The sequence below is a fragment of the Carassius carassius genome, chromosome 18 (assembly GCF_963082965.1).
Source record: "Carassius carassius chromosome 18, fCarCar2.1, whole genome shotgun sequence".
Taxonomy (NCBI): Eukaryota; Metazoa; Chordata; class Actinopteri; order Cypriniformes; family Cyprinidae; genus Carassius; species Carassius carassius.
Window position 1 is genome coordinate 17,781,764 of NC_081772.1, and position 113,512 is coordinate 17,895,275.

The 113,512-nt window shown below is 36.8% G+C and overlaps 5 protein-coding genes across 8 annotated transcripts; 1 reads left to right on the top strand and 4 right to left on the bottom strand.

Moving 5' to 3' along the window:
* Positions 1 to 6,954: 6,954 nt before the first annotated feature.
* LOC132092585 (transcription factor Sox-7-like) lies at positions 6,955 to 10,434 on the bottom strand. Its single transcript, XM_059498879.1, has 2 exons — positions 9,975 to 10,434; positions 6,955 to 8,766 (listed from the first exon to the last, which is right to left on the bottom strand). Exons 1-2 carry the CDS (start codon positions 10,417 to 10,419, stop codon positions 7,814 to 7,816), a joined length of 1,398 nt encoding a protein of 465 aa, XP_059354862.1. The 5' UTR covers positions 10,420 to 10,434; the 3' UTR covers positions 6,955 to 7,813.
* Positions 10,435 to 15,037: 4,603 nt separating this feature from the next.
* Positions 15,038 to 39,441, bottom strand: LOC132092586 (PIN2/TERF1-interacting telomerase inhibitor 1-like). The gene is made up of 7 exons (XM_059498880.1): positions 39,307 to 39,441; positions 38,796 to 38,905; positions 38,231 to 38,323; positions 38,066 to 38,147; positions 37,676 to 37,759; positions 28,713 to 28,798; positions 15,038 to 15,868 (listed from the first exon to the last, which is right to left on the bottom strand). The coding sequence occupies exons 1-7, from the start codon at positions 39,323 to 39,325 to the stop codon at positions 15,209 to 15,211; spliced, it is 1,134 nt and encodes a 377-aa protein (XP_059354863.1). The 5' UTR covers positions 39,326 to 39,441; the 3' UTR covers positions 15,038 to 15,208.
* Positions 39,442 to 44,216: 4,775 nt separating this feature from the next.
* On the bottom strand, positions 44,217 to 50,366 carry LOC132092587 (L-threonine 3-dehydrogenase, mitochondrial-like). Of its 4 annotated transcripts, none has more exons than XM_059498881.1 (9): positions 50,222 to 50,366; positions 48,431 to 48,635; positions 48,208 to 48,250; positions 48,011 to 48,081; positions 46,480 to 46,629; positions 46,111 to 46,283; positions 45,923 to 46,013; positions 45,375 to 45,644; positions 44,217 to 45,291 (listed from the first exon to the last, which is right to left on the bottom strand). In XM_059498881.1, exons 2-9 carry the CDS (start codon positions 48,618 to 48,620, stop codon positions 45,152 to 45,154), a joined length of 1,128 nt encoding a protein of 375 aa, XP_059354864.1. In that variant the 5' UTR covers positions 48,621 to 48,635; positions 50,222 to 50,366; the 3' UTR covers positions 44,217 to 45,151. The 4 variants fall into 4 exon arrangements, with proteins under 4 accessions (XP_059354864.1, XP_059354866.1, XP_059354865.1 ...); XM_059498883.1 differs by lacking the exon at positions 50,222 to 50,366 and adding an exon at positions 49,416 to 49,510; XM_059498882.1 differs by lacking the exon at positions 50,222 to 50,366 and adding an exon at positions 49,099 to 49,197.
* A 5,156-nt stretch (positions 50,367 to 55,522) lies between these two features.
* On the bottom strand, positions 55,523 to 64,024 carry LOC132092588 (myotubularin-related protein 9-like). Its single transcript, XM_059498885.1, has 11 exons — positions 63,915 to 64,024; positions 63,151 to 63,356; positions 62,773 to 62,881; positions 62,536 to 62,661; positions 61,565 to 61,738; positions 61,271 to 61,488; positions 59,201 to 59,362; positions 58,688 to 58,829; positions 58,251 to 58,471; positions 57,369 to 57,520; positions 55,523 to 55,801 (listed from the first exon to the last, which is right to left on the bottom strand). The coding sequence occupies exons 2-11, from the start codon at positions 63,330 to 63,332 to the stop codon at positions 55,638 to 55,640; spliced, it is 1,650 nt and encodes a 549-aa protein (XP_059354868.1). The 5' UTR covers positions 63,333 to 63,356; positions 63,915 to 64,024; the 3' UTR covers positions 55,523 to 55,637.
* A 3,626-nt stretch (positions 64,025 to 67,650) lies between these two features.
* Positions 67,651 to 111,070, top strand: LOC132092590 (XK-related protein 6-like). The gene is made up of 3 exons (XM_059498886.1): positions 67,651 to 68,535; positions 107,521 to 107,717; positions 109,295 to 111,070. The coding sequence occupies exons 1-3, from the start codon at positions 67,961 to 67,963 to the stop codon at positions 110,266 to 110,268; spliced, it is 1,746 nt and encodes a 581-aa protein (XP_059354869.1). The 5' UTR covers positions 67,651 to 67,960; the 3' UTR covers positions 110,269 to 111,070.
* Positions 111,071 to 113,512: the final 2,442 nt, after the last annotated feature.

Genomic DNA, 113,512 nt, shown 5'->3' on the forward strand with positions numbered 1-113,512 from the left:
GTCTCTAAAAGTAGCCCTCTTTTGGATTTTAGAAGATTAAGTGAATTGTTTAATGGTTTTCGCAGTTCATACAGGTCATAGATCACTGGAACCAAAAAATTCCAGAGTATTGGGCTGTCACCAAAAACTCTTTCCAGCAGCAGGACAGGAAATGACGTGACTTTTTACACAGACTAAATGAAAGATCCACATTGCAATTAGGAAGCACATAAGGAACATCCTCCTCCACATTGGGGTTAAGAATTATGACACTCATGGGAGCTCCTGTGCTTTACAAAAACAAGTCTGTAGAGTTTGCAGCCTACTAACACTGACCCTGGTAGGATTTTCACAATATCAAGATCTGCATCAGCAAAGGATTCAGTAAATCTGACTTTGGGCCACTGATTACACCTACTGTACAATGCATGTCAGCTCTGTATGTATTGATGTTAAAAACCTTTATTCTGAAAATTCAAAAAGCTGTGGAAAAGCACTTCCAAGGTTAAAGTAAAGAATTAAAAGGGTGTTTGTTTTGGGGTCAGTAAAATAATCAGACAGGATACATTAAATTGATCAAAAGTTAACAGTAAAACATTATATTTCAAATACATGCTCTTTTAACCACCTATGCGTTAGAGAATCCTGAAATAAAGTTTCCACAATAATATTAAGCAGAATAACTTTTTAAAAATTGATTATAATAAGAAATGTTTCTTGAGCACCAAATCAGCATATTAGAATGATTTCTGAAGGATCATGTGACACTGAAGACTGGAGTAATGCCAGCTGAAAATTAAGCTTTGCCTGACATTAATACTTAACATTTTAAAGTGTATGTAAATAGAAACAAGTTATTTTAAATTGTAATAACATTTCACAATATAACTGTTTTTACTGTATTTTGATATATGCAGACTTGTGAGCATAAGAAGCTTCCATCAAAAACATTAAAAAACGACCTTTATATATTTCAAAATTTGTAACTATCAAGGTGTGCACGTTATTTTTTCAAACATGTTCTGATATGTTGTCAAAGCCTTTTTGAACAGTTCCATGACTTATTCCGTTTGTTTCTATCCATTTGTTGAGCTGTTTCATTTTTAAAACATTAAATTTCACATTACACAATTAGTATGCATAGCGAAAGTATCCTAACAATGCTGAGCAGGAGGACACGAGGCATAAAATGTTGATATTGGAATCGCTTACCTCTGAGAAGGAAAATGAGGAAGCTGTATTCCCTCTCCCGTGGTTGGCAGTGGAACTCCAGCCTCATTTTCTCAGTTAATGGCACCTTTCAGTATCTGCAGTAAACAGGTGTTGGACTCAACACGGCTGGCGTATTCACAGGCAGGTACAGGTGGGTGGCCATTGGCTGCTTGCAGCATCCCTCAAGTTTTCCTGGGGTTCCCATCTGTACCCATGCGCTGGCACCACTACATGGCACAGGGCCCTGGGTCGGGTCTGGTCCATTCTTTAGCTGGCCTTGCACCACGCCTGCACCACATCTGCTCGCTGAGTCTGTTGTACTACCACAATGAGCAGGAATGCAGGAGAACAGCTAGACCTATAATCCCCAGCCACCAGTAATGGATGCCAAATATGAATAGTAAGCAGGTTATTATTCTTCTCGATCCACATGCTGGTATGTGTAGTGACCATATTGACAGACACAGACTCCTGTTCCATTTGGAAGGTTTGCGCGTGAGTCTCTGACATACCAGAGTGATTAGGTAGACTAAAGTGAGGTATTCGTTCTGTAAAATCACAAGGTCAATGTCATTGTTTCCCCTTTAACTACACAGCTGTTTTGAGCAGACTTGTATAGGACATCAAATATGTTGATTTGAATTCATTTATTTATTAAAGTTATTGTGTCTTGTTATATCTCATAATTTTGACTAAATCACATTTTTGAGCTTATGTCTCATAATTTTGACTTTTAGCTCACAGTTGCAATGTTATTGCAATGGTATCTCAAAATACAACTTTTTAATCTCATAACTGTGACTTAATATTTCACAATGTGAATTTATATTTCACAAATGCCACTATATCTCACAGCTGCAATATTCTCATAACTGTGACTTAATATTTTTCGATGTGGATTCTTTCCTAACAGTGAGTTAATATTTAATCATGTCACTTATACCTCATAATTGCAGAATTGTATTTCTCATTATTGTGACTTAATATTTTATGATGTTAATTTATTGCAGCTAACTTCATATATCACAAGTTTACTTTTATATATCTCACACTTTGAATTTCCTAATTGCAACTATATCTCACATTTGTAAAATATGCAGTACTTTGTTATTTTAAAATTTATCTTAGATTTACTCCTTTTTTACTTCAAGGTTGGCTTCCATAGATTGTTGCTATAGTGTAAAAACTTTTCTTTTCTCATCATTAATTGTGATTTTTTTTTTCTATTTACAATAGTACATAGTTACAATAGTTTTTAAGAGTTTTACAATACTTATAATAGTTGTTGTGTATTTTTACAATTATATTTTATATGATTTAACACAATTTAGTTTGACTGTACAGTTTAACTTCACAGTGAATAGTAGCAGGAAATAACTGTGACGTAGTACTGTGTTCAGTCATAACTGTAACTGTATGAGTACTATGCTGGCATAAATAAATTATGCACTGCAGTTGCATTTTTTTACTATTAGCTGGTTTATTCTGCTCCAAGATCTCAGCCGAAGAAAACACATATAACCATAATGGTGACTTTGAAAGAATAATGCAATGTGTAATTTATTTTTGTATACAATTTGCATCTGTCTGCAGAAATGTACACAGTAAAAATGACAGTATTTTATTGTTTATTCTTGAAAACCCTTGCAATTTTACAGTGTACAGTATGTGCTGTCTAACTCATTTTAGCATATGGGTTGACGTTATCAGGTGGCTTTTGTCCACACCCAGCCAGGCTTATGATCAGAGCTCGAGCCAGTATGTCTCCAACAGGGGCGTCAGTTTACATGACCTTCTTTCCCTCAGGACATTAAATACTTTACCCAGATGTGCTCAGCAATGTTGGACATGTATACACGCAGTGTCACACCATCAGAATGCGCATGCTGGAGCACTCTCAATGTGACGTCACTGCTGGGGAAACAGGAAACAGTTGAGACTACCTGACATCCACGTTCCACAGAACTGACCTGATAATGGAGCAGAACCAGTGAGCAATCAGAGAGAAAAAACAAGTAGAGTCTATAAAAAGGAGAAATCTGTTAACTTAAATTATATACCTTTGAAACATAAAGGCTGCTGAAACATAAACTGCTGTTATGAGATAGATGCAAATTCAAACAAGAATTTGAAGTTGTAATGCTGTAGGAAAGTGTGAAGTGTTTGATTAGCAAGGTGAATCATAAACTTAACATAAATAAAATTAAAATTATATTAATGCTTTTATCCAAAGCGACTTACAGTGCATTCAAGCTAACACTTTTTACCTAACATGTTTTCCCTGGGAATCAAACCCACAACCTTGCACTGCTAATGCAATGCTCTACCACTTGAGCCACAGGAACACTAAGTTATTATAATAGTCAAGTTTACTGTTTGCATATTTAAATTGGATGCATGACCTAATTTTACACATAACAATACACATGACATTCTGCACATTAACGTAATTCTTCAGGCACAGTACTGAGCTGGCCAACACTCTGGCCTATTTAAGGAACATGGAAACAGGGGCCATTCCGTGGGTGACACTGAGTGCAGTTTATTCTTAGTCTGTTGCATGGAGAATTATTCAAGTTTCACACAGGAAAAGATTGTAGCAGATGAGTTGATTGTTTGCCCTGGTTTCCTGAAAGTCTCCACAGCGACTACAATGGCCACGGTGTTTGAGAATATTGGTGACCTAAAACCTAAAACAGGCTTTGTCATGGTCACTGTATATACTTATATCTTGTGGTATAATTCAGTTAATGTGTCAAGTAAAATATAATTGAAATATTGGATAATATTTTGAAATATGACCAGTGTCTACTTTTTAGTGCTAAACGCAGCTGTTTTAGCCAAAGAATATGCACACTCAACACAAAACGTCTGATGCATATGGCACACAAAAGTGGAAACACTTCAGGAGTTTCGAAGTCATCATCGGATTGGTTGAATTATACAGGATCTCCGGGAGACGTGTGTTCCGCGTTCTATAACGTTCGGCCTGGAAACAAAGACACCGTGGCGCCAAACCCCCTCATGAAAGAAGAAAGCCTAGTGTTTACAACTGTGACGACGAGCACTTATCAGGGTCAACTAAGCGCTGGATTTTTTTAGTATTTATAGTTCGCAGCATAGAATATTTAAAATACGTCCAAGAGTTTTACACATCTGTTATTGTGACAACATTTCCACACATTTCCACAGTGCTCAAGTGTGGCTTGAGCTCTCCCCTTTAAGTCATGATTTACACATCTGAATATCAATGAAACCATTTTCCTTGGTTTCACAATACTCAATTAATGATTGTAAACTGAGTTTGGTTTCTTTAGAAGACATATCTGTATTGAATTTACATAACTCACAATAATCCCATGCTATGGGCACAGCCACTAACACAAGCTGCAGCGGAAGTTTTTTTATGCTACTATTTGAAACTTCTGCTTTTCGAAAGTGGAAGTGTGATGAACACCTATTTTATGTGCCATATAATGCATTAAACGTTCAGTCAACAGTCCGTGGGCGTGAGACTACTGATAACGCAACTAAATGCAACATCACTGATTTAGCTGAAATAATAATCAAACACACTCCTCAAAACTCTCCTTTATTTCTTAATTTATTTAGGTTAATGTGTCTGTGAAATATAATTAGAATAGTGGATACTATTTTGCAATATATTCCAGAAAGGAGCTTCTGAAGGCAACACTACATCGTTGAAAGAATCAAGTGCTCACCTAAATGGTCCGCAGTTTTGCATTACGAATGAATCAGTTCATTATCAACAGTGCTTTTCTGATATGCAGTGTCAAAAATTTGATTCATTATAGTGGCTTGGTTCGCTCTAAATGCTTTCCTCTGTGTAATGGTAGAAAGTCGAGTCATTTTAGACAAGTTTTCGGGTGATTCATTTAATCACTCAATAACAGATCAAATGATTTTCCAATTCCCTGTGCCATGGACTCATTTATGTAAATAAAAGTGTGTGTTTTTTGCATTTAATATAAATTTGCCTGTTCAAGATTGATATTGTGACCCTAATTGAGATATAATAATTTATTATTGCAGGATACTATTTTGTATATTTTTTAATACAAATCGTAAAAACAAAAGTCAAAATTTTGCTCAAAAATGTCTGTCAGTCTGTCTACTAATATTGCCTACATCAATGTGTAATTGAATATTTAATTGATTGAATACATTCTCTGTTTTTTAAACCAAGCACGCAATGACGAGGCCCATTTTTAATGTATGGAATCATATTGATTTTAATGTGTGTGTGGTTTACCATGACACAATGCCCTTCCCCAAGGCCAGTGGAGTAGGTTATATTGGGTCCACTTACTCTGAACCTAGAGGTGTCTGGGTCACAAGCCCCAATTCAAGCCTCGGCCTGGGCTGGTGGCCCCAATCAACCCCTCTCTCCTAAACCTTAAGCATTCACTCACAGACTGTTAATAATGGCCTCACTTGTGAAAAGAAATTGGAGTCTCATGATAAATGTCCTTTGACTGAAACATTTCATAAAAATGAATACAACGCCACGACTCACATCATTACCATGAGCTACTAGCACTTGTCTTTGGAGCCAGTAACAGAGACCGATTAAGAAAAGCTGTGCTGAGCCCGGTGTGTGGCCAAACCAGACGAGGGTCAAATCGAAGTCCTAAAAAAATCAGAGTGTGAGATATTAATCAACGAGAGCCATGTTTCCTCCCTGCTAAAATGAACAGCAGGTTCCCTTTCCCTCGCCATGGGCTCTTTTAATGCGGGGACCGGCCGGGGCCCAAACATCCTGACGGAGAGAGGCTTTACTCTTATCAGGCAGGAAACACTGCTTCTCCGCCACATCCTCTTTACAAGAAACACGACTCAACCGTTCCCAAAAAACGCAGGAAGACCAAGCCAGACTCCAGGATTTGTCAAACGCCACCACCGCCTCCCTCTTTCCCCCACTTCAGATTCCTTTTATCAGAAAAGAGAAGGAGTTTGAAAAGAGAGGGAGAGAGAGACAGAGAGAGAGAAATAAAAATGATGAACGTGTAAAACGTGGACGAGGTGTATTTATTTATTTCGCAGAGATTATGAAAGTCTGCATCAGCAAGATAGGACAGGCAGCAGAAGGGGGCGAAGGTAGGGTAGGAGGGGTGTTCCAGTGATCTGCTTAAGACACACACCCAGAATAAGACGAGGGGAAACAAAAGGCCTGTGGAGATGGAGGCGGGGAGAAAAACAGCAGAGCCTGTTTTACACTAATCCTCTGATCCACAGAGGAGTGAAACTGAGTGCATAATGGGTGTTGCTGATAGCAAACTAGGAACTTAGGGTGGATGCCGCCAGTTTCCAACACTATGGTTATGGCAACGCACAATAATAAAAAATGTAGAGGTCAGCTTCTTGAAAGGACCTCAAACGGTAGTATTCAGTACTAAAATATATGTATGCAAAAAAGCTCCACAAATAGTGGAAAAAATAAATAAACATTCAGTTAAATATTTTTAAGAAATAACTGTGGATGAAAAGAACATTTATTAGTATCTTGTAAAGAAGTTTATATACTATAAGTTTATAAAAACAAATTTAACTTACATAAAGCAATTATATACTCACGAGTAATAATAATGATGATAATAATTAAAATTAAAAAGAACTGAATAATTATAACGAAGCTGAAAATAAACCTTTAACTTCCAATAAAGCAGTTTATACTTTCTACTACTACTAAAAGCGACCAAAAAGTCTTGATCTACCAGTCATTACAAAATCAAGAGTCACCTGTATTTATTTTTTGTTTTTATTAAGTGGCGTCCAATTTAGATGGGGCCTCAGAACATTCACTTTTAATATATCACAAAATGAAGAGCATCTGCAATTTTTTTTTTCTTAAGTCCAGACCTACAGACATAATCATTGTGCTGTACTTAAATGGGCATAAACAATGCAATTTATCATGAAATCGGCCAAACAGAATGGCGTTCAACAAACATCAATATTGATACATTAATTCGCTTGTTATTGACATCAGTGAGGATATCAAAAGTGAGAACGCTAAATGTATAAAACTCGAAATGTAATTTCAGTTAAATTAATATGGCAAACCTAAATTGACATACAATAGTATTCATTATTATTATTCTTTTAATTGTTTATGAGTATACAAATAAAATTTTTTGAAATGAAGGTAAAGGGAAATGAAAGGGAAGAATTTCCTTCAAAATTAAGTCCTATAAAGGAAGAGACCAGCCTCACTTAAATAAATCTTGAGGTAAAACAATTGAGGTTCGAAAAAAAATCAATTGAATATATCTGGACTGAAAAAAAGCAATACAATATGCTGTAATGCAAAGCAATTCGATATATAAATAAGCTTTATAGCATATGTACATGCTTTTGTGGCAAGATATGAGAGCATTTTCTATGTTTGTCCATTTTTTCTTTTACTTCCGTTCTTCTTTTGGAAACAAAGATGGGAATGAACTTCATTTTTTTTTATCTATGCATCCCTGAGGTGTCCTTTGACTTCCTGTAGCTTCTCTTTTCCGCTCCCTCCGCAGCCTTCCTTTCACCTGTCAGTCATATTGCTGACCCTTGACGAGCCCACAGTCTCTGTCTGTGCCAACTGTCTCTGTTTTGGTGTTTATGAAATGCTGTAGTTGTTGTAATAGGCTGCCGTGGCATCGGCCAATACGGAGATGAGACTGGTTTCTGAAGTGCTGCTGGAGCAAACAGAAGCCGGTGTTACCTGGATGTGTCCCGTGACTGTCATCCCACCGTGTTCAGGGTGATAACTAGTAGAATTTAGGTACTGGTCGAACTCATCTCGGTCTACTTCACCCAGCAATTCAGCCTGGCTCAGCTGATCCAGACCCTCCATGTGCCCCTGCTCTGGAGGGGGCGAGAGCTGGCCCAGGTGCCCCTGATGCCCATGATGGATCTGAACTTGCGGGAACGAAGGGCTGTAATAGGACAATGGAGGAGATGTGATAAGGGTCGCCCCACTTCCCTGATGGGACATTGGGATGTGGCCCAAATGTGAGCTCCCACAGTGCAAAGGTACATGGTGGGAGTAATCGGGATGGTAGGGGTGTGGACTGCTCATGTGCACCGGGGTGGGACGCCTGTCATCTGGGCAAGAGGTGGAAGACGAGCAGGAGCTGGTGGAGACTGAGCTGGAGGGTGAGTAGTAGGACTGGTGTTCGTGATCCACAGTGTCCAGAGGCGACATCTCAGGTGGCGTGGGCAAGCCATATGGGTACGTATCAAAGCTGCTGTTGGAACTGGTGGGATCTCTGAAGACCCTGACGCCGGGTAAAGCTGCGCTGGGAGAACTGAAGCTGACACTGCCACTCACAGCGCTCTCGTCGTCTTTATCGAGGGGGTGACAGCAACCTCGGGGGGAGTTTTGGTCGGGGCCGAGGGTGGTCAGGAGGAAGCCAGGGTCCACGCGTTTACAGATGCGCTTCAGCTGCTTCTTCCTACGGGGACGGTATTTATAATTGGGGTAGTCCTGCATGTGTTGCACCCTCAGCCGCTCCGCTTCCTCCACATATGGCCTCTTCTGCGGCGGAGTTAAAGCTTTCCATGACTTTCCTGTTGGAGGGGAAAAAACAGGAGCATTCGACTAAATACTGTATATTTAAAGGATCAGTTTGAAGTTTTTGAGATTGCCCAGTTAGTTATTCCATTTACAATCACATTAACACCAACACAAAATCATTAACTGCATTATTAGTTTTAAAAATAGTTTGTCTGCTTATACTGTGCAGCAAAAAAAGTTAAATTAAATGTCTTCATAATTTTTTTTTTATATTTCAACTGAAAGAATAAAAAATAAATATTCATCAGCTAGTAAAATTGCTTATGTCAGTTATAAAAATAAAGATATTTTTACACCATAGTTTTTTTTAATCTTTTAAAAGGTACATTATTTGTAGCTTGGCATTCATTTTATAATGTTTGGAATATAATATTGGCAGTAATTAAACTGAGTTTATCATTTCAGCTTTTAGGAATACTTTAATAAATTAATAAATAAAAATCCTATAAATGCCAATAACTGTTAAAACAGGTCTGCAAATTTATCACAACTGAAATAATGTATTAAAAACTAAATAACAGTATTAAAAACTAATAAAAAAAATACTAACATACAAGAAAAAATAAAAACATAAAATCAACTTCTTAATTCATTATCCCATGAAGTTTTACACTTTTCTTTCAGTTATTTCTTATACAAACCCAAAGATCCGACTAATTTCAAATGAATGAATTTGAAATTATTTCTATTATTTATTTTATATTATTGTTTTTTAATAGATAACATATTTGTATATTTTATATGAACTCAGTTCTATATAGTATTTATGATTGGAATAAAGTCTCCCACGTGTAAAATGATAATATGCGCTCTTGATCTGAATAAAAAATAAATACAATTTATATCACACTGTGATTTATTTCAGTTTAGTTTCAGTTCAGGTTCGTCTCGAACCGATTCAAGTTCTCTGTGTGCTTTACGCTTCTCAAGCTTACACAATTACTTATATCTTTTAATTTTTGTATAATTAGTTTAGTAGATATTAAACATCCCACTTTCTGAAATCGATGCATGAAAACGAAACACAACTGGTTCAAAACTGAATTTTCTGTAACAGAAGATGAAGCCTCACAAGCCTCACAGTGATATTAATAACAATCTCCTACTGTAGTAATAATAATAATAATAGTCTAATAAAAATAATAAATAGGAGCTGTTAATAATAATGATTATTACACAAATAGTATTAATGATGTCTTACCCAGCATCTTGCTCAGCTCCGCGTTGTGGAGATCGGGGTTCTGCACTGCGAGTCTCTTGCGCTCATCTTTGGCCCACACCATAAAGGCGTTCATGGGTCTCCTGATGCGCGGCTCCGACACCTTGTCCGCGGGAGCTCTGTGGGAGTTATGACCGTCAGGTACGTCCGCATTTCCCGCAGAGCACTCAAAGCTCTCCGGCCAGGACGAATACGCGCTTATCAGAGCAGCCATGTGCGCTCTCAAAACTTCAGATTCCCTTCGTCTCAGACTTTGTTTCTCTGGCGCGAGGGTGACCAAGAGTTTTTCTTTCGTTGTTGAATTTCGTAAAAGTTCAATCAGAGATGACTTTGACTGAGCAGCTGGTGGCTGAAGAGCACTGTGAGAGAGATGAGTGGATGGTGCTCGACACCCTCTAAAGCTGTGATTCACTGTTTTCTCCGGCATTGGGAAGCGCTTTATATGAGAGGAGCAGCTTCCAGCGCAGGCCCACGGGAGGATCTCAGCTCCTCCTTGACTGAAACCTGAGACCGGCAGCGACAGAAAAATCACAGGAGACTAAAATATTTCAATAGCTTTACTACTAAATCACGTCATTAGCTCTTCGTTGGGTTTGTTTTCATGACATTATTTTGACGGAGAGACAGACATGGTTTTCAGTCAGTGTAGCAGACATTTCCTATAGGACAACTCTTTAATAAACAATTAATAGAATTATATTTTTATTAAAACCTAAAATATAAGCTATATATATATATATATATATATATATATATATATATATACACACACATTTTACAAGAGTTTGGTTGGATATACTAAAACAGGTTCTCAACTATTATTTTCATATTCATATTTTCATATTGTGTGTCACTGGATGAAGGCTATTGTTATAGGCACAACATGCAACAAAAAATAGCAATCAGAAGCAGGACTGGGATTATCCATTTTATAAATTTTGATTTAAAATATGGAAGCCTGTAATAAATGATGATGCCAGACTGAAAAGAGTGTGAGTGGGGTTAGTTGGCATACGGATATAAAAATTGAAAAATTTATAATTAATTAATGTTGGGGTTGGTAAAGATTTGCAACATAAATTTAGTCATGTTTCAAAAAAAGACTTATTCTGTCAAGAATGTTTTACCTGAGCACTTGACTCAATAGGAGCAAATTAAAGCTTTTGTTTCCAGTAGAGACATCAAGAAGGAATAGTGTGGTAACCAACACCAGTTTGCTGGAAAGGCAACAAAACAATTCTTCATAAAATTATATGTAATTAATTGAGCATAACATTTTAAATATAGCAACGGTGTTGAAATGTTGCTTTAAATGGAATGATGTATTTAGATAGCAGATATTAAGATTTTGATGGGGCCGCTTGTATGTGTCCAACTTTCAGCAGAATTAATGACAGATTATACATTCTCATTATTCATTTTCGCTTGAGGAAACATTTAACTTCCATTATGAAACAAGACTTTTCCCTGTACAGCATCTACATGACTTACTCATCGAAACCAGTTGTTCTGCACAATGATTCACATGTCAGACTGTTCAGATCCACTTCAGGTGCTCCATACCGACTTGTTTTGGTGTTTAGGTTGAACTCCTCTGTTGTCACGATTAGATGGAGGAGTTCCTGTTTACAGCTTTATCTGTGAGCTGCAGCAAATACAGGAAGAATTCAGAATAATTCAGTGATCTACTCAAGAGAATCTGAACCGAGAAACTGGTCCCATTATTGATTTCAGTGAATGTTAAAAGTATCACGTTGACTGACCTTTGAATTTCTTCCTGTAAGATGTCGGAGAGTTCAAAGGAATGGCAGGTTCATGGAACAGGCAGAGGATGAGCACCATTAAAAAGAGGGAGTCATTCAATGAAGCAACAGGAAGAGGAGCTTGATGCCCTTGATTTCAAAAACATTACGATAGAAAAATGACATTTTCTGCTCTCCTCATTATACCTGCGTATGCTGGGGTGTGGCAAACTGGATGTGTGAACTGTTTACTCATTTGTGCCCTTCACTAGATAAACATCTTTCTGGTTCTGCATTTTGTGGCATGATTTCCTGTTTCACCTGATTAACATTGGGGAAATGCAGACATACCTGCTGCTTCTCAGTAGGTGTTTGCTTCAACAGATAAACTTGGCATCAAGAGTTTTGGAGAAACTCTTCATAATTTAGTCACATGACCAAAATTTTGTACAATTTAAAATAACTGTTTTCTATTTGATTATATTTTTTAATGTAATTTATTAATTTAAGTGTAGTAAAGTGTATCAGATACTCTAAACAGGGTAAGGTGTGTCAGTCGATGTTGAAAATTATTCACTACATTACAATTAGAATTATTTCCTGATAAGCGTCTGAACATGACACATTTATGTAGACATTATTTGAAATGTAAATGCAGTTTGACCTTAATGATGACATTTTCTGATGTAATGTGTATGTTATCTGTTTATGGCAAATACTTTAGTGGATTCATTTAACTGAAATATTCATGGCTGTTACCTATACATTTAAATTTAGATCAAATACAATATTATCTGTTAACAATGGACAAGATCTCACATATCATAACATAAATGCTCTGCCAATAAAGATTTGAAAACAACTGACCCGTGTATGTTAAATAACTGAACTCTACAGTAACAGCCTATTCTGATGTAATTACCATTTCAAGATTTGGAGTTAAAGTTCTGTAATCACATTTAGTGTTTACAGAACTTTTTTTGTCCCATCTAAAATACAAGAAACATCTGAAAACACTCTTACTTCATACAAAACGTCTAAATTAGATAATTTAATAAAATATAATTGAATATAGTAAATCACAATTTAAAATAAAAAGGATAAATCTGACCATATGTCGGGCAATATATGTCACTGGACCACTTTGTTTTAATATATTTCAAATATATCCATCCTTAGAGAACAACATAAGCAAAATGTGATACATCTAGCATCTTCCCCCACTCCCCATACCTATTTAAGGCTTTAACAAAATTATCTGCCTTTTATTTATTTATTTTTTTTTTCTCTAAGAAACAATCTTCTCATCCTTCCCCTTTTGACAAGTACCTTAAAGGATTCTGGACATGGACCGTGGGAATAGGTAGGATGTAGCTCCATTATTTAATCATCACAAACGGGTTTGACGATGCCTTCAGATTAACCTCAGATGCAGATGCCATTTATAGCGGCAGTCATGACACATAAACAAACAAAGCCGTCGCTGTATGGCAGATTCCACAATTATTGTTCTGATTAACATAAGCTGTCCGTTTCCCTTTCCCTGTTTTTGCTCCATACGCCCACTCGGACTCCAAACAAGATGATCTTGTTGGGGTTTCTGCTATCCTCTCAAAACGGCATATTGTTGAAACTGTTACTCTATGAGTGTCTCTTTAATAAATTCATGACAGATGCCCACAAAGTTGAACAAAGTGCACGTGAAGGTCAGTAACATTGGATTTGATTAATCTAGTAGAACAGGACCTCCTTTGGTATTGCAGATTTCAAGAGGATCAATATTGACCGTGTGACAAGGTCATTAGGATTTTAAACAAAAGCATCGTATTTGCTGCCAGTTACTCTACATCAGCTCATAAACTTAACATACACTGGATAAGCTGGGCCCAATGCACAACATTACCATTATGAAAAGACCTCAAAGCTACACATTAGTGTGACAAAGAAAAGCAGGGTCACGCAGAGCGGTGTGCTATTAATCATACACTTACAAACAAGCGAAATGTGTTTGTTTAGCGTCATCATTAAGGATACGTGCAAAATAGGTGAGATTAAATTTAAGGCCCATGATCCATGTCCCAAAACTGTCTATTTGAATAAATCATACTGACAGTAAACACTGCTGACATGTTGGGCTGGTCAACTTATTCCAAAGAAGACAGCGACAAATCTGGCAAAACAGCAGATGTGAATCGAGACTGAAATACTGAACAGAAAGTCATTTTTATCCTATAAACTAATTAAGAACATAAACTGCAGTGCAAATAACTATTTCGTCACTGAAACTATCTTAAATTGTCACTCTTCAGTCATCCTTTGCTGTAAATAATTTAAAGGGAACAAGGGGTGAAGGGGCAGACACCTTTACACAATTTGTACAAGTAATATTCACAGAGCCGGTTTGTCAACATTGCATAAGTTGCATGCATATGAAGAATGATTTTTTTTTTAGTGCAATGGAACCTGAGGTGACTGTCACCACCTGCCACAAATTTGACAATACACCACAGACACAATAACAGAGATATTTTAAACACAATTCTTTAGTATACTCCACAGGACCATGACTGGAATAGATCTACACTGAAATGGCAAAATAATGAACAGAGACATTTGTTTTGAATATTATCAGTAATTTCCAATCCATTTAAGCAAGGGTTTGAAAGAGTGCATGAGAGCAGTTTAATATTTAATATCGTAGTAATGTTATACCATTTAATAGTTATGATCAGTACTGTATAAAATAGTTAACCCCAAAAAATGTAAATTGCCATCGTCAGAACAGATTTGGAGAAATTTAGTATTACATCACTTGCTTACCAATAGATACTCTGCAGTGAATGGGTGCCATCAGAATGAGTCCAAACAGCTGATAAAAACATGAAATATTTCACAATAAAACTCCAGCCCATCAATTAATATCTTGTGAAGTGAAAAGCTGCATGTTTGCAAGAAAACCATCAAGACATTTTAACTTCAGATGGTTCCTTTTGTCCTAATACATAGCGTTCAATCCATCATATTTCTTTCTTCAGTGAAAAATATGTAGAATACATTATTTCTCACCTGATTAGTTATAATTTCTTTAAATGATGTTAAATGTACTGAAAAAAGATTAATACAGATTTAAAATTATATAGGCGGAGAGTGAAATTTCTACATTTAGGAATTTCGAATGCTTCACAACACCATTATCTCTCAATATATCAGATATTTTGTACAAATATTCTAAAAATTTTACTTCCAGGAAACCCTGACAACAAAGAAAAACAAATACACATAAAAACACAACTGCACATAAAGTTTGTTGTTGTTGTTTTTTAATGTTTTGTCATTTAGTTTAAATATGGAGAAAAAAAACTATTATAAATGTAAATTCATCAGCTTCATTGTCATTCATTTTGGTGATCTCGATATCAAAAACATGATGGTATCAGAAAGTCAAGCGTTCCGAGAGCAGTTCATTGTAAGAAATCATTTCTTCTGTTTTTTCTTGTTCTTTTTGGGCACCACTTCCTCAGTTGCTCCTTCCTCTTCATCCCGTTCTCTCTTTTTCTTCTTTTTCTTTTTATCTGAAACTTTATGGTCCATATTCCCAGTCTCTATTGTTTTAAGTTCATCTGCATGAACCTCTGGAGATGTTTTTTTCTCCTTCTTCCTCTTTCCCGTGGTGGGAGCGTCTTCTTCAGTGGTGCCATCCATTACTGTAGGAGCGCTGCCCACTTCAGTTCCATCCTCATCCCGCTCCTCACGTTTCCTCTTATTCTTTTTCTTCTTTTTCTGTGAGCGATTTGTCTCTTCAACACACTCTCCTGTTACTGAGGTCAGTGCATCTTCCTCCACATCTCTTTCACTCTCCCTGTCTTTTTTCTTCTTTTTCTTCTTTTTGGACTGTTCCATATCCCTGGTGTTGGGGGAGTCCTCCATGGAGGCAGGTGTAGCCAGTGGAGAAGATGCATTGCTGCTGACCTCAGATGAAGACGCAGTCTTCTTGATCTGGGCCATCCGCTGGGCGAAGTACTCTTGCATGGTCAGTGTGCTGGTCACAGTGTTTGATTGTGTCTCTTGGTTCAGATTAGTTACTGTGTCTTTGTCCTCTTCTCTCTCTTCCTGAGAGTCAGGTCCACTGCTTCCCTAAATGAAAGATATAGACCAATATAACAACACAAATAAAACAAACAAATAAAACAGTAGTGATATATAGTAATATATAATTGCATTATTAGTATTACCATATAATTAAAGTATATTATAAAAATTTATAAAAAAAGATGATGGTTGTTAAAGTATATTAAATGTTTTATCATAAAAATAATTTAATAAAATAATTATAAATTGTATAATTATGCCAATTTACAATAATATATGTTACGGTATAATAATTACTATTTTCAAGTGATTATACAGTATATTTTTCTAACAAATCAATTTTCTATTAAAATATAAAATTTTTACAGTACTACAAGAAGAATATATACACATAGCACAGTACATATGTTTATAATAAAAAAACAAAAAAACTGTAGAATACAACAAAATTGTTATTATATGACATTATATTAATGCTTTTATTATTACAGGGGTTAAAGCAAAAAAAATCCTGAGCCTGATCTTTTTTCCGGGGGTGGGGCAGGGTGGGGCGGGGCGGGGCAGCATATGCAAAGCATGCAATGACTGTGGCAGGCAACTTTAACATTTGAAAGGATACTATGGCAAAGTTATTGCTTTCATTATTCAAACGGATTTTCTTTTTCATGAATATATGGTTGACCTGAAGAATGAAAGCTATATCATACACTTTATGAGCTATCATCATTATAGTTTCACTACAGTTAAATTATAAGTATTTTTTATCTGTATTATAATAACAATGATAATAGCTTTACTATAAAAATAAGACTAAAAACTCAACATGCAAGCAGAATATCCAGTAGTGAAAGCACGAACTGTCTGTTAGGAATCAATAGGACAACCCCTCAATTAATTTGAAGAACCTTGACGCACACACCCCTCATGTGTGTGTCATTAAATGCTTAAACAGGTGTCAGTCAACTTCCAGTCATGCTGAGACTTGTACCAGGTATCTAATGACATCACTGAACTTCATCTGAACTATCTGCTAAAAAACATTTACAAAACACTTAGTTTAAATAATAATAACCAAAAGATGTCTTTAAGTGAAAACATTTATTGTTCTCAATCGGTTAAGAATCTGATTCTGTTCTTATCTTTATATATTTTTACACAGTGTTGCAAATATTCAGCACCATGTAAATATAAAGAGGAAATGGATTCAAAAGGGGGCGTATGTACAAGTCACTGTGTAAATGGTTGGATTAAACAACTGATTCCTGAAAGACTTGCCTGATGAGTGAGAGTCGGTGCTTGCACTGGCCAAACTAAGACAGTGATTATAAGAATTAAGAGAAAGAACAAACTTTCTAGCATAACATACAGCTTAATCATAACAGGCCAAACTGTAGCAAGAAACAGTGACTATGTTGAAAGACCACAGAGGAACACTTTAGATTAAAACGTCGTCCTCCAATACTTTATCAAGTTGACTCTCTCTCCCATTCGTCTTCATTTTGCTAATGGCCTCCTCAATGCATAATGATTTGCAGTGAAGAATACCCGCTCTGAAGTCAGCGCTAAACCACGCCGGTGCTCTACATTATGCCAGAGACGCCGGTGAAAACGGCATTTTTCAAAAGATGTATGGAGGGACTGGACCAAAAAAAAAAAAAAACAGATTGCAAAGCTTTTGTACAGCCAAGGAACAGCAAAATACATACAAAGACATGCAATGCTGAAGATGTTAAAAGCATTCTACATATAAGTAGCGAAAAAGTAATAATATAAACCGCCCTATACCCTAACTACTAGTAATAATATAAGTAGTAGTATATATATAGTAGTTAGGGTGATATACCGCTAGACACAATTAACTGGTAGAAATGACAATCAGTAGAGATTTTGAATTACTGCTCTATAGTGGATAAACAACACATGACATTTCGGTATATGAGCACACAGTCTGAGAAAGGGTTTCTGAAGGCTCCTATGGGAGTATTGAAGTTATTTTTGCCACGTTATAGTCCTTAAATGGTTGAAAACATACTTGTATGTGTCAAGATGCCCATCTTCTCAAGTATCCTCTTAAGTAAAAGAAACAGCTGAGAAAGAAAACACGTGAAACAGTATAATGGATCTGGGCAGCTCTTGAAGTGCACAGAGAGATAGCTTGTCACTGGGGCAATACGATCAAAGGGACGTCTTTGTACCTCTTTTAAAAGTGACGTGACATACAGCCAAGTATGGTGACCCATACTCAGAATTCAGTCGGTCATTTTCAGGTCTTGAAAAATTCAGATGTGCTTTAGTACTAGTGTTGGTAGCTGCTGTTCTAGATGGTCATCGTGACTACAAGCGGCTGCCACAGGTCCCTCAAAAGTTGGAAGTCACCCAGAGGGAGACTGGAGAACTGCAGATGTAGGCTCGTTAAAACAGGAGTCTCACTTTTACCTCCAAATAAAAGGAAATCTATATTTCTGGTTTTTGGGACAGGGGGTGCTGTCTTCAGAGAAGATGCGTCTGACTTAGAGCAGGGACTTAAGAGAAACAACTGGGGGGCATTTTGGAGCACACTGTGAAATTACTCTCCGGAGAGAAAGAACGAGGAGGAAGAGAGATGGAGCGAGTGGGAAATCCTCTTCATCGGAGAGGTGGTGATAGTGTGTGTGTTTGTGTGTTTGTGTGTGTGGTGCAATGTCTCACTGCCTGGGGACCTCCATTAGGCTTATCTCTCTAATGTGCCGAGAGAAGTGCTGTTGGAAGCATTCCCTCAACAGTGCTGAGCAAGGATTGGGTTATACCACACACATGCAAGCACATACGTGCACGCGCACACAAACAAACAAGCCAGCAGGAAGGCTGACAAGGAGATAACGCAGGTCCAGGTTTCATGACTGTGCTTGGATGTCCTAATGAGGGTGTAAACACAACAAAAATGGCCCCTGAATGTTCTCAAATGCTCTCTGGCTTCTTCTGCCTCCACATTCCCTTCGTTCTTTCTCTGCTCCTGGCAGATTGGAGGCCCCAGGAAAAGGATGCGTTCCCTGAACTGTGTGCAGTGTTCAGATAAGGCCCTTGCAGCAGGAGCTATGGGCTCTTTCCTGCTCCGCTCTCCCCAGGCATGGGCGGCTGGAGGGGTGGGGGCGGCGCGGCAGTGGGGCTGGACTTGGAGGGGGGCGTCGGGACATTCAAAAGGCTGTGTGATGAGGAAGCCGAAGAACAAGAACTTGCCGCTGACGCCAACACATTGCAGCAGACAGTCCGAAGCAGCCAGGAACGGTGAAAAAAACCCTTGTCGAAATGTGTTCACGAACCAAAAAAACCCCAAATCGTGACAACTTTCTTGATTTTGCTGCTGAAAACTGCAACTAATTTGTCCAACTCTGTGCTATGTCAGAGAGACCCTAATTTATAATACAAAAGTAATAATCCTTCCTGCACAGAGACACGGTGCTCTGACAACGCTAGTTTAGCACTGCAAATGCTGCGTCAGCAATGAGAACTTCTGGTGTCCAGGGATTAAAGACCACAATATGGTACAAAAACACTGTGCTATAAATAAAGTTAGGATTATTTCTAGTACTGATTTTTCACAATACTTTTACAATAATCCCAGCTGAGAATGTTATACAAAAATAAATGTATAAATGCATTAATACATTGGGCATGCAGTACAAGCATTGTATAGGTAACAATTTGTTAGTAGTGTGATATAATGTTGAAAAAGACATTATAATATTGGGGGAGGGAAATATATATATATATATATATATATATATATATATATATATATATATATATATATATATATATGTGTGTGTGTGTGTGTATATGTTTTTGTGTTAACATGTCCTATCTCTCTTGCTTTGATTTTACCTTGCAACCAGACTTTAAAATCGGTCATATTTATGATCCCGTTTTGCTAATCTGTATATTATTTGAATTAATACAAAAAGATTAATATATATTTTTTTTTAATGTACATACTGGTCCCTGACTGAAAAAAAATATATATATGTGTTAATATATTAATAGAGTGAGCATGCATTAATATATTAATAGAGTGAGCATGCAGTACAAACAATTTGTTAGTAGTGTGCTATCATAATTAAATAGTAGTAATAAATTATAAATGACAATATTAAATACATAAATGTAAAAAAAGAAATTAATAAAAAAAATACTTAAATATTTAAGAAAAACACTGTTTGCTTTGGTCAAGGGACATAAAAATCGGTCATATTTCTGCAATTATGATCCTGTTTTGCTAATTTTTAAACTGATTAAAACACTCTTAAAAACATACATAATGGTGCCTGACTGAATGAATAACTGATTTAGATCTTCGTTGGGCATCACCTATGGATAAGGGCAAGGTAAAAAGTCGGAATTAAATGATCAATCAATCTTCATTTGTGAAAAAAAAAAAACAATTCTTTAAGACATCAACAATGTTTTTCTCTTCTCATCCTTCAATTTTTGAAGATGGAAGCATTGAAGATAATTTACTCCTTTGAGGGTTCCAAGTTAAAATACCTTCTAAACAAAATAGATCCTGGCCCATTACACTCACAGGCCGGAGGATAATATTGAGATGATATTGGGAAGAGGGCTGAGTGTGCGAGTGTGTTCTCATTGTCCTGCCACTATTATAAATTTGGTGGTGGCCTGGGCTTATGGATCGGGACCCAGATTACCCAGCTGTCCCTCCCTGATGAGGAGAAAGGACCCGCCGCGCCATCCTTCATACCATTCATATGGGCGGACAGCAAAACTGGTGGCACCCACGCAATACAGTGCTTTGCATGCTTTAATGAGCATTTGAACATGCATCATGATGTAATGTAATGAAGTGGAACAAAGCAAATAGTCCAATTACAAGCCATCCTTTGAGACATGTTTCTTTAAATCTACGTCAAGCATAATGCTCTTCTTACCAAGGAAAGACAATATCTAAATAATGTACACAAAACTTTAGACAACATGTTAGAACAGATGCAATCAAAAAAACAATTTAATTGATGCATTCAAACATTGCCAGCCCCCCCCCCCCCCCCCCAAAAGGTAAATAGCAGTCGATCACAAGTTTACACAGATATGGATTAAAAACAAGCACATTACTGCTTATTTTATTGTTGTTATTATTTTATTGTTATTAATAACAACAACAATCTACACCAAACAACATTTTCAGGGTGCATCATATATAAATTAATTTAAATGTAAAGTTATATTACAAATTTAACAACAACAGCAATAACAAATTATTATTACAATTATTGTCATTTATATTATTATTATTATTATTATTATTATGTCAATTTAGCATAAACTTCAAATAATTTCTCTGGTGTATATTATAAATAATAATAATAATAAATTATTAAATTAATATTTATTTATAATAATTACAAAAACAATTTGATTTTCAATATTAATCATTAAAATAATAAACCATAAAGACAAAAAATTATGAATAAAACTGGTCAAATGAAGGTGTAAGAAATGAAGAGGTATTTGAATAAAGACCTACACCTAATGCAAACAGTAAGCCGGCGTGATGCAGACCTCTCCACCAACCTGAGACTTCATTACTTATCATGAGTAACAAATGGCAACAACACGCTGCATAGGGCATCATCACTAAACTCTGCTTACTTTACATTGTAAAGTGCTTGCCTTTCCGTGCCCTCCAAGGAGCTGATGTGTCAGCCCCAAGATGGAGGGCACACCATTTATTCTCTGCACTGCGGTGATTTATTAGATTAAACTGGCGGTGATTAAATGCAAGTCGAGGCCCAAGAAAACAGCAGAGGTGGTGGCTCTCAGGAGCGTCAGGCAGTTAGCTTCCTCTATTCATACTGTAATCACCATGCCAGGGCAGACTTGCCTGGGCCAACAATGACTGCAGAAGTTGGCCATTTCAGTTACCGTTTTTAGTTAATGTCGTTTTTATTTTCACACTAATTTGTACGTGTCAGAGCTGGCATGGGCGTAAAGCCAGTTGCCAGAGGGTATGTAGCAAGCAGTCATTTCAGTCCGTTTCTTCATTACTCTGTAGCCCTGTCAACAGCATAAGGGAGGCCGCGCTTTTGTTTGAGGCAATTAGATGTTATCTGAGAACATATTAGGGATCTCCCACTCAAAAACAAACATGTCTTTGAACAACGGCGCACAGGCGGCAGTTACCGCATAACATGCCGGAGCACATGGTTACATCGCACCAGTGAGCACTGCTGTCTGGTCCTAAAGTTTCTGTTTTTATGTTTAAAGTTTTTTCAGATTTTTATTATTAGCGTTTTGTAACTTTTTAATGAGAGGAAAAGAGAGTACAGGAAATGAAAGGGATAAAATCAATCAAATCTGGAGATGTTGCAACCCAGATTTGAACTTGCAGGGTCCAATGAAGCACCAAAACACAATGCTAAACTCTAAACCATTGCAACATATTATTTAGCAAGTATGCATTTAATTGATCAAAAGTGACAGAAAAGACACAAAAGACTTTAATTTCAAGTAAGTGCTGTTCTCATGAACTTTGTGTCCAAAGAATCCTATAAAAAAAGTAAGTCTAAAATAGTAAACATTTTTATAATTAATACTAACAAGAAATGTTTCTTGAGCAACAAATCAGCATATTTGCATGATTTCTGAATAATCATGACACTGAAGACTGGAGTAATAAATAAAGTAAATAGTTTTTTTTTTTTAATCGCAATAATATTTTACAGTATTTTTTTTTTTCTCTGTATCTTCTAATCAAATAAATGCAGCCATGAAGAGACTTTCAAATTTATATTTATATATATATTTATATATATATATATATATATATATATATATATATATATATATATATATATATATATATATATATATATATATATATATATATATATATATATATATATATATATATATATATATATATATATAATTAAACACAGTTTAAAAAGCCTAATTTGCTAAAATTTTGAAATTAAATGTTGACAAATTTTTAGTTTTATTATTATCTTTCGTTAATATCTAATATTAGAAATTTGTGTCATATATTAAATGTGGATGAAGCTCAGCGGTTTAGTTATGGGAGCTCCATCAGCCCGCTGGTATACTTGGGAGCTCAACTTCTGCATCCTCAGCAGCATTTCGGTGTTCAACTCCGCCCACCAGCCGACTCCCATGAGGCCAATGACATCGCTGCCTCTCGCCCCTTCACCGCTTCATCTGCCAAATGGTGCAACCTCTTCTCCTCATTTGGTGAGGTGGCAGCATCGGGGGAATGTGCGAGTCAACTGGCCAGCGATCCTTCATGAGGACGGGCGTGGGCTGATACAGAAGAGCTACAGGTACCACCCTCCAGTCTGACGGCTTTTGTGTTGGAGCTGGTGTGGGAGTGGGAGAGGCCACAGGGGGTCACACCAACCTCTGGAAACACAGCGAGAGGAGATGCCTGACCGCCTGACTGGAACCATGGAGACAACCCCAGAGACAAACGGTCTCAGCGCTTAGCTTAAGAAAAGAAATCCTGTTTCTTTACGTTTGTAATAAAAAAAAACAATATATAGGCTGTTTATGTGGGTAGTTACATAGTATATTTACATATGTAAGAGTGCAATTAAATGTATTCAGACTATTTTTCTCTGCTGAAAAAGGTTACTAAAGTTGTTGTAATTTATATAATAGTAGTAATAATTTATACATCAGATGAATCCCCACTTTAAAAATTGCAAGATTTTTTTACGTTTTTTCTATTATTAAAAATAAGCTATAATATTACAATTATAATAACAGTTTTCGATTTTAATATATTTTACTGCAAAGCTGAATTCAGCATCATCACTCCAGTCTTCATTGTGAATCCTTGATCCTTCAGAAATCATTCTAATATACGGTTTCGTGTTCAAGAAACATTTCTTATTATCAATGTTGAAAACAGTTGTGCTGTAAGTATTTTTGTGGAAACGGTGATGCATTTTTTTTTTCCAGAAGAACAGAAAGAGAAATCTTTTAATTATTTAGTATTACATTTATATGTTATATAAACCATAAATGTCTTTACTATCCATTTAGATCAATGCACTGTTGCTGTATTGAACTATTCTTAAAAAAAAAAAAAAGGGACTTCCATCAACAGGTAGCAATGGATCTTTTTTAGCCTACAATAAATGGAAAAGCCACAAAAAATCCCTACAAAAAAGAAAAATGGCCAAAATGATACAAAACTGACTTATATCAAATCAAAACAAATATCGAATGAATCATTGCGATTTTCAAGCTGAAAGACTATTGTTTGTGGATTTAAACTGAAAAATGTGGAACACAACAATATCAAAACTACAACTTTGATGTGGATATTATGCTGAATAGGCATTATTTATTAAGCAATTTAAAGCAAAGACCAAATCAGACGATTGTCTGGAACGCATTCCACACACACAGATGGAGTTTCACGTGAAATATATAAGTGTAGGCCTTAGCGATCCACCATTGACGCAAAGAGCAGAGGTAAAAAATGACTAAGATTCACTGATGTATGAAGCAGGAGGGAGTCCATTTATCAGCAGGCCCTCAGCGGTCGCCTGCTCGGGTCCCTCAAGTCACAGGCCGCGACGCTCCCCTTTTGACTGATTAATTAGCCAATCACAAGACATTTTTCACCAGCAGCAGGAGGGTTTATTTCAGCTAATGCTGGGGCCTCGCAAACCGAGCCACGTTCAAGCAAACTCGGCTCTTTCCTCTGGGCCTGCCGGAGTGGAGGGGGCTACAGAGGGGCCGAGGGAGATAAATCACACCCACTCCTCATGAGTCCGTACACACTAGCCTACAGCCTAACTAAGGCCCCCGAGAAGAGAACGAGCCAACAAGAGAGAAAGAGACAGGGAGGGAACAAAATAATAAGAGACATCAGGAATAAATACTGAAAGCTAAAAAGACAAAAAAAAAAGTGATCGAGTAAAGCCGACAACTGGGAAAAGACTCAAATAAACATCATAATGCCAAAAACGCTAGTTGTGAACATCACTCTCTCTGCCGCAGAGATCTTCCCTCATTGTTCAGAGCAGAAGGCAGTGATGGATAGAAGCACAGCCTCCAGACAGCAGTCAGTGCCGTCTCTTCAACATGTTGGTTAGCAGTGGTTCTCAACCAGTAGGCCAGGGCCCACTAGAGGGCCTCAGCAAACTTCCTGATGCAGGACGGGCTAAAACTATTTAAAATCAGACCATTTCAAATTTAACATAAGATGGCACTGTATTTCTCATTTTAATTTGTTTCCTCAACTGTCATTTTTATTTATGAACTAGGATTCACACGTTCTTCAAAAACCTGGATATATGAGGGAATTTTAAAGGTGAAAAAGTCGAATGAATAACATCTTAAAAGCTTCTAAAAATTTATATAGATTTTTCTAGATATGTGAAGCTCAAAAGTATTAAAGGTAGAGGTTGCTGTGAAAGTGCTAAATAAGATAAAAATAAATAAAACAAAGATAAAATGAAAAAAAGAAAATTAAAAATTTAATTGAGCAGCTTTGATATTACAACAGAAAAACAAACAATATCTTACGGGGCTCTAAAAATGTGCCCTAAAAAAAAATGAGGGGCCTCAAGGAAAAAAGGTGGAGAAGCACTGTGGTCCATCACAATATTTCACACTCAGCATCTGTTTATGCAAGCAAAAAGGCTCCAACCGGTTTTTAAAGATGGAAAAGCAATTGGGTCACTTTCCATTTTTGTTAAACTTCCTCAGAGATGTGACTTTTTCATCATCATGCGTCACAGTGAACAAAACATGAAAAAAACAAATAAATACTACTGCACCAGAAAAATACAAACACAGATCCATAACAGCTTCTTAAATCAAGGTAATAAGCAACTTGGAACAGCCTCCCATGTGCATGCATGTGTGTCAGAGAACACTGTGACAAGAGATAAGGGACTGGCAGGAAGCTCTGAGAGAAAGGAGGAAAACCCCTGGTGCAAGAGGTGGGAGTGAGGGCGGCCAAGACACAGCAGCAGTGAGATTGACTCTTTATATGAACGCTAACTGAGCAATGCACCAAAACCTGAAAGTGACACTGATGACACAAGCTTGGTCAAAAAAACTCTATGGAACAAGTATATAATTGCCATCCTTGCACAGACTAAAGCATTTAAAGCGTCGGTTCGTCATGTTGCCTCTTTGTGAACCCAGGATGCATCTACAGTATATACCGCGGTAAAAAATCTTCCACTGGCCGTATCACCACACAAGCACACAATGCACACATAAACAACGCCCCCTCATTGGCTTCCTATGCAGGCCTAACTGCCCCTCGTTTACAGGGTTCGCCACCAGCCCTTTGCCACACGGCCTCCTGGGATACCATTGTGAGCCTGTTCAGATTGGTTTTCAATCCGGTCAATGAAGTCCCTCCAGAGACAATAACAAACTGCAACAAAACGATTAGCTGAAGAAAAAAAATATATAGCACACTGCCGGCACTTCCAAATTCAGGCGAAGCATGAGCCGCTGCTATTGTGTCGCTTTCTCAGTAAAGAGGTGGTTCTGCCGGGGCTGCATGCAACTGCTATGTCACAAACACCACAAACCACTGTCAAACAAGGTTAAGAAAATTAAACTTGGATTTGTGTGACAAACTGGATGATACATGGACACCATATGTAGACACACATACTGTGACTGTCTAAACATACAGAATGTTAATTCATATGGGTTTTAAAGAGGGTGGACAGTGAGCAATATGAAAAAAATACTACTTAATAGCATAACCAAAATCTGAAATCAACTAATTTAATAACAATCTTTAAAAGAAAAGAAAATGTACATTTGAAAACAGAACTTTTTTTATGTTTTCGAGAAAAATCTGCATGTAAAAACAATAATATTGTGAAATATTGCAATTTAAAATTCTATCTGAATCCATTATAAAATAATTTATTTCTGTGATGGCAAAGCTGATTTTTCAGCGGCATTACTCCAAGAAACATTTCTTCTTATTCCAATTCTAAAAACGTTTGTGTTTTTTTTTTTAGGATTCTTTTTAATGAAGAGAAAGTTCAAGAGAATTTTTTTTTCTTTTTTTACTTTGACCAATATATTACTGGACGAAAAAAATTCTTTAAAAAAAAATGCTGTTTAGTCCAGCCAACCCCATTTCATCTATTCAGTTAGAAAATCCCAGAAGCATGTTGCAAAATTGCTCAGCTCAACGTTTGGTAATTCCATACACACTGGCACTTAGCAACTAAACACTAAAAACTAAACAAACATTAATAATGTTGGCAATTACCTGCTTGATTAGTTAGACGCTGAAGAATGAATTGATTTAAACTTCCTGCCAGGCAGAAATGTTTTTCTTATCGTAATCCACAATTTTCCAAAAACAAATAGTCTAGAACTGATGACTGTATGGAAAGTATTCAAACCATTTAGTCTTACCATCTATTTTGACTTTTAGTAAAGACATTTGACATTAAATGCTTGCTGAAAATCCCCTATTGACATCGTAAGAATATTTGTATTGACAATGGACACATCAAGTGGTCTTCTTTCATTTATTCGCACACTCAGTTGTGGTAGACATACGAAAATACCAAAATAGGCAGTTATTTCTATGCTGTATGAGAATCAACTTATAACAACACCGTCTTTGCACAGCAGCCAAGAAGCGAGGCACATGCAGAGTGTCATGACAACAGCAAAGCTGCTCTGATGTGGCATTTCATTCACGAGCCAAAGCTTAAAACCTAAGCTTACCTAAAACTATTCTTCTGCGGCCTTGCCTCGGAATTAAAATTCTCACTAAGAACTAAACTACAAAACCGCAGTATACTATTTACATCTCAACAAATAAATAAGGAAAAGATTTGCAAAATAAATAGGTGTGGACATAAATTACAATGCCAAATTCAAGGTGGACTTGCAAAGGAAATACAGTTGCAACATGGGCTGGGGGAACCACCTTCAAACTGAATCCAAACTAGCAGTGTAAGCCAAAACTCCACTAAATAATCCCTTCAAACCAACTTCTCCAAACCAAGTTTCGAGGGTTTGAAGGGATCATCAGTAATTCTGTTTTTACTTCTATCACTGCCTCCTGTACCTGGGAGATGATGGGGAAATGCAGTTTGATCGTGCCCACTAGCACATCATCAGAAATACACTTCCTGATTTGACCACAGAGGATCCTGACAGGACTAGGGGTGAGAGAGGTTGCAAATCCTTTAAGGGGATTTAAGCGGGATCCCTGCCTACAGTGACTCGTGTGTGGAGTCAGACTGCACGCTATGACACGATCATTATCAGCCTGAAACTTGCTGCAAGCGGGTCACATTAAAGCAGAGGTCAGTGGTCTTTACATGTGGGATGGAGCGTAAGATGACATGCAATCTGCTGCAATAGCTTTGCTATATCTCAAGATTTAGATAACACATTTTAAATGTCAGCTCAACATTGAGGAAAGGCTCATTTTGGATCTTAAAGTAATATTAAGGGTTAAACAGCATTTGTGTCTTGAGTATGTTGGTTACAACAAAAATTGACAGTAACTGGTCGATGATTTTAAGAGATGATTTTACTGGGAGATCACTCAGAAGTAAAAGTTTTTGTTGGGATTTTGTTGGTTACCGTGGGAAATCTGTGAAAATTGTGAAATCCAAATGGAGAAATTTTTCGCCTTCACGCAAAATTCAATGGACTTAGCGGATTTCTATTAAAATTATTGGATTTTGCACACAAAAATTCACCAACAGTAAACATGACCGCATCTTGACCAAGAAGAGGGACAAACTGATTTTTTTATTTTATTTTGGTAATCAACATTATTATATTAATTTGTACCTGGAATATTATTGAAGCAACTTTTGAAAAAAGATGGATGTTGTCATCAACTTGCACTGCTTACCTCATCTTGGTCTCTTGTCTCTTGTTTCGATCGCTTCCCAAAAATACAAGCTAGGTCTGTTTCGCTGCGACTGGACAGGTCTTTTCCTGTGAGAAAAGGTTAAAAACAAGAAGACTTTTTATAGATCTTTGACATTATTCCACACAATAGAACATTTGTGTAAACATTTCGAGCTCTGCTTCAATGTAAGGGCAGCAGGGTTCTATTCAACCTGCAGATTCTTCTGCCAAACCTGTCAAACTACCGTGCACTACCAAATACATATTTAAAAAGACGTTAGTGATAGTTCCTTTTCGATTTGAAAAGAGAACTGTTTATTATGCATTTCACAAACATCTGGAGAGATGAAAAGGAAACGTTTCCGGTCGCATCCGATTGACAAATGGATATTTTTCTAGTGGCGTTTAACTTTGATTTAAACTATTGATTTAAATGGCTAAGGGTCACTGGACAGTTTTGAACTCCTGCCGAGAGGAAAGGTTTAGAGGTAAGAGAGGTCACAGGGGATGAAACGGCTGAGGAAAAACAAACGGTTCAGGGACGGCCCCACCTCACACCTCCCGTTTTCCAGCAGCTCAAAGGCTCCAGGAGTGCCTGGGCGCCCGTCTCAGCCGCGAGTCCTGTTCGTACAGCTGCATCCTCTTCCTCCAAGCAGCTCTCGATAACACTCTCTTATTTATTGCTCTAGGGTCTTTTTCAGCGTGGCTTTCAAAGGGGAGACCTTGCCTTCAAGTAACCAAGGTATCCTGTAAGCAGCCTAAACAAAAGGCCAGGCCCGAACAAGCTTTCCACTGATCACAGTGGACAACAAGTGGAGCCCAAAAATGACCTTTTTACTTTTGGAAAAGAGATCTATCAACTAACAAAGGGTTAGTTTCGGGTGTAACAACAAATGCCACTGGAAACCTTCAGAGGATTACATTGAATCATGTACTGATCACTTTTTTCCCCCCATATAGCTGCAAGGAATGGGGACTAGAGATGTCAAGCTTCAAAAAGGCAAAAGTACCATAGAAGCATCTTATGACTTGTGTTATATATTCTAGATATTCAAACTTAAAATGACAGCTTTGTGAGAACAACCTGAAATTGAAGTCACTGAAAACCTTCCCATCCAGTAAGCTGTTAATCACGGTGAATTAATTATTGAATCAGTGAGCTGAACTCAAGAACTGGATCAGTCTGATTCATGATTAATCACTCAATCAGTAAGGTGAAGGTAAAAACTACATCTGCCCAATTCATGAATCATTTAGGTTATTTTTGTGAACTAAATCAACCAATTCTGCTTAAAAAAAAAAGAGAGAAAAGAAGACTAAAAATTAAAAATAATTCATTGTGAATCAGGCATTTTCTGTGAATAACAACTTGATTGAATCGGTTCACGTCGCTTCTGAATTCTTCAAAAGTTGTATGGACACTTTTTTTTTAATCATTTTGGAGCTTAACCGCACTAGTCCTCATTTAACGTCATTTAACATGTGGCTTGGACATTCTTCAAAGCAAAACAAAATGTTTGATTGAACTATTCCTTTAAAAACAAAACTCTTTATAGTGTCTGAAAGCTATGCATGAGTGGCGGTATAATCTCCCAGTGCACACAAGGTTATGAAATCCTGCTGAATGCAAGGTAGGGCCCTATAATTTCCACTTTGCGGATGGAATACAGTCATAAAAACTGAATTTATGTAGAATGCGAAATGTCACAGTATTTGCAATTTTTTGCCTGAATAAATCAAAAGTAGGTCAGTAAACTTAAATGAAAACTTTGTATGGACTAATGTCTGTGAATAATAAACCGCAAATATTTAAATATGAACCCTGTATGTTCTGCACTGGGCCGTCCTTAGCTGACGTGGGGATGTAGGGAGCGAAGTAGTGGTGTTGGTCCCCCTCAGTCCGTTCATGATTGTGTTCCGGGGGATGGGGGCAGGCCCGGATTGGCTAATCGGGAGCACCGGGAAAATTCCGGTGGGCCGGTATGTTTTTTTGGCTGCGAGGGCCATTGTTGTCATGGCACTGGGTTGAAATATATATATATATATATATAAATACATATTTTATTATTATTATTATTTTACCGCAGCCCCACTCTTTTTATTTATTATTTTACCACCGTCCCACTATTTTTTATTTAATATTTTCTCGCAGAGTGCAGCCTGCAAGATAATGATGACGTGATTATCTGTTGACTCCCTGGCCCCGCCCTCAACACGTCACCTTGCAAGTTGCTCAAAATAAAAAAAAAGTGAGATAAAAATGGATAAAGCGCAAATGTAGTGCTGAAAAGTCCAGAATAAATAAGAAGAGAGCTTTGGAAACTGACGCGGCCAAATGTTCTAAGCTGAGCACATTCTTCCTCAAAACAAACGGAGACGACGAGGCCGGTAAGTAAGCTAACGTTAAGGTAGTTAGGAACAGTTCAAGATGCTAGCGACATTGCAAAACAACGTTGTTTGCAAACCACCGCTCATGTATCAAACTTTTTCTTGTAGCTCTCCAGCAGCAGCCGCCTCTAGTCCAGTTTGCTGCTAACAGTCAAGAGCAAGGCCCAGTAACGTTACCAAGCTCCAGTCATGAGCCCAGCACACCAGAATGGGCAGGTAGGATTGTCATTCAGAAAAATTTATAGTAATGAAGAGCCCTGCTCAATGAAAAATGCGATAAAAAAAGAGATAATTAATGATACCTGATGATTCAGCAATACATTAATGAAACTGAGATGATACTGTCGTTAGAAAGTGCAATACATTTTATTTTAATCTTTATTTTGTTTTATATATATGTTTTTATTAATTTTTCTTTATTTCAATGTTTGGATATTTATGAATACTAAATCTTAAAGAAAAGAGATTCTTACACTATCCTGTTATTTACTGTTCTAATAAATCTTCACTGTGAAGTAAAACTTAGGCTATTGTTTTTGCACTGAATTGGAAATTATGATGTTTTTAAAAATACAATGAATTACAAGGCTGTAGGGAATTATATTCTGAGGTTTTAATTGTATTATTTTAATATAGTGAGTTGTGAACTAAAGTGGGCCGGTCTAAGGCATGAAACTCCAGGGCTGAAAATGAGTCCCAATCCGCCCTGGATGGGGGTGTTTCCCCCACGGTCCTTTCACCGAGGCCGCACCAGTTGCACCCTTCTAAGGACAACCCTGGTTCTGCGTGTCTCTGTGTGAATAAATGGCGCAGACCCGCAGTTTCATTTAATACACATTAGAGCTGCACGATTAATCGTTAAAAGATCGCGATGTCGATTCAGACACCCTCTCGACCTCATTTCTAAATGACAACGATTTCCCGAGTCTGTTAAACCTTTGACAAAGTCTTACCGGATCAGTTAGCATGTTTGGCTAAAAAAACATCTTCACAAACTGTCTTTTCAACTACACAGTATTATTTCTGTCTTACAGTCATTTATATTATCACAGAAATACTGGGATAAAGTTTATAGTTCAGATATAAACATTGATATCTATCTGGCAGCGATCAAAATAAAGCAAATCCCCTTTTGTAAGTACTGCGCTTCAAATAACGTTTGTGTCGATTGCATTGTTTCACCACTAGGTGGCGACAAGTGTCTTAAAAATGTATGTGTCAATGAATGAATTTTCATTCAAGAGAATCGTTCAAAAACGCTGATTCATCCAGTAGTGAAACAAGGGAAGTAGGTTTATGGGTGATTCGTTGAATCAGTGATTTAAACAACTTTTTCATCATTATAATATAAAAACTGGGGTTTTAAATATATATATATATATATATATATATATATATATATATATATATATATATATATATATATATATATATATATATATATATATATATATACAGTCAAAAGTTTTTGAACCGTAAGATGTGTAATGTTTTTAAAGAAGTCTCTTCTGCTCACCAAACCTGCATTTATTTGATCCAAAGTACAGCAAAAACAGTATTATTTAAAATAACTGCTTTCTACTTGAATGTATTTTAAAGTGTAATTTATTCCTGTGATGCACAACTGAATTTTCAACATCATTACTCCAGTCTTCAGTGTGACATGATCCTTCAGAAATTATTTTAATATTCTGATTTGCTGTTCAAAAAAACATTTATTATAATTATGTTGAAAACAGATGAGTAGATTTTTTTCAGGTTTCTTTGAAAGTTCAGAACAAAATGTATGTGAAATAGAAATCTTTTGTTATAAATGTCTTTGTCACACTTGATCAATTTAAAGAATCCTTGCAAAATAAAAGTATTAATTTATATACTTGTGATAATGATAATAGTAATAATAATAAAAAATGTTCCTTGAGCAGCAAAACAGCATATCAGAATGATTTCTGAAGGATCATGTGACACTGAAGACTGGAGTAATAATGCTGAAAATTCAACTTTGACCACAGAAATAAATGACACTTTAAAATCTTACCGTTCAAAGATTTTTGGACTGGTAGTGTATATTAAAATGTTTAATAATTCATTCAGATTAATTAGACACTTTTAAATAGACTGCAGCAATGACATTTTGTAACAAATTATTTTATTTAGTTCAGAATTGTAGGAGAATCGTGATTAGAGAGCAAAAAAAATTGTGATTCTCAATTTATCCAGAATCGTGCAGCCCTAATACACATATACTGAAATGCGTGTGACGCTCGCAGTTTTCAGACTCTGCCGTCTCAATATAGGAGTACATGAACAAATGAAAATAATCTCTAGAACTGCTCTGAGAGTCACTGCATGAGCTATTAACCGCTTCTTGTGAGAAAAACTATTGTCATATGATTTACAAACAGAAACGCAAAGGTCTTCACAGCAACCCGTCAAAATGAAAGTTCCGTTTAACTTGAAGAGTCTGACAAAAAATATATTAATGTAATAATACTACTACTAACAATAATACAACTATTAATAAAACATTTTCAATTTACCAAAATTTATTCAACAGAAAAATGTAAATACACACAGTATTTGTAATTTAAAAAAAAAACACTTAAATTCTTTATAAATTTGCAAAATTTATGGAAAACACGTTAATTTAGACAAAAACAATAAAAGACTATGCTTTTTGATTAATAAACTAACATTAACCAGTAAAATAGTCTAGAAAAATTGAAATGGAAAAAATGTAATCCAGAAAATTAAAACAGAAAAAAAAAACGAATTTCTGAAAAAAATAAAACTGAATATGAAAAAAACATATTTAAAATTATTATTATTTAATATAATAAATTATTATTTCTAAAAATATTTAATTATTTCATAGTGCCCTAGAAGCAAGGTCACCATTGAGAAGTGAATGAATGTGGCATAACTCTGGTCAAACCGGATTAGTAATCACAGAGGCTTTTACGGATCGACTTGCTAATCTGACTGCCTCAAAAGACACCTGGATAAGTTCTAAGCTTTTCAGTTGCAATTAAATAAACAAGGAAAAAGAATTTTCTGGAACAAGAAGTGAAGGTGACAAAATATGAGGGGGGTGTTCTTTTAACTGGCTGAACAGGAAATAGTAATGATGGAAATATTATATGCACTGGTTTGTTTATCAAAAGAAATCAATTATTAATGAAGGGGGCCCAAAATTGTTCCGTTCATCTGTGTAACAGCTTGACCCACTCAGATGATGAAGTGCTTGCAGTTCAACTCGCATCAAGAAATACTGGATCAGTTGATAAATGGGCAGCCAATTAAATCTGGGTTACTGGTTTACGATGCTCATGTCTGAGATGGGCGCTGGAGACGCTGGTGCCTTTCTCCTGTTCTGAAAGCCATCAATCTTTGAAACTAGCAACCTCACGGCTACCTCCATCCTGTCTAGAGCAGGGTTTTGTTTGCTTCTATTCTAAAGGACCAGTCCAAAACATCTCCATAAGACTGGGAGAAATATACACAGTTGCACCATCTTTACGCTTTATTTTCCTGACAAAAGATAATCAGCACCAAGAGGCTATTCAACACCAACAGACCTCTACAGATAACATTTAAGATATCATTAGTCAAAAGTTGACTGAATTACTGTTTTTAGAATAAAAGTCATCTGAATTATGAAAAGTATAGAAACTATTTTGTGTTTAAAAATATATATGTAATTTTTTTTTGTTTAGATAAAGGGAACACATGACTGCTGGTCCACTCTAAAATAAACAAGTAAATACACACCTTATATAAAGACAGTAACAGTTTGCACAGATATTCTTACAGTACAACTGAAAAGTTTGGGGACAGTATGTATTTTTTATTTTGAAAAATAAATAATTTATTTATAAGGATGCATTAATTTGATCAAGTGACAAAATGCATTAAAACATTACAAAAGATTTCCATTTCAAATAAATGCTGTTCTTTTGAATTGTCAATTCATTACAGAATCCTAAAAAAAAATGTATCATGGTTTCTACAAAAATATTAATCAGCACAACCATTTACAACAATAAGATTAATAAGAAGAAGTGTTTCTTAAGCAGCAAATCAGCACATTAGAATGATTTCTGGAGGATCATGTGACACTGAAGACTGTAATGACTGTTGAAAACTCAGCTTTGCCATCACAGGAAAAAACTATATTTTAAATTATACTCAAAAATAAAAAAAATAATATTATTCCACATAGCATTTGACAATATTATCAGTTTTACTGGATTTTGAATTAATGCAGCCTTGGTAAGCACAAGAGGCTTCTTTTAAAAACTTTTAAATACTGACCCCCAAATTTTTATATTTCAAGCAAGCAGCAAACATCTAAGCACATTATGATGATGGTATACTCATATATAAGAGAGAGTTTAATGGTTCCCAGACTAACTTAGGTATTTACATTTACTTTAAAATGAGTGTTAGATATAACTAGTTAATCTGTTAAATCAATCAAAGGCCTTAACCTGGCAACAGCTTTGGTGAGGCATACTCCGGAAACGTACAAAAGGTGAGGCCATCTATGGGTTACAGAGCAACCAATATCAGCAAAAGATGATCCACTCAACAAAGCCTCCACAGGGAAGGTAGGAGGTACCCTGACGCAGTAACAAGCCAACTGCCATGACAACAAACTACAAATCTGTTAGTAGTCGTTAACAACCAGTGTTATGTTTGTCAAAGACATCTTAATTCCACTTTCAGATACAGCAACATAAACCTTGAACAAACTGATAATGATCAAATTACATCACACCTTAAGAGAACAGAGTTTACTTCCGAGAATTCTTTTGTCATTGTATAAATCATAATCAGAGGATTTCAGAGGAATTGCATTGCAAAAGGTATGAATACCTTTTACCATTAATCTCTAAATGGTTACGTTTTCAGAATGTGTGATGTCATACCAAGAGTAGAAAAAAAACTTTTCCTAATGAGCTTGAGTGATGCTTTTTCACCCCCAGGAAGTCACAAAATGGGACTTACGGAGGCAAAGGGCCGCCACATAACCAATCAGAGTTGAGCTGAGGTCACGGACACGAGGTTAGTGAGGTGGCCCGATTACCACAGGGGGTCGTGATGAGGTTGTGTGTGAGATGTCCAGTTCGTCTCATGAGACATGGGACACATCCACTGAGAGTACGCTCTTCCTTCTCGTAGTTAAACAAAGGCTTTGACAACAGAGACAACAACATTAACATTGTTTTGGGTGCTGTGTTATCTGTGGGACTCATCAGGTGCTGATTGAGGCCATTTTGAGAAGTGAGCGTGCTGGCCTGTGCTCCTCACAGGAAACAGGAAGTCAAGCTTAGGAGCGGTATGCTACGGTGTCCTCTCAGGTGATAAGAGACAACGAGTTTTTCCCCAACATTCCTGACATTTTTTATAAGCATCCATCATGGAATATGAGACAATGTCTAAAAATACCACTTATTCAAATGTCAAAGCATCAAGAATGGAAAACCTAAGGGCAAATAAATTTCCCACTCATAAAGACCACCAACAAACATCAGGCCGCCCTGCTTTCCATGCTGGGAAGGATGTGAGCCATTCAGCAGAGGTCAACAGTACGTGACAAAACATTCAGGGAGATCGTTCATCTGCCAGATCAAACTCAGGTTAATTGTTTGTCTACATGATCATCAGAAAACTTGGAGAATCATGAAGTGACGCTCTGTACTAGGGACGGCACAGCCTTCTGGTTAAGCTGACCGCATAATTAGATCCTGCTGATCTACTGCAGCGGTGACCCGTGAGCTTTTACTACATAAGCCAAAGCGTACACAGTTCAGCTACTGAACACAGGAAGTGATGGACGGGCGGTGTGTGTGTGTGTGTGTGTGGGGGGGGGGGGGGGGGGGGGCTTCATTTATAAAGGAAATTTAAAAAAATAATACAAAAAAACTGGCTTGGTTGCTGTTTTTCAAATTAACACATGTAGTTTATTTTTTTTTAAAAAACAATAACCTTTCACCACCAGAATTAAATAGGCAAACCTGAAAACATAGAGATAAACTCAAGTGATTTCTTTGTAAAAAGGTCAATCATCTAGCATGTGCCCACAAATAATATTATTATTAACTATAAACTATATAATTATTATTTTGGTTTATTTTAAATAAAATTGTAAATAGAAAACTATTCATTCTACAGCCTACAGCCATGGTTCTCAACCCGGCCGCTAGAGGGATTCCAAGGAGACTTAGAAAACAAGCAATGAAATATATGACCAAACAACAAAATTCAAGATACTGATTTCAATTCACCCACTCAGAAACAGCCTTTTTTTTCTTTGAAAAAAAAAAGTATTCCCACTGACTTGAAAATCCTGAATATATTAGAAAGCCTAAATTTAAAAATACGACTTCTAAGCTCTGAAATATTTTATTGGGTACAAATTGTGACTTAAAAAAAGTCACTTTAAAATTATATTAATATTTCTAAAAACTAAAAAAAAAGTCACTTTAAAATTATATTAATATTTCTAAAAACTATTTATTTTAAAAATCCTTGTCCAATACATATAAGAAACCGTGACACTGAATGACCCACCCTTAGTGAATTTCATGTAGTGGACCCTTTTCTTGGATGTCTTTGACTTTTCTTCCAAACTAAATCCCTGTTCCTGTGTGGGGTCTGAAAGTATAAAAAAAATAAAAAAAAGTGTTATCACACACAAGGCTTTAAACAGAATACTGACGCACACTTAATGCTTAAGAGAAATGAAAACCAGATGGCAATGATCACATCACATTTGACATTATTTTAACATCACAATAGCACCACCTAGTGACCATTAGGGGGAAATAATTTTCAAAGCTGCAATGACAAACATTCCAAAGTTCAATTGTTCTGCTCTCACTTTTAATTAGACTTTTTTGTGCTTTAACACAAATATATATGTGCACACACATTGCACTCCATGTTTAAAATTCTGCTTACTATCAGTGTTGTTTTGTGCATGGCAGCTGTTAAGCTCAGCAAGGAGTTGATTAAAATCATCCTGGTGGGCAATCCAGTTGTCCTAAAATATAATAATAATAATAAAAATAAAAAATAATCAGAACATGGCAACTTAAAGCTAAGAGCACAGGAACAATTCTTCACCTCGTTGTTTGTTGTAGTGCCCAGACCCAGGCCGTTATTCTTGACTTTAACCTTGATGTGTTCTGTAGCCCCCTGTTCACTCTTGCCAAGACCCTGCCCCACAAAAAAAAAAAAAAAAAAACACAATCTCACACAAATTATAACATCATTAGAAGAACGATTACCTTTCCACACAAGCAAGAAGTGGAGATTTCTTATATTACAGTTCACTGATTTTCACCTTTCAAGTGAAACAAGAGGAAAACTGATTTCAGAAATGTCAAGTGTGAGGCCATCAGGAAAAAACAACACAAACACTACTGTAATTTAAACAACTTACAATCAACTCTTCATCTGTGCCAGCCAGCTACATAATGTTCTCTTGGCAGTATCTAAAACATCATTCTTCATTAATTCATAACAGAATGTTTCATTTTTAAGTTGATGTGGCAGCTGTCATGGAAAGTGTTATCTGTCAGTTGGACCACAATTCTCTGCAGTATTCGACCGCCTTTTAATTTTGAGCTAAACTTTATATTCACTACAGGAATTTGAGGCGCTTTGTTTTATATGTTAAGCCTGTTACCTTTCCTTTGGCCCAGCCCATGCGTTCCAGCATTTTCTGTCCAAATTTGGACTCATCGTTGCTCCAAGCGCTGTTTCTGGGGTCCACAGACCACTTCTGTTTACGACGAGCTGATGAAATATCAACATGATAAGAAGCATGTTACAAACTCTACATATTAAACCACTGCTATAATAACACATCCACTTTCGTGTTACGTTTGTATCAGAAGATATTACGTTAGAAATGTCACAAGTGTATTGTGTTTATGCGAAGCAGTATAAAGCTGCATGTACAGTACGTACACGAGTCACGACAACTCATATGATTCACCGACCTTTTATTAAAGAGCCACGATTGCTAGCCTGCTAGCAAACATGCTAAACAATGTGGAGGAATGCAATAATAACTTTAATATACCAATGTACCATCAATCAAATACATCTCCTAATAGAATATTACAAAATCGGCAACTAATATTTTAAAACGTAAAAGAAATCATCCTAAAATACATCCCAAATTGTAAACTCACGCTCGGCAAGCATGGACATCTTGAGGGGTCCTTGAACACATGGAGGAACAGGGAGGTTGTACAATTTGTGCCTGATTAAAATTAATGAATTAATGTATTCATGTATGTCGTCTAAAACATCACAGCATTATTATAAAATAGGAAATTAACTTAAAAACCCCACAAAAAACTATATCAAATACGAATTTAGGTTATTTTTAGGCATGGCCGGCTCTAGGTTATTTGGTGCCCAAGGTGAGAGAGTAGCCTGTCGGCAAAGCCGGCCCTGTTTTTAGGCCATGATTACAAGCAAACGTATATCCACTAGTAGTGTATATTTTGTAGCAGTAGATGGCGTAAGTGGGTTAACTATTTAGTTATCTATCTTCTACTACCATGTAATTGAAAACTTAGCTTTTAGAGACTTTGTTTTATTTATTTAATGTAATTCAATCTATTTATATCACTAGTGGCTATCAAAATCTAAAACAAACTGGTTTTCATTGCACATCATAATTTTGAAAGGCCTTGCTTAATTGACAATAGACTACATTACAGTAATATCAAAGATTAAGATGAAGTAAATACCTAAAGTTAACTCGCCATATAGCCTGTACATGTCCTGTGTTAATGTGGTCTATATGTACAGTTTCCAAGTAAAATTAGTTTATTCTGAATCATGTGGGAAAGTGTTTTTACTGAGCACTTCCACAATGAATGTTACTCTCTCAAGTCTCTTAGCAGAGGGCTGACTCTGAAGTGATTACTATAGCAACCAAGATATTGAGGACACTGTGTGAATGGATCAGGTTTCATCACTTATAAAATTACACTGTGGACAGTCAGTCCCAAAGATCAGATTTGAAAACCAAATCAGATTTGTGTGCAATATTGCAAAGATACCCTTCTGAAAAATATGTGTGCTTAATTTTATAGAGCATGTACTTGTAATGTATTTTTATGTCATTTACTCACCTTTTAATGTTACTGCAAACTTTTATGAGTGTCTTTCTTCTGTTACACACACACACACACACACACACACACACATAAATATCAAAAAGTCATGAGACCATAATTACTTCTAATTATTATTATTATTATTTAGGTTTTTGACCCAAACTTCCTACAATAATAATTAGAATCCTTTTAAACACAGTGAGGTGTGAGGAAAAGGTCAGGGGTTAAAGATAATAAAATAATAGTGCCAACTTACACAGACAGAAAGAGAGAAAAAAGCTCATTCTTGTCTTATCTTGAATAATCTACTTAATATACAAGATATAGAGTAGTACAACACATACAGTATACATAATCTTACACCAGAACTTCACATAATTACATGTAAATTTAACTTCATTGTTTCTTTTTTCTTGTTTTCTTTTTCTTTTGTCTTGGCATAATATGTTTGTTTATTGTCAGACTTGCTTTACATTTGCAGCAATGTTTTCTATTTTGCACTGTTTTTCTGTGGTGATATGCAGTGAAGGAAGAAGAGTCAGAATGATTCATGTTAGCTCATCTTGTCTTACTGAGTTCGCATCTCACTGGTCATTCATTGATCCTGCTCAACCACAGAGGTGAAGATACAATAATAGACTTTGATGTTCCATGGCTTTAAAAACAAACAACAACAACAACAACAACAACAAACATTAGAGACACAGATTCCTTTTTTTTCTGTGACAAATACACTGAACTTTTTTATTTGAAACAATTCTCAAAAATTGCGAGTAAATTTCACAATAATTGCAAAGAACTGGCAGGTAACACATTGAATTAAATGTGAGATTTTGTAGTCTAAAGACTGATATAATATTTTCCTGTAAAACATGCTCCAATAATCCTTGTTTTTTTTTAAACTTCAAAAATAATTTGAAGTTCATATAAATAATTAGAGTTTGTCAGATAAAATATTATATAATATGATATTAAACTATCATGGAAAGTAGCTTAATTTAAACTCATCAAATGTCTGTTTTCTTAATGAAGAATGTTTGCTAAAATAACTAATGTCACTTTTCAAAATTTGTACACAAATAGTAGTTATTGTAAGTAATATAATTTACAATACACGTTTAATGTGTATTGCTGTCCAAATCATTCAAATCAGGTTTTTATAATACACAGTTTAGCAACACTTTATTATTAATTGTTTTTTTTTCCCCCCAAAGAAGAAATGTGAAGACCTTTTTAATAATATTAAGAACCTTTTTCCAAACCTTTTTCCAATAGAAAGTTTCCATGGGTGTTTCTTCATGGAACCTTCAATGCCAATAGCTTTATTTTAAAGAGTGTATTAATGGAAAGTGTCTGGAAAAGGTGTGTTTGAGTTTTTATTTGTTTGTTTGCTTTCTTCATTCAAAAAGACCATGACAGTATAGATGTCCTTATATGGTTGCTGAGGATGATTGCTATATGTTTCCGCAACAGGTTACCATGAGACAGCTACAACACAGCATTTTTGGCACTTCCCTCTTAAAGGAACTGACTGCTAGGGCTTGTTTATATGACCTTCACTCAGACAGACAGACTGCCAGCTCGGATATTCAGTATTCACACAGCATGCTGACACACTCCTGCTTCTGGTATTGGTGGAGAGGTGTGTTCATGCAATGATCAATGAATGCTTATACAACATGACACACCTTAAAAGGAAGTGCAGAAGAAAGATTCATTGTTCACTTCAGGGAAACTCAGCAGGGGTTTCTTGAATTAGGACAAGAGGATCACCTGAGAAGAACAAGTGGGAGGAGGTTATGCTGCCATGAGTGGACATGCAAATGTGTTATGTAATGTTTATGTGACATTTTAATAGATCATGATAAACATGACTCTCATCTAATAGGGGAAGATGTTGGGAAGCTGGGAAAGTTTAAAGTTTTACAGCCAAACCCATGCTCACAAAAGTCAGCCAATCATTATCCCAGATCTGACACATAATTCATCATGTTTCTCTATATTATGCCAACATTAATATAACCCCATTCAGTTTTATAGCTTAATTTAGGCTGTATTTGCAACCCTGTTCATTCTTATACATTTTTAAACATTGTTTTTTATACATGTTGTCTATTTAATTTTGATGTTTATTTAATGTGAATTGCTGTCAGAACCACTCAAATCATTTTTATATTGCTTGAATAAAACCTGAAATATTCATAATATTACTATTGATTATTATTATTAAATTGTCAAATAAATTGTTAGATTTTTTTCGATTTGAATATTTAGACAGATTATGTGACTACATTAGTTAATATCGGAAAAGCAACTTTAGTTGTAAATATCGTCTTAAATGTACCAACTGTCAATTTTTCCATTGACTGGGCTTTGCATTTTATTACAGTTTGGTGTTGTCTTTTGTGTTCACGTGTGTGTCTGTGTTTGTAGAAGTTCATTCCTCATACCAGTGGGGATTCCAGACAATGCCATGTGAGACAGCCTCTACATTCGACAAACATGTTATGAAATGATGGAATGTTATGAAATGGTGAAACTGCACCAGTTATTTTGCAACAGTTCTTTTATACAAAGGATTTATGACAAGTATAACAGATAAGCAAGAAGGGAAATAAAACTGTTAAAAGTAAAGAATTTTTTTTTTTTTAGAAAATTAATCACCTCACTGAGCAACAGTGCAGACAAACAACACTATTTGTGTTCATAGATGACATGCTCATACTTACATGAGATAAAATTTCATTTGGAAGAGTTGCTGACAGATACAATTGTCCTCAACTGAAACTCATCTGGTGCATAACTCTCAAATTACAGACAGCAAAGAGGCTCCTTTGCCAAGCACCCCAAAATAAGCTACAGACAAAGGGAAACTTCAAAGGATCTTGTGACAATAACCACAAACTTCAAGAAGGTATATGGGAGGGTTAAATCTAAGTATTTAAGCAAGCCTGGTAATTGTCTCTTTCGGCATAATACAACCTACAGTTAGTCTGTTGCCAAATACTTACATGACCAATTTATCAGATAAGTGCCACCCATATTATTGCCAAACTTTTTGAATGGCAAATCTTTTGTCACTGGATATACTGTACAAACAGGTATGAAATAACCTGCTTTCAAAGCGTACATTTACAATCGAAATAAAAAGGAGATTTGGTCTAATGTCCCTGAAATGTTTATGTGGCACGACTCCAATCAAAACATGAAAATGACTCAGAAATTGTTCGGTGATAACTTAAGGAGATTATAGTCTTAAATCAAGGCATTATGCACTAATCACCTTGATCAGAAGTGACAAGATGAGTGCAATGTGAACGTGCTTTAATGCAGCTCTTGTGCAGTCATTATATCCTCAAAAGAAACACCATATTTTCCATAAAAGTTATAATTAAAAACTTTAATGACTGGTGGCACTGCAGTCAATCAGGTACTATTAAACAAGTTCAGATAAACACCAAGAAAATGAACAATAAATAAATAAATTTAATAAAAACAATGACCTTTCTACCCTCAGTTATTATTTATTTTGCCCCTATATGTGCTGTTTGGGGTCTTTTTTGACCCCAAAAAATGCTTGCAAAAAAAATATATATATTTTTTGCCCTTTATCTAAATGGCATGAGACTGTAAGTGGCAACCCTTTCACACGTTCACAATACAGAAAGTTGTTTTTTATAGTGCGTTTTACAAAAAAAAAAAAGTTTTAATCCATTTATTCATAAAAATGTTTTAAAAAATACCATAAATCCTCTAAAACTGCACAAATGTAGAGTAAAAGCATTAATAAACAATAAAATTACATTAAAAACAAAACAAAAAAAAGCATCACATTTTGTTGTCTGGGGTCCCCAAAGCTCGAGTGTACGCCCCAAACACACAGCACATAAGGGTTAATCTCACCTACAAAAAGTCTACTGAACTCAAATAACTAATTAATTACTCTTCAAAATGAAAGACAATGCAAAATGTTAAAGATAAAAAAGCTTTAATGACAAGTTTTGTGATCAAAAAGATTGTGGATGTAAAGCTTAACTAAAAATAATTTAAATCTGTTTCCCACTCTCCCCTTCATATGAGATAATATATTCCATGGGAAAATATCCATGGGTTATGGCAATAAATGACATGTAATAGCATTTAACAAAAGTTATTAAAGTTTACAGCAAACATGTGAAGCAAGACCAAATCTTGCATTTAATTTGTAAGCTGTCTAAATAAATATAGTGCACAAGAGAGGAAAAGCAACCAAGAGGGATATGATAACGTCATTTATCATAACAACCCTCACTTTCCCTGAGGACCTACATCTGAGTCCCACCCTGTTCAAATAACAGACTCTGCTCTGTTTATTTTAGAATGGGTTGAAGCTGCTGTTGCTGTAACAATTCCAAAACTTTCATTCCTATTAGTCTGAACTCAGCCACCTGCCTTTGCCTCATATTACCCATTTCTACAAAAGGTACAGTAAAATTATATATCTTAAATAAAAGGAAAAAATACAGAATTTCAGAAAGAGACTAGAATTTGGGGAAACTACATTTTAGGATCCGCCACATTCAGTATTAGACTTTCATGTTTGTTTGGTTTATTTCTCCTGGAGACATAGTGATCCTTTTTCACTAAATGCAAAGCACAAGCCGGTCTTGACGTCAGGTTTAAAATTATTCCTCTTCATTTAGCTTCCAAATACTTGTAAATCTCTGACTGTTTCCCACCCTGACCTGAAAAGAGACCGACCTCTTTGTATAATCTACAATTATACATACAGTCCGTGCAAGTCAAAAAGAAATGCAGATGACACAAAAGATAAAAGGAATATGACTATTTACAGACTGCGGATCTCTCTTCTGCATCACTATAAATCTTTATGAAATGTACATATTTTCAAAGTTCATGAGCAGACTCAGTGGGCCTGGGCGATGCGGGAGTCTGAGCCGATGAAGTTAAGCATCGTCTGGACCAACTCTGGCAGATCATAGTCATGCTTCCAGCCCCAGTCTTTCCGGGCGTTGCTGTCATCAAAGTTCATGGGCCAACTGTCAGCTATATAGATGAAAAACAAGCGTTTTTGCACCATTTATTTGTAGCAAAATGTTTGATGAAAGTGCAGATGTTTTGGATCATACCTATAGCCTGTCGTACGGAGTCAATCTCATATGTGACCTGAAGATCAGGCAGCTGTTTCTGGACCTCATTTGCAAGTTCCTCCGGTGTGAAGCTCATGGCGTTGATGTTGTAGGTGCGCATACTGAGAGATTCCACCGGCGCCTCCATCACCTCCAGCGTGGCCCGCAAACAGTCATCAATGTACATCATGGGCAGCCGTGTGTCTGGCTTCAAGTTGCACTCAAACTTTCCGGTCTTGACGGCGTCGTGGAAAATCTGCACAGCGTAGTCTGGAAAAAAAACAAAAGAGACAGACTTTCATTACTAACTGCAGTTTTACTGGTCAGCAGTCAGTAACAGCTGTTGAAGTACTTTACAAGTTTTCACATGTGACCTCAGGCAGTCGGAGGTGTGGTTCATATGGCTGGCTGGCATTGGTGCAGGCTATTTAAAAATACTCAAAGTGAACAACACTCCTTTCTGAGCAAGTGCTAGTTACATAACCTCACTTACGTACGTGAGCAAGGCCATGTGCCAAAAAACACAGATGGAGCAGAGTGCACTGTACCTGTTGTGCCACCGCCGGGCTGTGAATCTGCAGAGATGATGCCAGGGTACCGCAGACAGCGGAAGTCAAGGCCATATCGATGGTGGTAGTACTGCAGAAAAGGATTGTGGGTAAAGATTAATATTCAGAGTCACATACGGCACAGAAAAAAGGCGAAATGCTAAAATAAGAGTGAACCGGTATCTTACCTCCCCCATGAGCTCTGCATGGACTTTAGAGACGCCATATATAGTGCGTGGTCTCTGCACACAGAGGTCAGGAGTGGGGTTTCGAGGTGAAGTTGGTCCAAAGGCACCAATTGTACTGGGCACAAAGAGCCGAAGCCCATGTTCTGCTGCAATGTCTAGGATGTTGTGTAGTCCTACAGAAAAATAAAAATCAGATTTATATTTAGTATCATATCAGAATCAAAAGCTAATTTTAATCAAAGGCTATTTTTATGGAAAGATCTAGTTGAAAATAATAATTGAAAAAGAGGCAAACGGTAGACTAATAAACAAATTGCATTTAAAAAATAGCAAATAAACTAATTGCATTAAAGTTTTCTAAAATCTTACCAGTGATGTTGACTGCTCGTGCCAGTGCAACGTTAGCTTCCCCAACAGCACTTAGAAGAGCACTGTAATGCACTAACCAGGTGATTCTGTTGTTTACTACAATCTCCCGCAAGTTCTTGTAGTCCAGAATATCGGAGTAGATAAAGGGGCCTGTGTGGAAACATTTAATCGAGTTCAGTACTTGTGTGATCAGTCTAGCTCTGTAACTTGAACATTTCTGAATATTAAAAATGTTGAAATGAGCACAAAAATCCTAAAATCTATAAATCCTTAAATCACAAAAAAAAAAAAAAAAAAAAAAATTTGACCCATTTAAAGGGAGGGTACAATAGTGTTTAGTGTATTCAGAGTTGTTCACAGTGTTAAAGAGATGGATTCTTATGCGAAACATGGCCAAAGTTTAAAAAAAAAAAATTATTTAGAAGAATGACTTCTGAATGACTTTAGAAGAAAAAATCTGAGAGAGATTTTCTGTCCCTAGAATCTTACTTCCGGGTTACAAAGTCTGTAACAAGTTTTATTGAAAGGTCTATGTTGCCAATTCAATCAGTCGAGAAGGATGGGTTTAAAGAAATGTTACAGACTTTACAACCCAGAAATAATCTGCCTTCAAGGAGATATTTCAGTGAAACAGCTCCACTAAAACTGTTCAAGTCTTGTCGACAAACGCGGTCCCATAAATTGCAGAAGGTCACCTATTATGCCACGACCTCTGATCTGTGGTCCAGCAGAACCTCGGAGCTGTACTGCAGAGCAGGGTTTGTTATTTATTTTGTTCCTTTTGTCTTTTTTATCCTCATATTTTATATTAATATAATGTGCAAAATGTTATATTTTGTCACATTGTAGTCTATTACTAATAGAGTACTGATTGCAAAGCACAAAGTTAATTTATTACGTACATATATTGTACTAAAAAAGCACTGTTCTTGTATTAATATTTAGTACAGTAACTTGGTTCATGTTTAAATCAATAATGTCTCATATCTTTATGTACTAGTAATTCTATACAATAATAGGTCAAATGCAGCAAGTCAAAAGACCAACTGGACCTTCTTTGCTAATTTGCACACCTTTCTTTAAAGGATTAAAGGAAAAATATCGTCTGAAGATCAATAACGAGATATTGAAAAAAAAATAGATATACATTTTTGTCAATATCGCCCACACCTACACAAAACGTCAGTATTATAGCTCCGCTCACGGCACGCCTCCAGGAGCTTGGCTTTTTCCGGAAAGCTGTATTTTTCTTTTATAAATATGATAAACTAAAGACTTTTTGGATATATAAAGGATGCAGTACTACTCTATAGGTACTCAAGATTAACATGAGATACTGTGTATGTTATGTACCCTTTAAATAAATTCTAAAGTTGCACATTCACTTGTTTTACACATGCAAACAATTGTTCAATCAATATAAGTTAATTATAAGACATATTACTTTTAGACCCATTAATTGAGTGCAACCTATTATTTCTCTCATGGAACTATTTTTGAAGAATTTGTTTGAGATGAACAGAAGTCATACCACTGTGAAAGACGTTGCTTGGTGGTTTCCTGATATCCGAGAGGATCACATTGTTTTTTCCAAATCGCTTCCTATAAAATGGGATATATAGCTTTATGTTATATACATTATGTAAAACGTTATTTTAAAATGTTAAATTTGAAAATGCATCAACTATGCAACACATTTATATACAGTATGTACTACAATGTGCATACCTTAACAGTTTAGCAAGCCCAACACCTAGTTGTCCAAGACCACCTTACAGAGAGAGAAAATTATGAATGATCAAATCTCATGCAAAAAACACAGTAGGGGAGTCAGGATCCACCCTTTTCAAATTTGCTAAAACCAGTGTGATCAACATGATAAATTACAGAAGTACCAACTCTTAAATAAAACAATGCCGATGTCCCAAGTACCTCCTGACATTTTTCATACCTGTGATGAGAACTTTAGGGTGGTCCGTTTCAGAGAAGGACACCGAATGAAAGCTGGCGTCAGATCCAGAGGTGACCTGACGCGGGGAGAAGCTGATGTTGCGGATCGCTACTGTCAGAGGCTGACATCCACACGCAGGGGCCAACAGGGCCTGCTTTGCTACGTTACTAAGGGCTCTGATGACTGGCATAACTTACTCAGTTACCTGGAAAAACAAGAGGGGACACAGGCACATATTGTAAAACCTTACACATTATAACCTAATACACATTTATAATAATTAAATAACAGTTCAGCCAAAAAAAGTGCAAGGTCAGGCCACCACGTACTCAGTCATATCCTTCCAAACCTGTGTGACTTACAGAAATTTCGGGCATTATGACTTCATTCGCTTCCACTGCCTATTTACATTTTTTCTACAATGAAAGTGAAAGGTAACTAACATTCTGTTTGTCATCCTGCCTAAAATCTCCTTTGTTCCTCAGAAGCAAGTCATACAGGTTGGAAGATACTGGACATCTAAATAAAAAAAGCTTGTGATGTTTTGGGTTCAACATTTCGAGTCAAACATCGAGAAACACTTTTTGCGTCAGTGCTATTTCAAACGTAGTCACGTGAACCTCAAATTATAACCGCAGGTAACTTAAACAAATTTTAATAAACTATACCTAACGTAAGGCGCCCCAAAGTTAATTATAAACTGAAAACCATGTACATTTCCAGGCTGTCACCACTTAGCTTCTTACCTCTCAAATGTAAACGCACGAAAAGAGCGAAGAATGTAATTTGAGCAGATTTATACCGCCCTCTCTTCGCCAGCAGCCAATCAGCACGCGAGGACCGTGCGCTCGCAGAGCACGCGGACAAAATGCTGAACACATCTTTCAGTTCGACCTTCAAAGGCTTCATTGTGCCAAGTGTCTGGGGACTGTTCTGTTCTTGTTTTTTTGTTTCACAATACTTTAACACACAAACCGCGCCTTACTCATCAGCCGGTTTTGATTATGAACGGAAAGGTCAGTCAGTCTTCTGGGAATCGGTTTAGACTAACGGTGCTATAATAAAGCACGCTGCACGTTTAAATAAAAACTTGTCCATCTATAGCCAAAAGTGGCCACAATGGCCCTCTGTGCTCGCTTGAAATATTTCACACATCACAAAGCCAACCCGTTTTTTAAATTCTACAGACTCGGAGACTAAACACGTGGCGTGAAGGCTCGTGAATATTTAATGAGGTAAGCACCAATGGAGTTCCTGATTGGTTGTCTGTTGCTTAACAACTCGCTGTAACAATTCGGCCAATATAACCACCACGTTTTTAAATGAAAAGTTATCTAGCCCAAGGTTGTGGTTAAATCCAGTGGTGGAGAAACGTGATCACGACGACTTTAAACATTACACCCTGTGACGGACACCTTAAAATAACGGTCACGTGAACAGGATTGCAACACGAACTTATAAATTTCAAAGAACACTAAAAGGGAAGTCTTGCGTTTTCGGGAAAGTGACAAAATGAGGAAGAGGCATATAAGATTACCACCTCTTGAGCTTCGTTAAAGGCCTAAAAAAAATCAAATATTTAACGGAATGCTTTAGGACAAAGTAAATGCATTTAGGAGTAAAACGCGATAAGATTTAAAAGACGTGAAAGTGAAAAATAAACGAACATGCATTTTTATCTTTCTAGTAAAGGCCATGGGAAGCCAGCGTTCAGATAAGGCTCTAATTATAATCAGTCCTAAAAGCAAAATACAGTCGATTTCCGTAGGCTAAATGAATGAATTCACTCACCTTTGGACTAGAATACGATTCGGAGATTAGGCAAACAATGCCTTTTTCTGGGCGACGTAAACAGTTTCTCTGTCGGGTTTTCCGTCACTGATGTGATGCTTCTCTCACTAACTTCAGCATTGCATTGCATCAGCTCACAGCGGAGGTATATATCTGCAGCTCAAGAGGCTTTCAAGAGAAGCCGGCTGCGCTCTGATTGGCCAGCGCTGGAGGTGAGGCTCTGGCCACGCCCTCTCTCGACGTCTGGAGAGTTGAATCCTTTATACTGTACAGTCTATGGTTGTAAAACATGTCTTTTACAACCCTCTCACAACGAATGCAGTCAACGGGACGTTTGGTTATGAGATGGGGGTTGAATGTGTGAGACAGAAAGCAAATAGTAAAGGGAGGGAGAGATAGATTCTTCTTTCTTTAAAATGCTCTGCACTTTGTTAGACAGGACCAAACCTATTGTACTACTACTACCAGTAGCTTTGGTTTAGATTTTTATTATTATTATTCTATTCATGTAGCCACATTATTCGAGAACAAATAAATATTTAAACTTTCAGAAAAGTAAATTTTTGAAAATTAACTAGTAAAGGCAAAAAGGTGATTGAAATGTTGTTAAAATGGCGAAACTCTAAAATAAATTGAGACCAGTTACATGAGGGTGTACATTTTGCTTTATATTTTTTACAATTTAACCTAAAAACTTGAATTTGAAGGGGACTACTTATTTGTTTTCACTCATTACACTTATTTTTTTTTCTTACATTTATTTTTCAGTATTTATTTTTTTAATTATTCATTTGTTTAAAAAATATTTCTTAATGTTCTATTTTTTCATATTTAATATTGATTTAAAAGCACATGATCAACTAACATGAGGTGTAGTGACAACAAAACCTGCCCTGAATCTTTCTTATAAATGTTGAGCCCTGATTTAGAAGCATTTCAGCAAATAAAAATTATTGAAAAAAATGAAATACAAAACATTATTAAACATGGTTAATTATTTTAATCTGTGAATGCCACTAAAAAGCATGTTTTGCATCTTAAAAAAAAACAACAACTCTGATTGTTAGCTGGAAACAAAAACAACAGAGGAACATCACCTTTCCAGCAGCTTTTCTTATTGTTTCTGCTATATGTTCTGCCAATGCATGATGGCATTGGCAAGTCAGAGCTATTGCAGCATCTGGTCTGCCAACCACTCACCATCAATATGATTAAGACTTCCTGTGAAGCTTCAAGGCCATATCCTCTCAACTCAATTGATCTTTACCCTAAAAATATCTTAGAACCTCAGTCCCATCACTTCAGGTGTATTTATGAGGCTTTTCAGTCTAAACAGATCAATAGGATAGATGCCTGATGTTTGCAGGTCACGGAGGAAGGACACTTCTCCCACTTTCCAAAAGAACAAATCTCCAAAATAACAAAATAGTGAATGAGTAACTCAAAGTGTCACACTTTTAGGGCTTGCGTGAAGTGTTTTCCTGAAGGTTACTTCAGGTCTGCTACCGTCTCTGTGCACCCAACAAGTGTTTCTTGTCCAAAAGCTGAATACAGAGCAAGTCAGCAAATACAGTCGTGGCCAAAAGTTTTGAGAATTACAGAAATATTAGTTTCTAAAAGGTTTGCTGCTAAACTGCTTTTAGATCTTTGTTTCAGTTGTTTCTGTGATGTACTGAAATATACTTACAAGCACTTCATACGTTTCAAAGGCTTTTATCGACAATTACATGACATTTATGCAAAGAGTCAGTATTTGCAGTGTTGGCCCTTCTTTTTCAGGACCTCTCCAATTCGACTGGGCATGCTCTCAATCAACTTCTGGGCCAAATCCTGACTGATAGCAACCCATTCTTTCATAATCACTTCTTGGAGTTTGTCAGAATTAGTGGGTTTTTGTTTGTCCACCCGCCTCTTGAGGATTGACCACAAGTTCTCAATGGGATTAAGATCTGGGGAGTTTCCAGGCCATGGACCCAAAATTTCAACATTCTGGTCCCCGAGCCACTTAGTTATCACTTTTGCCTTATGGCACGGTGCTCCATCGTGCTGGAAAATGCATTGTTCTTCACCAAACTGTTGTTGGATTGTTGGAAGAAGGTGTTGTTGGAGGGTGTTTTGGTACCAATCTTTATTCATGGCTGTGTTTTTGGTCAGAATTGTGAGTGAGCCCACTCTCTTGGATGAAAAGCAACCCCACACATGAATGGTGTCAGGATGCTTTACTGTTGGCATGACACAGGACTGATGTTAGCGCTCACCTTTTCTTCTCCGGACAAGCCTTTTTCCAGATGCCCCAAACAATTGGAAAGGGGCTTCATCTGAGAATATGACTTTGCCCCAGTCCTCAGCAGTCCATTCACTATACTTTCTGCAGAAGATTAATCTGTCCCTGATGTTTTTTTGGAGAGAAGTGGCTTCTTTGCTGCCCTTCTTGACACCAGGCCATCTTCCAAAAGTCTTGGCCTCACTGTGCGTGCAGATGCGCTCACACCTGCCTGCTGCCATTCCTGAGCAAGCTCTGCACTGGTGGCACTCCGATCCCGCAGCTGAATCCTCTTTAGGAGACGATCCTGGCGCTTGCTGGACTTTCTTGGACGCACTGAAGCCTTCTTTACAAGAATTGAACCTCTTTATTTGAAGTTCTTGATGATCCTATAAATTGTTGATTTAGGTGCAATCTTAGTAGCCACAATATCCTCGCCTGTGAAGCCATTTTTATGCAATGCAATGATGGCTGCACGCGTTTCTTTGCAGGTCACCATGGTTAACAATGGAAGAACAATGATTTCAAGCATCTACCTCCTTTTAACATGTCAAGTCTGCCATTCTAACCCAATCAGCCTGACATAATGATCTCCAGCCTTGTGCTCGTCAACATTCTCACCTGAGTTAACAAGACGATTACTGAAATTATCTCAGCAGGTCCTTTAAGGACAGCAATGAAATGCAGTGGAAAGGTTTTTTTGGGATTAAGTTAATTTTCATGACAAATAAGAACTATGCAATTCATCTGTTTACGCTTCATAACATTCTGGAGTATATGCAAATTGCTATTATAAAAATTAAGCAGCAACTTTTCCAATTTCCAATATTTATGTAATTCTCAAAACTTTTGGCCACGACTGTACATTATTTCCAGACATAGCAAATCGGTATCTGCACAGCACATGAGGTCCTGTATAGGGTGCATCTGAAACTTGAGCACACGTATACCATGTACTGCATGTTCCTGGTAATGATTGAGGAAAGCAACCATATGTTAATGTGACGAAAGATCTGGTGCTTTACACAGCCAGCGGTTGCATAATCACAAACAGTATAAAAGTGTTGCTGTTGAGCCAATTATTTGACAGTTCCACAATAGGATTTAAAAGAACAATCAATTATTTTCACAATCAATAATATATATATATATATATATCGGCCATTATCATGTTTCGCTGATAAGTCATATTTTATTAGCATTTATAGTTTTCGAACTGAGATACAGGTGGTCAATTTAAATTTTGAAAAATTGAAAAATAAAAACACACAGATTAAACATTAAACAATCTTTAAATGCCCACAGAACATATTTCAGTTAAACATTTAATCAAAATTATATTTTGTAAAGCAAGACATGATGCTGTACGGACAATTATACAGTGAATCTTGATGCATGTCAGTTGATGCTACTGAAGTGCCAAAATGAAATAATAAAAAATCATACATAAGAAACAAAACAATAACAACACCAACTACTGTCTAAACCCAGTATCAAAACCTACCTTAAACAAAAACACATTCATAAACGCATCAGAGTACTTGATGGTAAGAACCCAGTGGAATATTAAAATTACCTTTATAGGTTACAGGAGTCACTACACAATAGATTGAAATATTCACGTATTTACGAAACAAGTGAACCCAAAAACCTTTAACGGCACATTGAGCGTATATATCTTGATTTATTTGCATAAATGATATGTGAGTTTTTGCAGCAAACACCTTCTGTCTACAAGACCATGCTCATGGCACAGGAGAACTGGAGGAAATGAAAAACTTTTGTGCAGAACGGAAACTGTAATAATCCCACTGGGCTTATTTTTAGATGTTCCAAAAGTTTAAAGGGGTGGTTGATCAGCTTTTTTCGAAAGCTTGATTTTGTTTATGGGGTGCAGTGTAACGTGTTCATACTTAGTTTTTAAAAAAGCCCATTATTGTCACATATTTTACCTTTATTCTACACCGCTGTTTTCATACTCATAAAAACGGTCTGTTGAGGTCCTGGTTCTATGAAGCCCCTCCCTCAGAAATACAAAATGGGTTCTAATTGGTTAGCGGGCTAAGTGTGTTTGTGATTCGTTAACCACCGAGTGCACATTGTCCGGAAAAGTCCCACCCCCTTACCATTATGGGTAGTTGCATGTTCCGGGGGGCTCGTTGTAGGAAGAAGCTCGTTGTAGCCCCTTCATGAAATTGTTTGTAGTCCTTAAACAGCGATTTCTTTAAAAGAAATTATCTCCCTTTGCATTGAACTCAGAGCATCGTAATTTTGCAGATATTGTTTACACTCTAACAGCAACATTACACACTAATGTTCAAAAAGTGAAATAATAATCAATCACCCCTTTAACGTTAAAACACACAGGTTTTCTCTTCAAAATACATGAATTGATGGACTAGAATCACGCAGATTACTGGTGGATAATTGAGATGTTTTATCAGCTGTTTGGACTCTCATATTGACGGCACCCATCCACTGCAAAGGATCCATCGGTGAGCAAGTGATTTAATGCTAAATTTCTCCTAATCTATTCTGATTAGATCAAACTCATCTGCATCATGGACGAGTTGAGGGTGAGTAAACACTTAACAAACTGAGATTTTTGGGTGAACTATCTCTTTAATCAAGTGATCAGTGTCTCTTTGGAAGGGGTTAAAGATCATTAAAGACTATATAATCCACCTGTGTTATATTCAAATGATGTATTTCCAGCATCCAATAGTGAGTCCAATATTTTCCCTTTTATTTCATTTTAGAATTGTATTTTCTATTGCACTTCATTGCACGGAACTTATAATGAAAAAAATTTAAAATAAAATGGCACGTCAGCAGTTTTTTTTTTTTTTTGAGAATATGTAAACCAAAACAACAATGTACAATTTCTGGTGAAATGACATCCATATCATAACCTGCTAATCCCTTTAATGTGTTTTACATTAAACACATAATTAGGACAAATGCAGCATAGTGTTTATGCACAATGACATATTAATAGAGACATGCACAATGACATATTAATAGAGCAGCAGAATGTAGACCAATGGAGTCAGAAGGAAAGAGTATGATCAGAGGAGTGTAGATACATGTGCGTGAGGCTTATTTCAGTAAGACAGAGATGGCAGATCAGAAGTGTACAGTTCTGTTGATGTCTTACGGTGTTTGCAGTGGGCTGTCCTCCGTCTCGAGCTGGGCCAGCTGTCTGCGCAGGCTGTTCACTTTGTTCTGCAGCTCCTTGTTGTACTCTATAATATGGACCATCTCCTGATAAGCCTCATCCAAACACTTTGTGGAGCGATTCCAGCGAAGGAATACCCCTATAGAAAAAAGAAGAAGGTGCCAGAGATGTGATGACATCATCTTTAGATGCTGATCAGTGATCTTTTCTGTCATGACTGCCTGTGATACCATGTTAATATAGCCAACCTGTAATGTATTAGCAATCCATCTGCTTGACAAAAAACTGGACAGTTCTTTCACATATGGTTCTGTACAAAAGTGACTTGGAAGAAAGTGCAAATTGAAAGAAAGGATGCATTCATATATAACCCACAAATAGTTTCATTCATTCAGACATACACTAGCAGCATGTGTCACTTCCATTCATACTGGCATGCAGACTGCGTTTGCTTCTATACACACAACCCTTTATTATTAAAACCTTCAAATGATAAATAATTGCAAAATGAAATATGTGCCTACATATCTTTTTGTTTATAAATAAATACATTTAATTATTATTATAAATGCATTTTTTTAATAGGTTGGACCAGTTATTGAAGGAAAAGAAGCTGAAATACCCAACAAACATGGCATTTTCTTAAATATAGATATATAAACTAACCTAGGCAAAGGCTTAAATATCTATAATATAAGATTGTTTCATACAGTTATTTTGGTGGGTACACTAATATCCACATGTTTGACTGGAAGTAGACATGAAAGGTCTAAACATATCTGTGAGTTTTTTGAGAACTGCTCATGTGACTGAAAGTGAACCACCATGGCATTAAACTTCATGTCTGCTTGGCTGCTTTTCCTGAAAGAGTCTCTTTCACTGCACCTCTAAAATAGAGCCATGACAGGCTCCAGAGATGAGGACTGAAAAAATGAATGGCACAGAGGTTAAATTACTGTCACACTTGTGAATTCCATGTGACGTTTATCTGTATCTGGTGAAAGGTTTAAAACAAACTGATGTGGAAATCTTTAACGCTTAATGATAACTGAAACATGACAAGGAAGGTGAGTTTTCTCAAAAGTTATTAAACAATGGAGATAAATGGATTATTATATTTAGAGTAATATTAACTTACGTTTTTTTAATTTGGCAATCTGTATCCAGAAAACCACCATCTCTGTCATACAGAAACTACAATAATTTCGCAGCAGACCATATGTGTGTTCTTTTAAAAAATAATTAATTAATTTATATAATATTGTATTATAAAATTGAAATACATTTAATATTTAATTATTAATAAATATCCATTATCATTTTTACATTTCTTTTTCATTACACCAGGATAACTATTTTTTTTCATATGAAAATCTTACTGAAAAGTTGTTAAACAATGTTGAAGTACGTGACTAAAGCACAAGATATCTATAGGTGCATCTACAGCATGTCATGGAAGAATGGTGACATACCATTTATTGTAAACCAATACTGATCTCACAAGCCATATGTTCTTTAGGCATCTCAGCATCTGAAGTGGCACTGCAAAAATACAGTTAAAGCACCAAGCAACACGTGACTGCCCCCTATAGTTTAACTGGGAAACATGCTTTTCAATATCATGTTCATGATGATGTCATGTTCACAGCAAGTCCTGGAAACGATCAAAAAAAGAGAGGAACGTGGTGAGATTTGATGGTGCTCACCCTCCCACAGCAGCAGGCTCTGAGGAGCCACAGACGGCCAGATGACCAGGTTGTTGGGCTCATATAGTGGGTTGAGAAATCGCTCCAGCTCCTGAGGTCTGTTCACCCACGACCACAGAGAAACAGTTTTCTGAGACAGCAGAAGCTTCAACCTGAAACATTCCACAGAAAGGGCAAAGCTTACAGTTACAGCTAAACTTTACAGTAAAGTTTATGTTACGAGGAGCCAGACACATCCAGCCATTGCTATCCATTATAATAACAATAAGCATTTAGAAAGCCTTTCAAATGTTAAACCAGAATGAAACCCCTCCTCTTGGGTCCAAATATCAGATTAATGACATCACACACTACACACCATTCATTGTCAGTGTCCAAAACTGGACATTTTGAAATCTGATACACATTTAAGCAACAAGCGGAAAATAATTTACTAAAACATCCTGCTCAGAATAAGAGACAAACACAAAAGGGTCACTGCCAGCTACATGTTGACCTCTACTGACGCAGGAGTGTTGACGGAAGGGGTCATGACCTTCTGCTGCTGAATTTATCTTCCCATATGGATAGAATTACAACATGCCAACATTCATGTGTAATAGAGTTTTACGTTCAAGTGCAAGTGTAAACTATGGCCCAATCTCAAATTCCCTTGCGGTTTTCTTTCAGACCCACACTTTGGAAATGTAACTACTACACAGACACACAAGTTACCTTCAGAGTGATAAAATAAGTGTGTCGTTTGCGACAGGTCCTGTGTTGACAGATTAATCCGATATGGTTAAAACCAACAGTTTTGACATGGTTGTATGTGATGTAATACAGGAAATGAGATCTGTAAATGGACGTCATGACAGGATTGTGATGGAGGGGAACACTAACCTCTCGGCCACGCTGTTTCCGAGGAAAGTGCCAAACTGTGAGGCATAGGCGTGCTCGAAGAGCATGATCAGGAAGTTCTCGTTGAACTGGAAGGAGCAGGGAAACTGCCGCAGGATCTGCCACACACAGTCCAGGAAGAGCAGGAACACGGGCGCTTCACTTCGGGGCTTCCCGTTTGAGTATGCGGACTGTGCACAGCGCTGCTGGAACGGGTGACCGGCCTGGAGATAAAGGTTACAGGATCATAGGTTATCCAAGACTTCACTGAGAAACATCATTTTAAAACCAAGGCTGGGTTTCATTCCACTAACTAGTTCCCTGGTGCATTCTGATATTTTCTAGGGAGGGTAATAGAATGATTTTGACGATGGGATAGGAAGCAGATGAGACAAATCGGACACATCTGAGTCAAGAGTTTTCCAGGGAACCTCTCTCACCTGTAACCACTCTCGCTCAATCAGCGCCTCAAAGCCACGGATGGTTCTGCATGCCGGATCGAGGATGATCTGGGCGAGAGACGTCACCTGCAATGTCGAATCAGTGCCCTCTGTGCCATGAACCAGAACTGATGCCCCTTCCCTAGAATACAACACAAATAAAAAGTGGCTCCTCCACATTTTCAACTGCACTCAGTTTGAGATGATTTAGCACACTCTACAAACCTGATAATAAACTTCGGGCCAAAAGCAGCTTTTAAAACAGCAGTAGCAGTGTGGTATGAACATAATGGCAATTACAGCATGACAACAGCATTAATTATCACCACAACAATCTTTGCAACAAATGTTCTGAGAAACAGCGATAGCAGCTTTTTTTGTAATTAACTTAGCTAAAACAGAGCTAAAACAGTAATTAACACAGCTGCACAATATGGCATTTACAGATCTATCTGCATTGTAATGACTCTGTTTGTGAGAGACAGGAACAGAAAGACTTATCAACAGATGTACCTGTCAATGCACTGTGCAGCCAGGCAAGCCGTTGTGAGGATTTCCTTAACATTACTCTGCCAGTTGGACGCTTCAAGTTTACTGAGCCAGCGGTCCATGCTGTGCGACTGATCGTTGCATGCCTCAACCAGCTTTATCAGACTCTCCTGCAGAACATTAGACCTGTGGGAGAACAGCTGCCAGATTATAGTCCAATTACAGAACTCATTTATGCAGCTGTGTTTGTTTGCTTACATACGATACGCTTCATCTCCAAATTAGCATTTTACTACAACTGATGCATGTTTTCCAGGCTTAAATGATTTTAAGTCCCCTAATATAAATACAGTGTGTAGTAGTCTCATTCCCACAGTCCATTCACTGACTGCCTTATGCATACTGCTCACAAAATTGAAAAGAAACTGATTTGGCAAAGTCTAATCTGAATCACTGATTTACACAAACTTTATCAGTTTGCCTGTAAACCAAGCTGAGCACTTGAGAAATACTCACTGGAACTGCCTAAGTTTGTTGAAATCATGATGAGACCAGAGAGAAGATCAAGTTATGGTTTTGATTAAACATTACAAGGTCTAAATACATATATATATATTAAACACAAACATTGATTAATTGTTCACAATAAGATCTACAACATGCATTGACAATAGTTATTAATATTAAATACTGAATTAGTTTCACGCATACTTTTAAATAAAAAATGAAAACATTTCAATTCACAATAAAAAAATAAAAAAGTAAAGTATTAAAATTTTGTTTGTATCGTATTTATTGCTTTGAACCTATTTGACTACAGAGTCTTTACAGTTTTTAAATTTTTCCACTGATTTCTGTACAACTATACAAATAACCTGCTGCATCATAATTTAAATATTTTTTAGTGCTGGTATTTTATTGTGTATCAAAACTGGCTCTAAATAGCATGTAAAAACAAAACAAAATGCTGTTGATCATTTTACACGTTGGTCAGGTGGTCAATAATCAGGGCTTAATTTGTGCCGGAACAAGTCGGATCCAGATCCGGCACCCCATTTTGGCAGATCCCCCTCCTCCGGGGGTGGCGTTTCCGTATGGCAGACAGAGATGTGCCATGAAAAATTAACCAAAATTAATATCTCTATTATAATTTGTTATTATTATCTTAAATCAGAGGGTTTTACAAATATTTAACCAATGATAAGTATTTAAAAGAGCTTTTCAGTAAAACTTCATTACGCCATTGGATCCTCAAGCTCTAAGCAAAACCTCGTCACTTCACCCGCCTCCACTCAGATTGACGCGCACGCACAGCCTGGAGGAGACAGATCTCCGCTTATTCGCAAAGCAAGGGTAAACAAATAACTGTTTGAATAGTACAGCATTTTCTTTACTCAAACACTATGTCTGTAAAGGCTAATGTCTTTGTGTGTTTGATGACTGAAGAAGTACGTTTTTTTGCCATCTAGCCAATATACTTTTGTACGTTTTGAATATCCTGTGCATAAGCGCTTTATCGTTTATATCATGAGACATTGGCGAAGTTTACTAAACAACAAGAAAAACTAAGCGCCCATATAGCAACAATAAACGTTATATAGCCTGTAAAAGGTGATGATAGCATATAATGCGCTGCACTTGCCTCAGATGCGGACAAAACACAGATCTCCTCATTTGCCGGCCAAAGACCTTGTTAACTCCATTTGAGCTTGTTTTTCATATGATACAACACAAACACTGACGATGCAGTGTTGTTTAATATTTGATTTATCCCCCCTTTTCTTTCCTTTCCTCCCTTGTATTTTACTAGAGTGTGCCATGAAACTATTTTATTTATCAACAACCATCAGACATCATATTGTGTGTATTTGGTTGCTTAAACTCAACAAACTATGAAAAATAACTCTTATATAGGCTAATACACTGCAGGCTCTTAAAATCACTTAAACTGGTCCAGCAATGTGATTGCACAATGTGATTTCTATTTTTGTTTATTTAGAACTCATGAAAATGATTATGATCTAGGATATTAATATTGTCCATATCTCTATTCATGCAGTCAGTCTGGCTATGTGAGAATAACTGGATACACACCTCTCTACTGCTTTATGGATCCTCCTCCACTGAGGGTAGTTGGCTTCCTGTTCAAATCCTCCTCCGCGAGCTTTAGCCTGCTGTGCTACAGCTACAGTCCGTGTGTCGATAATGTAACCTCGCTTCGCTGCACAAAGCGTGGCATTGATCAGTTTCTCATCCTCTTTGCAGCGGCGTCCATTGGTTCCTGTTAGTGGCTGTGCTGCTCGCATCATCACCTGTGGACAGCATGATCAGGGTCTGTATTAAATAGATCAAAATTTGGAAACAACATTTTCAAAGTGCACTTCTAACCATGCCATTTTTCTTGTGGTAGTAACTGAGCACAGGGAAACGACCACCGTGGCGAAAGGAAGCAGCTTTGCAGAGGCTTTCATCATCAATGTCTTTGGGCACGGTCAGTAGGGACGGGTACGAGGGGCACACGCTGAAGTCTTTATTTACCTCACTCAGTCTCCATTCATCTGTCTGAGAGAGGACAACAGAACTCACTGCCACCTTTATCATTTAGACACTTTATTTTTAATTGAAACTAACAAAAACCTAAAGCAGATATGTTTAAAAAGCTTCTATTAATGAATTTTAACAGTCTAATTCTAAACTAAATCAATTTTAAAACACGCTGATATACACTAACACTCAAAAGTTGGGTCAGGAATTTTTTTTTTTTTCACTAATACTTTTATTTAGCAAGGATGCATTAAATTGATCACAGGTGACAGTATATAATGTTAGAAAAAATATTTCAAAATAAATGCTGTTTAGACCACTTAAAATTTCCACAAGATATTAAGAAATATTACTATTACATTAAGCAGCACAATTGTTTTCAACATTAATAATAATAAATGCTCCTTGAGCCCCAAATCAGCATATTAGAGGATCATGTGACACTGAAGACTGGAGTAATGATGCTGAAAATTCATTGTTGCATCACAAGAATAAATTACATTTTAAAATAAATTATAGTACAGAAAATGTATTTTAAATTGTAATTATTTTATTATTATCCTTCAATCAAATAAATGCAGCTGTGGTGAGTATAAAAGACTTTCAAAAACATTAAAAAAATCTTATCATCCCCAAAACTTTGAGCGGTAGTGTATGAAACACTAACTGTATTTGAATTAAATTGGATATCAGAACATACAGTCACAAATATTTTCTATCTGGCTTCCTATAGAGATCAATCTGGAAAAAAAACAACTGTTTTACAACTTTTTCTGATGACCTCAAGGTCAAGGCTTCCAGGGATAAAACAATACCATAGACTCCAGATCTTTGAAAGCCTCCTCTGGTACAAACAACTGCCATCCATCCTCAATGACCTCAAACAGAGGACGGTAGAAGAACGGATACATCAGGGACACGGAGTCCAGCGTGGAGAGAGCCTGAAAAATGAATGATCATACACTGAACACTAACAGCATAAACTGATTAGTAGAAATTACGATTATTGCATTATTATTCTGTTTTATGAGTAAGTACTAATGCAGTCTTACTTCAATAGAGCTGGCAATATTGAGACACTCCTCCATGCCAGGTATGTCCAGCTGAATCACCCGCAGGTCTTTACACTTTACAATAATAGTTCCCAGGGATCCGACAAACCTGCAAACATTAGGTCCGTTAGGTTCTTTGAACAGTCTCTCATGCTCGCCAAGGCTGCATTTAATTGATCAAACTGTACATTGTGAAATATTATTACATTTTAAAATTATTATTTTCTATATATTAGAATATATTTTAATATTAACTCATTAACTAATGGAACCTTATTGTAACGTGTTACCCAGAAATCTTTTAGAACATTGTAAATGTCTTTACTGTCACGTTTGATCAATGACATGCATCCTTGATGACTAATATAGCAGACGTACCTTTTCTCAATAGAGTCAATGTTAGCATGAAGCAGCCAGAGCTCCTCAGTGTTGACCTGGCGAGAAGACAAGATGAGATGATGTCCCGTCAGACACAGAGTTCCCTCCACAGTGGGCATGAAGGGTCGGTGGAGGACCACCCCATCCACACGAGGGGTTTTGATCAGCTCGGCAAACTCCATGATGTTTTGAGAGGTACAAGACACCTGCGAGAGTCAATGGGACAGGACACACTGATGAACACTGGAATGCAAATTACCATTCGCTTTGTTATTATTACAATTGCATTTAATTAAATTATATTTTTATTTTAGGTAACTTTGACAACTAAATCTATATAATAGTATGAAAATAATAAAATCAATGGTGATACGCGGTTTATAAGAGGCTTGTTATTATTCATGTCTTGCAGCGGTGGATTTTTAATCTGCTGCAGTTTGCAAAACATGACGCAAGCAATGAGACAGCGGTAAGAAAATGCAGCATTCGCCTCTTTTGCTTTAAAGAGCATAACTAAAACAGACACCTATATGCATATATAAACAGTTATTGTAGCATATTCAAGGTCCAATGTCTCTCGGCTCGCTGTGTCATCATCAAATATGGCAACAGACGGGATTTAAAGCTTTGTGTCGCCCAAACGCTCGTACTAAAACTAATACACTCGTCAAAGAACTGCAGGTGCAATGTTACTTGTTAGTACAAAATATGCATTATAAACATGTACTTAGACGAGATGACAGCGGTAACAGCATTCCTCTCACCTGACACCTCCACTTCCTTGTTTCTTTCCACTCCTTTGTTGGATTTAACAACCGACCGCGAGCAAATGTGAATCAATATCGCCGCCTAACGTTATTCGTTTGGATGAAAGTGAGGGAGCGCGAGGACATAGAGGGAGAGGAGTCTTGAATATTCTCACTCGTCCTATTCTCAAATAAATAAATAAATAAAATATGGTAATTATTTGGATAACTGTAACTGTATGTAAGTGTTAATATAAAATATAATGTAGTTACCAAAACAGTGTTCTCTACAGGTTTATAAAATATTATCATAAAGCTCGCAAATATATTATGTTTGCAACTGAAAAAAAAAAAAAAAAATACAGGAATCGAAAAAATAAATAAATAAATAACTTACCACAATTTTAGCATGTTATACCTGTGGAATTTTTGGCAGATACATAACATTTCAAATGGTTTATAAAGGGAAATGTATATAATTTCCACATTCAGGACCGTTTATTTTCAGTAGTTGAACTGTGAACTGTGCACTTGTGGAACTGAACAAACAGTTCTGGAACGTATTCCAGGGAATAGACACCTCTTGCTTCTCAATATTATCCATTAAACGTTGCAGGTCTCACTGGTGTTGCTGATAATTTACAGTTCTGTTTACGTGACCAAGTGGCAAAAGAATTTAAACTCTTGTATCTAAATGATCTAATGTTAACCAGTAAACAAAGTCTAAAATAAAATAAAATGTGTCTTGATGTTTTCAAGTGTAATTCACAATGGTTTTATGGAGTTATTATAAATAAATAAATAAATAAACAAACAAATAAATAAATTGGTTCCATTATTGTACTGCATTATGACATTTCAAGCATTTTATATTACTATATAGTATTTTTGATTTAATATATAATTTCAAAGATTATGTTGAGAGATTTTGAGACATGGAAGAGATTTTTAGTCTTTAATTTCTGTATCTGATATCTGTTAACTGTTTTGGTCCTTTTGCAGTATTTAGTATTGACTTATATAAAGATCATTTTTCAGTGAAGCATGTGTGTGTGTGTGTGTCTGTGTGTGTGTGCGCTCACATGCACGTATGAGTTCACAAAACGGCTACTGCTGTAGTCTTAGCAGAATCCTGTTGGGAGACGAATGGCATCTTCTGCTGTTGAGGAGGAAGATGAGTGTTTGGCATCTCTTGAGCACCGTGAGAGATTACAGTCACTCCATTATTTAGCTTGAGTTACATGTGTGCCATGAACCCCACACTCCCTCAAAAAAATGCTGCTCCATTTGCTCTCATTAAAAATGTATGCAAAAAAAAAAAAAAAAAAAAAAAAAAATCATCTGTTGAGCCATGCAGGCACTCATAAGCATACTGTACATTTTCATCTCATGTTACAGTATATCAGTCGTCAAAAAAGCTAAATAGCAGAGCACTGGTTTTAAAATCTGTGAAGATCTGCTTTTGTCACTTGGCAGATGCTATAACATATTAACTGTTTTTTTGTTATTATCACAGTGTGACACCAATAAAGACGATAAAGGACTTAAAACAATAGATCACACAAAAATATACTCTCGCTCAGGCCATCCAAGATTTAGATGTTTGTTTTTTCATCAAAATAGAGTTGGAGAAATTTAGTACATGCAGTATTAAATAAATGAGTTTCACAATTTGAGTTGAATTACTGAAATAAATGTTCTAATTTATTGACAAGCACATGTATATCATTTGCTCATCAATAGATCATCTGCAGTGAATGGGTGCCATCAGATTGAGAGTTCAAACAGATGTTAAAAACAACACAATAATCCACAAGAAGTCCACATGACTCAGTTCATCAATTAATGATTTGTGAAGTGAAAAGCTTTGTGTTTGTAGTAAACCAATTCATTATAAAGGCATTATAACTTCAAACCATTGCTAAAATATGAGTCATCTCTCCATAATATTGCTTTCTCCAGTGAACAGTTGTCCTGTCTGAATTAGGAGAGAAATATGCACAGATCAAGCACCATTTACAGTTCCAAAAGAGTTCTAAACAAATATGTCAGTGGATTTTGATGAGAGAGGACATCAGGGGACGGACTATGAAGTGTTATATGGATTATGAAATGATGGATTTGTTTCTTACAATTACACAGCTTCAGTTTATTACTTCACAAGATGTTAATTGATGGACTGGAGATGTGTTGATTACTTGTGGATTATTGTGATGTTTTTATCAGCTGTTTGGACTCTCATTCTGACGGCACCCATTCACTGCAGAGGATCCACTGGTGAGCAAGTGATATAATGATAAATTTCTCCAAATCTGTTGTGATGAAGCAAACAAACTGATCTACAGCTTTGATTACCTGAGCAAATTTTCAATTCCTTTAAAATAAAATAAAAAAAATAGCATTTTATTTAAGAAGTCTCTCATAATCCTGATGAAATGGGATGTTTTTCATATCAATCCTTAACCTGCATGCACATTTTTTAATGATCCAAAAAGACCTGTTTCTTTTGTTGTTGTTGTTAGTTTGTTCTTTTTTTTCATATGGCATTGTATGGAATAATTGTCTGTTTGTTACCATTGTGCATGACACCAATTAAAGGCAACACCACGCACGACACTGTATCTCAGACCGTTTGTCTTTGCTTCAGGCCACTTTGATAGTAGCTTTTTACAATATTAGCTCAGAAGTGCTAGTTTGTTCCGCTCATCAAACAATCCTGTGAAGTTTCCTCAGCTCTGAACCCCAGAAGAGACAGTGACAGTGCACGCTAATTTGAAGAACTTCACGCCAGACCCGCAGCACTGTGCAAATTCAAAGTCACTGCATTTATGAATGATTTCCAAACATTTCCTTATGTAGGAACCATTTATGAATGCAAGATGAGGCAGCAGTGCACACATTCTCTGAACATCTTACTTTTATGTAATTCACATCAAATGGCCGTTGCAATTGATACCAAATGGGAAGGGTTGGCAGAGAAATGTTGTTCTCTCACACATCTTTTCATGAATAAACAATAGACTGTTGTAATAAATAATAATGATTACTGTAATGCCGCCATGCCTGTGCCTTATGTTACAATCTAAGCCTATTCACAACCAGTGGGACTGTAGTGTGAGATCATCTTATTAATCTAACAGTGGCACCGTCTTAATGTGTCCCTGGCACTTCCACAGGTGTTGAGGATTTACAATGGCTTGTGGGAGGGTGAGACAAAGCGGTGAAAAAAAAAATTCGCGCTTCATTTTACAGATGTACTCTACCTTTATTGCTTCTTTCATCCAGGGAGAGGCTGTTACGTTTACAAATGTGTTGAGCTTTTCTAGTTTTCACAGAAGAGAGTTGTTTTTCACAAACAGGACGGCACAGATGCGTAGGTCATGACTGCAAACATGCACGATGCGCCCTGCGCTTCCGTCCATTTGCCCTGAATTAACTTCATTTTGTGAGTGGATTTGTGTGCACATCTTGTTTACGCTTCATTTACTTGTGTTTATTACATTCTACTGAAATCTTGGTGTCATGATGGCACAGAAGAGAGGATGAGAACGTGAAAGGCATTATGCATGTGTGTGTGTGCAAAAGTGTTGTTCCACCTGATGATGAGGGGCCAATTTTCACGAGCGGCGTGCTCACTACAGCATTACATCACTCAGCATCCCCCAGTCCTGAGGTGTCCAATCGAGCACTAGGTGGCATCCTAGATGAGTAAGGATCCGCGTCTCTGTTTGTGCTCCATTCAGTCGAGACATCCAGTCAGCGGCATCGGGTGTCTCGCAGGGAACAGTCCCGCGCTCGCTCCCTGTGCGGGGACGCTGCAAACACAATGCGCAGGTGACAAGAACCCGCTTCCAGGAGTTCGTCTCTGACATGTGCCGGCTCGAGGACTAGAACAGCGCTGACTTTACCGTCCGGAGCGCCGCGGGAGGATGCACTGCCTCTCTGGCGTCACCATCACCCCACAACTCCATGGCTACCACATTAGGGGTACTCTGGAGAAACAGGTGTCGGGGAAGTGACGTCACGAGCCTCGGAAACCGGAGGTGTGCGCTTTGGAGAGCAAGATGGCAGCGAAATCCGACGGTCGGGGGGTCGTCACCGGTTTCGCCCAGCTGCACAACCTGGACGAGACGGTGGGGAGCTGCGAGGACGACCCGCGGCAGAGCAGCTCCTTCCACATCTGCCACTGCTGCAACACCTCGTCGTGCTACTGGGGCTGCCGAAGCTCCTGTCTGCGTTACCTCCTGGGCAAGGGGAGAGACGTCAGGCGGCCACCTCACGAAGAGCGCCTGTGGCTGGACTGCCTGTGGATCGTCCTCGCGCTCCTCGTCTTCTTCTGGGACGTGGGCACTGACTTATGGCTCGCGCTCGACTACTATGTCAAGCAGGACTACCTCTGGTTCGGACTCACACTGTTCTTCGTGCTGGTGCCGTCGGTGCTGGTCCAGATCTTGAGCTTCAGGTGGTTCGTGCAGGATTTCACGGGGGGCGGTCTGGCCTCCGTGGATGGTCTTAGCAGCAGCCGGAGAGCCACGGCGGGCACGAGCGCAGGGGTGTACGGCAGGGCCAGATGCTGCCGCGCATCAGTGTGGATCTGGCAGACGCTCATACACATCCTCCAGATGGGACAAGTGTGGAGGTAAGTGTTCCGTTAGTTTCTCCTATAGCCCGTCACCTGGTATGACCCATGCAGACCAGAACACAGGTGATGCGAGGATCACTCTAAGCATGTGCTTTTCTCTGAATGAACATCGTGCTCTCGTGAAATCTGTGGCATCAGTATGCGCAGCAGGGCGCTGGAAGTACACAGTGCGTAACTGAGGTGATTCTCACAGTGCATCTGAGGATTCATTCACCCTCCCTTGGCTGCTCAACTTTCAGAGACTGCTGGCGAGACGGGCGTCGGGTCTCTCAGGGTCCCCGTGCGTCCCTCAGGAACGACATCACTCCTTCCTACGCTCGATATCATCGACACAATCTGTGCTCTTTGATCCTTCGCGCTTTAATAAGGATTCATCATCATAGGTGCAGTGCGTTATAAGGCCAGTCAGTACAGTGTGTGCTCTCAAGTGAGGAATAGTTATTGCGCGTGCGTGGAATACCGTCCGTGACATGTTGTACTGAACGTCTGATCCACTAGATATGATGCGACAGTTTTTTTTCTGCAGCAGACAGGCGCATTGGCCGTATTCATGTTTGTGTGGAGGCACTCAGTTTAGCCGGACGATTTAGCTTGATTTCGATGCCATTCATTACTCATGTTTGCTTGTGTTCGTGCTTTCTTCTCTTTATACGATGCGATTATTGCTTAAAGATAAGACTCTCTGTCATCATTGGCTCTCAATTGTCATGATGTCATCGCTTTAAAGGTGCTTCAGCATTCAGCGAGCGCGCCTTCTCTCTCGTGTGTGTACAAAAAGTCCTTCTCATCTTTCATATAGTCACGACAAGACAGTTTTTCTAAGATACATCTAATAAAATCTTTCTTAAAAGCCAAGTTAAACGCTCATTTTGGACAAGTTAAATAATTCTTTGCATCGACTGTAAAATTATAAGTGTTTATATATATATATATATATATTATATATATATATAAATTTTTACTTGCCCCACCAAAATTTTCATTGGCCCCACAACAAAAAATTTATAATGGGCCTATAAAATAAGCATAGATATTGTTTTCATTGTCTTTGTTACATTTAACCTCAATAAGGTTAATGACAGCAAAAGTTACTAGATTAACTTATATTTTAAATATTGTTAGACAAATAAACAGTAAGTAATAAAATAGTTACAAATAATCAAATTACAAGTAATAGCACAAATAAATACAACAGAATAAACATATAAATGGAATAAATGGTGCTTTTCAAGTTTTTCATGTAGATTTAAACAAGAGATTTTCAGGTAGGCTACAGAAATTGTAATCTAATGAATAACTAGAATAGATTAAACTTTATTAAAAAAATTATCAGTCAAGATGCAAGATGCAAGATTACAGATGCATAAAAATGTTTTTAATGTTGAAAATATAAAACGTTAAATACTGTGGAATTATTAAAAAAATGAAGCCACTTTAAACCTGAAATTAAACCCGCCAGTAGGTGGCACCGAATCACTGTTAATGAGCAAATCATTGAGATTCAACCGATTCATTCAAGCTGCTGATTCACTCAGGAAGTGTTGCTAAGTGTTGATATTAAGTTCTTGTTTATTAAACTGTACCCTGAATAAAATCATCACATTTGTAATCATGCTAATATTTGGAGAAAAACGGCACTCTTTGTGTAATATTGGTTAACATAGATATTAAATTATATAAATATGAAATATATACATGGGCATATTTGAATTCTGAGGCATTAAGACTAAATCACGTGCACAAGTCTAACCTACTAGACTATGTCATGTAGTGCATGCTTGCACGAGTATCTACCAAAAATTCCATCGATTAATCGAGTAATCGGATAAAATGTGTTTTTGCTTAATTAAAGTGCAATATTAATTATGCAAGAGAAAATAAGACTCCTGGGTCTCTTAAAATGAACAACTAAGTTTCCTTTTTTAGAAAAAAAATATTTTTACTTTTTAAATGCAGAGAATGCAATGCATACATCAAAAATAAACATTTAATTATTACCCATTCTTTATCTGTCTGTACTTGAACTGTGAACAATGACAATAAAGTTGACAGATGAATTAAGTGCATTTAAGTGCCATTCAGTTGGGGTTTAAAATAAAGCATTTTCTGAGATGCACATTAAACATTAAACACATAAAACATTAATTTAATTTATTTTTTAATTATTAAAAATTAAGCAAACTTAACTTTTTGGTAAACAAAGGGGATTTACTATTAAAAATAAAACATGGAAGAAATGTTGTGTGATTAAACCTTAAAAAAAACGGACTTTTATTTTGATGGGTTGACGTACCTTTACAGTTCTGTGTATGTGTGTGACGCTAGTTTTTATCAAACGGTCAAATCCTCATGAAGTGACTGTCGGAGCAGTTTTGGAGATGTTGTTCATGTGTTCACATCCTTATTTAGTGAGACAGCAGACGCTGAAATCACCGGAGCGTCACGTGCGCTTCTGTGTGTGTGACAAAAAGGAAGTCGCGCTTCTGCTCCATTCATTAACACAGACACGCAGAACATGCAGGATTCATATTTAAATAGACTGTTCCGGCTTAATATTTACAGATATTAGTCCATATCGTGATTTAATGTAAGTGCAATGACCTATTTTTGATTAATTCATTCAAAATTTGGCAAATTCCATGCCATTCCGTGTTAAACTGTAAGAATCCGTTTTTATGACTGGATTCCGCGATTCCCTCCGCGTTTTCTGCATCGCGGAAATCATAGGGCCCTAGTTGTGGTATGCCAGCTCTATCTTGCAATGGACACAGGGTGCATCTACAGCCGCGAAAGGCCGCTCGATGTTTTCAGTGGTAGACTACAGGAGCACTGAGCAGCATAGAGCGCCCTCTCGCGGCTGTAGACAGTAATGTTTTCTCTTGGTTCATTTCTCTCGGTTCATGTCAAATTAATTTTGATAAATAAGTCGCACCTGACTGTGAGTCGCAGAACCAGCCAAACTATGAAAAAAAGTGCGACTTATAGTAGAAAATACGGTAATTGTTATATTGTTTACATGGTACAATTTCTGGTTAGCCACGTTCTTTGTGCTTGACAAATTTTATGGTTTTAGTTCAGTGCTTGTGATTTTATTCAATATTGACTCATTTGGATAAATATTAGGTAGGCTTCACAAGATATAGGCATTCATTTTCTCTAGACAAAAAAAAAAAAACTCACCTAATCAGCCCTATCAGCTGGTAGTAATTTTTAGGTTAAAATATCATATAACTCAAATGAAATATATTGCGTTTTATTATTATAACAACAACTGTATTTAATGATATATGTAAAAATATCATAAATATGTAATATGGTAGGCATACAGATAATTAGCTAAATATTCTCTATAGCTCTTTTTTTCTAGCCAACTAACATGCTACATATATGGTAATTAAATGGCTTTCCCAAGGTAAATGTTATGTGACATAATTGTTCTCCAGCAGCTTTATTGACCTCTTTGCGCATTGAAAAAAAACTGATTGATCGATATGAGGAGGAATATACATTTCAGTAAGTAATGTATCTTTCAACATTGTTCACTCGTGTTTATTTACTATTGGCTAGAGATGATCGGTTCACGTGCCACTATCTGTCACGTCAAATTTACAAGCGCCAAAACGTATTGCTTGAATTTTGTAATAAAATTGACAGAATCTGAGAGCTGAGATTATTTTTTAGAACATAAGTATCCTGCTCTGTCTTGTCTGTCGGTCTCCGTATCCTCTTTGCTTTGCGATTTTACTGTGCGTGAGAAAATGGATGTGTGGCGTAAGAGCGTGTGGAAAGTGTCAATTGCGTGTGTCTCACGGTGAATGCGTGAGAGTTGGCATTAGCATCGTAAATCAATTAATAATTCCAGATAATTTACCTTAAGCGGTCTGCTTCGAAGTTCTCAGACGCGCACGGAAGAAGAAGCATTTCCATTGGCTCCAGTCTGCCGGTATTGGCCAATCACAAAAATATTGCACAGCCAATATCATTGAATTTTCCACTATGTTTTATTATTATAATTACGCTATGTTTATATGGCTATTATATTGTATACTATTGAGTGGATAAAATATAGAAATCCTTTTAATAAAAAAATACCCCCTCCACATCATTCAGAGCCAATACTTCTTCACCGTTGCTTCGAAAAGTGAAAAGCGAGAAGAACTCTTATCTGAACTGCACGCGCGGCTCATAAACAAACACACGCCAGCTACAATAATCATATTAATTTGAAACAGCAACCATATTTGTCACAAGCATTGATTAAAACAATGCTGACAATAAGCACATGAAAAAAAAACGACTTAAATTCTGGACCTATATATATATATATATATAGCCTATTATTAAGTAGGGTATGAAGATCTAGGGTTCACTGGGATCTAGGACTGACCCTGTATAGAATTCTGACGCTGATTTTCAACCAGTACTAATTAAAAGCGTTTTCTTCTCACCATCAGTTATGAATTTATATGATATGCATATATATATATTCAGAATATTAGAAAATTTAGACAAACAGTAGGCTATACCTGAGTGACTGACTTTGCTGAGATTTTAAAGTGTGTAACCGATGGACCCTGAACTATCCCATAATGCCACAAGAGCAAGTGTCATCATGAAGTTTTAAATAAAAAAACCCCAGAGAACTGTGAGCAGCAGCTCGCTTTTGAAGTGCTATCAGACCTTAAATGTCTTCATTGCAGTTAAAGTGTACTTTTTTGTTTATCATAGGTACTTGTAGGCCTAATAGGCTACATTCTTTTCATCTTTATTAAATTCAGTGCTGAAAGTATAGACAATTGTTTACAGCTAAAGTTTAAAAGGTAATGTTTATCTATATTTCTACCCAAATGAAATTTTACTGTATTTTGACTTTTTAAGTATATGTTGGCTCTTTAAAGATGTGACTCAAGCACTCCTCGTAACACAAAACAGTTACTGCTTCATTGTGCAATAAATGCAAAACCCGAATATAATGCAATGGCAGTTTTGAGGTAGAATGCTGAGCAGTGTATCATCTTAAAAATAGAGCAGCCTAGCTTTAAAGTGCTGGTGGAGAAGGGTTAGAAGTCAGCATCAAAGAAGTCTTTTTTTGTTCCTTTTAAGACTGTGTGAATAAGGTGCTCATAATTAGATGACATCGAAATCAAATAAGAAGATTCTTCAGGCTTTTGTTCTGTCTGTCAATCTTGAACTATGTTTTTTACAATGAAGTACCATTGTACCTGTTTGCGTTTTCATATTTTAATACTTATATTATTGCATCTGTCAGTTGTTATTGCTTTCTAGTCAGAACCCAAACTGGCTTTATCTCTCAAACTGAACCGATAATGTTCTTAGGTCACACCAAACATTAGCAAGCAACTAATTTCTCTGTGAAAACAAAAAATCTATAAAGTGGAATTACACAAATCTGTCTTTGCAGCAGTTCCTGACTACCGGACAAATCTTTCTGCCAAAGACTTTAGAACTTTTAGAGACATTTCTCAGTCGGATGTTTATTTATTTATGCTTGGCATGAGATCCTGATGATGTCATTGTTGGCTTCGGTAACTGATGCGGCAGCTCAGCTGCCAAAACCTTGAGCCTTTCCCAATCGTCTTGACTTGAAAGTCAGTCAGTGCAAGCGTCTTGAGTAATAATTGGGAAATAATGATCAATTAAGAAGCCAAGGGCACTGCTTGTGTGCTTTGTTTAGCTCTTGGCACAACAATTGCTGCCTAGTTAGGGCAACTTGGTGAAAACGAGTATAGCTCAGCATTCTTAATCCCAGCATGTCTGAGTGATATGTCATGTATGACTACTTTTTAAATAGTAATATTAAAAATTAATGTAAATTTTTTTGAGGACTCTTAAGATAAATACATCTCAATTTCCATAAAAATATTAAGCAGCACAACTGTTTTCTACACTGATATTAATAATAAATGATTTTTTAAGCTGCAAATCTGCATCATGTGACACTGAAAAGTGGAGACTGGAGTAATGGCAGCTGAAAAATTGAGCTGTACCATCACTGGAATACATTACATTTGAAAATATATTCTAATAGAAAACAGTTATTTTGAAATTGTGATAATATTTCACTATATAACTGCATTTTTGATTAAATACATGCAGACTTGGTGAGAATACAGAAACATCTTTCAAAAAAAAAAAAAAATATATATATATATATATATATATATATATATATATATATATATATATATATACTGTCCCAAATTATTACTGTCCCAAAACTTTTAAACAGTGTATATAGGTTTTGTTTTGTTTTTGCTGCTTTTTTTGTAGTCTCTGTAATGATGGACACTTAAATAAAATGAATGCAGAATGATTTTGAGCATATGAGAGAACATACTTCTGGTTTGGTGTTAATGACGAGCTACTTGAGCCTTACTGATGGTGCTGTAGAAGCATGTAAGACAAAAAAGCCTGGGAAACACTCTAATCCACTCCTTCCAAAATGCTTTAAGGCACTTCCTTTGCCTCATTCCTTTTCTGAGCTGTCTGTGTAAAATCATTGCTTTGCTGCTCTGTCCTCCCCATCCACTAGTTAAAGTCATAATATGCACTTTCCTCTTCTCTCCCTCGCTGCCTGTTTTCCCTTTTATATAAATTTCCACTTGACCTCCATTTCTGTCAAGGAAACTGGAGCATCTGTCGGCCTTCCCATTATTAGAGACTTTTCCCCCGTATGTGTGACGTTTAGAACAGCCCTCCCTCCACACTTCATCACCTTTAGGACGCTCACTGTCCCCATTCTCTCCTGTTTGCCCTCTCAGTGTCACACCTCTCACAGGGGCTCAGGTAGGATATATAGTCAGCTACTATATATAGTGACTATCTGAGAGTGTTATATAGTGTTTGTTTGAGACTGAGTGCTTGGAATGGCCATTTAATTTGGGTTTAAATAGTGCAGACAACTTGTGTATGTACTTGTGTCTCACCACAGTCCTGAGGGAATATCATGCAGTAAATAACTAATTTCACTGCATACACTCAACAGTAAGCTATTCATTAAAACACAAGGGTCAAAAACATGACACCATTTTTTGTGTCTGCTTTTTAAATGATTAAAAAATACATTTAAAATGCAATTCATTAATATTTGAATACAACTTTTCTGTAACGGGCAAGGTTTTAATTTCTTAATTAAAATTAATTTGAATACTTTTTGAGGTCCATAAACAAAAAAATGCCATGGTGTTACCACTGTCCTGATATCATAATAAAAATAAGCATATTTAAAATAATTAAATTACTGAAGTCGTGTGATCCCTAATGAAACAGACATACATTTTAGCATATAAAAAGAGGACAATTTACAGAAATAATACAAAAAGGTAGAAAAAATATACTTAAGCGTGAACCAAGTGTTATGTGCTTGAACACTTAATTAATTGTTAAACACTTTTAAATGCAAATATATATATATATATATATATATATATATATGTATATATATATATATATATATATTAAAATGTAATATACATATATTTAATATATATATATATATTAATATACACAAAATTTAATATATATATATATATCGTTTAACTATATATTGTGTTGCTTTTATTTTTATTTCTTTTTCTTTTTCTTTCTCTGATAACTTGAATTAAACTTGATTTTAAAATGTTTTTTCCCCCTCTTCTTTGTCATGGACACTCATACTGTTTTTGACCCACAAACACTCAAACAGATACAAATAACTTGGTTTCTAGTGCTGGGTGGTAAAAAGAGGTGTCTACTCTTTTTAAGTAGCTTTTTAAGGTGCCACTTTATTGTTCAACTGCCTCTTCAAGAGCTTTCTACAACAGCCTTCCCGTTTAAGCGAGTACTGAAGATCCAGCAGTGAGTGGGCTAATCAATGCAATGCGTTACACTGCTGCATGTCCTCAGATGTGCTTACAGTAAACAGTACTCGGCTGTTATTCACAGCGACCTTGCAAGCATTGTAGAACGCTCTCAGTGAGAGTCTGGGCCTCCTCAAAGGCCAGCCACACTCTATGAATTCTTTTACACACATGAAGTGTTTCAATGCCGGCTCGCCAGAATATACGATTGTATCGTATTATTGTAGTTAAATCAGTGAGTGTGATAAAGTATCACAGCTTGTGTGTTAAGGACATTGGGGTGGAGAGATTGACATGATGCAGTCATGCTGGAATCAGTCCAGCTGACAAAAGCCAAATGCACAATGTAATGTTATGACTAAGTGGTGAGTTTTTTTGCTTGTTGGCATGTTGGTATGAAGACCATACTGGGTAATTTATGTGTGCTTCTATCATCTTGGCAGTAAATTGTAATGACTAATTTGTGAGTGTATTTACAGACTGGAACACAGAGTGCTGAATAATCTTAATGTGTTTGATCACACCAGCTGAGTTTACATGTGTTTAAATATACATGTAAATGTACTGCTCCTCTTGTTTATTAACCAGTGCTTTTATTGACCAGTCTTGTTGTGTTTGGCTGGTTTAAGGTATCTGTCTGTCTGTCTGTCTCTCTCTCTCTCTCTCTCTCTCTCTCTCTCTCTCTCTCGCTCTCTCTCTCTCCCTCTCTCTATAAATAAATAAATATATATATATATATATATATATATTAACTTTCAAATATAATAGTTTGTTACTAAAAGGCTTAAAGTTTTTGTTTCTCTTTTTAACTGACAGTCATTGGTAGCATCTATCTCTTATCTTATCACTCAGTGTGTATGTGATGACAGACGGATGAGTCCCCTGAGGCCTGAGAGAGCGAGAGACAATCATCAGCTTGTGCACCCACCAATCTGCCATTAACCATTAGCCATCACATGATGACACACAGATGCCCCTCACACACACACACACACACACACACAGACACATGTGCTCACACATGTGTTTATGTATGGGTATGTCGACACAGGTTTGTTCACTGTACCAGGTTTTCCAGGTATAAATCCTTGAAGTTCCAATAACAAAGATAAATTCTGTCTCTTCAAATAAACGCTTTCTCCACTTAAAGAATTATTTGCACTATGGACAGTTTAGACATCCTTGCAGTCCTCCATCTCTGTCATCAGCATATAAACATAAATAAACAAGATTGTTAAAATAAGCAAAGCAAGATTTGAACTGTGAGCAGCTTACAACAGAGAATTAAATCATGTAGACGGCTGAGAGTGAGCAGTTTTACATGTTCTACATGTCTAATACAAGCATCTGGTGGAAAGAAATTACTGAATATTTTAATAGCAATCCTGTTATTCAGAGAATCACATCTATGATTGCTGGTATTCCTTCATTATGCAAAGAACAATGAAAAGACCTCATTCTCTTTGTGACCTGACTGAGACGAGTGACTGTTTGTCAAATGCACCGGATGTACAGTAGAGTGTTGAGTGCTGATTTATTTAGCCATGATGAAAGTGTGCTATTTATACAGTCATGAATCTTATTATAATCTTGATTATAATTCAGATGATAAGGAGTTTGCAGCAGGCTGTCAGGATAAAAAGAGCAGCTTTATTACTGTAATTTGTTACAGTTTTCTTTCTACGTCTGAGTTTGATACCTTCTATGGAGGGTGTGGAGATGCCTTGAATCCAGATCATTCACCTTTGAGCTCAGGGCTGGACTTTTCATGTTTTTCTAATCACTGTAGAATAAGTGTTTATTACAGTAGTTTAAGGACTTATAAAAACAGACCTGTACCATTACCCCTCCTCCAACAAACTTTACAGTTGACACAATACAGTCAGGCAGGTAATGTTCTCCTGACATCCACCAAACCCATGCTTTCCCAACAGACTACCAAACAGAGAAGAGTGATTCGCCAGACCACAGAACAGGTTTCCACTGCTCTAGAGTCCAGTGGCAGCGAGTTTTATACCACTCCATACAACATTTGGCATTGTACTTTGGTGATGTGAGTCTTGCATGCATCTGCTTGTCCATTGAAACCCATTCCATTTTATGTCAATAACATTTAGTGATATCCAGCAATATCACATGAGCAAAATTGCTACAGCAGGCAATCTCTAGGCACAACATGTTTATGCAGTGTTTTTGTAAAGTGATATTGCTTGCTTTTATGCAAAAGTTAAACTCAAGCTCAAGTGAGGTTTGCTGTGTTTAAGTTCAAGCCGAATCCATTTTAGAATGTTGTGAACTGAATTAAAAGAACACAAACTTTAAGTCTGCAGGATTGCAGCATTACAGTAAAGTGTAGTAGATTGCATATTTTTACATTTTGTATATATTATATGCAGAAGTATGTTTATTAAATAGACTTTGCAGAGTGTGACATTATATCATATGTCGTTGCAGTGTCTATTTCACCCTGTCGAAGTCTAGTGTGACAATACACAGTAAGATACTGTTGAAAATGTTTGACTAAAATTATGAGTGGACTAAAAAAAGATTCTACATAAGTGTAAAAAGTGTAAAATTGTTCTTGTTCCTGTTTGCAGAATAATTTAGTCTTTTGAACATAAAAGGCATGCTTTAAAGAATTTAAAGCTTGGCTAGATTATCTAAATGCATGTTTTTGATCTTTTATTATAATTTTCAATAAAATCGTCATAACTGGATCTTCCAGTGAAACAACAGACTTCTTTATTGTGGCATATCCCAGGCTCCATTCAAAAACTGATGGACCTACCCTACAATTGATATTTTTTTGATAATCTGTTTCACTTGGATGTACACCACAATACAGAAAAAAAGAACTGTCGCTGTCTCCATTATATTGCAACTTTAAGAGCTTTGACTTCTGCGTGGCCTAATCTCACTGAAAGCTACTGAATCAAGAGACTTGTGTTTGAAATGCTCTCCTTCCCACTGCAATGGGGAGGACTAACCCTTTTTTGATAGCGCATTAAATTTGGACGGTTCCCCTCAGAAGCAATACCCCCCTGCTAAAACTGACCTAGTTTTAATGGAGAGCATTGCAGTGACCATTCAAGCTGATAGTGCTTAAATGCAATGCCCTCCAACCATACTCTCTGCTCTCCACTCATGTGTATTAACGTGTATTAATTTGCCAGAAGCGTCCACTTTTCTTACCCAGATCTCACTGGATCACACTATTTTTTTTCCTAGTGCATCTCTTTTGAGCTCTGTTTTTCTTTCTTCCACTCTGTGCATGTGTGGGTAGACTTGAAGCGTTCTGTCTTTTTTTTTTTGTTGTTGTTGAATGTAATCTTACACACATTCCCAGATGTTGACATGATGCAGCAGGCAAGTCTGTTGGGGGAAGTCCTCACACACCAATGTGTGTTGCACACCTAAATCCATATTGCAATATTTTATAAGTATAGTTCATGCATAAAAAATAAAAGACAGGTATGTCCTCATTTACTCACTCTTGTGTTGTTCCAAATGTGTATGACCTTTTCCCTCTGTGGAATAGAAAATTAGATGTTTAGATGTTCAGAATGTCTGAGCTTAATTTTTCCTTAAAATTTAAATTATTTACTTAACCTTAATACTTGCTGCTATGATACCTCCTCCGCTTCCTTCACCTTCTCTTTCTTTCTCTTTCTGTGAAACGAGCATGCCGACTCTAACACATACAAACTCTCATCCCGTGTTTTATTCCTCACTGCCTTCACTCTCCCCCTCCCTGCTTGTTTCTAGCGTGTGCTGTGAGGCGATGACAGTTGTATTAGCAGTCGATTGCGAGGTCACTCTCGCTCAGCTCCACTGAGACACAGCAGTAAAGCAGAGGAGCAGTGCAGAAACAAGAGCAACGGACAGAAAGAGAGAGATATCCAACAACAGACAGCTGAATTTTCTCATTGCTAGTACTGTTTTTTCATTACTTCTCGTTGACCAGTTCTAGCACGCAGATAATTTCATTTGATAACAGTGTCAGTGACATGAAGATACTGTATACTGATGAATTTATTAAAAAATGCATTACAAATTCAATTTGTACATACAATGTCTTGAAGACAACTGTTCTATGATGAACATGTGAAGTGTTGTAAAGTACAGTATGTGTGTGTATAATATATACTACAGTTATATTATTTTTATTATTCAGGTTGTACTGTGATAATTATTAAGCTGTGAAATAAAATATTAAAATAGAAATTAAGCATAGAAAATTATTCAGCGTATTATTTGATATACTATTTGTATTACTATTTTAAATTAGATGTTATTTTTATATCTTCTGTTTTCACTTTAATTTTAGTTAAAGATTTGTTAATTTTGTTGTTAATTTTTTTAAGGTATTAGGAAAATATGCTGTAACTTTATTTCCACATCTGCTGCAATCTGATCTGGGATATTGTAGGTCAGTGAATACATTAATGGATCAGAAGTACTATATAATAGGTGTCTGTCCAGTGTAGGGATTTTCAATTCAAGTACGAAAGGGATCCAGCTTCCAGCTCTAATACAACTTTCATTTTAATAAACTGATATTGCAGATGGAAAAGCACAGTATTAGATAATTCCCTTGCTGCAAGCTATTTCATAAAACAATGGCATCAAAATCAGCTGTGACGAAGTCCCCACCATTAATGACAGTTATGTTAGTTGAACATCTGGGAGGTCTCCTCCTGATATATCTTTTGGGAATCCTATAACTGCACACAATTACAAAATCTTTGGCTGAAGAAGGAGCATGAACAGTAAATGAAAGTGATATGCCAATCCAAGAAGACTGACCTGTCCTGTGAAAACTGTGTTAGGGAATCCCCTCATCACTAGCGCAGGCCTCTGCTCAACGTGACTCACGTGGAGGTGCCAATCATGGCATCAGAGACAGACACTGAGGCACTCAGAACTGACTGTGCGTCTCCCAAAAGAGGAGGACACAGTCTGTTAATCCTACACTATGAATAGACTAATGAGAAGCCTCCTTTGGGAACATAAGAACCTTTGGGGAAAAGCTTTGAGCTTGATTTTTGGGCTGTTGAATGTTTGCGATACAGATTCGACAGATGGTGCAGTCGGGTTGACAGTGGGGCACCTCGTCCTAGTTGAGGATTGAAATTCCCTCAAGATCAGCAAAAACTGCTGTTCTATTTCACAATGCCTTTTTTTACTGGGGAATTCACATCCTTATAACCTTTACACGTAGCTAGCGTGATGTTTTCCTCCTTGACAGGAAGGATGTCATTGCACACACACTAAACCAGAGGATATTGCATATTTGCATATTTTTTTAATTAAATATAAAATATTGGATTGAATTGAATATATACAGTATATATATATATATATATATATATATATATATATATATATATATATATATATATATATATATACTGTATATATTCAATTCAATCCAATATTTTATATTTAATTAAAAAATATGCATGTTTACGCATTATATATATATAATCTCTAGTTTAAAGTAAATGATGTAAAAGTTTGGACCTGATAGGACCGATCAAATTTAGACACAAAAATGGATGGCTTCTAGTTCTACCATACCTTATAAATACTTTCCTTAACCTGAAATAACTGATATTTAATTTACTTCAACTCTCAGGAGACACGTGCCCTCTCAGTTTGAATGGGCTTGGGGTGTGTACTGTACATGCTCCACCTCTGCACTGAGGATAGAGAGAGAAAGGCATCAAATCAGCATCTCCCACTGGGAATACTCTGGAACTGTGCTCGTCCTGGTTACTATACTTTGATGCGAGGCTCCTGTGAGGCTGTGGCAGGCTGTTTGTATGGCCCCAGGCTGTGCGGGGAGCTGCTATATCTCTGAAAACATCACACTCTGCACTCCGATGGAGACATGCAGCGAGATTGAGGAGGAGAGGAAGGGAGGGAAAATGGGGAGAGGAAAGAAACGGGAAGCTGACTGTAAAGGAACTGAATTAAAGTGAGGGAAATACAAAATTAAACTGAGTTACAGTAAACTGAATCAAGGCAACAGCACGGCACCTACCCAAACTAACTAGTCGTCTGTCTTGTGCAATGATTCATAAAATGTTTTTAACAATTAAACATATATATAGAGAGGAGATCAAATCAGAGGAGATCAAATCTGTCCTGAAAGAAACTTGTCTATACATCTTTAGTAAAGTTCAGAATGAATATCTATCCAATATTCTTTTTAAAAACAATCGTTGTTCCATTTTCTAATCGAGCCATACTTCTGTACTTAGTACTTGAGCAAGAAAGTTTGTGTCCATCTGTTTGACAGCTAACTATGTAACACTGAGCATTGTCAGTTTATGCAAGCATCTGTGATGAGGATCTTTCTCTCCCTTTGTGTTTTTTCTCTTTCTTCTCAGCTTGAACGGTTTGTGAATCTTATACTGATGGAGATAGAGGGCTTCAAGGGATAGTTGATCCACAAATGAAAAGTCTGTCATTAATTACTCACACTCATGTCATTCCAAACCCATAAGACTTTCATTCATCTTCGGAACACAAATTAAGATATTTTTAATGAAATCCAAGAGCTTTCTGACTCTACGTAGATAGCAAGAGAACTACCACATTCAAGGCACGGAAAGGTAGTAAGGACATCATTTCAATAATCCATGTGACATCAGTGCTTCAACCATGATTTTATGAAGCCATGAGAATACATTTTGTGCACAAAGAAAATAAAAACACTTTATTCTACAACTTCTTCCTTTCCCTGTCACTGTCTGCCGCCATTCACAAGAGTAGCACAACACTTATCTTAATTTGTGTTCCAAAAAAGTAACAAAGGTCTCACGGGTTTGGAATGAAATGAGGGTGAGTAGGCTAATTAAAGACAGAATTTTCATTTTTGGGTGAACTATCACTTTCAGTTTAAATAGAGGGTCACTGCACAACATAACAGGCCTACACACTGTCTACTAATGACATACTGACTATGCATGCTTTATGGATGTGTTGTTATGATTTTGTCGCTGAAGGGAGAGCTGCTAAACCCCCTCACACACATGCACATCATATGTGAATGGGTGACACACACGTGCATTAACATTCACTGACATACACACAATATACAGAGAAGGTACTGAAAATCAGACTAGTGAGTCTATGGCTATGTCTACATTAATCTGAATACATTTGAAAATGCATCTTTTTCTCTGTGTTTTGGCCTTTTGTCAACACCGAGACTGATTTTTGTCCTGTGAAAAAAAGAGCTTTTTGAGGATTCTCTCCCAAATGGATAAATTTGAAAACGCCATTTTCACAATTGTGTGGCGTGAGAGGTAATCGAAAATGATGATGTATGCTTTGTAAAATCTTCATATTACATTCTTGAAAATATATAGAATATTATTCTCAATTTTTAAGTTGGGTCTCCGACCCCACTGAATATTTCTGTTCTTACACATTTTGGAGAATTTAATGCTTTGTGATCATGACTGACTATGTCCTTCTTTGTTTTAAAACAGTGAAATAAAGATATAACAATATAGATATATATAGATATAATTTATTTATAAATAGACAATGTTTTTGATTATTTACAAAGCAGCTTAATATTAAAGCAGCTGTTCTGTAATGTACATCATTCAAGCATCTGCTTCCATCCACATGTTGTGTTCCGTGCATTTCACCCAGCGTCCCACAATGCATCCGTCACCACACCAGCTGCCTGCAGTGGAGGTGACATCAAAACTTTGATCAGGGAATAAATTTTTTTGAGAATAAAGAATAAATTTTGAGAATAAATGTTCTGTCTCTCACATGCAGGAGTCCCAAGTCCCCCCACCCCCTCTACCCAACTCCAGAAAGGTCTCCATCCAGGTGTCCAGCAGAGATACCTCTCAGAAAGTGTTTGTGGGTGATTTTCAGGGATGAGTGCTTTAAGCCTGAGTGGAGGAGGAGTACGTGGACTATATTTCTGCCCACTGTTGGCGTCAGCAACTTTTTCCTGCTCAAAGCTGAGGCGCTGGTTTTCCAGGACTTGTCTTCTTCAATGTGTTCTCAATGTGTCACTCTGACGTTTATTTATTAGTTTTTTTCTAAAGTAGAATGGTTCAGGGACTCGCCTGTTCACTGGAATGTGGAGTACTTGAAGCACGTTAGGAACGATAGCAGTCTAACATTTCCATCGAGGATGTCTTTATTTGAGAAAAGGGAGGAAAACCTCCCAGACAAGACTGTCTCTCCCTCAGTGTCTCTGGAGTGATACCACATCCAGATTTAATTAAAAAAACCTTGGATAATTGTATTTTCTGATCAGTCCAGGCTCTCCGACTGAGGGTGTGTGTATCAGGGAACATTCGCCTGCATAAACGCTTTGATTTGATTGACATTTGAGGTTTTATTAGTTAGTTAATAATGTTCTTTTCCACACATATCTGTCCTAGTTTCTCTTTTTTCATCTCTTCCTTCATTCTCTTCTCCTCTCCACTGTTGTCTCTATAAAAAATTAGGTCTGTCAATTGAAGATTGTAATCAAATTAATTATGTTCTATAAGTTAATTAGTCAAATTAACCACACATAGAAATATTTGCTGAGAAAAGACCTCACATGAAGATTAAAATGTTCAATTATTGTGAAAGATGAGTAAAGCATTTAATAGAAAAGTTGCTTTGTTTTATTCCCATTTCATTGACCATAAGTTCATCACTTTCCTACAGCATTTATAAATCCACTCATTGTGTTTGAGGTTGACTAAGATGCCATTCACATGCATTCTTTGATGTTTTTTATTATTTTTCAGTTTAATGTTTTTCAGTGTCTCACGCCATGAGCACTTTGTTTTTATGAATACTGTGTGTCAGGTTTAATACGACTGATACTTTTATAAATGTTTTGTGAGAATCAGTCTATTTCTGTTGCAGTCTGTCTAGCTGTTTTTGAACATAAGAACACATCCAGCGTGAACATGACTTGCTCTCTGTGTGGTTTGGCCAGGCACATTGACTGCAATAGCTGGCTGGGGCTAGTGCTGCAAAAATCATGGGGGCATTTCAAGCTAGAATATATCCAGTAGTAGGAAAGTTCCTTATAAACAGGGAGCATATTTAATTACATAATATCTTTTAATCATGTTGCTTTTTAAATAACAAGTCATAATACTTGAGTCCCAAGTCAATTTGACCCCAGAATGACCCAACTTATTTCCAAGCTAGACACACAATGGTATAAACACCAGGCTGGTAAACAAACTATGTATTTGTTTGTGTACTGAGGTGAAATTGGCTGTCAATGCACGTTCACACGCACACAACGACGCAAAGCTTCCGATGTGACTCACTGTGAATCATAGGCCACCGTGTAGGTGGACAAGCCAGCAGGAAATTATAATGCAATCCACCTCAAAATAGTGGGAGGCGGCCTACTACCTGCAGTATATATATATATATATATATATATATATATATATTTTTTTTTTTTTTTATTTTTATTTATTTTTTTTTTTTGATGTGATGACCTGTAATAGACCCTAGATCCTTGCTGCTGGGATCCTTTCCCCAGGGGGAACACGTGAAAATCCTCTGTGTATCTTTGTATGAACAACTGACCCAGTATTAGTAAGTGTTGCTGATATAATATATCTGTCTTTGTGACTCACACCAAGATGGCCAGACTGTGTGAGTGGAATCATAATGATTTGACAGGGAGCATGTTTGGCGCTGGAACAGAACGTGGTTGACTAACGGAATTGGACGTGGCCACGTGGGTGATTGATGATCCAGAAGGCTTTGTCACTGCTGTTTATTTGACCTTTTCCTCCTCCTCTCTTTACTTCATTTTCTTTTTCTCTCTCTCCTATCTGTATTGATGTTCATTAAACTGTTTTCTAGTCACTATAGCCCTTCAGCCTATAACCCCTATTTCTTCTTTTTTTATGTCTTTTTCCTCTCTCATTATTTGTATCAGTCTCACTTGCTTTGTCTTTGTAACTCCAGGCTCTTTTTACACCTGTATTAAAGACCCCATTAAATCAAGTTTTATGGCTTTCGAATGTGTGTTAGCTTTAAGCTGATCTGTATGCTAATGTACCTGATGATATTCACCAACATACTAATTAAAAATGTACAAAAATTGTACAGATCAAAATTATTAATGGCTTATGCTGCACTACACGAATTAGAAGTATCTGCACTCCTGACTAGCAGCTAGCAAGTAACAAATCATGTTCATGACTGTGCTAAAGGCACCCAAACGTCCCGTTTCAATGGGGGAAAAAGCCACCACAGGAAAGAAAACTGTACTGGTATTGTTTTATGGGTGATGAAATATCTTGTGTTTTTTCTTTTCTGTTTGGGTGATGCAATAACAAGTGGTCAGCACGAAATACAGGTGTAAAAGGGATCCAAATAGTTCTGTGATCTGATCATTCAAACTACATTTTAGTTGAAAACAAACATGCAGCTCCACATTTGCAGTCTCTAATTCATACTGATGCATCAAGAACAGTGACAAATGACTGCCTACCCCCTTGTCAATCATCCAGTTTTAAACAGCCCCAGACTCTTTGAAAAAATATAGTTCGGAAACTAAATGTCCGGTGAGTGGCATTAAAAGGTTACTGATATGTTACATTTAAAAATAATGTACTACATGCACTAAATGCTACACTAAACCTAATGATAGTTGGCAAACAAGAGATACAAACATGTTTGCTAAAGCAACCATGCCATTTTAGCTGGCTTCTATAAGTATTTGAGCTCTTCTTTCATGATGTGTTTTTCTTGGGACTCATACATGAGTGCTCCACATTGTAAGTGCAGTGCTTTACCAGGTGAGCTATCTAGCAAGTTTACCATGTCAGAAAAGCCTTACATATGGACTTGGTTATGGATACATATGCCAAAATGTATCAGTTTACAAAACATGCACTATGGTAAAAGTCTTTTGAGGTCATAGTATTGTGCACGGATCCATGCAAAAATAGGTCCTAAGAACAACAAAGGATTCTGCTAGTGCTCGCAGATGTAGAGTAAAAGGGAATCCAGTGTGTTCATGTCTATTTATCCATCTCTGTCTCTGTGAGTATCTATAAATATCTATTATAAGTATCTCTGTCTGTATGAGTGTTGAATGCTGAAGGACTTTTTTTGTGAATGAAATGAAAACTCTGAGGCACATTCACTCTACAGTCCTTGAAGCTAGATTATGAATTTAGCTAGATGCCAACCCTTAAACACAGTCGTAAGCGCAATACAGATGGATTTTACCATTAACATTACCATTGAAAAGTTAGCACATACACACATTTAGTGTGACACATTGATGATGTATTTTTGTAGGCCAGCTTGAACCTTGGCCATAGCATGATTTTAAGCTAAAGGTTGGCTATAAACAAACTATATCACAGTCTTATGACTTCAATGTCACCATGACTAAGCTTCTGACAAATCTTTTATACTTTATTTAAAATCTATGGAATTGTTTGCAAGAGTGTGATTATAAATACACAGAGGCTATAAAAGTGTCCTGTGAGTAGATGAGTTTTCCTGTACGGTTTGATGACGTTTAATGTTCATAATCCCATTTAGCCACTGATAGCAACTGTCTTTTCAGTCATGTAAAAGCTGGAAAAAAAAATATCACAAGTAGAGCATTAAACCTGAAAATATCTGACTATATTTAACATGAGAGAACATTTGACAAAACCCTGTTCATAAAACCCATTGACTTGAAGAAAATGACTTTAGATCTCTCTTTCTTTTCAACATACTACATGATTACATGATTACTACATGATTTGGGATCCTAGTCTTTGATATATGGGTAATATATAGTTACGCAACCTTTGTATTCTAAGTGCAGCTCTAAAAATGGTGTGACACAAGGTCCTGGTGTCCAGCAGCACTGCAAGCTGATGACTTGTCTGTCACCGTCTGTCGTCATGGTCAGACTGACTCATAGGACATACGCTCTGTCAGGAGACGCCCTGCGGTCGGCGTGCCTCTCCTCAGCCACCTCTGAGTTCACGGTGTTACAGTACAAGTCCACCAAAGTTAGAGCATCTGCCCCAGGCCCAGCTAAAGGGCCAGGAAGGTGTATTTTGATAGATGATATGAGAAATGGTGACGGTGGGAAATCCCTCTCAAAGGCATAAGGAATGAAACATTCACATAAAAAACTGCAACGTCTTCATTTGTGAGCCATATTTTCGAGAGGCGTAACTGATCCATGCTTCCCCGGGCGTCTTCCCCTTGGGAAGCAATTCAAAGCTCCACGTTTGTTACCCCTTATTATTTCCCAGCTAAGCATGTCGGAAATGGGACAGGATGCATTTCCATCCTGATTTGTGTGTTTTTTACAGAATAAACCTTTGAAGGTTTGCATGAAAGCACCGTGTAAATGTTCTTGACGCAAACATCTATCATCATCATCAAGGCAGCACTGAGCTGCGAGGTGTCGAGGGAGAGGGGAACACGTTCAACGCACCCTGAAACGTTACAGATGCACTATCAAACACTCTTTACACGCTCCCTCCTGAGAGACCTGTGTAGAGCAAAGCAGCTGTCGTTCTTTAGCGCGATGCTTTTTTTGATGCTTAAATACAGTCTACAATTATCCCCAGAGTGAGCTATTCTCCCTCCTTTACTTCCAGCATCCTGTTCCCCTTCTGATTTACCTCTCCCATTTCTCCACTCCCAAACTCCCCTGTGTGGGAAGGCAGTGTGGATGTGTCCGGTTGGGTTTGTCTAGGGGAGGGGGTGCTTGTGAAATGGTATAGTCTGATAGATGGAGTGGGCATGAGACCGTGTGTGTGAGCGGAATAGTAAAGGAGCCCTGGAGACGAGGAGGATGGAGGCACAGAGCCAGAAAATTGCATTGCATATTTGGTGATTAGTTTACCTCATGGGTCTCTTTCTTCCCATCGCTTTAGTTTTCCTCTTCTTTTTGTTCCTTATCTTCATCCTGGTCATTCCTCTATTACGCATATCATCCTTGTTTCTCACATTGCCTGTATCACAAGTCATTTCTGTATTGCCCATATTATTTTTTCTATTTCTTTATACCGAACATCGAGCTTCTATGACTTGTACAATACATTTTCAGTTCATTTGACATTTAAGAAATCATTTATTTACAATCAGATTTTAAAATCACTGAAATTCAAGCTGATTCCATACTGAATCCTTTGGACACATTTGTGAACTGGTTTAATCAATTCATTAATACTGATTCATCATTTGGTTTCTAGTCTGATATCAAAATCAATATTATGTGATTAAATATTTTCAGAAGATAACTAGAGAATATATGTTATTTAATATTCATCATATAAATTACTGTGACTTTATAATAAATTGTTTTTAATATATTTTTAATTGTTCCATCCCTGGAGCACATCATTTCATTATTATTGTTTTTATTAAATGAAAAAGAAATGCATTGACCAATATTATTTCTACAATAATACAAAATCAATATGATTACGTATTGCAAATTGTAGTCCTGAATTCAAAATTTCTTAAAGGGATAGTTCACCCAAAAATAAAGCCTTTTACTTTTCCTCATGTCAATCAAAACCTGTATGAGTTTCTTTATTCTGTTGAATGCAAAATAAGATAATTTGAAGAATACTGTTTCAGTTCTTATTGACTTTCAAGGTTTTTATTGTTATTTTTGTGTCTATACAATGGAACTCAATAGGAATCAGAACTGTTTGGATACCAACAGTCTACAAAATATCTTCACAGAAGAAAGTCATAAATGTTTGAAATGACAACAAGTTTTTTAAACATATTTTAGAAGGCATTAATAATTTAATCTGCAGCTATGCAGGGGTACATTTTCTACAAACATTTTTAGATTCTGCAAGGTCTTTGTAAACGTACGACCACAACTGTATATATTTATTATAGGAAACACCTTGTTCACAAACACATTTCTTTCAACTGTCTTCAAAGCCCTGCTCAAGGTTAGTATAGGTAAATTTCAGTATTCTCACTGTGCTGAGTACAAATTATAGCACTGCTCCCAAGTCAGCGATTCTTTGCGAGAAGTGTCCTTTCTGAGACTTTTTCTCTCAGCCTTTGTGCAAAACAACACACTGAAACCATACTGTTTAGAATGACAAATTACCTGCTTATAAATGCAGACACTAGCAAATGCGTATAAGTTAGTGTGCTCAGCTAATGTGCAGGCAGAAATCTAAGACCTCTGCGAGATAGTATTGATAACTGATTTCAATTGTCTTGCTGTCACAAGGGTTCAGCGAAACTGTAAGCCACCTGCCGTAATTACAGTCTCAAATAGGATAAACCTCCACAACATGATTTTCAATGACTGAAAGGGGAAGACAGGCAGCCGCAGCGTTCTCCTAAAAAGCAAGTAGGTCAAGTGCTTTCTTTTAATCCTAGCTTAGTTTGCGCCCATGTCTGGTTGATGGGAACTCCCAAAGCTCCAAAGTCGGCAGAGAAAATCCCGCTCTCTTCCATACTGCCAAAAATTGTCCATATCCCCTTTGTTTAGAATCAAAAGACGCTCGGCTGTCATTACATCACTCAACTCTTGCATTCTCTTTGGACTCGGGTCTCTTTGAAACTCAGGCGATGTTTTTGTTGTATTTGCACAAGCCTGATGTTTGTTTAGTTATGAAACTCCATGGAAAGCATCAGAGATGAAATCGATGAAAGTCATTGCATGAAATAATTTTCTGCTTACATAATGCCTTATGATCATCCAATAAGCCAGCCAACAAAGATGAACTAAAATCCACTTTGATTAGCTCACTGTTATTGCTTATTCGCAATGACGGAGATTCATCGTTGTGGGCACGAATATACATTTATATCTGAGTGAAGAATCGTAACATCCCTGACAAAGTCCAGGTGGCCTCTGATTGACTCAAAAGGCCACACTTTCTACACAATTAGATGCTCTCCTGGGTCCCCAAGGCAGAAACAAGAAATGCTCTCTGAGTGAAATGATTATCTTGAATGTAAGGCACTTTTTTAACTGAGAATTTCGGCTGTAGAAGTGGGACAAAGTGGCACAGTGTACAAGGACATGAGATGTGTCAAACAGCAGTGGTGGATAAAGGTCTGGAGTTTACTGCTGCATGCAGCGAACGCTAACTTGAACATTATCTTTCTGTATTATAATCAAATGATCAGAAATATACATGCAGAACTTTGTACTCTCATGCTGTCAAAAGGCATCATTGTAGGGAATCAGATCTCATTTTGGAAGGATCTTCTTTGTTTTTGCATCTATGCTTGATTCTGCTTGTTGTTTTATACTGCAGTTATTCTCTCATTTGTCTTGCAAATAAAGAAATATATTTACATGGGAAGGAAATGATACTAAGAATTGTTTTGCAAAATATACACACCCTAGATCAATTTTTTATTTTTTTGCAAGACATTAATACTTTTATTCAGCAAGCTTGCATTAAATTGATCAAAAGTGGCCATTTATGATGTTACAAAAAATCTGTACACATAAACTTTATATACATCATTTATTACATTTTCCACAAAAATATTAAGCAGCTAACTGTTTTCAACATTGATCATAATAAGAAAGGTTTATTGAGCAGCAAATCTGCATTCTAGAATGATTTCTGAAAGATCATGTGACACTGAAGCCTGAGCATATGTGACTGCATTCAACAACCTTAAATAATCTTACCTATACTCCACATTTTTGAATAATATTGTTTATATTTATTGTTTATGTTTATAATTATTGTTTTCATGAGTAAAACTTGTCCCCACAGGTACATTGTGTGATATCATCGAAATTTTGCGATATAAAGTAGTATTGTGAGATATTAACCCACAATAATGAGAAATAGCTGCAATTGTGAGATATAAAGCCATATTTGAAAATATTTACTCATAACTATGAGAAATAGTTGCAATTGTGAGAAGCAGATGCACATAGGCTTCCATTCATTTTTGTAATGGGTTAAAACTAAATGATTTATATGTGTGCATTTTTTTTTGTTAGTGAATTATGAACTGATATCAACATTTTGTTGTACACATCGCCTAAACATACTCATTGATTTCTGATTTGTTTCATATTTCATGAGACTCCCATAGACTGTAAGTAAATATGAGGAATGAAGCTCTTTTCCCCTCCCTCTCCTCAACATGAACTCATGTGATCCAGACTCTAGCCGTGATATGAGCGGGCGGTTGCTAATAGTGACAAAAGACCGTGAAGAGAATCAGAGCGTGAGGGACTCACAGACAGCAACACTGACTATGAGCTGCGAGACATACACAAACATACAGTATACACACTAAAACAATTGGACAAATGCTCTTTTTGTGCTCTTTCTAAAGATAATTTCTATTCATGAATGATAGGCTACTGAAGTTATAATTTTGTGCTAAATGATTAGCATTGACTGCCAAATCAACATCTTAATGATCTCTGAAGGCTCATGTTGTGCCACCACAGGAATAAATAGTTAGGAAAAGAGAAAACAGTTATTTGAAATATCTGTGCATGTCTTTTTGACTATTAAAGTTGCAGATAGACATTTTATTTTATTTTTTATGTTGTGGTGGCTGGCTGTTTGTCAGTGGAGAAACATGCTTCATGTTGAGTAATAGTGTAGTTACAAGGTGCGTTTCGTTTAAGTGTACTGCGAAGTGGACTTCACAGGGTATTCCGCCATCCAATCCGAAGGGAGCGAACATGTTCAGTTCGAAGGGCACTGCGCACGGCACAGGGAATAAGGGAGCATCGATACGGATCGATACATCACTTCACAGGAAGTGGAGAGCGATTATCCCCCAACTGTCATTGCGCGCAGCACGTCATCACCAGTCAGAACGGCCGTCTTCGCTGTCTTCGTTCATATTCATTACGGATTGTAAAAAGGTATGATAATGTAAAAGCGACTAGAAGCAGACGAGGCTCTGCCATTTTTCTTTATTTTACTTTATTTTACCTTCAGTGTTTACTATAAGGCTGTGCGCGGGAAGAAGGCGCACGAGACCTCTATGCAATTATATGACCATTTATTAAAAACACATATATACACAGTTAACCAAATAAAAGTTTATGTTCATATTTGCATGACAGTTAAAGCAGGGCTTCAATTCTGTTAATAGTCAAGTAATAGCAGCAATAGTCAATTAAAGTGTATAATAAACATACGTTTTTCATTATATAGTACTCAATGTTTTTTATTGTATAGTGTACATATTTTAAATGTGATTGCAAATAAAAATTAAAATATGAATGTAGTCCTATATATTTATGTTATATCATAATCTGCGCGACCCCATCGGTGACGTTCTTTGATGACGTTTGCAGGGCGTTCCAAATGAGCGGTTATTGTCAGTGAAGTCCACTTCAACTGATATACCGTGCTCAGGGAGTAGGGAGCAGTGAAGACTGCGTACTAGAGCGTAAGGACCCTGTCGAATGTTCCATTCGTTCCGTTCCGCACCTACAGTCTCTACCAGCAGGGACTAACTAACCGAACCAGTCGTCTTGGACTTATACTGACACCTAGAGGCATGGATGCAGCATCACGTAAACATTTTCAGTTAATGAGTTTTGCAAACTTAACTTCTGTAGAAATGAGCTATTCGCAGTCAGATGACTTCTTACATGAGTGAACATGTCTGATAAATGTTGGTTACTGAGATAAAGTGAGTAGCATTCAGTATAATCGCAACATGTCTTGCCCTTTGAAGCTGTTATGAGGCCACTAATTTGACTAGATATTGCATGCTTGTAATTAAATTGCAAATAAACACATTTAAAATATATTAACTTTAAATGTATCACTGAATAACACACTACAGATAAAATTATTCATTATTACATGCACTTTAGTATGTTAGTTGACACGTCGAAATAAGTAAAGCACAATAGCAACAAAAAAGTTTAAACAATGAATTCAATTATACTTTTAAATTACTCACTGTGTTCAGCTGCCACGGCACTCTGTTCTGTACATTAGTAGTGATTAAGTGTGGCTGTCCTGTCCATCATAAAGGCTTCACTCCTGGTCCAGATACATACTTTACAATCATTGTGTAATGCTGTAAACATATCTGTAAGTACTAGCGACTTAAGAATCTTCTCAGGATTTGTGATTCATTGTATTCTCTATCATAAAAGTCTTGTGTACTGCTCTGATACATAGAAAGCTTTCTGTACGCCACTGGGAAGCATTCACTGTTGCCATCATAGTGATCTAATGGGAGGCACTTTCTGGCTTCCGGTTGGGTCTAAATCTGGCCCTGTCACACTTTCATAAAAGCTCAAATTTAATTTGCAGCCATTTGTGTGTTTCTCCCTCACAGTGAATAGGACTGTGGCTATAAATACCTCAAATGCACAGGGACAGAGACGCTGCACATAATCAAAGAGAAACTCAGCAGAGACAAATAATCTGGAGAGAGTGAGAGGGAAAGAGCCGACAGAGAGCAGTAAATACTGATTAGAACCAGGAATAGAAGGAAAATGGAATCATAAATCAATAGGGAGCAGATAATAAAGGAAAGAAAAAGATGCTGGGAAACTGGAGGAGCGTTCAGCAGGTGGTGTGGAGGACCTGAAGATAGTGTCCCCCTCACCTCACTTCAGTGACTCATTTAGTGACTCACTGGTGTCCTGTCATACATACACACACACAGCCCACACACATCTCTCCAACTAATTAGCCATATGTACTTCAAAAATATGCAAAACAACCAACATGGAGGACATCTTAGCATGCAGTCATATTCAAAAGTGCAGACACTGCTTTTGTTAATACATTAAAGACATTCTAAGATGCTTATTATACCTTTACTAGTCTTGTGAGGTGAAAGGCAGTAGACAGAGAAATGTAAGCCTATTTTATGCTTTTATTAAAAGCCATCCAAAGATTGGTCACTGGTTTAACATCTAGTACATCTAATGTGTGTGTGTGTGTGTGTGTGTGTGGGCATGTTTTTGTGACATATCAGGACACAACTCTGTATAATGACATGGGTATGACACAGGTATTACAAGGAAAGGGTGACTTATGAGGACATAACCCCATTTTTCAAAACGCTTATAAACCATACAGATTGAGTTTTTTTGAGAAAGTAAAAGTGCACAAAGTTTCCTGTGAGGGTTAGGGTTAGGTGTAGGGTTGGTGAAGGGCGATAGAATATACAGTTTGTACAGTATAAAAACCATTACGCCTTTGGGATGTCCCCACTCTTCACAAAAACAAACATGTGTGTGTGTATGTTTCTTTCTTTCATTCATTCATTCATTTTTTTTTTTTTTTTTTTTTTGCTTTTTCTTTTTAGGATTTTTAATAGGATGCTATATTAATAATTACATATAAATAATAATTTAATAAGTGGTATTTAATTGTGTACAGTATGTGTATGGTAAATAAAATAACTAAATTAGTCATAACAATATTTTAATGCCATTTCTTACTCCAAAAATATTAGAAATGTCAGTCCCACCACAATTTCCATCCCGCAATATTATTAAAGGGTTTGTTCACCAGTAACCCTTCAAAGAAAGAAAGACATTTTTTTTCTTCATTTATTCACCCTTATTTCATTCCAAACCTGCATGAAAAATGTAGAAAACAAATCTTGTTTTTTTCATGCAGTGAAAGTGATGTCCAATTTTTAAACCCCAACATCCTTCAAAATATCTTGTTTTAATGTTGGCATAAGACTTTCAAATTTCACACACAAATTTCATTACAGAAAAGGGCAGGTGAGATGTATTTCCACATTTGGATATTGTTAGTAGATTAAGCGTAGCTGTCTGCATATAAAACTGGGTGATTTGAACTAGATGGGTAGGGTATACACAAAGTTTAGGTGAAGGGTACCTCATCAAAATTGTTTGGTGGGAACAAACCTGCATCTCTTGAAAACCTTTTGTGTCATCTCTTTGAAAATACATCAAAACAATGTGTGTTTTGGGGTATTTAATTAAGCATGACCTGATGCACAATATGCCCCACTGAACCATGAGTCATTAGCACTGGCACTCGCGTATCAGGAAATGGTCTGTGTCTGCGGTGCAGATGGCCAGACCTGCAGAGCACTCGGATGTGACCTGGAACGGTTCAGGTCAAGTGCACGCTAGCTAAAGGGGCATGAGCGAACGCAATGATCTCACACCCAATAATTCAACGGGAGCCAGGTTTCAGGCAAAAGGTCTAAAATTTCTAAAAGGGTCTTCAAGTGTCGCACATGCTGCGATTGTTGAAACTGGGAGGAAAAGACTAATTGAATGAGGATTTCTGTGTGAGTGAAAGTTAAGAAAAGGTTTAGATAGGCACTCAAATTTACCACTTGACAAGTGCAGCTTTCTTTCCTGAGTTTATTTTTTAAATTAAAACAGGAACAAACAAACAAACAAAAAATATTAGTTCTTATTTAGTTCACATCACAGCTGTAAATAATGATTTTCTACTTGTTATTGCCAGTAACAGGTAGATAATATTTGTACAAGGGGATGTTCTCATTAGCATTTTATTGGACAATAGTTGTATGAGTGCAGGAAATAGAAAGACTTAAATAGTTGGTTCATTCTCCCAGAAGAGAAAAATTATATAAAAGGTGTTGTATATAATTTTACCATGTTTGCATGTTAAAAAACATGCTAAGATCACATAACATGCCCTTAATTAAGCATCATTTTAAGACTTAATATAATTTAAACTGATAAGTTAAAAAAAGGTTTTTTTAAAAATCACCCCCGTCACAGTTGTCATGAAAGGCAAAATTAGCTAAATAGACCAAAATAATTTTTTGTATCAGGCTGTAAACATATTTTTTTTTTCTGCTGTAAAGTAAACATGGGGGGGGGGGGGGTCTATGGGATTGACTCCCTTTTGGATCAAGTCTCTTGCGACCAGTCGATGAATTGCAGTTTAATTCACTTCGTGTTGGTTTCAAGAGAGATTGGCAGTTTTAATTTTGTGGTAGCTCTGAAATTGTTTACTGTATCCACCTTATTTTAAATGTAAGAATGGGTGCTGCTGTTTGTAACTTGAGTATGTGAGGCTTACAGTGTAAAAAAGATATTATAAGCTATTAGTTGTTATCATACAATTTTTTTATTTACAATCATGAACACAGTGGATTGTATTTATTGCACTTTGTTACTCTTATAATGTAGTTATTTATCTACAGTGGCTAGTGAATCAGAAGTCTGGCACATTCAAAGAAAATAGCTTACTTCGGCATTGCAAAATACTGGCGTGAACTAAAAGGGCCAGAACTTTTGCACGGTCAATAGCAGCGCTAGACTACAGGAAAGGATGCTTGCATGGCTGCCAGTGAACTCTTCATTTGCTCCTCCCATTCAAGTCAGGGATCAGGAGCACACAAGTAAGCTTTCATGGGTTCACACTGCTGCAACAATTGAGGGGCATGTGAGTATGGGGGGTAAGGAGCATACTGGTGGGTTTGTTTGTTAGCACCCCTGACATTTACCAGGCTAACAGAAAATGTCAGTGAATGCCGGATGTTAGCTCTGGTTATGATGCAGTTCTTGAAAAGCCTGAGCTATTGATCCACAGCCTTCATCCACTCAACCCATTCACTTCTCCTCTCACCCTACCCCTTCACTTCCTTTTCTCTCTCTTCTTCCTCCTCTCCCTGTCTTCTCCTGCCCTGCGCAGAGCTACCGACACCTGTCAAAAATCAGATGTAATAGGTCTGAATAATGGATCTTATGCACATTCTGGCTGAAACATTCCTGGGTTCTGCTGGTATTAGTCTAGCTATGTTCAAGCATGAGAAGATCAGCCCTGTCTTACATGAGTGGGCTAAATAATGTACGTTAAGGGCAAATGCTTTGAGCATTTGGAGGTTTTGTGTGTTTCAACTTTGTCTTTAGGCATTTCTCTTTATTTTGTGTTTTATTGAAATCTGGCCTGATTGCAAACCTTTGAGGGTCAATGATGTGACATTCCCCTTTTTGTGTTCATTTAAAGGAATAGTTTACCCAAAAATGAAATGGAGAAATGTAGCATTACATCACTTGCTCAACAGTGGATCCTCTGCAGTGAATGGGTGCCGTCAGAATGAGAGTCCAAGCAGTTGATAAAAACAACACAATAATCCATAAGTATGACTCCAGTCCATCAATTAATATATTGTCAAGTGAAAAGAATGTGTGTTGTAATAAACAAATCCATCAAGACATTTAAACTTTTACTTCTGGCTAAAATACCATAGTGGGTTACATCTGTACATTTTCTACGGTCAATGTTATCTAATGTTAACAAATGGAACCTTATTGTAAAGTGTTACCTTAATGATTTTTACATTTATTTACATTCTTTTATGCCTTCACATTATCCTTTATGTTTCTACAGGGGACACAAGTCATTTTATCAGTAGATCTGCATGAGAATCAGGAGAAAAGTCTCATTTGCTCAAGGTATCTAATAAGTGTAGAAACAATTGAGATCTCATTAGTGATTTTTCTTTCCTGCAGACAGGCTCCTTCCCTGGAACATTTTGTGTCACCTTCAGTCAGCTGACTGAATGACTGAGTGGTGAAATGGAGCTGAAACACTAGCTGCACGGTTGAGGAAAAACTCAGCAAGCTACACCGTTCATCCTGTTGACATTGTGACAGGTGAAACTCTATCGAAAAAGTCCTGTTCGCTTTGCATTTTTCAGATGCATGTGCAATTTTGCCACTTGTCCCCAGAAATCTGATTCATGCAGTGAAGTGGTAAATGGGCTCTGTGCATGACACATTCAGACATACAATGACAACAGAGTGAAGCTCTTTTCAAAAAAATTGGCAGCCTTTCACACATGTACATCATCCATCACCAGAGAACTGCAAGCAATCTCTCTCATGTGTAGACAGCCTTTATCTGTAGATCATTTTTGCAAGAATTTAAGAATAATTTCTGAATATTAAGTGATATAGTTTTATTTTGCATACTGTATCTTGTAAGATCTTGTTTCATTTACTTATTGAATCCTCATCTTTAGCCACCCATAACTGGTTGTTGTTTAGTCATTGGATGTTGTTGATAAGTCTTCATTGGACATTGACTTTTTTACTCATTGGTTGTTGTTGGTCAGTCTTGTTTAATCATAGATTTTAGTTGATTTGTTTCGTTTACTCATTTGTGGTTGTTAGTCAGTCTTTTTTGTTGATGAACTGTTTTTGGTTAGTTTTGTATCATAATTGGTTTCTGTTGGTGTAAGGGTGGTTTCCCTACCGGGTTCAGTCTCTATGATTGCCAAATGACTAAAGAAAGGTTAAGAGCAGGATGGTAAAAAACTGTAAATTTCTTGTCCATTTACACCCACTGCTACTTATACCAATGATGGAAATAAGTGCAGTTAGAATTGCCAAATATGTGGGAGAGCGTTGCTATTATGTGATTTGATTGTATTGCAATAGGTAGCATTTCAATGTTAATGTTGAATTGAGACTAGTTAGCACATAATATATAATTAAAATAGTTTAATCAGAATCAAAAAGAGCTTTATTGACAAGTGTGCTTACGCACACAAGGAATTTGTCTTGGTGACAGAAGTGAATTCAGCAATTACTCATTACTTAAAAGACATGTTAGGGTTCTTTGGAGATATAATGTTCCAACAAGCCTGCCTGATCAATTACCAAAGAAGAATGTCAAAATTATTCCTAAAAATAAGATTTTCTTATCAAAGTGATACAATTTTGTGTTGCAAAAATGAGTACACCCTCCTGAAAGTTACTAAATAAAACAAACAACAAAAAAGTGTATAGGTTTAAGGCTATTTTTGATCAACAGGTAAGTATACTGAACCAAAACTTTTAAAGACAAGTAATTTCCTGACAATTAAAAGTGTTATAGCCCACTGAATCATACTCGGACTTAACACTGGCTTCAGTGGATCCACTTGGGAGAAAACTGCAAGGTGATTTATTTCTTAGCATAAAAAAGTAAAATGATACAAGAGGAATACCAAATTATTGTTTTAAGTGTGAAAATATAGCAGAAGTAGAACCGACATTAAAAAACAATGGACTTGTGACAAGGCTTCTGAAATAATCAGGTCTTCACTTTAAGTTTTATTTAGTGATGAGTGAAGATTTGCTATAGAAAGAAATTCTACAAATTCAACAAATTCTAACTGACCCTCTGATGTCACATGGAGTACTTTGAAGATGTTTTTATTACCCTTCTGGAAATGGACAGTATACCGTACACACATTTACAATGGAGGGACTGAGAGCTCTCGGACTAAATCTAAAATATCTTAAACTGTGTTCCTAAGATAAACGGAGGTCTTACAGGTTTGGAACGACATGAGAGTGAGTTATTAATGACATAATTTTTGGATAATGACATTTTTGGATGAACTAACCCTTTAACTCAATAATATACATATAAATAAAAGTGTAGATAGTTGGTTAGTGCACCTGAGTAGTTTTATTGCACAGTGGGGAGAACATTTAACTGTTCATGAGGTAGATGGCCTAAGGGAAGAAACTTTTCCTATGTATGGCTGTTTTGACCAGACGGCAACAGTTCAAAGAGGAAGTGTGCTGGGTGTAAGGGGTCCAGAATGGTTTTGCCGGTTCTTTTGTTCACTCTGGATGAGTACAGTTCTTGTGGAGTGGGGAGGGTTGTTCCAGTGATTCACTCACTCACTCAGCCTATCTGCTGTAGTCTTCTGAGGTCAGTTTTGGTAGCTGAGCTGAACCAGACAGTTAATGAAGTGCAGAGGACGGATTCATTGATGGCCGAGTAGAACTGTATCAGCAGTTCCTGTCAGCTGGTGAAGGAAGTAACCTCTGCTGGGCCTTTTTGACAATAGAGTCAATATGATTGTCCCACTTCAGGTCCTGAGAGATGGTGGTGCCCAGGAACCTGTTTAATAACAGTATTACATTATGGTTACACTTGAATTGGTTACAAAATAGATGAAGGATGGTAAAACATAAACAGTTAATTGTACCCAGCATGTATGTAAAATGTAGCAAAGAAAGAGAGAACGCCAGCCAAGAAAAGAGATCCCTTCCTTGACCATGTGACTAAAAACCAAATATGAGACATTCAAACTGACAAATCATCAAATTACAGCTTTCCCCACCGTGCCACAGGTGTGCTAATTAGCAGACCCCAGATGGATACACATGTATACTACAGGCCTTGATCACAATCAGCGCCTCTGTGGCTTCAGTGATTCCAAATGTAGGCCTACCTTTTTGTTATGGAGGATAGGTCTTGTTTTATCATAGATCAGTCTTGGAAGTTGTTGGACATTGTTGGTTAGTCTTGTTTAACTTATTGGTTATTGTCGGTCAGTCTGGTTTAATTATAGATTTTTGTTATTGTTTACTCATTGGTTGTTATTAGTCATCGATAATAATCTGCAACAATCCATGAATTGGAAAGATTCTATTCATGGATTGTTGCTGGTTATTATTGTTTAGTCATTGCCCAGATAGCACACATACATCTGCAAGATGTCTGTTAAAGATCTCTTCATCTGAAAAGCATCTGCGGTGTACAAACATCTGATAAATGTCTTTTAAAATATCAGTTTTACATTCATAAGATGTTTATGATACATTCTAAATCATAAACATCTTAAAGATATATTCTAAACTGATAGGAAACATCCTACAGATGTATTGCAGATGAGCAAACACTCTAAAAATACATCTTGCATATGCAAATGTGTTTAGTAATTGGTTGTTGTTGCTCAATCTTGTTTAGTCATAGATTGTAGTTTGTTATTCTTGTTTAGACATTTGTTGCTGTTAATTTAGTCTACAGTATCTTATATCCCTACAGTATATTTATATAGCCCTCACATTGCCTTGGTTTATTAAGTGTACTCTACATTTTGTTCTTTCCTGACTGAGTTTTGAGAGTCTTTTACATTTATGTTCAGATTCCTTGGTCCAGCCTCGGCTATCTACTTTACTGCTTTTTTAATGTTTGTTCTGTTTTGTTTTGTTTACTACTTTATTATTCTCTATAACACTGTACACGGGTCTTTAGTTTCATCATAACATCAGTTTGTTATACAAACACTGACTGTGTGGACATAACTTAAATTTAGAGGCATAAAATCCTCAGATAATGTTAAAACAGAGAGAAAAAAGCTGTTTCTGTAACATTTTGTGCTGAGATGTGTTTTGAAGAATTAACTTTCACAAAGAAGCATAATGTGCTTTGTCGATGTGCACAAGAATGTCTTTTTGTTGCTGTTAGTGATGTTTGCCACCAAATGTTACTCCTACTTTTACATAATTAGCGGCTCCTGTTGAAGCCATTTAGCTTAGAATGCAAAGATGATTATAGTTGTAATTAGCTTCATGAGAGCAGTGAGCGGCAGAGAGAGATTAAGCTCCTTTCAAAGCACATTCTGGTGAACAATTTTAAAGGCACGCTTGCTTCAAAAAAGCATGTGATTCAAGGGTCATTGAGATGAGCTGTCATTTTCTGAAGAACCTGCAAATGTGCAAGAAAAAATAGTCACAGTATAGACTAGAGTCATCATAAGACAATTAGGCCATTAGAGAAAAATTGTTTGACAGTCTCGAGGGACGTTAAAGTTGTTTTTAGTTTCTTAATGACTATTCCTGTTTTTCTTCAGAATAAATGTCATTGTTGGACAGATGTTTACATTATGACTTTGGAAACGTCATCGAAAATTAATTTGGAAAAAAAACAAACATGAAATGAACTAGCTAAATATCGACTTTGGCTAGTTTATAATGTTCACCAATAGCCAGATAGCTAAGACTAGTGTATAATAATGTCTATTGTTAGCCAATAGCTATAAGCCTAGGTCATAATATTTACCATGACTTGGCTAATGTAGCCAGTTTATAATGCTCATCAATAGCAACTATCTAAGGCTAGTTCATAATGTTTACAATTGGCCAAATAGCTATTGCAACTAGTTTAGAATGTTCACCAATAGTCAAATAGATAATAGATAGTTTACATTGCACATTAGCTATTTCCTAAATAGCTGTTGGTGCTAGTTTATGTTCATGTTGACTTTCAGTATATCAAATACCTCAAACCATCACTGTATACCATGGTGTAACTTCAGTACTTTCGTAAGGGGTTTAACATGAAAATGAGTTTCACACTAATTTACATTTTCAAAAGCAGATAGCATCTGTGAAACTATTGTGTGTGCGACTTTAGAGCAGCTGTAGCCATGTTCTGTATTTAATGTGTACATTAAATGCTAGAGCAGGTTTAGCAGTGTTCAGTAGCTGGTGTGTAAAAGAGCAGATGAGCTGCTCCTGGTGTATAAGTAGCTCTGAGCAGATGGCGCAGATATGGCAACTTCAAGCAGCAGCTGCCCCTTTCATACTGATATAGGACCTGCTGCTGTGATTTTATATTCAAAATCCATACCTGAAGAAGTAAAAATGAGATTTTGTAGATTTCAGTGTAATGTACACTGCTTTCACAGCTCAGTGGTCCAGAGAGAGGTGGAGAGCAGGGAGATGGGTTGCATTTACAGACGGTGTGGATGAGTAAACCATAAAGAACATATTGAGCAAACAGAATGGCAAAAGCAGACATGAAAGAAACATAGAGCTGAGAAGACATATTACGCTCGTCAACATGTTATGGACTGGAGCCAAGGAGGTGGGATGGCATCTGTGACTAACTTTGAAGTTTGTGCATAAATGTGTTTCCCATCAGTCCTTTTACTGTACTGTGCACTACACTGCTTTCTGCGTAACAAAGATTTGAAGTTCACAAAAATGCATGTCATTTTGACCCATAAGTGATTTCTAAATGCTTATAATATTTTCAAACAAGATTGATTAGATGATGTGCTTTTTAAAGAAGCCATTTCAACTTCAGAAAAAAAATACAAAGGTTGACTTTATTTCTTTTAACTGTGAATACATCTCACAATTGCAACTTTATTTTTATTTTACAATTGTGAATTTACTTCTTGTAATTGTGACATTATTTCTCATAAATGCAGCTTTATTTACGACTTGTTCTTATGGGGAACTATAACTATTAATTTCCTATGAATTTTTTCGAAAATGTACATGTTTTTTTTAGAAAAATGCATGAAAGTCAACACCTAAATCTAGCCCTCATTGGGGCGAAAGCAGATCATATAAATATGAATTAGTAATGAATTGACACAAGAGTGTGTTATTTCTTATAACGGCAGCTTTATTTTGTAACTTTGACTTTGTATCTCACAATTTATTATTTTATTTATTATATTTGTTCTTTACTCAGACGCTCATAGCTTCCAGAAAGTGGTTGCTAGTTGTGAAAGTGAAAGTGACGTGACGTGACATTCAGCCAAGTATGGTGACCCATACTCAGAATTTGTGCTCTGCATTTAACCCATCCGAAGTGCACACACACAGAGCAGTGAACACACACACACACACTGTGAACACACACCCGGAGCAGTGGGCAGCCATTTATGCTGCGGCGCCCGGGGAGCAGTTGGGGGTTCGATGCCTTGCTCAAGGGCACCTAAGTCGTGGTATTGAAGGTGGAGAGAGAACTGTACATGCACTCCCCCCACCCACAATTCCTGCCGGCCCAGGACTCGAACTCACAACCTTTCAATTGGGAGTCCGACTCTCTAACCATTAGGCCACGACTTCTTGTATTGGAGTCAACACAATATATATATATATATATATACAGTACAGACCAAAAGTTTGAACACACCTTCTCATTCAAAGAGTTTTCTTTATTTTCATGACTATGAAAATTGTAGAGTCACACTGAAGGCATCAAGGGCTGTTTGACCAAGAAGGAGAGTGATGGGGTGCTGCGCCAGATGACCTGGCCTCCACAGTCACCGGACCTGAACCCAATCGAGATGGTTTAGGGGTGAGCTGGACCGCAGACAGAAGGCAAAAGGGCCAACAAGTGCTAAGCATCTCTTGGGGAACTCCTTCAAGACTGTTGGAAGACCATTTCAGGTGACTACCTCTTGAAGCTCATCAAGGGAATGCCAAGAGTGTGCAAAGCAGTAATCAAAGCAAAAGGTGGCTACTTTGAAGAACCTAGAATATGACATATTTTCAGTTGTTTCACACTTTTTTATGTATATAATTCCATATATAATTCCACATGTGTTAATTCATAGTTTTGATGCCTTCAGTGTGAATCTACAATTTTCATAGTCATGAAAATAAAGAAAACTCTTTGAATGAGAAGGTGTGTCCAAACTTTTGGTCTGTATTGTATATATATATATATATATATATATAAATGTTGAAGTATCACTACATAAAATGTTGAAGTATCACTTGTTGATCTGATTCCTTTTATATTTATATATAAAAGGATAAAACAAGTGATACTTCAACATTTTTATGTTACATTGAATAATTAGATACATATTCAAATATATAGCTTAGAAAATATATAGCTTAGTGGTGTAGTTGTATCATTACACTTTTTTAGGAGGCAGTTTCATTTTCTCAGATACTGGGCCAGTGAGTCCCATTTACCTCCTGTTGACTACAAAGTCTCAGTTCTGTTATTATGGCTAAATATAATTTTCTCCTCTCAGCACATAGGCTCTTAATGTGTCCAAGCTTCTCTCATGAAAACATCATAATTGAGCTTTAGAAAATAAATGAGAGAGAAATGTGGCCCAATATTGTGCCTTCCAATAAATAAAGAGTAACTCTATGGTGTTGAGCTCTAGAAGATGACCCATGCTCAAGATCACAGATAATCAATCCCTGAGAGTTGCTGACACAGCACACCCTGTCTCCATCCCTGCCTAGACAGGTGCCCGTTGGCAACTGTCCCCACCGGTATATAGTGGCGTCTTTAATACAGGATGAGAAGAAAAATAGGGCTAGATTAGCAGTCTGTATGTATGCTATCCACTTCCAGTTATCATGCACTACTGATTACTAAACCACATAAACCCTAATAAACACTAAGGAACACATGATAGGTAAAAATTGTTAGCCTGAATGCACTGTAAGTCGTTTTGGATAAAAGTGTCTGCTAATGCATAAATAAATAAATATATATATATATATATATATATATATATATATATAATATTAGTGAAATTTGTTTTATTAATTAATTAATTGTCGCGTCTCTGGGCAACACACAGTTGTGGTATTTTAATCAGGAATGAAACTGAAATTGTTAAATGAATCGGTTGAGTGACTGATTCAAATGACTCACTAACAAAGACAGTGGCTGCGCATGAAAGCTTGGGCAGCTGACTAGTGACCTCATCATTAGGCAGTGACTTTGCAGGCAGCACTTGCACATGACTGATTGATTAACAATAGAAAAAATATATATATATCTGATCTACAACAAAATAAAGAGATCTTTTGTAATAACTGAGTGAATAAGTGAATACATAATTACTACAATACTAATTTCTCCCTGGAAATTACATCAAAAGGGGAAAAAGTTGGCCAAAACAGACATTTACACACAAACTGACCACCAACCACACTTTCACAATGCGGATTAGAATCGGATTAGAAGTCAAAAAACGGATTAGATCAATGTATCTCAGCAGAGAGGATGTGAGATGATCATGGGATTCAGATATGCCTTGTTGCCATCTTACCTCTGTATGCTGCCTGCAGAGGTGGAATTTTTCAGACTTTTAGAGCCATTCTCATGTTTTGTTTAAGGAATCAGTGTTGTTGAATGAATCGGTTAAGTGAATGATACAGAAGACCAATGATTTAGTTGCTAGCTAAATGATTGAATCAAGTGAGTAAATCATTCAAATGACTCCCTAATAAAGATAAGCATTTTTTCTGCCACCTTCTAGTAATGATGTACCCTGCAAAAAAGAAAAAAAAAGAAAAATACACACAGATTAATACACAAACTGACATTCTGTCTGAAACAAACACAGACAAGTGAAGTTTGAGTGAGACATTCTAGCAGTGTGTGTGTGTGTGTGAGATTGTGTGTTCCTCCCCAACACAACACTGGTTTGAAGAGAATTTATCCATAATGGATATGTGATTTCAATCTGTTTAACTGATTCCTCCCCTTGTTTTCTCTTTTTCTGTTCCCCTCTGTGATTATTGTTATTTTTTTATCTGAAATGTAATCAGTTCTCTGTATATTCCAACTTTATACTATATCTGCTTTCCTTCTCTTCTGCATCTGCACCTCTGCAGGTACATCAGAACAATGTATCTTGGCATCCAGAGCCGCAAACAAAAGGAGAACCAGCGACGCTTCTACTGGGCCATGATGTATGAGTATGCAGATGTCAACATGCTCCGTCTACTGGAGACATTTCTGGAAAGCGCACCACAGCTGGTTCTCCAGCTCTGCATCATGATTCAGAAGAACCGGGCCGAAACTCTGCAGTGTAAGGAGTGCCTCTAGGCTCTGTACTGAAACCGCTGACATTTCGAACAGTACTGCTTATGTTTGTCAGTGATAAATGTTTTTTGGATGTGTACATTTCACTGAGATAACTCTGAAACCTTGGTAAAAAAAAATGTGATGCAATGTATACCTTTCATAAGATGTATTTACTCATGTTTTCCTATTTTGTGATTGTGGTGTAGTATAATGCAATTATAAGTTAATAATTACAGTAGCGAATTTTGTTTCTAATTGACTTGGTAACTTTTCACATGCATTGCATGCTTATGATTATAAATACTGCTGAAAATACACTTTTATTTTTTATAACATAAAAATACTATAAGTGCAACTTAAGGCTCTGTAACAACATGTTGCATGGCTACTATTTGCAGTTAGGTTAGCTTTTCAAGTGACAACAGTATATGCCCAACCTGATCTCACAGCTTTGTGTTGTAATAATTCATCAACACATCCAAGGACCATCTTAATCTTTCAGAAAACTGGACACATCATGGCAAATCCATATTGTGTTTCTGAAAAAAAAGGCTGACTTTGTTGATGAATCTAAGAATAAGGCCCTCCCTGGCTGAGACTTTTTGAATGATCAACTGTGTTTGTGGGCAGCATGATTTTTTCTGCTGTGCAGCAGATATTCTGAGCTGTGAAACCATTTCTTACCTCTGAGGTGACAGCACTGCCAGCAGTGCAGATGCCTTTATGAACACAAAGTCTGAGCTCAGCAGGATGAATTGTAAACATCCTAGAAAAAAAGACATAAAGAACAATACAAGAGGTGTGTTTTGGAAATTTTCTCCAACAAATGGTAGGCAGGTGTTGTAGAAATAATAAGACAATTATTGTTGCTGTTTGTTTGTTAGCGTGCTTTTTCATTAGCATTATTGGATGCAGATAGTTTATGTTATTCTTCAGTACACATATATTGCATTGTGGTTTTTGTTCAAAAATTTGGTGTCAGTAAAGGTTTTTTTTATGCTCACCTAGGCTGCATTTATGTAATGCAAAATAGTTAGCAGTAAAATATTACTAAATCTTAAAATAACTTTTTTTTACTTCAATATATTTTAAAATGTTATTTATTATTGTGATGGCAAAGCTTTTTTTAGCAGTCATTAATCTTCAGTGTCACATGATTTTCTGCTTATTATATCTATATTGAAAAGTTTTGATGCTTAATAATTTTTGTGGAAACTGTGATAAAAAAATTTTTAGAATTATTTGATGAATAGATTATTCAAAAGAACTTAATTTATTTTAAATATAAATCTTTAGTAACATTATACATTTATTTACTATCACATGTGATCAATTTAATGCTGAATAAAAGTGTTAACTTCTTTGAGAAAAAAAAAAATCTTACTGACCCCATTGTTTATTTTTCATTATATTGTAATTCAATAATTGTAATATTATTTATCATTTATAAATATTGTGTGCTTATTTAGTATTATTAATACTATTATTATTTTTAAAGATATTCATATTAATTCCAAATATTAATAAGCAATTACATTTATCTATTTAACAAGAATAATTGTATGTCTCTCTGTCATCCAGGTGTGTCAGCGGTTGCGTCTCTTCTCTCTCTTTCCTGGGTTCTGGCCTCGTACCACAAGCTTCTGCGTGATTCTCGTGATGACCAAAAGAGCATGAGCTACAGGGGAGCAGTGGTGCATCTTCTATGGCGTTTCTTCACCATTTCTTCTCGGGCACTATCTTTCGCCCTCTTTGCCTCAGTTTTCCACATCTACTTTGGCATTTTTGTGGTGCTGCACTGGTGTGCCATGGCCTTCTGGGTAATTCACGGAGGCACCGACTTCTGTATGTCCAAGTGGGAGGAGGTGCTATTCAACATGTTGGTAGGCATAGTCTACGTCTTCTGCTGGTTTAACGTCAAGGAGGGAAGGACCCGATACCGCATGGTGGTTTATTATTTGCTGGTGCTGGTGGAAAATACCATCCTTACCGCTCTGTGGTACACCTACAGAGACCCGGTCACTACCGACTCCTACGCTGCATCCGCCCTCTGCGGCGTCTTCCTGTGCTTTGCTTCCGGAGTGGCCTGCATGGTTCTTTACTACGGGGTCCTGCATCCTATGGGGCCCCGGATGAGGGTGCTGGCCAGTTCCTGCTGTGCTGAGCTGCTTTGGGGCCTCCCCTTACCACCTGAGGCTGAGCCCATGGCTCCCACTCCAGGGCATCGGGGCTCCCAAGCTACCCCGACCAGGGGTATGGCTTCAGGGGACTACGGCGAGCCGGAGGAGGCTGCCACAGACACTTGTCTACCGGTGTTCCAGGTGAGGTGCACAGAACCCACCGATGCGGCGGGTCGGCCCATCCCCCCCGAGGGGCCCCTCATCAAGATCGACATGCCCAGGAAGCGCTATCCAGCCTGGGATGCTCACTTTGTGGACCGACGTTTGCGGCGAACCATAAACATCCTCCAGTACATCAGCCCCAACGCGGTGGGCATCAGGTACAGGGATGGACCCCTCCTTTACGAGTTGCTTCAGTACGAGTCCTCCCTGTGAAGACATGCAATGCTGTTCTTTCTCTAATTTCATGCCCTCTCTGGTTCTCCACCTCCCTTGGTGCTTTTTTCTTCAGAGTTTTTATTTAGTTGTACTCTCAAGCTATAAGAGTTCATCTAAAAGAGTCTAAACAGAGAATATTCAACATATATTTTGACTAACACAGTGTAAAGTTGGAGAACAAATAGTTCGAAATACAACATTCCCTAGTTTGGGTTACTATGGTGTGAATGTTCAGCTAATGTGTATGTTTGATGGTGTTTGTGGCCCTGTTGCCTCTGTCACGTGCATGATGGGAATGATGGAGGAACATATTCTTTAGCATCCTCATTCTTTTTTCGCTTTTACCATTTTGTGCCTACGTTTTTCCCAAACAGTTGTGGTGATGACTGATCTTAAAGATTGCAAGTGAGTCAATATCAGCTAGACACTAAAAAGCACATTTGATTGTCAGAAAAAGCACATGATGCCACACTCATTTTCTCTTGTGATTAAGGGGGAAGAGACTCAAATTGCGCCAAAAAGATACAATCGCTTTTTTCAAGCAAAATGCAATGATGTCATTGGTGTAAAATTTTGGTGTTGGCCTACCATATAACACTGCCGCCGCAATTTTGATCATCGAGGTCCTTAATATTTATCTTAACATGTCTTTTTTTTACCCATCTATAAAATGTGAAAATGCACTTTAAGGCCACAAGATTGAATGAATGGGACATATTTTCTTACACTACTGTATTCACTATTGTTCAAAAGTTTGGGATTAGTATGATTTTTTTTTTTTATAGTGAAAAGGTTAAAACAATTACAACCCGAATTCCGGAAAAGTTGGGACGTTTTTTAAATTTTAATAAAATGAAAACTAAAAGACTTTCAAATCACATGAGCCAATATTTTATTCACAATAGAACATAGATAACATAGCAAATGTTTAAACTGAGAAAGTTTACAATTTTATGCACAAAATGAGCTCATTTAAATTTTGATTTCTGCTAAAGGTCTCAAAATAGTTGGGACGGGGCATGTTTACCATGGTGTAGCATCTCCTTTTCTTTTCAAAACAGTTTGAAGACGTCTGGGCATTGAGGCTATGAGTTGCTGGAGTTTTGCTGTTGGAATTTGGTCCCATTCTTGCCTTATATAGATTTCCAGCTGCTGAAGAGTTCGTGGTCATCTTTGACGTATTTTTCGTTTAATGATGCGCCAAATGTTCTCTATAGGTGAAAGATCTGGACTGCAGGCAGGCCAGGTTAGCACCCGGACTCTTCTACGACGAAGCCATGCTGTTGTTATAGCTGCAGTATGTGGTTTTGCATTGTCCTGCTGAAATACACAAGGCCTTCCCTGAAATAGACGTTGTTTGGAGGGAAGCATATGTTGCTCTAAAACCTTTATATACCTTTCAGCATTCACAGAGCCTTCCAAAACATGCAAGCTGCCCATACCGTATGCACTTATGCACCCCCATACCATCAGAGATGCTGGCTTTTGAACTGAACACTGATAACATGCTGGAAGGTCTCCCTCCTCTTTAGCCCGGAGGACACGGCGTTCGTGATTTCCAACAAGAATGTCAAATTTGGACTCGTCTGACCATAAAACACTATTCCACTTTGAAATAGTCCATTTTAAATGAGCCTTGGCCCACAGGACACGGCGGCGCTTCTGGACCATATTCACATATGGATTCCTTTTTGCATGATAGAGCTTTAGTTGGCATCTGCTGATGGCACGGCGGATTGTGTTTACCGACAGTGGTTTCTGAAAGTATTCCTGGGCCCATTTAGTAATGTCATTGACACAATCATGCCGATGAGTGATGCAGTGTCGTCTGAGAGCCCGAAGACCACGGGCATCCAATAAAGGTCTCCGGCCTTGTCCCTTACGCACAGAGATTTCTCCAGTTTCTCTGAATCTTTTGATGATGTTATGCACTGTAGATGATGAGATTTGCAAAGCCTTTGCAATTTGACGTAGAGGAACATTGTTTTTAAAGTTTTCCACAATTTTTTTACGCAGTCTTTCACAGATTGGAGAGCCTCTGCCCATCTTTACTTCTGAGAGACTCTGCTTCTCTAAGACAAAGCTTTTATAGCTAATCATGTTACAGACCTGATATCAATTAACTTAATTAATCACTAGATGTTCTCCCAGCTGAATCTTTTCAAAACTGCTTGCTTTTTTAGCCATTTGTTGCCCGCGTGCCAACTTTTTTGAGACCTGTAGCAGGCATTAAATTTTAAATGAGCTAATTAAGTGGATAAATGTGTAAAATTTCTCAGTTTAAACATTTGCTATGTTATCTATGTTCTATTGTGAATAAAATATTGGCTCATGTGATTTGAAATTCCTTTAGTTTTCATTTTATTAAAATTTTAAAAACGTCCCAACTTTTCCGGAATTCGGGTTGTATTTATCAAGACTGACAATAAACAGTAACTTTTCTATTTCTGTTTAAAGAATAATGTTAATACTTTTCTATCTTGAAACAAAATGCTGTAATTTTTTTTACCTTTTATTCATCCATTCATCTATTCTTCAATATCCTAAAAAATGTATCAAGGTTTCCACAAAAAAAATGTAAGCAGCATAAATGTTTTCAACATTGATAATAATAAGCAATGTTTCTTGAGTACCAATTACAGCATATTAGAATGATTTTTGAAGGATCATGTGACACTGAAGACTGGAGTAATGGCTGCTATATAATGGCAAATATTATATTAAAATAGAACAGTTCTTTGTTATCTGTATTAAATTGCAATGATATTTCACATTATTACCATTTATACTGTATTTTTCATCAAATAAATGTGGCTTCATTGATCTAAAGATATAATCTTACCAAACCCGAACTTTTGACAGTAGTGCATGATTTCTTTTTAACATATGGTCCACTGATATATATATATGTGTGTGTGTGTGTGTGTGTATTTGTGCAACTGATGAAAGCTAGACAGAATAAATAGACACATAAAACAAAATACCAATACTCTGTTAAACATATTTTTTAAAGTGCTTTTTGTGATTTAACAAGTAGGTAAATGTATTGGTTTTATTCAAGAAAAAAATATTAATTAATATGTCTAAACTAACCTCAATAAAATAGGTTACATTGGCAAAATTATTTTTGAGATTTAGATTGTGGGTTAGAAAACAAATCTTTAAGGTAACAATTGGTTGTTACCATTTTTACAGTGTAATAATGAACATAAATGTTTGCAAGGTGTGGTGCTTAACTCTA

Coding starts and splice junctions, on each gene's coding strand:
- LOC132092588 (XM_059498885.1), bottom strand. CDS start 63,332: ATGGAGTTTGCCGAGCTGATCAAAACCCCTCGTGTGGATGGGGTGGTC. Junction 59,363..61,270: donor ATCCATAAAGCAGTAGAGAG/GTGTGTATCCAG, acceptor GTTCTCCCACAG/GTCTAATGTTCTGCAGGAGA. Junction 58,830..59,200: donor GCTGCACAGTGCATTGACAG/GTACATCTGTTG, acceptor GTTGTATTCTAG/GGAAGGGGCATCAGTTCTGG.
- LOC132092585 (XM_059498879.1), bottom strand. CDS start 10,419: ATGCCGGAGAAAACAGTGAATCACAGCTTTAGAGGGTGTCGAGCACCA. Junction 8,767..9,974: donor GGAGCTGAGCAAGATGCTGG/GTAAGACATCAT, acceptor CCCCTCCAACAG/GAAAGTCATGGAAAGCTTTA.
- LOC132092587 (XM_059498881.1), bottom strand. CDS start 48,620: ATGCCAGTCATCAGAGCCCTTAGTAACGTAGCAAAGCAGGCCCTGTTG. Junction 46,284..46,479: donor ACGAGCAGTCAACATCACTG/GTAAGATTTTAG, acceptor ATTTTTCTGTAG/GACTACACAACATCCTAGAC. Junction 45,645..45,922: donor GCCCGGCGGTGGCACAACAG/GTACAGTGCACT, acceptor TTTTTTTTCCAG/ACTACGCTGTGCAGATTTTC.
- LOC132092586 (XM_059498880.1), bottom strand. Junction 38,324..38,795: donor TGGGCTGGGCCAAAGGAAAG/GTAACAGGCTTA, acceptor TTTGTGGGGCAG/GGTCTTGGCAAGAGTGAACA. Junction 15,869..28,712: donor AGACAAGAGACCAAGATGAG/GTAAGCAGTGCA, acceptor TCTTTCATTTAG/GGAAGCAGTGGACCTGACTC.
- LOC132092590 (XM_059498886.1), top strand. CDS start 67,961: ATGGCAGCGAAATCCGACGGTCGGGGGGTCGTCACCGGTTTCGCCCAG. Junction 68,536..107,520: donor CAGATGGGACAAGTGTGGAG/GTAAGTGTTCCG, acceptor GCACCTCTGCAG/GTACATCAGAACAATGTATC. Junction 107,718..109,294: donor CCGGGCCGAAACTCTGCAGT/GTAAGGAGTGCC, acceptor TCTGTCATCCAG/GTGTGTCAGCGGTTGCGTCT.